General features: G+C 37.3%; 1 protein-coding gene and 1 pseudogene across 8 annotated transcripts; both read left to right on the forward strand.

The window, feature by feature from the left end:
- Positions 1 to 10,248: 10,248 nt before the first annotated feature.
- PPP4R4 (protein phosphatase 4 regulatory subunit 4) lies at positions 10,249 to 116,737 on the forward strand. Of its 8 annotated transcripts, none has more exons than XM_057733453.1 (25): positions 10,249 to 10,502; positions 11,961 to 12,034; positions 51,911 to 52,013; positions 73,661 to 73,808; positions 74,304 to 74,377; positions 76,402 to 76,508; positions 77,315 to 77,422; positions 83,024 to 83,145; positions 84,745 to 84,867; positions 86,063 to 86,232; positions 86,547 to 86,666; positions 88,995 to 89,072; positions 89,915 to 89,998; positions 90,597 to 90,779; positions 94,025 to 94,130; positions 95,583 to 95,730; positions 99,584 to 99,728; positions 101,871 to 101,912; positions 102,011 to 102,085; positions 107,115 to 107,184; positions 107,602 to 107,685; positions 107,990 to 108,083; positions 109,186 to 109,256; positions 113,037 to 113,184; positions 115,644 to 116,737. In XM_057733453.1, the coding sequence occupies exons 1-25, from the start codon at positions 10,386 to 10,388 to the stop codon at positions 115,666 to 115,668; spliced, it is 2,619 nt and encodes an 872-aa protein (XP_057589436.1). In that variant the 5' UTR covers positions 10,249 to 10,385; the 3' UTR covers positions 115,669 to 116,737. The 8 variants fall into 8 exon arrangements, 7 of the variants coding, with proteins under 7 accessions (XP_057589436.1, XP_057589437.1, XP_057589438.1 ...); XM_057733454.1 differs by having other exon boundaries at positions 115,653 to 116,737; XM_057733455.1 differs by having other exon boundaries at positions 86,063 to 86,202.
- LOC130852428 (elongation factor 1-alpha 1-like) lies at positions 33,660 to 35,148 on the forward strand (annotated as a pseudogene).
- Positions 116,738 to 119,286: the final 2,549 nt, after the last annotated feature.

Below are 119,286 nucleotides of genomic sequence, written 5' to 3' on the forward strand. Positions count from 1 at the left end.
CAGACACCCCTCCCCACACTCACATGTTGCATTCTGCTTCCCCCACCCACTGCCTCCCAGGAGACAAATGTGCAATCTGCTCTTGGCATGTATCATCACCTCTGGAGGGAGGAATCTGCCCTCAAGTTGGGGCACAACCCAACACACCCGGCCTACACATGAGAAAAAACACCCCCTCTCGGAGGAGGGGCGTGGTGGCAGTGAACGCCCTCTCTCCCTCCAGAGACAGCTGAGGGGGCGGCTGGAGTTTGGAAGAGTTTGCAAAGTGACGATCAGGAGAAGGGCTGAGGCGGCTAACAGGGAGGAGGACTGGGAGGAAGCTGGGCGCCCAGATCCTGTTGCTAATGAAGTAACTCCCTGCCTGCCTAACCCCAGGGCACTCCGTCGTCAAGGAAACGGGAGCCCCCTCCATCTCCAAGGTCACCTGGAGTCTGTCCCTGCTGGTGATGAGGCTGGGAGTCCTGTTCAAGGACTTGCCAGAACACTTTCATGAGGCTGGGCTGCTGGGGCCACGGAGTCCCCTTTAGGACTTCTAAAGGACCAATTCCATCCAGCCTATGCAATGCCCTGCTGGCGAGGCTGCACTCCTCTGACTTCCTTCCTCAATGGCTGGAGCCAATCAATGCTCCTGACCAGCTCTATCCCAACCTGGGTGGCAGACACCCCAGCTGTTCCCCTCCTCACCACTCCTTCCCGCATCCTCCTGCTTGGTCACATCTTAGGCCGTCTCAGATTCTCTGTGTCTCCGCTGTCTCCTAGGCTCTGAGCCACTTCAACCTTAAGGACCAGGGATTGCTGTCCTGATTACTCTACTGTCTCAGTTCCCTGCAGCTTGAGTGGTTGAAGCCTTCATATCCTCATTGGGATTGAGACCTTCCTCTTGAGGGCTTGAAATCTGACTCCCCCAGAAGCTGCCGAAAGAGTCAGGTGAAACCACTGGAGTGCTCAGGACTTAACTCCCCAAGGAGCCAACTGTGACCAACAGAAGATAGAAGGCAGGAGGAAGCCTTACCTGCCTGCTTCCCGTGGGCAGTTCCCAGGCTTCTGCACAGCCTGTCTGGAGATGGCCTCTGTGGCTGAGCGCCCAGCTGTGCCTCTCCATGAACTGGTGGCCAGCTCGGTAGCTCGGTACCTGTATCTGCTTCCCTTCCTGTCCCACCTCGCTTTACTCTCCCTCACTCTGGCTGCCCTAGGATTGCACCTCCTAAGGAACGGCGAGCACTTAAGACAGTTTCCTAGGGAATCTGGGCTAAGTCAGCGCTAAGACTGAAGTAGGACAGAATTCTCATTCTATATTATCTAGCCTAATTCCCTCATTTGACAGAGGGAGCTGAGGGCCAGAGAAGTTCAGTGATTTCCCCCAAGTTCACAGCTAGTTAATGGAAAAGTTATGCCTATTCACTACTTTTACAACTAAGTAATAAGCACCTACCATGTATCAGGCACTATTCTAGGCACTGGGAATGCAGAGGTGAATAACACGGACAAAATCCCTCCTTTTATGGAAGACAACATTCGAGTGGAGCATTAGAGGAGGAAAAGACTGTAAAAGAGATGAATAAGTAAAATACTCAGAATGTTAGACTCAGTGCTGGTGGTGGGGATGGTTGGGTATTATGGGCTGGACTGTGTCCTCCAAAATTTACATGTTAAAGTCCTAACCCCTAGTTCCTCAGAATGTGACTGTATTTGGAGAAAGGGCCATTAAAAAGGTGATTAAGTTAAAAATGAGGCCATTACAGTGGGCCCTGACCCAATATGCCTGATGTCCTTAGAAGAACAGAAAATTTGGACACATGAAGAGGTATCAAGGATGCCTACACACAGAGAAAAGACCCTGTGAAGACACAGCAGGAAGGGGTCCACCTGCAACCCTCAGGAGAAACCAATCCTGACAACACCTTGATCTTGGACTTCCAGCCTCCAGACTGAGACAATAATTTCTGTTGTCACCCAGTCTGTGGTGTTTTGTTATGGTCGCCCTAGCAAACTAGAACAGATTTTACTTTCATAAAAGGCGTCCTGAGCTGGCCTCACCAAGAAGGTGACATCTGAGGAAAACCCTGAAGGATGTGATGGGGTGAGTTGTCTGAAACTCTGACGGAACAGCATCCCATGCAGAGGGACCAGCAGGCTTTATGGCTTTGAATAGGCTCAAACCTCAAGTGCCAACAGATAGCAAGGACGCCAGTGTGCGTGCAGAAAGCAGAGTGGGTGAGGGAGAAAACGGGCGGATGTGGGGCCAGAGACGTGACGGGACGTGGGAAGACGTTCTCTGCATGAGATGGGGAGTTGCTGCGGAGTTTAGAGTAGTGGTTCTCAGTTGCGAGGAAGGGCATTTTGCGTCCAAATTTGGCAATGTCTGAAGATATTGTCCATGGCCATAACTGAGGAGGGGTGAGGAGAGGTCAGGACTGGGCACTGGTATCTAGTGGGTAGAGGCCAGGGATGCTGCTAAATATCCCACAATGCACAGGACAGCATCTCCCTCCAGCTCCCCAATAAAGAATTACCAAGGTCTGCAGAGTAACAAGGTTGAGAAGCCCTGGTATTTGGAGCATGGGATCATTCTGGCTGTGTTGGGAGCGACTTCAAAAGAAGAACAGGGAGTTCCCTGGCAGTCCAGTGGTTAGGACTCAGGGCTTTCACTGTTTTGGCCTGGGTTCAATCCCTGGTTGGGGAACTAAGATCTTACATGCCACACGGTGTGGCCAAACAAACAACAGCAACAAAAAAGAAGAAGAAGAAGAACAGAAGCAGAGGCTCCGTTAATGCAGGTGACTTGGCCCAGGGTGACAGAAGATCTCCCACGCCAACTGAGTGCTCCTTGCTTCTTCCCTCTTTCTCATTCCACTTTCTCAACAAACATTAACAGAACCCTTACTATGTGTTAACTGTTGTCCCAGATGCTGGGCAGATTCTAACAGGTGTGGCCCACTAGGACCCTCTTCTAGTTCACCTGGACCCAAGCTGGAGAGAAGGGGGCTGTTACAGGGAGCAGATGCTGACTCAGGGAAGTCCGCCTGGGGCACAGGTGACCCCTGCAGCAGTTGTCAGCAGTTGCCATGTACTCAGACACTAGAGAAACCACAGAATGAGCACTGGGTGGGTGATAGCTCCATCCAGCCAGCTGCACAAGCCCCAGACTTGAAAATCATCCTTAATGCCTCTGCCTCCCTGACCCCCACCCCTCCACCTCTAACCCATTCCCAGTTACCTCCAGAATCTGTCTTGTATCTCTTCACATTGCTCCATCTTTAGCATCCCGACTCTAGTCCAAGCTACTATCATTTCCTACCTGGTCTCTCTATTGTCACTCTTGTGCCCCTAGAGTCTTTTATTAGCTAGGACAGATTGGCCCTGCTGCAGTAACAGAGAATGTGAATTCTCAGTGGCTTAACACAACAAAGGTTTATTTCTGACTTATGCAAAAATGGGTGAGGTGGTCCTCCTCCATCAGTCTCCTCTGTATTTTTTCCGTAGCAGTTATCAGCCTTTGTAATGATCTATTTAATTATATGATTATTGGATCAATTTCTATCGTTATCCCTAGGCTGTGTGCTCCTTGATGATAGGGCCTGTACCTGGCTGGCTATGTATCCCTAGACCTAGAACAATGCCAACAATATAACTACAATTAATGCCTTAATATAACATATAAAGTATAATTCTTGAAATATTTTTTGAATGAATGAATGGACAAATGCAGTGACTATACTACTACTGGAAACCACATCATATCCTAGATCTAAAAAATTTGAAAATACTTCATGCATAAAACATGATATGGAATACATATGCATATTTTAAGCCTAACGATAAAACATTCGCATATCACTAGCCAGTTCAAAAAATAATATATCACTTGGGACTTCCCTGGTGGTCCAATGGTTAAGACTCTGCGTTCCCAATGCTTGGGCCCAGGTCCCATCCCTGGTCAGGGAACTAGATCCCGCATGAAGTAACTAAGACCCCCACGCCTGCAACTAAAGATCCAGCATGCCTCAACTAAGACTCAGGGCAGCCAAATAATTAACTAACTAACTAACTAACTAAATAAATATTGAAAAAAAAAAAAAGAAAAAAAAGACTCCACAGTTCCACTGCAGGGGGCTTGATCCCTGTTGGGAAACTAAGATTCCATATGCTGAGTGCAGTGTGACCAAAATATTAAACACCAAAACCCCAAAAAACACATCATCAATGTCTACGTGCCCCTCCCTGATCACATCTCAGTCCTAGATATTAACAAAAGACTACGTTTTGTACCATCTCTTGTTCCTTTTCATCATTTTAACCACATATGGATATTACATATACTATTATTTTTGAACATTATGTAAATTGTCACACTGTAGTTAATCATTGATGATTTGGATTTGTTCAGCATGTTTGTAAAATTTATCTTTGTAGAATTACAAAGTTCATTTTTACTGTCCTAGTTTCCATTGATTGAGTATAATACAATTAATGTATTCTCCTGCTGATGGGCATTTGAGTTGTTACCAGGTTTTTGCAATTATAACTTGTACTGCTGTGAACTTGCCTGCCCATGTCTCTTTGTGCAAGTGTGCAGAGTTCCTCCAGGGTACATAGTATATACCTTGAAGAGGTAAATTCCACTTTACAAATTAATGCCAAATTATTTTCCAAAGTGGCTTCCAAAGTGTTTGCACCAATTTTTACCTCCACCAACACTGCGCAAGAGTTCCTTTCACTCTACATCCTTCAGATACCTGATGCGGTCAGACTTTTAAAATTTTTGCCTGTTTGGTGGGTGTCAACATTTACCTTCTCCTGATTATTAATGAGGTTGAGCTTCTTTTCATAGGTTTATTAGCAGATGGTTGTATATATATTGCCTGTGTTTCCATTTAGTTGCCTTCTTACTGATTTTTTTGGAGTTCTTAATTCTGGACAACAATTCTTTGGTTATTTTATTGTGAATATCTTTTCCTGGTCTATAGTTTTTTTTGGTTACTGTCTTTGTGTATTTTGATGAACACAAGTTCTTAATTTTAAAGTAGTTACACTTATCAGTCTTTTATAGTGTGTGCTTTTTGTTTTGTATAAGAAAACTCTCCTTATTCTGATGTCATAAAACTATTCTTCTACATTTTCTTCCAAAAGTTTGAAAGGTTTGTCTTTGATGTTTAGTTTTTTTATTCACTTGAAATTGATTTTGTCTGGGGTCTAAGGTAGAAATCTAATCTAAATATTTTTCTCATTATTGCATTATAATTACATTAGTTTCCTACTGCTGCTGTAAAAAATTACCACCAATCTATTGGCTTGAAAAACACGAATTTATCATCTTACAGTAATGGAAGTTAGAAATGAGTTTCACTGGGCTAAAGTCAAGGTGTCAGCAGGGGCTGCACTGCATTCCCATCTGGAGGCTCTAGGAGAAGCTTTCGTCGTTGTTGTTGTTGTTGTTTCCCTTGTCCAGCTTCTAGAAGCTGTCCGCTTGTGCCCCCTTCCATCTTCAAAGCCAGCAATGGCCGGTCAAGATACTCTTGTATCACATCACTCTGACACTGACCTTCCTGCCTCCCTCTTTTACTCATAAGGACGCTTATGATTACATTGGGCCCGTCTGGATCATCCAAGATCATCTCCCCACCTCAAGATCCTTCAACTAGTCACATTTTTAAAGTCCCTCTTGCCATGTAAGGTAACACAGTCACACATTCAGAGGATTAGGATGTGGACATCAGAGCATTATTCTGCCTCCCACAATAATCAACTGATTCAGCACAATTTGTTTAATCTTTTCTGAACCTGGGTACAGGGAAACACTGGTCTGGTGGTAATAATAGTAATAATAGTAATAATAATAATAGCAAACACTGAATGTTTACTGTGTACCAGGAATTTCTCTAAGTATTGTATGCATATTACCTCACTTAATTCTCACCTGACTTTGTGCTAAGGCCAGTACTATTATCTCTATCTTAGAGATGAGTGACAAAGTGATTAAATACCTTGCCCACAATAAGTGGCAGAGCCAGGACTAGGAACCTAGGCAGTTGGGATCCAAAGTCCATGCACCCAACCACCACGCTACTGTTCAATGAACAAAATAAATACATCGACCTAGCTTCTCTTAGCCGCTCAAGCCTAACTCACATAACTTCTCTCAGCCTCAGTTTCTTCATCTATAAAATTGGAAAAGTGGGGCATCTCACATTGAGACAAGCTGTAACAAAGCAGTTCAGATAAGGAAAACAGGGCTCCAAGAGTCATTCCACTGCATGTCACTGGCAGAGCCAGGACTGGGACTCAGGTTTCCTGGCAAGGTGGGCTATTTCCACCACAGGGTGGTAACTATAGCAGGCACAACTGTTCAAACTGAATATTTTCCCTTCATCAACCTCCTGCCCATGAAAGCTGTGTCTGTGTATTCAATCAACTGTTCATTAAGAATGTCATCAAGTCTCAGAGGATGCTCTTGCAAAATTCAAATACGAGATAACACTCAGCTGAAACAGGGTAAAGCTTACAAGTATTATTTAGTAGCAGCTACAAATCAAGGAGAAAAGGAGGAGAATTTCAGAAGCCGACAGAAGAGGGAGGCTGCAGGGTATTTGCTAAGGAAAACCACCTCCACCATGTCTTTGCTTCTTCTCCATCCTGATCCTGTGAGATTCACCCCTTTTCGTTTTCTCTTGAATTCTCCTTAGTGGGTAGGGATCGAAAACCTGACTTTCATAGGCAGAACACTCTATGACATCCATCAAAGCAAGATCCTTTTTGACCCACCTCCTAGAATCATGGAAATAAAATCAAGAATAAACAAATGGGACCTCATGAAACTTCAAAGCTTTTGCACAGTGAAAGAAACCATAAACAAGACTAAAAGGCAACCCTCAGAATGGGAAAAAATAATTCCCTATGAAACAACAGACAAAGGATTAACCTCCAAAATATACAAGCAGCTCATGAAGCTTAATACCAAAAAAGCAAGTAACCCAATCCACAAATGGGCAGAAGACCTAAATAGACATTTCTCCAAAGAAGACATACAGATGGCCAACACACACATGAAAAGATGCTCAACATCACTCATCATCAGAGAAATGCAAGTCAAAGCCACAATGAGGTATCATCTCACACCAGTCAGAATGGCCATCATCACAAAATCTGGAAACAACAAATGTTGGAGAGGGTGTGGAGAAAAGGGAACTCTCCTGCACTGTTGGTGGGACTGTAAGTTGGTACAGCCACTATGGAAAACAATTTGGAGGTTCCTTAAAAAACTACAAATAGAACTACCATATGATCCAGTCATCCCACTACTGGGCATATACCCAAAGAAAACCATAATCCCAAAAGAAACTTGTACCATAATGTTTATTGCAGCACTCTTTACAATAGCCAGGACATGGAAGCAACCGAAATGCCCATCAACAAATGAATGGATACAGAAGATGTGGCATATACATACAATGGAATATTACTCAGCTATAAAAAGGGATGAGATGGAGCTATATGTCATGAGGTGGATAGAACTACAATCTATCATACAGAGTGAAGTAAGTCAGAAAGAGAAGGACAAATATTGTATGCTAACTCACATATACGGAATCTAAAAATGGTACTGATGAACTCAGTGACAAGAACAAGGATGCAGATACAGAGAATGGACTGGAGAACTCGAGGTATGGGACGGGGTGGGGGGTGAAGGGGAAACTGAGACGAAGCGAGAGAGTAGCACAGACATATATATACTACCAACTGTAAAATAGTCAGTGGGAAGTTGTTGTATAACAAAGGGAGTCCAACTCGAAGATGGAAGATGCCTTAGAGGACTAGGGCGGGGAGGGTGGGGGGGGACTCGAGGCGGGGGGAGTCAAGGAAGGGAGGGAATACGGGGATATGTGTATAAAAACAGATGATTGAACCTGGTGTACCCCCAAAAAAATAATTAAAAAAAAAAAAAAAGAAAAAAAAAAAACCTGACTTTCAGCTTTGGGATAACCCAGACCTTTTTTTTGCTTTGACCTTCAAGGCAATATTGAAAAATAAAAGAAAAAGGGCAAAGAGTGGGAGGATTCATCCTACCAGATATCAGGACATATAACAAAGTCACAGCAGTAAAATCAGTGCACCACAGCTACAGGAACAGATCTAGATCAACAGAAGAGCAATGAGAGCCCAGAAACAGAGACAGGTGTCTATGGAGACTTGGCTTACAACATAGATGCTGTCACATCTTAGTGGGGAAAAGATGGATTGTTTGGTGGGTACTGCTGGGAAAACTGGCTCAGCATGCACAGAAAACAATATTCTTATTTCCAGTACATGTGAGGTGAACTCCAGGTGAATTAAGACATGTGATAGGTAAAAGTATGAAGCAAAAAAGGGTAAAATGTAGGAGAATATTTTGCAACCATGGGTAGGAAAAGATCCTTAAACAAGACCCCAAAAGCAAGGCTGAAATTGGATGCATTTGACTATATCAAAATTAAGGATTTCCCTTATATTGTACAATAGCAAAGACCAAGCAAAAAGGATGCAAGAAAGACTGGGCGATACTGGCAATGTCCAAGGCTGTCAAGGGATTAATATTTAGAATATGTAAGGAACTTTACATATATTCACTCAGGAAAAAAACAGGAAATCTAGCAGAAAAATAGGCAAAAGATGTAACCAGGTAGTTCACAGAAAGAAAAGCATCTCTATGGCTAAGTATATGGAAAATGGTTATCACTAATCATGAAAATTAAAATACGATACTTTACCAATGCCAGATTCACAGAAATTAGGACACAATAGCAAATGTTAGTGTGTAAGGTGGAGAAATGGGAAACTTCCTATCTTTACGTGCCATTGATGGGAGTGCAAACTGGCAAAGCCATTCTGGAAGAGTACTAAGGCAGAGTGAAACCAAGCAGTGTAGATTCCATGATCTAGAAACTCCATTTCTCTCTTATGGTCTATAAGAGACACGTGTACTACCCATTCCAGCAATGTCTGTGATAACAAGGAACTGCTGGCAACCTAATTGTTCATTAGTTAAGGAACTGATCAGTAAAACGTGCTAGACGCACAAATCAAATACTTCTAGTGGTCAGAATGAACGAACTCCTGGTTATACATAGGCTCACGGATAGCTAAGACATTATGTTGACGGAAAAACAAGAAACAGAATGAGTTCTTATCACAATACTATTCGCGTATACTAAAAAGAGGTTCTTAAACTAAAAGCAGTTATCTTTCGAGGATATATACATGTATAACGAGAGGGAATGCATATGCGGGTAGAGAGACCAGACGGTGGAGAGGGAATGAGTGGAAAATAACAGTAAAATAAAAACGAGATGGGTCCTGCTGACTCTTAGGAGCTGGAGTATGAGCAACAGGACTAGTTGCCGAGGTTCAAAAAAATGGCCCCAATCCCGCTTGCATCGCTTTCTACGCTTAACAGAATCAAATGCAAGCAACTCAGAGTGGCTGCCCAGACCTGGTCTTTTCTCCACAAAGGACTACGTCTCTGCCTCGTCAAACACTCGGTTCCCCGCACTTCAAGCTCTACTCTGCCTGCACGTCCTACAAGCCAAACACGCCCAGGCTTCAATCCGAAACGGGCTTACTCTTATTTCTCTTGGAAAAATCCTGTTTAAGATTCAGTTTAAGTATCTCCTCTCCAGGTAATCCTTTTTTTGACAACTGCCCTTCCCACATGCTAACCCCTCCCGGACTGTATTCCCATGCACCCTGTCCCCGTCAATCCCGCACACACCAAGTTCTATTTACTTATTTTGGGTACACATCCCCGCACTCCACCCCACCCAGGGATACAGTAGAGTTACGGCGATCTCAGTGTCCACAGCTAGTGCGCTGGGGTGGGCGGTCCCACGAATAACTGCGCCATAATTCTAGCAAGTTTAGCAAGATCCCAGCCCACCTCCCTCTCCTTTGTTTCCCCTCTTATTGGTTCAGTATCTCCGCCCCCGGCTACAGACCGCAGCCCACCTCCACAAGCTGCGGGAGGTGGGAGGTTCTGCGCACGCGCGGCGGCCGGGGGCGGGGCGAAGGGGAGAGGCGGGCCTAAAGACTGGGGCGGTAGGGGACTGCCGCGACGTTGCGCGGCAGTTGCGTCCGGCCGGCGTGCACGCGGCGCCCGGGAGGGGGCGGGGCTGAGGCGGGCCCCTCCCCCGCCCGGCCCCGCCCCCGCAGCCCGCCCGCGCAACTCGCCCCGCCCCCTCGCCTTGGCTGCCCCGCCCCCTCGGCGGCCGAGCTGCTTCTCCCGCCGCCCGCTCGCCGCCCGTCTCCGGCGCCCGAGAGCGGGAGAAAGTCCTGCTGGTGGGCGGCCGCGGGGCTGCGCGCGTCCGGCATCCCGGGGCCGCTCCGGCCCGGGCGGCGAGGGGGTCCGGCGGTCCATGCATCCGCCGCCGCCCGCCGCCGCGATGGATTTCAGTCAGAACAGCCTGTTCGGCTACATGGAGGACCTGCAGGAGCTCACCATCATCGAGAGGCCGGTCCGCCGGAGCCTCAAGGTGCGCCCCGGGGAGGAGGAACTGCCCGCGGGGCGCCCGGCGGCTTGCGCCTGCCCCGACCCCCGCCCGCCCGCTCCCCGAGGCGGCCCGGGACCCTCTCGGAGTCCTGCTGGCTCCCCAGTCCTCCGGTCCGCGGTCGCCGTGTTACCCTAACCCGGCCCCCCCTTTCGGGCCCCCTTCTTCGACGTGGCTTGGCTTCTCCCAGCCTGGACCCCCAGCCCCGAGGGACGGGCACCCGGGGTCAGCCCGCGACCCCTAGGACCCCCTCGGTTTTCCAGTCCCCGGGCCCAGCCCGCCCCCCAGGAACGGCCGGCCGAGCCCCTGTCATTCGGGCCAGCCCGGCCCCCACCGCGCCGTCCCTCTCGCACAGCCGGGGCCCCTCGGTTGCGGTTCTTCTCCCCCCGGCCCTGCAGGAGCTGCCCCTCGCCGCCGCAGCCCGCGTATCCCGCCTCCTCTCCTTGGGGCTCCCCCTCCCCCCGGCTCTGGCTCCCTGGTGCTGCTGCCCCGGTTCTGGTCCCAACCCCGCTCCTCAGTCAGCACGGCCCCGACTCTTCCCCCCAACCTCTCCCAGAGACACCCCAGATCCCATCCCCCCCTCCGCCCCCATCAGAGCAAGCTTGGGTCCCCCAGTCCCCAAGTCAGCCCGGGCCTCCCTTTCCCTCCCAACTAGCACCGATAGTAGAGTCGTCCTGCTACGACGGGTCTTCAAAGCCCTCTCGACCCTTTGTCCCAATCCAGAGTCACCACGTGTCCTTTTCTTCCAGCCCCTCCAGGGCTGTAGCTGGGACCCTGCCCCCCAATCCCCTTCAGAGAGTCAACCTTCACCAGGCCCCCCACCTCCCACTAGCTCCCCCACCCCGCAGAGTCATCTTCCAGCCTTCCAGAGGCTCCAACCCTCACTGCTGGCAAAACTAGTTAACCGGCCCCCCGCCCCCTGTAATAGCTCCTGTAGCTCATTTCACTCCCACCTGCCGCAATGTCTCGAATCTTTGATTTTCTTCCAGTCCCAGAGTTTATTCCCTTCCCTCCCCCACTCCAGATTTCGTCTTTCTCATTCTCCCTCGGCTGCAGTCTTCGTTCCCCCTTTTAAGCATTTCCTGGGATGGAAATGCTGGCGAAACAGTCTTGGATATTAGAGGTTAAAAGTATGTGTGCATTTTATATATGCACATAAAATTGATTTCAGCAAGGTTCTGAAGCCACAGTGTGAGTCTCAGGCTTCAATCTAGAAGCTAGAAGAGTAAACAAAAGAAAAAAAAAAGCCCGAAATCCCTCAAACTCCACCACCTAAACCCAACAATTAGAGACGTCTGTGGTTTGAGGGTGTCAGACCCTTGATTAGTTTCAGTGATAGCGCTTAATTGTGAAACTTTTTCATCAGCCAGTACTCATATAGGGTCCCTGGAGGCAGGACTGATCCGATGTTTGTGTGCGTAATTTGTGTTTTACACTTGACAGACACCAGAAGAAATAGAAAGACTGACAGTTGATGAAGACCTCAGTGATATTGAAAGGGCTGTTTATCTACTCAGGTATTTCATAAAGTCTTTTTGTGATAATTGCTGCTCTTTTCCTGTGGCAGCATCCACGGATGATTTCTGAAATGTCATGTTACGGTTATGTTCACATTTACCTAACCACTTGAACAGAGTACTTTTGCATGCACAGCACTTAATTATGTTACAAATTAAGATTTAGATATGGACTTATGAATTTGAGAACTGAAATCAAATTTATAGAACTGACATGAAAGCTTATAGAATATTGCTTGGAGGAGGAACAGAACAACTAATGGTTTGAGTTGAATCTCATTAAAAAAATTTTGCAGCTTTGGTTGGCCTCACATAAGATCCAGTACATTTAGATGAGACTTAAGAATATCCAGTGATTAATTTTAAGTTAATTGTAGAGTATGAACTTTATAAGCTATTTACTGTACAGAAAAAAAAATCTGCAAATGTGGTAGTTCAGTTTTTTCCCTCAGGATATCCTGTTTATATTAATTCTGCTATATGCGCTTTATAATTTTGCCTGAGAGATTTTAAAATTTAATTGAGCCTGCTCTCACTTAAATTTCATCTCACAAGCTCTACGGAATTGCTTAAACCAATGGTTATTACAAATGTTTACAAGATTTCTCTCAACTATTTAAAAAATTGTGTTGCAGATTTAACGTAAAAGCTAATGTGAACTTTAATGAATATATCTATAAAAATCCTTCAGAAATGGAAATTTTCCTAAGGCATTTTGTGTACATTGTTTTAAAATTTTTCCTGCACTTTTTTTTTCCCCTTTTGGCAAATTAGTTTTCGCTTTCGTTTTTTGGAACCAGGTTTTGAAAACTGGTGTTATTTACCTTCTGAAATAGTTGTCATCCTTGTTTCCTTAGTTCAAGTCTGCTCTGCCGGTTTCAGGTGCTGGCAAGTTTCTTGTTCTTCTTTCTTGTTTTATAGATCATGTTTCTAGTCCCACGATATTCATTGAATGACCCTATTAAAAAAAAATCTCTCCTTGACATCCATTTTCTTACTTATTCTATAGCCAATTACTGACTGGGTTCTGTTCTTATTTAAGTCAGAATTTTAGCATGCTTACAATTTAGACCATTCTCTTCAATAATTCTGTTACTTTAAAATGTTTCCGGATCTTAGACCTTATGTGGTGCTATTTTCCCTCCTCTTTTGGTCATTTATGGTAGCCTGCTTTCGTCATTTCTACCTATTTATTTTATCATTATTTCTAAAATTTTTATTGGAGTATAGTTGATTTACAGAGTTGTGTTAGTTTCAGGTGTATCTACATATTTATTTTAAAAGAAAATGGTCTTATTTTTGTATAAGTTAATGGCATGTGTTTTTAACATTTCATAGAGAATATGCCATTTGACTTATTTTGATAATTATGTAATATTTGAAGTACTTTATCCCTAATGATTAACGTGCCCAATACGGTGAGCAGTAGTTGTAAGCATCTGCCTTTTCCCACATTTCTTTTATTTGGAGTAGGTAGACAACTGGTGAAAATTTAGATAAGCTTCTTTTAGCATACAGCAGTTAATGACTTGAAGTCAGTGCCTACTTAACTCCTACTGAATTCTCTCCGTATAAACGCTGGCTTACAATTAGGACATAGAGAGTCTTGCTCTACTTACTTGCGACAGCAGATACCTTATTCTAGATATCAGTGACAAGGCTTCTCTTTTAGGGTAGCTTATATTCTATTTTGCTTTTATTGTTAGTGAACCAGGTCATCTAAGTTGTCTGTATTTCTCAGACACAGAACGTAAGTTTCATCCAGTTCTGGAACTTACAAAGCCCTTACAGAGGCAGATGGGTCCTCTCATTCTTAGGCAAGAGAGTTTTGAAAGAGATCTGATATCTCTTTTTAGTTTCTTGTGGCCCATCTACCTTGAAGGAGGTTTGCAAGGTGACTCAAAAGGCAAACACTAGTTTGGTTGTGCATGGGTTCTCCAGCTGAGTTCTTTTGTATTCCTACCATCTCACCAGCTCCTGAGAGAAAGTGGGATTTCACCTTTAGGCCAGCTCCTGAAGGGATAGCAAGATGCCTGCCTGAAAGGTTCTTTCTTCCCTGGGATTCAGGGGAGGGTGTGGGATTGTCTTATGGACTTGTTCCAAACTTTGCCTCTGTTAAAGCTGTTAAAGCCTCTTCTCTCATGTATTGAGCCTTCTATTTTAACTGTAATTTATTCCTTTTTTTCCCCCCTATTTGTACTTCCCAATGCTGTAGAATCTAATACTGAGTGCTTTTTCCCCTCTCTATGATTTTCAGGTTTATTTTTGAGTGCTTTACCTTTTCCTTGGTTTTGGGTATTTAATATCCAGAATTTTCCTCTTTGCTTTTGCATGTCAGATTTGTTTCTTTAGCTCTCTTATTTTTGTATATTAAATCTATTTTGGAAGGTTATGCTACATCAGAATTCAGAGTCAAATGTGTAAGTATCGGTAGGAAATGCTTTATATTACTGGAGGTTCTGATAGCATTTAAACTGAACCTAGTATCTAAAAAAGCATTATATTGGACTGCTGTCCAATGAAAAACAAATTACATTGTTCATTCTAACCCTAAAATATGGCAGATCAATTATTAATGCTATTTTCATAATTAAGTTTGGAACATTATGGTATTTGAAGATTTGATACAGATGATTCTGTGGTTTTGCAGAAATATGATGCTGATATACCCATCTGTGGCATTTAGCACTGAACCAAAACAACTTTCCTAATAGTCACAGCTTGTGGCTTAGTCAAAATCATATTACAATATCTTCTTCTAGTTCTCTCCCTTCTTTGTGATTTTGGCATATATATTAGGAACAATTTTGTTAGAGAAGGGTCCTAAGTTTGTACACTGTGCTTTCATTAGGTAAACCTTTACTCACATATCTCTAATTGCCTACCAGATAAATTCCAGACCCTTAAGCTTGGCATAAGTGACTCCATCTTAGCTGTGCAATAGGATGTCCCACCAGGTCGTCAACTTTTTTTTTCATGGCTTGGTTGAGATGTAGTTCATGTGCCAGTTCACCCATTTATAGTTGAGTGGTTTTGTGTATTCAGAGTTGTGTATTCAGCACCACAGTCAATTTTAGAACATTTTCATCACTTCTGGAAGAAACCCTATACCTATTAGCAGTCACTCCCCACTTCTGCTCAGTCTTCCCAGCCTTTGGGAACCACTAGTCTACTTTCTTTCTTTATGGATTTGCCTATTCTGGACATTTTTAAAAAATTTATTTATTTTATTTTTGGCCGCGTCGGGTCTTTGTTGCTGTGCACGGGCTGCGGTGCACGGGTTTCTCATTGTGGTGACTTCTCGTTGTGAAGCACCGGCTCTAGAGTGCAGCCTCGGTAGTTATGGCGCACGGGCATAGTTGCTCCACGGCAAGTGGGATCTTCCTAGACCACGGATCGAACCTGTGTCCCCTGCATTGGCAGGCAGATTCTTAACCACTGCTCCAACAGGGAAGTCCCTGGACATCTTATGTAAATAAAATTATACAACATGTGGCCTTTTGTGACTAATTTCTTTCACTTACTATAATGTTTTCAAGGTCCCTCCACTGTTGTAGCTGTGTGTCAGTACTTTGTTTGTTTGTACTGTATAGGGTTCCACTGTGGGGGTAAATCACCTTTTGTTTGTTCATTCATCAGTTGATGGACACTTGGGTTTTTTCCACTCAGTCCTTCACTTCTTGAAGCAGTCATGCTGCCCTATGCACTGTTATTCGGATGCATCACGTTCATCCTTAACTCTGCTTTCCCTCATTCTGGAATACCTTTCATTATACCTCTCCAACATTTTCATCCCCAGGATCCAGCTGTAATCTTGAGTCTTTCATAAGGCCTTTCCTAACTGCTGAAACCACGGAGATCTCAGGCTCTCTGAGCTCCCACATCACTTAGTGGCTGCATACCTTTGTACTCCTTAGCTTGTGTGTGCACGTACGTTTTCTTCAGGAGACTGTAAGCTCTTAGAGGGCAAGCCGTGTTTTATTTTTGTTGCTGTTTTGGTTCTTTCTTGTTCTGTGCTGTGATATAAATATATACCTCTTAATGGAATAAAGTGTATTTATTTATCTTAAGATGACCAAAGTGCCAGACGAATTAAGCAGCTTTTGATTTTTTTTGTATTGTAGGCAATAGACTCAGACAGATTCAGGTTATGTCCTTTTCTACCACTTACTATCTGTGTGACCCTAGGGGCAAGTTACTTATGGTTAAGCAACTTATGGCTGTTAAATCCTGGTTTTCTCATGCGTAAAGTGGAAAATAATAATTCTTTTTTTCCCATGGTGGTTGTATTCTGTGTAGAGCCCCAGACACCATGATGGTACCGTTACTATTGACTCCCTCCTGTTTCCTTTGCCATGTCCTGAATTCCTTACTACTCAGGTGCTCAGGGTACATTTCAAACTTTTAAAAGAGGATAGCAGTATTAATTTTGTCTTCCAATAATTTAATAAAGTAACAGGCAAGTAAAGTATATCAAGTTTGAAGTTTGTGATATCTGGTAACTTCCTTTGCTAAAAGTCTTTATCAGAATCTTCACATGTTATAATTATTTTAAACTGATGATAAGGTCAGCCTGTTTAAGCAATATCTGCTATTTATATTATACATTAAATGTGTTGATTGGTTAATGTACCTAACCTAACTTTTATGTTGCTTACTTTTACAGTCATTTAAAAACCGTCTGTCACTGTGCACTGTGAGTTTTAAAACATTTTGCCTTTTGCCTTTTAGGGACAGTCAGGTAAAGTACATCGTTAATTAGTACCTTTTCTTCCTCTCCAACCACCTCCCCCCCACCCGCCCCAGCCTCTTTTTTAAAAAATAGGAGTAAGTGTTCGCCCTAGTGATATTATAGAGTGAGAATTCTGCAGCCAAATCTGGAGATAAAAGTGCCGTATACTGGCTGTTGCTAATCACATTTGGTAACTCTTGCATTGAAGACTAGCACAGGGTAGCAGTGAGGTCACGGGGAAGCTTTTGGTTGTTTTATCTTTAAAAATACCTGTCCTATTTGCTTGGCAAATGGGAAAAGTTGTGTGAAAATCTCCTTTGTATGCCCTTATTTCTAAGATCTTCTATTATCTCCACACTTCTTTTGCCTTTGCTATTCTTCGATTTCTTTTGTTCTCTTTTTTTTTTTGATACCTTCTGCCATTTAGTACTGTTTTGGTGAGGTGGGGTGCTTATGGGGTTTGTGTGTGTGTGTGTGAGAGAGAGAGAGAGAGTGTTTGTGTGTGTGTGTGTGTGGGGGGGGGGTGAGTCTTGAGTAGCCAGGATTGTTTGCCCAGTTCTCTTGAGTGTTGTACAGGAGAGGCACATCACAATTTTTAATCCCTCACAGTTGGGATGAATTGTTAGTTAATCCCCCCAAATTGATGAATGTGGGGAATCATAAAAATGACACATACTTTCAGTATTTCATTTTAGTGTAAAAAAAATACATTTGTTTGCCAATCTTTTGTAGTAGGTCCACTACCTTTGGAGTATGGGTCTGCTTAATACAGTTCATAATCCTTTTTCTGGCATAAATACCCCCAAAGTGTATTTACAATGTCAAGTTCAGGTTTCTTTAAAGTGGAATGAGAATTCGAAGACGCTTTGAAGCAGTCTGAAAGCCTTAGTTTTTTTTTTTTTTATTTTTTTACTCAGGTTTTGCAAGTTGTCGTGTACTTCTTAATTCAATAGCGTTTTCTTTGGCAACTTATCTTTGTTGAGTTTTTCTAAAACTTTCAATTTAGTTGTCATAGAAACGACTCTCTTTGCATTCATATGTTTATGTAATACTTAATTATGTAATTGCAGTATCAAGTAAATTGGGATAAACTGGTCTGAGAACAAACACAGCTGACTCTTGGTTACAACCCGACTGGTTAGAGCAGAAGCATGTGGGCATTTCAGAGAGTAGCCTATTAGCTATGAGCTTTCAGCTTACCTTTGGCAGGAAAGCAGAGAGTGTTGCTTAGTTGGGAGAGTCTTTTAACACCTTGTTGAGAGAGATACTATCCCTTTTCAGAACATGCATTGTGATGATCTTGCTTCATCCTTGGATACCCATCATATTCCTCGCTTGTCTCTGCATTGAGTTTGGTCCATGGTCTGGTCTGTTCTTCCTTCACCGTTATATTCTTAAAAAAAAAAAAAAGAAATTAATGGATTAAGAATCTCAGTTAAAGAGGTACTCTCATAAACATGTATTATTTGTTTTTTAAGACAAACTTTTGGAACATATGCAGAAATTAGTACACATCATAAATATACAGCTTGTTGTTTTTTCACAAGTTAAAAAACACTGATGTAACCAGCATCCAGATTAAGAAATAGGACATAACCTGTTGTATTAGCCTAGTAGCCTCATTCCCTGCAAAGGGTAACTATGCTATCCTAACTTCTAACACCCTAGATTAGTTTGCCTGATTTTGAACTCTGTGTAGTAGGAACCATGGAATATACTGTTTTGTGTTTAGCTTCTTTTGCTCAACCTTTGTAAAAAGAGATCTGTCCACAATGTTGCATGGAGAAATAGATTGTTTGTTCTCTTTCCTCTGTGGTATTCCATTATATGAATATACCATATCGTTTACTGTACTCTTGGTAGACATTTGTCTTGTTTTCAGTTTTTGGCTATTATGAATAATGCTGCTATGAACATTTCATGTACAAGTCTTTTTATGTATATGTGTGTGCATTTCTTTTAGGTGTCTTCATACCAGTAGAACTGTTGGTCACAGTATACGCATATGTCCAGCTTAGAAGATATGGCTAAACAATTTTCCAAAGTGCTTGTACCAGTTTATACTCCACCAGCAGTGCATGAGTGGTTCCACCCTATATTTTTTAGGAATCAGAAGTGATAAACTTTCTAGTACATAAATTTCTAGTATATCAATAATGAACTACCTACCTAATAGCCCATAGAATTTTCTGTTTTTCTGTGTATGCTTTACTTATGTCATATAACTTTTTTCTTTCTTTATAAGAGAGTTTCTATAAATTTTTACAATTAGTTTTTATTCTGCTAGACTGCCTGGTTTGAAGACTCTTGGTTCAAAGGTCTTCTTTCAGGGGTACCACTTCTAGTCACTGTGCTTTTAATGATTACAAGGGTCCTATTTTTAAAAAATTGTCCAGGTTATCCTGTGTGAAGATGATGCGGAAATTACTTGCCTTTCTACATGGGAATTGGAGGCATCTTCATTTTTCTGTTCTAGAATCAGAGGGCTCACTGTTTCACATGTTAAGAGGCAAACATAATGGATTCCAGCTGTATGTCTCGCATCATCACTAAAGCCTCATTACTTAAGTCCTTGGCAAACCCTGAATTCTCTGTTTTGGAAAAGTACTAGGTCTCTGAATCTAAGGGGTTTGGAGATTATTTCCCATCTCCTTTTGCTTATCTTTCATTATGAGAACAATGATGGGAGGCATCTTTTTCTTTTTTTCCCTATTTACTGAAGCCTCAGAAGGCTCTGTGACATCAGTAGAAAGCAGAATGCTCTCATGGGATCTGTAGGAAAAGCTTAAAAATAAAAAGTAAACTATTTTCACCAATGTAAAGGTGACCCATATAATGTCATTGGGAAGACCTAGAGCTTAATAACAAGATGCAAGTATGAGAGATTTGAGCAGTTTTCCTCTTGTTAACTATAGCTGTCTGATAACCTATTTAAAATACCTACAAGTTTCTATGAGAAAACACTGTAAAGTAATCCTAAAATTAATGCTTATATAAAGATTTGAATAAAATACGGGCTAAGCTATATAACTGAAATGTAGCTACATTGTAATATATATGTATGTGTATATTATAAATGTGTATATATGTTTGTATGTGTGTATATTTATTTTCATGAGCAATTAGTTCATCCTGACACTTGAGCTGTAGCTAAGTGAGACGCAGGGAGATTGAATTTTGTCCCAGAACGTAGCTAATTAGTTCCCAGTAAAAATTCGGAGCTGTGTTGCTTGGCTCCCAGTCTTGCCGTGTAGTGGTTTTAGTCACAGTATGAATTAAAGTGTTGACTGTACCAAGTGGTAAGAATTACAGCTCCTAGAATGAGGGTCACATGAAGGAAATTAAACCCTTGTATAAAGTCCAATGATCTTTATATCTGTACCTCTTTCAACTAGGATACTTTGCCTTTTACAGTATCTTTTGTTGTCCTTGGTGGCCACCAAATGTGGGAGGCAGGGAGAAAGTGTTCAGACTTAGTTCTTCACAGTCACCACCTTTTTGGCTTTATGATATTGGTATGTGGTAATCATGTCAGAAATAACCGCAAAGTCTATTATATCCTTGCGTGTGGATGTGCCTCACAGTGTAATTTTCCCTCCAAATCAGAGATGTTAATAATGGAGAAGATTTATAATGCAACTAATAGTTACTTTAGAGTAAATATCTTAGGAGTTTAGGTTAAAACATAGAAAATATTGAGTCCTTATTATGTGTTAAGCATCTCTTGGGGGAATGAGTGGCACTGTACCAGCAGATACTTGTGTTCAAGGAAGTACTCGTTTAAGGAAGCAAACGCACTTTTCTTAAGTTTCAGTAGAATAGAAGTCATCTCTAGTTAATAAGTATGTTGGGCATTAAGAAGGCAGTATGTAATGTCAGAACTGCTTATACTAAGACTGAACCAGATGCATTCTTGAAGGCCGAGGCTTGCTCATTTATCACTTGAGAGGCCTTGGGTAAGTTGCTCATCTGAGCCCAAGCCTCTGAATCTAAACTGGGAATAGTAAAACCTACCTTGCGGGATTGTTAAGAAGATTAGAGGAAATGTATGCAGAGGCCACAGTGCTTGGTGTAGAGTTGTGTTCAGTAAAGGCTAATTGTTACTGGTCTTTTAAATCAACTGTTGGCAATTCAGAACATACTTTACTTTAGATGTATGGGCAAATTCCTATCCAGAAGCTTCATGTTGTTATAAAATTTTCTCTACAGGTGGTGCCCCTTTCTAGCTAATTCTCCACCCTGACCCTAGGCAACTGGTGATCTGCTTTTTGTCTCTATACATTAGTGACAGATTCTTCTGTTCTAGAATGAAGACATGTTTTCATATCTCTTGGATAAATGCCTAAGAATGGAATGCTACATCATTGGATCAGTATATATATATATATATTTTTTTTTTTTTAAGAACTTTTATTGAGATACAGTTAACATACAATAAACTGCATAATTTAGAGTGTACTATTTGGTATCCCAATCTCCCAATTCATTCCCCCCCCACCCTCCCCGCTTTCCCCACTTGGTGTCCATATGTTTGTTCTCTACATCTGTGTCTCTATTTCTGCCTTGCAAACCGGTTGATTTGTACCATTTTTCTATAGTCCACATATATGTGTTATTATATGATATTTCTTTTTCTGACTCACTTCACTCTGTATGACAGTCTCTAGGTCCAACCATGTCTCTACAAATGTCCCAGTTTCATTGCTTTTTACAGCTGAGTAATATTCCATTGTATATATGTACCACATCTTCTCTATCCATTCATCTGTTGATGGACATTTAGGTTGCTTCCATGTCCTGGCTGTTGTAAATAGTGCTGTAATGAACACTGGAGTGCATGTGTCTTTTTGAATTATGGTGTTCTCTGGGTATATGCCCAGTAGTGGGATTGCTGGGTCATATGGTAACTCTATTTTTAGTTTTGCAAGGAACCTCCATACTGTTCTCCGTAGTGGCTGTATCAATTTACATTCCCACCAACAGTGCAAGAGCATTCCCTTTTCTCCACACCCTTTCCAGCATTTACAGTTTGTTGATGCCCATTCTAACCGGTGTGAGGTGATACCTCATTGTCGTTTTGATTTGCATTTCTCTAATAATTAGTGATGTTGAGCAGCTTTTCATGTGCCTCTTGGCCATCCGTATGTCCTCTTTGGAGAAATGCCTTTTTAGGTCTTCTGCCCATGTTTTGATTGGGTTGTTTGTTTTGATATTGAGCTGGATGAACTGTTTATATGTTTTAGAGATTAATCCTTTGTCTGTTGATTCGTCTGCAAATATCTTCTCCCATTCTGAGGGTTGTCTTTTCGTCTTGCTTATAGTTTCCTTTGCTGTGCAGAAGCTTTTAAGTTTCATTAGGTCCCACTTATTTATTTTTGTTTTTATTTCCATTACTCAAGGGGGTGGATCAAAAAAGATCTTGCAGTGATTGATATCAAAGAGTGTTCTTCCTATGTTTTTCTCTAGGAGTTTTATAGTGTCTGGCCTTACATTTAGGTCTTGAATACATTTTGAGTTTATTTTTGTGTATGGTGTTAAAGAGTGTTCTAATTTCATTCTTTTACATGTAGCTGACCAGTTTTCCCAGCACCACTTATTGAAGAGGCTGCCTTTTCTCCATTGTATATCTTTGCCTCCTTTGTCATAGATTAGTTGACCGTAATTTATCTTTGGGCTTTCTATCCTGTTCCATTGATCTGTATGTCTGTTTTTGTGCCAGTACCATACTGTCTTGATCACTGTAGCCTTGTAGTATAGCCTAAAGTCAGGAAGCCTGATTTCACCAACTCTATCTTTGCTTCTCAAGATTGCTCTGGCTGTTTGAGGTCTTTTGCATTTCCATACACATCTTAAAATTTCTTGTTCTAGTTTTGTGAAAAATGCCACTGGTAATTTGATCGGCATTGCATTGAATCTGTAAATTGCTTTGGGTAGGATAGTCATTTTCACAGTGTTGATTCTTCCCATCCAAGAATATGGTATGTCCCTCCATCTGTTTGTGTCTTCTTTGATTTCTTTCATTAGTGTCTTTTAGTTTTCTGAGTACAGGTCTTTTAGCTCCTTAGTTAGGTTTATTCCTAGGTATTTTATTCTTTTTGTTGCAATGGTGAATGGGATTGTTTCCTTAATTTCTCTTTCTGATCTTTCATTGTTAGTGTATAGAAATGCAAGAGATTTCTGTGTGTTAATTTTGTATCCTGCAACTTTCCCAAATTCATTGATTAGCTCAAGTAGTTTTCTAGTGGCATCTTCAAGATTTTCTATGTATAGTATCATGTCATCTGTGAACAGTGACAGTTTTACTTCTTCTTTTCCAATTTGGATTGCTTTTATTTCTTTTTCTTCTCTGATTGCTGTGGCAAGGACTTCCAAAACTATGTTGAATAGTAGTGGTGAGAGTGGACATCCTTGTCTCGTTCCTGATCTTAGAGGGAATGCTTCCAGTTTTTCACCATTGAGAATGATGTTGGCTGTGGGTTTGTCATATATGGCCTTTATTATGAGGTAGGTTCCCCTCTGTGCCCACCTTCTGGAGAGTTTTTATCATAAGTGGGTGTTGAATTTTGTCAAAAGCTTTTTCTGCATCTATTGAGATGATCATGTGGTTTTTATCCCTCATTTTGTTAATATGGTGTATCACTTTGATTGATTTGCATATATTGAAGAATCCTTGCATTCCAGGGATAAACCCCACTTGATCATGGTGGATGATCCTTTTAATGTGTTGTTGGATTCTGTTGGCTAGTATTTTGTTGAGAATTTTTGCATCTAAATTCATCAGTGATATTGTTCTGTAATTTTCTTTTTTTGTAGTATCTTTGCCTGGTTTTGGTATCAGGGTGTTGTTGGCCTCATAAAATGAGTTTGAGAGTGTTCCTTCCTCTGCAAAGTTTTTGGAGGAGTTTGAGAAGGATGGGTGTTAGCTCTTTTCTAAATGCTTGATAAAATTCACCTGTGAATCCATCTGGTCCTGGACTTTCGTTTGTTGGGAGATTTTTAATCACAGTTTCAATTTCATTCCTTGTGATTGGTCTGTTCATATTTTCTATGTCTTCCTGATTCAGTCTTGAAAGGTTATATCTTTCTAAGAATGTGTCCATTTCATCCAGGTTGTCCATTATATTGGCATATAGGTGCTTGTAGTAGTCTTTTATGGTGTTTTTTATTTCTGTGGTGTTGGTTGTAACTTCTCCTGTTTCCTTTCTAATTTTATTGATTTGAGTCTTCTTCCTCTTTTTCTTGATGAGTCTTGCTAGAGGTTTATCAATTTTATTTATCTTCTCAAAGAACCAGCTTTATTTATTTTTGCTATTGTTTTCTTTGTTTCTATTTCATTTATTTCTGCTCTGATCTTTATGATTTCTCTCCATCTACTAACTCTGGGTTTTGTTTGCTCTTCTTCCTCTAGTTTCTTTAGGTGTAAGGTTAGATTGTTTATTTGGGATTTTTCTTGTTTCTTGAGGTAGGATTGTATTGTTATAAACTTCCCTCTTAGAACTGCCTTTGCTGCATCCCATAGGTTTTGGATTGTTGTGTTTTCATTGTCATTTGCCTCTAGGTATTTTTTGATTTCCTCTTTGATTTCTTCAGTGATCTGTTGGTTATTTAGTAGCGTATTGTTTAGCCTCCATGTGTTTGTGTGTTTTACAGTTTTTTTCCTGTAATTGATTTCTAATCTCATAGCGTTGTGGTCAGAAAAGATGCTTGATATGATTTCAATTTTCTTGAATTTACCAAGGCTTGATTTATGACCCAAAATGTGATCTATCCTGGAGAATGTTCCATGTGCACTTGAGAAGAACGTGTAATCTGCTGTTTTTGGATGTAATGTCCTATAGATATCTATTAAATCAAGCTGATTTATTGTGTCATTTAAAGCTTGTGTTTCCTTATTAATTTTCTGTGTGGATGATCTGTCCATTGGTGTAAGTGGGGTGTTAAAGTCCCCCGCTATTATTGTGTTACTGTCGATTTCCTCTTTCATAGTTGTTAGCATTTGCCTTATGTATTGAGGTGCTCCTATATTGGGTGCATATATATTTATAATTGTTATCTCTTCTTCTTGGATTGATCCCTCAATCTTTATGTAGTGTCCTTTCTTGTTTCTTGTAACATTTTTTATTTTAAAGTCTATTTGATCTGATATGAGAATTGCTACTCCAGCTTTCTTTTGATTTCCATTTGCATGGAATATCTTTTTCCATCCCCTTACTTTCAGTCTGTATGTGTCCCTAGGTCTGAAGTGGGTCTCTGGGAGACAGCATATATATGGGTCTTGTTTTTGTATCCATTCAGCCAGTCTGTGTCTTTTGGTTGGTGCATTTAGTCCATTTACATTCAAGGTAACTATCGATATGTATGTTCCTATTACCATTTTCTTAATTGTTTTGTTTTTGTTTCTGTGGGTCCTTTTCTTCTCTTATGTTTCTCGCTTAGAGACCTTCCTTTAACATTTGTTGTAGGGCTGGTTTGATGGTGCTGAATTCTCTTAGCTATTGCTTGTCTGTAAAGCTTTTGATTTCTCCCTCGAATCTGAATGAGATCCTTGCTGGGTAGAGTATTCTTGGTTGTAGGTTCTTCCCTTCCATCACTTTAAATGTATCGTGCCTCCCTTCTGGCTTGCAGAGTTTCTGCTGAGAAATCAGCTGTTAACCTGATGGGAGTTCCCTTGTATATTATTTGTCATTTTTCTCTTGTTGCTTTTAATAACTTTTCTCTGTCTTTAATTTTTGTCAGTTTGACTACTATATGTCTTGGTGTGTTTCTCCTTGGTTTTGTCCTGCCTAGGACTCTCTCTGCTTCCTGGACTTGGGTAGCTGTTTCCTTTCCCATGTTGGGGAAGTTTTCAACTATAGTCTCTTCCGGTATTTTCTCAGGTCCTTTCTCTCTCTCTTCTCCTTCTGGGACCCCTATAATGCGAATGTTGGTGTGTTTAACGTTGTCCCAGAGGTCTCTTAGGCTGTCTTCAGTTCTTTTCATTCTTTTTTCTTTATTCTTTTCAGCATCAGTGATTATCACCATTCTGTCTTCCAGGTCACTTATTCGCCCTTCTGCCTCAGTTAATCTGCTATTGGTTCCTTCTAGTGTATTTTTCATTTCAGTTATTGTGTTGCATATCTCTGTTTGTTTGTTCTTTAATTCTTCTAGGTCTTTGGTAAACTTTTCTTGCAACTTTTTGATCTTTGCATCCAGTCTTTTTTCAAAGTCCTGGATCATCTTCACTATCATTATTCTGAATTCTTTTTCTAGAAGGGTTCCTGTCTCCCCTTCAGTTAGTTGTTTTTCTGGGGCTTTAGCTTGCCCCTTCATCTGGTACAAAGTCCTCTGCCTTTTCATTTTCTCTGTCTTTCTGTGGCTGTGATTTTCAGTTCCAGTAGATGAAGTACTGCTGATACTCCTTGATTCTGCTGTCTGCCTTCTTGTGGAGGAAGCTGTCTAGGAGTCTCGTGGGTGTTTCCTGATGGGAGGGACTGATGGTGGGTTGGGCTGGGTGGGCGGAGCTCAGTGACACTTCAGTCTGCTTGTCTGCCAGTGGTGGGGGCTGTGTTCCCACCTTGTTGGATGTTTGGCCTGAGGCTACCCAGTGCTAGAGCTCACAGGCTGTTTGGTGGGGCTAATGGCAGACTCTGGAGGGCTCACATCAATGAGCACTTCCCAGAACCCCTACCACCAGTGCCCCCGTCTCCTCCATGAGCCACAGCTGCCCCCCACCTCTGCAGGCAACCCTCCAACACCAGCAGGTAGGTCTGGTTCAGTCTCCTATGGGGTCACTGTTACTTCCCCCTGTGTCTTGGTAAACACACTTTTTTGTGTGCCCTCCAAGCGTGGAGTCTCTGTTTCCCCCAGTCCTGTGGAGGTCCTGCAATCAAATCCCGCTGGCTTCCAAAGTCTGATACTCTGGGAATTCCTCCTCCCATTGCCAGACCCACAGGTTAGGAAGCCTGACGTGGGTCTCAGAACCCTCACTTTAGTGGGTGGACTTCTGCAGTATAACTGTTCTCCAGCTTGTGAGTCACCCACCCAGCATTTATGGGATTTGATTTTAATGCAGTTGAGCCCCTCCTGCCGTCTCATTGCGGCTTCTCCTTTGTCTGTGGATGTGCGGTGTTTTATTTTGGTTAGTTTCAGTGTCTTTCTGTCAGTGATTGTTCAGCAGTTAGTTGTAATTCTGGTGCTCTTGCAAGAGGCAGTGAGTGCACGTCCTCCTACTCCGCCATCTTAATTCGGCTCCTCTTCCAAGTGTATATATTTTTCATTTCAGTTCTGTTGAGGTATATTGACGACTAATAACCTGCGTATATTTAAACTGTACCATTTGATGAATTTTGACATATATATGTGTGCCCATAAAGCTCTCATCACTATGAAGATAATGAACATATCCACCACTCCCCAAAGTAACCTTGTGCTTATCTATGATATCCTCTCCCTTTCTTCTATATGTGCGCCCATAAAGCTCTCATCACCATGAAGATAATGAACATATCCACCACTCCCCAAAGTAACCTTGTGCTTATCTATGATATCTTCTCCCTTTCTTCTATATGTGCACCCATAAAGCTCTCATCACCATGAAGATAATAAACATATCCACCACTCCCCAAAGTAACCTTGTGCTTATCTATGATATCCTCTCCCTTTCTTCTGCTATCCTCCCCGACTGCAGCAGCCACTCATCTCCTTTCTGACACTATAGATTAGTTCCAATTTGTAGAATTTTGGGTATGGAAAAAGATATTCCATGGAAATGGAAATCATATCAGATAAAATAGACTTTAAAATAAAGAATGTAGCAAGAGGGGAGAAAGGACACTGCATAATGATCAAGGGATCAATCCAAGAAGATAATATAACAATTATAAATATATATTCACCTAATATAGGAGCACCTCAGTACATAAGGCAAATGCTAACAACTATAAAAGAGGAAATCAACAGTTACACAATAATAGTGGGGGACTTTAACACCCCACTTATACCAATGGACAGATCCCCCAGACAGAAAATTAATAAGGAAACACAAGCTTTAAATGACACAATAGACCAAATAGATTCAACTGATATTTATAGGACATTCCATCCAAAAAGAGCAGATTACACTTTCTTCTCAAGTGCACATGGATCATTCTCCAGGATAGGTCACATCTTGGGTCACAAGTCAAGCCTCGGTAAATTTAAGAAAAATGAAATCATATCAAGCATCTTTTCTGACCACAACACTGTGAGATTAGAAATCAATTACAGGGAAAAAACTGTAAACAACACAAACATGGAGGCTAAACAGTATGCTACTAAATAACCAACAGATCACTGAAGAAATCAAAGCGAAAATAAAAAAAATACCTAGAGATAAATGACAATGAAAATATGATGATGCAGAACCTTTGGGATGCAGCAAAAGCAGTTCTAAGTGGAAAGTTTATAGCAGTACAGTCCTACCTCAAGAAACAAGAAAAAACCCCAAATAAATAATTTGTAGAATTTTATAGAAATGAATCATACAGTAGCTACTCTTTCGTCTGGCTTCTTTTGTCAACATACCTATTTGGAGTTTCATTCATGATGTTGCATGTATCAATAGTTTATCTCTTTTTATTATTGATAATTATTCCATTTTAAGATATAGCACATTTTGTTTAGCCATTCATCAGTTGATGGACATTTGGGTAACTTCAAGATTCTGGCTGTTACAGGCTAAGTGGCTGTAAGCATTCATGTACAGATATTTGTGTGGACACATGCTTTCTTTCCTCTCATGAATAGCTGGAGTGGAATGGCTGGGTCAGGTAGTAGGTGCATGTTTACATTTTCAAGAAACCGCTGAGCTGTTTCCAAGTGATTGTACAGTTTTACATTTCCCAGCAGCAGTGTGTGAGAGTTTGAATTGCTCTCTCTACTTACTGACACTTGGTATGATCTGCTTTTTTGGTTTTAGGTCCTTCTGGTGGTATTAGCACTGGTCTAGTGTAGTGGTATTTCATTGTATTTACAATTTGGATTTCCCAAATGACCAGTGAACATTGAGCATCTTTACATGTGTTTATGAGTCAGACATATATCTTGTTTGGTGAAGTGTATGTTCAGATCTTTTGCCTATTTGTTGGACATATGCTTTGCAAATATTTTTTGCCAGTCTATGGCTTGCTTTTTAATTTTTGTAAGAGGACCTATCTTGTAAAGATCAAAGTTTCTCTGCTTTACTGTGGTCTAATTTTGATGTAGTCTAATTTATTGATTTTTTTTTTCATTATAGTTAGTGCTTTTTGTGTTGTATTTAAGAAATCTTTGCCAAATCTAGGTCATTAAATTTTTTTCGTATGCTTTCTTTTAGAAGTTTTGAGGTTTTAGCTCTTAATTTCAGTTCTGTGATTCATTTCCACTTAAATTTTATATGTGGTGTAAGGTAAGGGTTGAGGTTGAGGTTAGTTTTTTTTTTTTTCCCCACATAGCTATGGTGGAAAGTGGAAAGGGCCAGTTTGCTATTGTAAAAATCAGGGGACCTGGTATCTATCTCTGCTATCACATTCAAGTTGCTTAAGTTCTTCAGACACCGTTTTCCCCCTATTCTCTCCAGGTGATCTGATGGGGTGGGCCTCAGAATATAAGGTTCCATCTTGCTTCAGCAGGCTGTCTTCAGTTTTAGGAAAGAGGATAAGGAAAAGATGTTGAATCTCAGTTTCTTATTTCATCCACTAGGCGGTGCTAATGGACATCCCTGTAAGGGCAAAAACTCCTTAGATAGGTGAACAGCTTCAGAGCTTTTAAAAAAGGTCACCTTTGAAGAAGATATTCATAATTCAGAAAGTGCCTGTGTTTCATTAAGGAGTAGATGTAATAGTATTATAATGAAACCGAAAATACCGTTTATCACCAAAAAAATATCAGAGCAGAACAATATTTTCTTTAAAGAGTTCTGTATATTTGGTTTGAATATATTTTGGGCAGAATGAGAGTTATATGGCCAGCCTAAAAATATTTACATATTCAGGTGAAAAATCAGAGTGATAAGTCTGATGGCTTTAGAATTGTCATAGAAATTCTCTTGGTAATAAACTTGTAAATTTATGTTTGCTTTGAAATACTTTTGGTAATAAAATTATAAACTATTTTCTTGAGTAGTGGACATTCTTGAAGAGGAAGAGGATTCACAAAAGTACAGCCTGAGCATCTCTCCTTGTAACTCTGATGATGGTGGGGAGGTAGGGGTGGAGGGAGGGGGATGGTTTACAAGTACAGTTTGTGTGTGTATGTGTGTCTCATATAATTTTCCAATTATTTGCGGGATTTTTCCATATACCTTCCTGTTATTGGTTTCTAGGTAATTCTGTAATGGTTACAAAACACACTTTGCTTGACTTCAGTTCTTTTAAATTTGCCGAGATTTGTCTTTTGGCCAGAACATGGGTCGATCTTGGTGATTGTTCTATGTATATTTGAATGTGTGTTCTGCTGTTGTTGGATATAATGTTCTGTAAATGTCAGTTAGTCAAGTTGGTTGGTATTTTTCAAATCTTCTATATCTCTAAGGATATTTTCTACTTGTTCTACTGACTAAAAGAGTGGAATATTGAAGTCTCTAACTGTAATTTCTGATTTGTCCACTCCTTTCAAATATATCATTTTTACCGGTGGCTCACATATTTTGATTTTTGTAATTAATGCATATACAGTTAGGATTGTTATGTTTTCTTGGTGAAATAACCCCTCATAGCTATGTAACATTTGTCTTTATCCCTAGAAACATTCCTTGTTTGAAGTCTACTTTATATGATATTAATATACTCACTCCAGCTTTCTTTTGGTTAGTGTTTACACAGTGTATCTTTTTCTGCCCTTTTGCTTTTTAAAAAAATAATTTTTATTTTGGAATTATTTTAGATTTCCAGAGAAGTTACAAAGATAGTTCAGAGAGTTACTGTATACCTATTACCAGTTTCCCCTAAAGCTAACATCTTACATTGCCATGGTGTATTTGTCAAAACTAAGAAATTAACATTGGCGCAACACTGTTTACTAAGTGCCAGACTTTGGATTTCACCAGTTTTTTCACTAATGTCCTTTTTTCCTTTTTTCAGAATCTAATCAGGATATCACGTTGCATTTAGTTGCCGTATTCCCTTAGTCTCCTCTTGGCTGTGACACATTCTTCAGCTTTCCTTGCTTTTCATGATCTTGATAGTTTTGAAGAGTACTGGTCAAGTATTTCATAGAATATCCCTCAACTTGTGTTTGGTATTTTTCTCATTGTTAGATTGGAGTTATGGGCTTTGGGGAAGAATACCATAGAGGAGATGTGCCTCTCTCATCCCATGATTTCAAGGGTACATGACATCAGCATGACTTATCACTGGTGATGTTAGTCTCAATCACTTGGTTGAAACTGTATCTGCCAGGTTTCTCCACTGTTTGAGTGGTGAGAGAGGACCTCCCGGCCTTGTTCCTGATCTTAGGGAGCAAGCATTCAATCTCTCATCATTAAGTATTATGTTGGCTGAAGTATTGTTTCTCATGGTTGCTATTAAGTTAAGGAAGTTTCCTCTAGTCCTAATTTGCTAACTGCTGACAGTTTTTTTTTTTTTTTTTTTAAGTCATGAATGGGTGTTAAATCTTGTTGAATTTTTTTTCCTGAATCTATTGATATCATATATGGCTTCTCTTATTTAGTCCGTTAATATGGTAAATTACACTGATCAGTTTTCAAATGATGAACCAGCCTTGCATTCTTGGGATGAAATCCACTTGGTCATGATGTATGAGTCTTTTATATGCTTCTGGACTCTATTTGCTACTATATTTTGGGGGATTTTTGCATCTATTTTAATGAGAAATATTGGTTTGCACTTACAGTATCTGTGCCTAGTTTTTGGTCTTAGGGAAATGCTCATGAAGTGACTTGGGAAGTGGTTTTCTATTTTTCTGGAAGAGATTGTCTAGAATTGATATTATTCCTTGCCTAAATGTTAGGTAGAATTCACCCATTAAACCATCTGGGCCTGGAATTTTATTTTTGAAAGGCTTTTAACTAAAAAATTCTATTTATTTAATAGATATAGAGGTATTTGGGTCATTTATTTCTTCTTGAGTGAGTTTTGGTAGTTTTTGTCTTTTAGGTACTTCACTCTGTTTCATCTGCATTATTGAATTTATGGGCATCAAATTATACTATGCTAGTATTCCCTTTTAATGTTTGTGGGACTGGTAGTGATGTCCTCTATTATTCCTGATACTAGTAATTCGTGTCTTCTCACTTTTTTTTCTTGTTTAACATGGCTAGAGGTTTACCAGTTTTTTTGATCTTTTCAAAGAACCAGCTTCTGGTTTCCTTATTTTTTTTTTAATGTTTTCCTGTTTTCAATTTCACTGGTTTTTATTCTAATGTTTATTATTTCCTTCCTTCTGCTTGTTTTACATTTAGTTTTCTCTTCTTTCTCTAGTTTCTTAAAGGGAAGCTCAGGTTATTGAGTATCAGATCATTCTTCTATTCTAATGTATGCATTTTAATGCTGTAAATTTCCCTTTGGCTGCATCCTACAAATTTTGATGTGTTGTACCTTCATTATCATTTAGTTGAAAAAAATTTTTAATTTTTCTAAGACTTCTTCTTTGACTCATGAAACTTATGAGTCATTGAGAAGTGTGTTGTTTCTTTCCCAGATATTTGGAGATTTTCTGCATCTTTTTGTTATTGATTTCTCATTTAGTTCCCTTGTGGTTTGAGCATGTGCTTGGTCTGATTTCTGTGACCTCCCCCTTTTCCCCATTACAGCTTTGACTCCATTTCTTGCTATTCCCGCCTTCACTTGGTGTGTACTCCAGCCATGTTGCTATTCATTAAATATACCAGGCACACATTTACCTCAGGGCTTTTGCACTTGCTGTTCCTTCTATTTTTAATGCCTTTTCCTCAGATATCTGCATCGCACTGTCAGCTCTATCACTTCCTTAAGATCTTTTCTCACATTTGGGCTACCTACTTATCTAGGATAAACGGCACCAACATCTAGTAATGTCACAGGTTAAAAAGGTGGGCGTATCCTCAATTTTTCCCATTCCTCATCTCTGCTATTTAAGCAGATTAAATCTTTCTTTTACAAAGTAGGAAGAGTCACACGGTTTCTGTAGTTTGCTGATATACACATTATTTAAAAAACATTTGTTTAGTCAAGATGGTTTTCAAAATTGGATTAGCAGAAACCTGCTGGAGGGTCAGAAATTCCAGTGTTTTACTCATTTCTTTTGGTATGATGGTGGGTAAGTAGATGTGGCCTCCTTTTTTTTTTCTCTTCAAGAAAAATATTTCTTAATGTTCCAAAATGGCATGTATTTTATTAGTTAACTCTAGTCTCTTATTTATTGTACAGGAGTATATATATATAATCAGTCTCTAGGCTGATTTTTTACGCTTCTTTTTATTCCACAATGAGAGCTATGTAACTTGTGTTTTTCTTTTAATCCCTGTTGCTAAGAAACACAGAGCACAGCCACTCACCAGCTGTGTGACCTTGGGAGCATCACGTAGCTCCTCTGAATTCTGTCAGTGAAGTGAGGGAGCTGTGCTAGTCATGCAGCTGGGACTCCTCCTTGCTCTCTGACTATAAACTTAAGTCCACGCTCACCCTGGTTATCAGCTTTCCTCAGGTGGTTTGTACATGCATTTCTCTTCTCCTTCAGAATTATTTACTTTTCTCTAGTTAAAAAACAAAACAAGGCAACGGGTTTGCCGCCGGGACACAGGTGTCGTGAAAACCACCGCTAACCTTAAGCAAAAGTGGGAAAGAAGACCCACATCAACATCGCTGTCATTGGACAGGTAAATTCGGGGAAGTCTACCACTACTGGCCATCTGATCTACAAATGTGGTGAGATCGACAAGCGAACCATTGAAAAATTAGAAAAGGAGGTGCCGAGATGGAAAAGGGCTCCTTCAAGTATGCCTGGGTCTTGGACAGACTGAAAGCTGAACGTGAGCGTGGTATCACCATTGATATCTCCCTGTGGAAGTTCGAGACCAGCAAGTACTATGTGACCATCACGGATGCCCCAGGACACAGAGACTTCATCAAAAACATGATTACAGGCACATCCCGGGCCGACTGTGCTGTCCTGATTGTTGCTGCTGGTGTTGGTGAATTTGAAGCAGGTATCTCCAAGAATGGGCAGACCTGGGAGCATGCCCTTCTGGCTTACACTCTGCGTGCGAAACAACTAATTGTTGGAGTTAACAAAATGGATTCCACGGAGCCACCCTACAGCCAGAAGAGATACGAGGAAATTGTTAAAGAAGTCAGCACCTACATTAAGAAAATTGGCTATAACCCTGACACAGTAGCATGTGTGCCAGTTTCTGGCTGGAATGGTGACAACATATTGGAGCCGAGTGCTAACACGCCCTGGTTCAAGGGCTGAAAAGTCACGCATAAAGATGGCAGTGTCAGTGGAACCACGCTGCTTGAAGCTCTGGATTGTATCCTGCCACCACCTCTCCCAACTGACAAGCCCTTGCGTTTGCCCCTCCAGGACGTCTACAAAATTGGTGGTATTGGTGCTGTCCCTGTGGGTCGAGTGGAGGCTGGTGTTCTCAAACCTGGCCTGGTGGTCACCTTTGCGCCTGTCAACATAACAACTGAAGTGAAGTCTGCTGAAATGCACCGTGAAGCTTTGAGTGAAGCCCTTCCTGGGGATAATGTAGGCTTCAATGTCAAAAACGTGTCTGTCAAAGATGTTCGTCGTGGCATTGTGGCTGGTGACAGTGAAAATGACCCACCGATGGAAGCAGCTGGCTTCACAGCTCAGGTGATTATCTTGAACCATCCAGGCCAAATCAGTGCTGGATATGCACCTGTGCTGCATTGTCACGCAGCTCACATTGCTTGCAAATTTGCTGAGCTGAAGGAGAAGATAGATCGTCGTTCTGGGAAAGAGCTGGACGATGGCCCCAAATTCTTGAAATCTGGGGATGCTGCCATCGTTGATATGGTTCCTGGCAAGCCCATGTGTGTTGAGAGCTTCTCCGACTATCCTCCTCGGGGCTGTTTTGCTGTTCGTGACATGAGACAGATGGTTGCTGTGGGTGTCATCAAAGCAGTGGACAAGAAGGCAGCTGAAGCTGGCAAGGTCACCAAGCCTGCCCAGAAAGCTCAGAAGGCTAAATGAATATTACCCCCAACACCTGCCACCCCAGTCTTAATCAGTGGTGGAAGAACGGTCTCAGAACTGTTTGTCTCAATTGACCATTTCAGTTTAATAGTAAAAGACTGGTTAATGATAACAGTGCATCGCAAAACCTTCAGAAGGAAAGGCGAATGTTTTGTGGACCATTTGTTTTGTGTGTGGCAGTTTTAAGTTATTAGTTTTTAGAATCAGTACTTTTTAATGGAAACAACTTGACCAAAAATCTGTCACAGAATTTGAGACCCATTAAAAAAAGTTTAATGAGAAAAAAAAAAAAAAAACCAAAAAAACCCAAACTCAGGATATACTAGTCAGCACTGATTCTTTTGACTAGTATTTTCTAAAAAATACTAAAGTGTTCAGTATTTTGTATGTTTAAACGTGTGTTGCTCTAAATCCTTTTGTGTAAATAGAATATACGTAGGAATAGAATGACGTTATTTTATTTGATCATTATTTCATAGCAAAAGTCACTACATATTGCGATTTTAAAAGTCCCTTATACTGCTGAGTTTCTTCGTGATTGCCACATGAATAGCATGTGGACCCAGCCTTGTGGACAGCATATTAAAATCTTGAGATATATTTATAATTTAGGTAAGATACATCCATCATTTTCTCATATAGATCCGTATTTACTCGTTGACTTACAAATGGTATAAGTAGCAATTATATTTCTTTAGACAATATTTTTTTCTTCAGGATGACTATAGAGGACTAATAATTCACATATTGCTAAAAGGAATGATAGAAATGTCTGAAATAGTTCTTTTACTATAAGGGACAGTAGGGAGAAAATTGGCTTTGTTTCTCTTAAGGAAATATACGTGTGAAATTAAATTAATAGTTAGGAACCCATGAGGGATCTTACTTTTGTTGTTCATTTAAATTAGATTCTTGCTTTGTGGAGGTCATGTCCTGACCCTGACCCTAAATAGCTAGCTAGTTAACCTTGAACAACTTCTGTAGTTGGTTTCTTTAGTGTCATAGTGTGAGGGGGTGAATTAAACATCTAAGGCCCTCTTCAACCCCACCATTCCATTATATCCTATCAGCATTAGAGAAAAGGAGTCCTTGTTTCACACAGCTTTTATAGACTGATTTGGGGTTGACTGATGAGCTTTTACATTTTGTAATTGATTTGTTTGTACTCCATGTCTTCTGATCTGGTGCGCCATTTACAGTAATAGCAGTCAGATGAGTAGACGGGATCCATGCATATTGTGTTAGGGACGCTCTTTCTGTCGTGTTCTCCGCTCCTAGACTTAGCAGCTCCCAGACATAATTTCCAAATTCACGGCTCTAGCCTTGGGCTTTTCTCCCAGACTTTGGACCAGGGCTGTTTGCTGGGTGCCGCCACCACCATGTCTCTACCAGAATGTCTTGCTGGCTTTTCAAACTCAGTGCCCGAAACGGAATTCTTCACTTTTTATCTAAATATGTCTCTACTTGTTATTGAAGACTGACCATCGTTTTACACTGTACTGGAGGGAAACCTGGGAATAATTTTGTACTCTTTCTTTTTCTCCTAGTAATTAGTTTTATGTCAAGTCCTGTTGATTTTATTTCTGCAAGAAGCCACTCAGGTACACAGTCAGAGTGCTCCATTTTATTGTTTTCTTTCTACTTCCAGAGCACAGTGACTGGCAAATCCCGAGTGTCCAGTAAGTCTTCATGAAGTGATTGAATAAATCCCATCAGCCTGGGACCTTTGAACGCACTGTTCCTTTTACTCTCTCTCGTCATTGATTACTACTCATCTTTCAGGGCTTGACTTTTCAGGGAAGGCCTCCTTGACCTCCAAACTAAGCGAAGTTCTTGATAGTACCATGTACTGTTCCTTTATTATAAGCCTTTGCACACTTAGGATGATTTCGTTGATTTTTGTTGTTTTTTTTTAAACTTGTGTCTTCTCTGACTGTGAAGCCCTAGCAGGGCAGGGTTTGTGTCTGTCTGTACCACCATGTCCCTGCCAGGGCTTAGCCCAGTGTCCAGTATATATTAAGCACACAGTCCATATTTGTTGTCTGACAAATTCTCTGGCTAGGCATAAAGCATTATTAGATTGTGCTAAAGACTCTAGAACCAGTGCCTGGTACTCAGCAGCTCTTGAATAAATACTTGCTGAATTATGGAACATGTCAGCCCACCTGTCTTCTATAGGTTAAGTAACCGGGTTTCCTCCCCTTCTTGCGATAGCTGTTTATCATCCTTTCTTTCTGCAGGTGCCAGGGATTTGGCCTGATTTTTTTTTTCTCACTCTCTTTTTTTATAGCTGTCAGTTACTATTCTGTTTTCCTCCTGGGTTCCTCACTTACTGGATTGGCTGCTGTGTAAACCCAGTCCTCTTAGCCATTCCCTGTCCCTTGCTGTGTCCTATATCTGTATATTTTTAAGAAGTATTTTTTAAATGGATTTTTTACTACCAGTTGTTAATGAGGAAGTAGAAAGGCTGATTAAAAAGAATAATGGAAGATATTACAGTGTTTCCAGGAATCTTTCAAATTGGTGTAGTTATTCCTGAACTCATTTTTTACATACCTTTCAATATTCCTGTTATAGTTCATATATTTAGGGCAGACATTGGTAATCTTCCCTTTCACTCTTTGCAAAATACTGTAGAACGATTAAAAAAAATTTTTTTTTACCATGATTCATAGGAATACATTTAAAATTGTGACCTAGTATATACCCACGTGTGTTTGTGTGGGGGCATTAATGTATACAATTGAAACTAAATTTTAACAATTATCCTTCTGTGTATACTAAAATAAAGACATCAAACATATCGAAGTTACTATGCAGTATTATCCTGTTAATACTGAAATATAATATGGGAAAAACCCAAAATACACAGCACAAAAACAAAAATAAGATTTATTAACACAGCAGGTGGGTTTGCTCTTTAATAAGTTCGTTCCACCTGAGAACACGAGGATAATGCTCATTTTGTGTACTATTGTGAGATTTGATGTAGGGTTTGAGGGAGGGAGGAAAGGGTAGAATAATTTTAAGATGTGTCCAAGGAGAAGCAGAGGGCTGTTTGTACCTCTGTTGCTAGGGAGAGGGAGGGGAAAATGAGCTCGAGTTTTCACGTATGAAGTTGAAGAGCCGTTCAAAAGGAAATGCTCTTTATAACTGGTGGTACTGCTTTAGTCAGAAGAGGAGGCTGTCTTCTCTTCGCAATGTACCATGCGTCTGCATGCTATGTTAACATAACATGGGGACGGTGAAAGATACATAGTGGAAATTTCAGTAAAAGAATTTATTGTGACATGAATATTATTAAACAATTTGTGTGCACATCTTTCTCTTGCAAAATTGTCAACTTAGAGACATTTTTAGGCTGACAGTTCAGCCACTTCTTATGGTGGATGGAACGATAATCCTAAGTGGTCCAGTAGCCCTAGGGTATGGACTTAGAAAACATAGGTTGGAATCCTGGCTCTAATCTTTAGTAGTTGGAATACTTTGGGGAAGTCAGATTTCTTTTTTCTTCTGGGACTCAGTTTCCTCAACTCTAAAGTTAGGATATAAATATATTGCATATATATTGTCGAGATTAACGTGATAATGTATGTAAAGCATCTCGCCTGGCATATACCCTTAAATATTAGGTGTTTTTTTTTTTTTTTAACCTTCCTTTGGTGCTGTTAAAAATATAATTTGTTTCTCTGTGATTCTAAGCATGATGACTGTAAGCAGAGTTGAATGGTTCTCTGTGTAAACTTTCTAAGGTGATGTTTTGAAGATTTAACATTATTAAGGATTCAATTTTATAGTACTAGTGTGAAGACACACCACATTTGAAAAATTCTTAATGTTATGGATTGGTGTTTGGAATCTTCTGCTTTAGATTCTTGAGTCATTTTTGTCTTAAAAGGAGGTTTTGTCTTTCTTGGAAGTGTAGTTCTCTAGGCTAATCATTTAATTTTGTTCTATTCATTAAACTGTTTTGTAATTTATTTTGAGTAAAGAAATAATTAAATATCAACTACGTAAAGTTTAGTTTTCATTGGGAACCCAAAGCAAACAGTATCAGCAGTTTATGTGTTGTATTTTGGATTTTGAAATGAGAGCTGCTAGGATAAGGATCACAGGCTCCGTATATACAGGTCATTTAGGATCCTACACATAGTGGGACAGTTAGCAGAGCTAGAGTTCTCAGGTTAATTTCTCCAGTGGTGATTGTGCGATATCGTCACCTTTGGATAGCATCTGCTCCTTCCCCTCTTCCTTGTCCCATTGGTTTAGGATGCAGTAAACTGTGAGGGTTGTCTTGCTAGGAAAAGAGGATAGGACTTTTTTCTATACAGTTAGAATTTTTAGTGTGTGGATCTGTCTTCCTCTTTAGATTTTGAGCTCTCAGAAGGTTGAAACAAGGTATAAGAATAGAGAAGGACAATATTGTCAGTATCTAGGTCTGTTCTAACATGCAGCTTATTCTTTGTGGGCAAGGGCACGGGTTGCATAAACTTGCACAGATAGCCTCATTTTTAGAGACCCAAGATAATGTTTCTAAAAGTGCTTTAGGCAAATATGATATACTAAGAGTTTTTGCTCTTTTCTTGATCTCCCACAAATTAGTTATCATTTTGTTTGCCTCCAGCATCATGAGGACGGGCTTTTTTTTTTTTAATTGTATGTTTTAAAAAACAGCATTATTACGCATTTTTCTCTAGTATGCTACATAGCTTGGGAGCAGAAGTGAGATGGAAAAGGCAGATGCATGAGTTTGCTCTTAGCAGGGTGCACAGGTTGGAAGAGAAGCGGTATGTGTAATGGTCAGTGCATGGGTTTTGGAGTTGTACAGGCTGGGTAATCTTGGGCAAGTACCTTTAACTCTCTAAGCCCTAATTCCCTCATCTATAAAATGGAGCTAGTAATAGTACCTAATACTGCTAGTAAGGTGTTTAACAGCATAATGCCTAGCACATAGTATACTAGATACTACTTTTATTGCTGTTATTAGGAGGAGGAGAATTGAAGAAGTAAGTTTATTGGTGAGAATGTCATTGAAGTAATAGGGAGGTTCAGGCTGCCAAGGAAGAAAGTGAAACTAGGAGGAATATTAGAAACTGGAGAATAAGAAGGAAGTGAAGGGATTGGAAATGTGATGAGGGTAAAACATGGATTTAGCAATAGAAAAATAGATTAAAGAGTTTATGGGCAGCAAAGGAGGTCACAGGGTTTGAGATTCTGCAGATGGCGCATTTCTAGGTAATGATGTGACCCAGCCTTTGACAGCGGTTGCTGATGTGGAGACAGATTCAGTTTAAATCAACAGATATTTATGGAGCCCTTACTGTTAGCTAGCTACCGTGCTGAGCATCGGGGGCTGTGGACTTTGGGCCAGACATCGTTGTATTAGAGGAGGCCGAAAGCTAGCTGTCCTCATTCAGCTGAATGAAGTTGCCCATGACTGACAGTGACAGTGACAGGACTGGGATGACAAGGAAGACTGCAAAACCTTTTATTTTAGCAAAAAATACTTGAGTGGATTAACTTGTTTTTCATTGGTTTAAGATATAAATGGCTTTTTAAAATAGGTGCATTCCCCAATGGGAATAAAATAATTAGTAACATTAATTTAAAAGATAGCTGTCCTAAATTCATTTATTTCACTAGTCTTTTTCCCCCCTCTTTCTCTTTTAGCCACTAGTGTACAGATTAGATGATTAACCCAGTTCTTTTTAGTTTTAGGAGAGTGGCTTGCTGAGTGGGCTTGTGTCCTTCTTGTTTCCGAGTGAGTATCCTGGAAAAGGAACATGCTCTAAAGAAGAGCACAGCTGGGGCAAAAAGAGCAGCTCGTGTTGTAGCTGGGAGGATTGTTCCTTGTGTCTTTCGGTTACAAGCTGTAGGCTTTGAAGTGTAGGAAGCTTATTTTGTTAAAAAAAAAGTTTAACATTGATCAAACATTTATTTTAAAATTACATATACCATATCACAAAGCAATAAACTGTATTTTATATTGTTGACTTAAACTTACACTGATTATTTCTGGGTTCCTTCCATTCGATGTTGGTAGCATAGATCCACACATATTTGGTTTGTTTACACCGACTGTGACCCAAGCCAGCCAGGAGGTAACAGCAGGTCCACAGCACCCGAGAAATTCCCAGGTATGAGGGGCTCAGTATCCCACTTTCATGTACCCCCGAGTCTACTCCAAGTCTGTTTCCCCTTCCCAACTCCTCATACTTTCCTCTAATGTGCGTTTAAGTAGACTACATGTTATTCCATCTCTGCTACCTGTTCTTTGTCACATCGCTTTTAACATTGTTATTATGAAAGGGAGCCCTGTTGCCAGAACTGTAAACAGAAGTAGTGAACATGTACATTCAGGTCAGGTGGACTTGCTGCTTCATTTGGGCAAACTGCTTCTGTGTACCTGGCTGATTTCATGCATGTAGTCGAAAAATGGAGAATGTGAAGTTTCCTCCTTCCTTTATTCAAGCCTTCCTCTACCATGGCAGCTCTCAGAGTATTATCTCCGTCAGCAACAGCATCACCAGGGAACATGTTAATAATCAAGTTGTCAGGCCTCACCAAGATCTACTGACCCAGAATCTCTGGGGGTGGGACCCAGTTTTAACAGGTGCTGCAGGGTGATTCTCATACATGCCTGAGTTTGGGAACCACTGCTCTAGCATATTGTGGTTACCAACCTGTATACACTTCCTTGAAGGCTCTAACAGTGTGTTTCTGATAAGCTTAATGCATAGATTGAAAATATGAAATTACCGGTGTTGTAGGTCAGTAATTATCTAATGTTAGCAATTTCATGTGACTCAACCAATAGTTACTTTGTGTAAACTAGGGTTTCTTAGGCTTTTTTGTTGTTGTTGAGACATTGACATTCTTTGCTGTGGGCAGCTGTCCTGTGTGTTGTAGGATGCTGTAGCAGCATCCCTTGATCCTACCTACTGTATTATATCAATAGTAGCATCTCCTAAGTTATGATGATCAAAAATGTCTCTAGACGCTGTCATATGTCCCCTGGGGAGGAGGGGATCCTTCTTGGCTGAGGACCACTAGCTAACTCAGTGGCTTTCCCTTCTAAGCAATGATACTTACAATACCCAAATATATGTATTTTTCTCCCTGGGTGGGAAAAGGGCCATACATACATTAATTATAAAAATTAAATTTAGATTTTTTGTTTGTTAGAGATTACGGTGATTACCGTTTAGGTGTACTTTCTTTTTATGTTTTTTCATGTCCTTTTTACAATAAGCAGTGTCACCTATAGACTATTATTTGCTTTTCTAATATAGCTATCAAAATCTAGTGACAATCTATATATTTTTTTCTGTTACTAAGTAACTTGCTCATTTTCTTGGATGCTCAAAGGATTTTTTTTTAAGTCCTGTAATAGATCTCAGTGTTGGTTATGCTGGATTGATTTTCTTGGGTACACAGTATGCTCTTTAGAATCTTTTTTCATTTTGTGTAATTTTTTTTGGTGGTTCCCTTGCTTTGGTTGCTTCTTTAGGGACTCCTATTCAAGGTATGTTGGATTTCCTTTCCTGTCTTATATATCCCTTTCTCTCAAATCTTTTTAATCTTTTTTAATTTAAAATTTTTATTCTTTTCACCTTTTATTTTTCTAAAGGCATTTTCTATTTTATTTATTCACTCTTTTGTTCTTTATAGTTTAGTCTTTTTCAAAATGTTTTCTTTCAATTCTTTCCTGAGTTTTATCACCTTATTCTTGGGTTTTCAGAATTATGATCCATGTGGTTTTTCTGTATCTTATACATTTTCTTAATTTTTTTCCTTTGTGGAAAAATAGTAGGTTATAATTAGCTGTTTTGTCTGTCTTTCATTGTCTTGAATAATATTATTTTAGTCCTTATTCTCTTTAAAAAATAACTATATGGAATTTGATTATGATCCTTCTATATTTCTCATATTTATGTGAAGTTAGTTTCATAAACCTTATAAAGTGTGGTTCAGGATAGCTTTTCTAATTTCAGGGTTCTAGTGTCCTCCCCTCCCTTTTTTTGTAGTGTTCGAAATAGGGTGCCTTACTTTCTGAAGTTTCCTGGTTCTGTTTCTCTAAAGTACTTTGGACCTTCTCTTTCCTATGTGATCTGTTGTTTCTGTGCTATTCAGTTCAGATTCTGTTCCTAGAACTTTTCTTCCATGTGGACCTTTGTACTAGATTTTTTGAGAGTTCACAGAGATTAGACTGCTTCAGTCCTTTCAGATATTCTGTGGATTCATTGAGCTCGTTAGGAGTGTACAGAATCATTCACAGTTTTAGCTGCTTCCCATATGTGCATGTATTTTAGGTTTGTGTTGGAAACTTACCACTTATGTTGGAGATGTCACGTGTCGATTTTAAATTTCACTCTCCTAGTTGCTCTGTTTTTGTGAGAAATTCAGGAATTTTCAAAAACTATGTGTTCACTGCTGCCGTCCTCCTAGATGCCCTGCTACCAGTCTTTCTTTCTGTATTTATATACTTTATTTTGCACAGATTTATTGAAGTATTATTGATGTGCAATGAACTGCGCATATTTAAAATGTACCATATGATGAATTCTCAAATATGTATTCGCTGTTGAGACCCTCACCATGATCAAGATAAAAAACATATTCACACCCCCTAAAAGTTTTCTCTTGCTCTCTTATAATCCCAACTTCCTCCCCCCCGCCCCCCCCCCAATCGTTCTTAGGAAACAGCTTATCTGCTTTCTCTTGCTATAGTTTAGTTTGCATTCTTTATAATTTTATTTTATTTTTTAAAATTTTTATTTCGGAGCATAGTTGATTAACAATGTTGTGTTAGTTTCAGGTGTACAGCAGAGTGATTCAGTTATACATGTACATGTATCTATTCTTATATAACAGGAACCACACAGTAGTATATATTCTTTTTAGTATGGCTTCTTTTATTCAGCATAATTATTTTGAAATTCACTCATGTCCTGTGTAACAATAGTTCATTCCTTTTTACTGCTAGTAGTATTCCACTGTATGGATATATCACAATTTGGTTGTCTATCCACCTGTTAGTGAACATTTGGGAAATTTCCAGTTTTTGTCTATTACAGACAAAGCTATGATGAATATTCATGTTGAGGCGTTTCTGTGGACATATTCTTTCGTTTCTCTTGGGTAAATACCTGCGAGTGGAATATCTGAGTTATCTGGTAGGTGTATGTGTAACCTTTTAAGAAATTGTCATACTTTTCTGAAGTGGTTGTACCATTTTCACATCTCCACCAGTGGTGTGTAAGAGTGCCTTCTCATCCTTGCCTACATTTGGTGTGTTCAGTCTTTATAAATTTTAGTCATTCTAGTGGATGTGTAGTGGTATCTTATCGTGGTTATAATGTGAATTTACCTAATGATTAATTTTGTTGAGCATCTTTTTTGTATGTTTATTTGCCATTTGTTTTCTCTGAGGAAGGTTTGAAATCTTTTATCCGTTTTATATTGAATGTTATTATTTAGTTTGAGTTCTTTTTGCATTCTAGATGCAAGTTATTTGTTGGATATATGTCTTGGGTATGGCTTGCCTTTTTGTTTTTGTTGCAGTGCCTTTGAAAAAACAAACGTTTTTAATTTTGATTAAATTCATTTTGTGATTTTGTTGATTCTTTGGTGTCCTGTTTAAGAAATATTTGTCAAGCCCAAGGCCGCTAAGAATATCTGCTAAGTTTTCCTCTAAAAGTTTTATAGTGTTGGCCCTTACATTCAGGCGTGTGATCCATTTTGAGTTAATTTTTGTCTGTTGTTTCAGGTTGGGGAGAGATTCATTGTGTTTTGCATATGGCTGTCCATTTGTTCCAGGACCATTGGTTGAAAAGATGGTCATTTCTTCATTGAATTGTCTCGTTACCTTTGTCAAAAATCAATTGCCCGTTTATATTTGGGTCTGTTACTGCACTCTCTACTCTCTCTGTCCTTTTCCATTGATCTGTATGTCTGTCTTTGTGCCATTGTGACACTATCTTGTTTATTGTAACTCTGTAATAAATCTTGAAATCATGTTGTATTAGCTCTGCAACTTCATTCTTTTTCAAATTTGTTTTGGCTTTTCTAGATCCTCTGCATTTCCATACAATATTAGAATAAACTCGTTCATTTCTACAAAAGGCTATTGGGATTTAGATCGGGATCACGTTGCATCTTTACTTCAGTTTGGGAGCTTGACATCTTTACAGTATTGAGTCTTTCATCCTTGAGTGCTAAATCTCTCTCTGTATATTTAGGTCTTCTTTCAACATGTCCTATAGTTTTTGGTCTACAGATCTTATACATCTTTTACCAAATTTTCCAAGTGTATTTCATGATTTTATATTAATCTAAATTGGATTGCTTTTTAAATTACTATTTATGATTTTTCTTTTCTAGTATATAGAAATACAATTGATTTATATATTGACCTTGTATCTTGCCACACTGCTGTTCTCATTTATTAGTTCTACTAGTTATTTTGTACATTACAGTTTAACCTCTTCCTTTCCAATCTGTGAGTCTTTTATTTATTTTTATTGCCTATTACACTGGCTCAAACCTTTAAGACCAAGTTGAACAGAGGTAGTAATGGTGATTACTTGCCTTGTTCGTGATTAGGGAGAAAGCATTCACTCTTTCACGGTTAGGTATGATGTTAGCTGTAAGTTTTTCACAGATGTCCTTTATCGGGTTGAAGAAGTTCCCTTCTGTTTCTAGTTTGTTGATAGTTTTAAATCATGAATAAATGTTGGATTTGTCAGATTTCTACATCTATTGAGATGTTCATATGTATTTTTAAATAAATTTTGTCACGTAGATCTTTAAAAAATTAATATTTTATTTTGAGATAATTATAGATTCACAGACCGTTGTAAGAAATAATACAGAGAGAGCCATGTACCCTTTATCCGGTTTTCCCCTTGTATGGTCAGGCCACTCCACATGGCTGTTCTCCTGCTCTTCGTACATCCCCCACCCAACCAGGCCCTGCCTCATCTACACCCTACTGACATGACCATGCTTCTCCCGCCCCAGCTGGTGATTGTTCTAATCCTTAAGCCAGAATGGCTCCACCCCCTAGTTTTAATAAAGGGAAACATCTGCCCTCGTGATGGTCATTAACCTTGGGGACAGTGAGGGACGTGCCTAGCTGCTGGTTTCCCTGGGAACTGATGAGCCAGCCTGATGTCAATTCCCCCTATAACTGGTAGCCTCCTTCTCCCCGGAGCAGCAAAGATTGCTGCCTGCCATCTGCTGTACATGGTGGGGGTGTTGCTCCAGCACCCTTTATTTCAGACGTGTAAGATCCCCTATCCAGTAAATCACTGATGTCTCAGTCACTGTTTCTGGGCACCTTCTTCTGTCTTGAGGCTGGGCAACCACAAGGCTTGTAGGCCTGTGGCGTGCAGCCCAACACCCCTATAATAACATTTGGAAAACTATAGTATGATACACAGCCAGGATACGGACATTGATACGATCAAGATAGGTAGGCTTTCCATTGCCCCAGGATCCGTCATGTTACACTTTAGTAGTCATGTGTTTTTCCTTCCTGCCCCCCACCCCCCCATCCTCTGGAAATCACTTAATCTGTTCTCTGTATAATTTTGTCATTTGAACAATTTTATATAAATGGAATCATGCAGTATGTAACCGTTTGGGGTTGGCTAATGCTTCACTCAGCATAATTCTCTAGAGATTCATCAGGTTGTTGCATCTGTCAGTATTTTGTTCCTTTTTATTCCTGGGTAGCATTCTGTGGTATGGATGGACTATAGTTTGTTTAACCATTCACCCATTTAAGGACATGTAGGTTGTTTACATTTTTTGGTCCAAATAAAGCTGCTCTAAACATTCATCCACAGGTTTTTGTGTGAACATGTTTTCATTTCTTTGGGATAGCTGCCCAAGAGTACAGTTGCTGGTTGCATGTTTAGTTTTCTAAGAAATTGCCAACTCTTTTCTAGAGTGGCGGTACCAGTTTGCATTTCCACCATCAATGAATGAGTGATTTAGTTTCTTTGCATTTGGTGGTGGTATTATTTTTTGTTTTATTTTTTTATCCTGATAAGTGTATAGTGATATTTCATTTTGGTTTTACTTTACACTTAACTTACGGTTGATGATGTTAAACATCTTTTTCATGTGCTTATTTACAGTCTGTATATCATCTTCAATAAAAAGTCTCCATTCCTTTTGCGCATTTTCTAATTGGATTGTGTGCTTTTTTTACTGTTGAGCTTGAGAGTTCTTTTTATATTCTAGATACTGCACATTTGTCTGACATGTAGTTTGCAAATATTTCTCCTCCTCTGTGGCTTGCTTGTCTTTTATCCTCTTAACAAAACCTTTCACAGTGCAAAAGTTGTTAATTTCGATAAAGTCCAATTTAGCAGTTTTTCTTTTTATTTATCCTGCTTTTGGTGTCATGTTTAAGAACTCTTTGCCTAACCCTAGATCTGAAAGATTTTCTTCTATGTTTTGTAAAAGTTTTATAGTTTTATGTTTTTTAGATTCAGTTTGAGTTAATGGGAGACTTAGGTCAAGGGTTTTTGTTTTGTTTTTTGTTTTTTTTGAAGGTTTTATTTTTTTTTGCCTGTGGGTGTTCTGTTGCTCTAGCACCATTTGCTGAAAAGGCTGTCTTTCCTCCATTGAATTGCCTTTGAACCTCTGTCAAAAATCAGCTGTGCATATTGGTGGAGTATGCATATTTGTGGAGTCTATTTCTGGGTTCTCTCTTCTGTTCCATTGATTCATGTGTCTGTCCCTCTGCCAGTACCATGCAGGCTTGGTTAATGTCACTATATAATAAGTCTGAAAATTGAGTAGATAGATTCTTCCCACGTTCTTCTTCTTTTTCAAAACTGTTTTAGCTATTCTAGTTTTGTTGCCTTTCCATATAAATTTTAGAAAGAATATTGTCTACCTTTCAAAAATCTTGTTGGGATTTTGATAGGAATTGTGTTAAACCTGTACATCAGTTTGGGAGAATGGACATCTTTATTAAGCTGAATTTCCCAATGCTAAGCATAGTATGTTTTTCTAATTATTTAGATCGCCTTTGATTTCTTTCATTAACATTGTGTTTTCAGCATACAAGTCCCATAATTTTGGTAGTATTTCATTTTTTTGGGTGATTGTAAATGGTATTGTATTTGTAATTTCTGTGTTCATGTGTTGAATTTTGTCAAATGTTTTTTCTGCATTGATGTGATCATGTAATAGCTTTCTTCTTTAGCCTGTTAATGTAAGGGATTACACTGGTTTTGACTATTGAGCTAGCCTTGCATCTCTGAAGTAAATCCCATTTGATCATGGTGTATAATTCTTCCTTTAATATATTACTATATTTTATTTGGTAATAGTCTATCAAGGATTTTTTTTTTTTTTTTTTTGAAATATTATGGGGCCCCGTTCCTTGCAGCCCAGAGCCAGGCTTTCTTCCTCCGTATGTGCAGAGACTGGGAAACAGTTCTTTACTGTTTTTTGGTTTTTTGGCCAGTGGCATGTGGAATCTTAGTTCCCTGACCAGGGATCTAACCCGTGCCCCCTGCAGTGGAAGCATGAAGTCCTAACCACTGGACTGCCAGGGAAGACCCTGTTAAGAATTTTTGCATCTATATTCATGAGGGATATTGTTGTTGTTGTGTGTGTGTGTGTGTGTGTGTATATATATATTTTTTTCTTTTTTTTACAGTCTTGCCAGGTTTTGTTATCAATGTAATAATAGCTTCATAGAGTGATTTAGGAAGTGTTCTCTGCTCTTCTGTTTTCTGGAAGAGATTGTGTAGAATGGTGTTAACTCTGTTAAATGTTTCAGAGAATCCTTCAGTGAAGCTATCTGGGCCTTGAGAATTTTTTCAGGAGTTTTAAAATATGAACTTAATTTCCTTAATAGTTGTAGGATTATTCAAATGATGTATTTCATGGTGGGTGAGTTGTGGCAGTTTGTGTTTTTTGAGGAATTGGCCCATTTTGTCTAAGTTTTCAATTTTATGTGTGTAGAATAATTCATAGCATCCTCTTATTATCCTTTTGATGTCTCCAGGGGGTATAGTGATATCTCCTGTTTCAATCCTGATATTGATAATTTGTGTCTTCTCTCATTTTTACTTTGTCAGTCTTGCTAAAGATTAGTCAGTTTTATCGATCCTTTAAAAGAACCAGATCTTTGTTTCATGCATTTTTTCCTATTGCTTTCTGTTTTTATTTCATTAATTTCTGCTCTTTATTATTTCCTTCCTCTGCTTGAATTGTGACAATTTTGTTCTCAGTTCTCGAGATGGAAGTTTAGATTATTGATTTGAGATTTTTTCTTCTTTCCTTTCATAAATGTATGTATTTATTGTTATAAATGTCTTTCTCTGTGCTGCTTCAGCTGTTCTATATTTTGTATTTCATTTTCATTGAGTATTTTAAAAAATTTTCCTCCTTGACCCATTTATTATGTAGAAGTATGTTATTTCATTTCCAAAAATTTAGAAAGCTTTCTCTTATCTTTTTATTATTGATTTCTAGTTTGACTCCATTGCGGTCAGAGAAAACTCTTTGTATGATTTGTTGAGGACTTTTTTATGGCCCGGGATGTGGTTTTTCATGGTATGTGTTCTTTGGGCACTTGAAATGAATGTGTATTCTACTGTTGTTGGATGGAGTATTCTTTAAATGTTAGTTAGATCTTTTTGGTTGATGGTGGTATTAAATTCTATACCCTTGGTGATTTTCTGTCTAGTTCCATCAGTTGTTGAGAAAGGGGTGTGGAAGTCTCCATCTACCTGTGTATTTGTCTAGACAACTTTTCATTTTAGTACTGTCAGTTTTTGTTTCAAATGTTTTGCAACTGTATTTGATGTATATACATTTAGAATTGCTATGTCTTCTTGGTGAATTTCCTCTTTTATCATTATATGATGTCACTGTCTATCTCTGGTGATTTTACAATGAGATTCACTTTATCTGACATTAATATAGACCACCACTGCTTTCTTTTGATTTATATTTCTGTGATATATCATTTTCTGTCCTTTACTTTTAACCTGCTGATACTGTTATATTTGAAATTAGTGTCTTATGGCTGCGTTTAGTTGAGTCATGTTCTTTAATCCACTCTGCCAATCCCTGTGTTTTAATCGATGCAGTTAGGTCTTTACTTTCAACGTAACTATTGATATTTAGGATCTTAAATCTGCCATTTAATTTTTTGTTTTCTGCTTTTCTTTTCCGTGAAATATTTTGTCTTCACATCTATGAGTTTATTAGTGATCATATTTTTTCCTAATTGTGAAGTTAGTGAATAAAATTCACTGAATGTTCATATTAAATATTCCTGACAACAGTTCATGCCGTGAGCTATCCATTCTTCCATCCTTTTAAGAGACATTTACTAAACCTCTACTTTGTCACATAAATACACTTCTTTAGTTGTGTATTTGTTTCCTGTGGTGCCACAGTAAATTACTGCAAACCAGATGGCTTAAAACAACAGAAATGTATGCTCTCACAGTTCTGGAAGTCAGAAGTCTGAAATCAGTGTCAACTGAGTCGAAATCAGAGTGTCAGCAGGGCTCTGGGGGAGGATCTGTTCTTTGTCTCCTCCGCCTCCGGGTGGTTGTCAGCATCCTCTGGCTTGTGGCGGCATCGCTCTAGTGGTCAGATTGCCTCCTGTTCTTTTTCTCTGAACGTCTCACTTAAGGACACTTGTTACTGGGTTTATCGTCTACTGGGATAATCCATGACGATCTCTATATCTCAAGATCGTTTTTCAAATTAAGATAACATTCACAGTTTCCAGGATTAAAGTGTAGACATATTATGGGGTCCACCATTCAACCCACTACATAGTATCTTATATGCAATTTTAATTTCCCTTTTCTGATCTTCTCATCTTGGCATGGGTTTCCTGTTTCCCTCCCTTCTCTTTTCCTTCTTGATTTTGTCTTTTAAATTATTCACTTCAAGAGTGAAGAGAATAGTGGAGAGAATGTGCTGACCTGTGTTTCACAGCCTACCATACTGCAGCAGGGAAAAAGCCCCTCTTCACAGCAGGACAGCTTCATTTAATCAGAATATGCTGCTTATTAACAGAACTTATAAAACTCTGACGCAAATAAATATAATACTTTAAAAACTCTTTAAAAATGATGTTAAGGTCTACATATAATAACAATTGCATTTGAAGAGTTAAGTAAAAATAATTTTAGTTAAATAAATATTACAGCATCAGTAATTAACATTTAAATTGGTATCCGTTAAGGATAGGTGGAATTTCCCCCTGAGGTGGTGCCACATTTCCTAGTATCTTTTATATATATTTCAAGTACTTGCACAACTTAAATGGTTTTTCAGGGGAATCTGAATACTTTTTCTGAGGTATTTAGGCCACTAGAGTATCACAGATTATTTTGGTAAAGCCTTAGCGACCTAATGAATGTTATGTCAAAAAGGTACCATATAAATATACGCTACTGACTTTTAAGAATATAGAGTATATCGTTAAGTTTCTGACCACTCAGAGTCAGTCTAGTGCACAGGTAGTTTCATTGTACCAGAAGAAAGTTGTATGATTCGACTGTGGTTGATTTTGTTGCTGTTCCTGCTTTTGTTATGATTATTAATATTTTACCATAATGAAATTTATCATTTATATTTTTATAAAGTATAGCAGACTGGCAGGTCACAGGAAAAAATGAGGTGGAATTTTAAAGTAACTAATAATGGTCTCAAGATTTTTAGACTTCAGCAAGACGTGTGTAGATAGAGAATCTTATTTTAGCATAAGCATAATTAATATCTTCTTGCATTTGTTATGAGATTTACTTAATGAAATTTCAGTTCTAGCTTTATTTTTATATCTAAATGATGTGTTTAAAGTTTAAAATTGTCAGAAGTCTGTGTTCATTATTAAAAACCATTCATTTTCAACTTAATCCCTGCTTTTTAGAATGTAAGTGATAATTACAAATTTATAGTTACAAATTTTAAATTTGTGTTTTCTTTGTAAGTGCTGGTCAAGATATCCAAGGAACAAGTGTGATTGCAAATCTTCCATTTCTGATGCGACAGAACCCTGCTGAGACACTTCGGAGAGTTTTGCCGAAAGTTAGAGTAAGTTGCGGTGAAGTAAGATTTGAATTCCCCATTTTCCCCAGTAGTACGTTATCATTGTCAGGAGAAATTTTCAGCTGATCTTTTGTACCCAATCACTGAGTGGAGGAAGTATTATGGAAAACATTTTGAATTATGTTGAAAATATTTCGGGAAATTAGCTGATGAAAATGGAGAAATCCCGTTCTTAAATTGTAAAGATTTCTTTAATCATTTTCTCAGTAGAGACATTATAATGTTTTCAGTAGCTCAAAAATATCTTCGTCTTATAAAATCATAGCTATCATATTTGGTGTTCTGTTGACTTAAATATATATTAATAGTATTTCTAGAACATTGATAATATAGTGTAACTGATAGTCCTAATAATCACCCTGTGATACCTGCTGAAGGATCATCAAATAAAAATTGGACTATGGCCACTGCAGTTTCAGTTTTATATTTAATTGCTTCCTAAATTCCTGCAGAATTAGTTTTCCTACTGTAAACAAAGTATTTGATGTACTAGAATTTTCTTTTCTCTAATATTTATTGATTATTAATACATAATATTAATATTTAATACATGCTACTTATTATTTATTTGTACCATATGCAAAGTGCTGTTCTTTATTAGAACTTGAATGAACAGAACAGATGATGTCTTTGTGTCCTCAGGGACCTTACCAACTAATGGGGTCAGGGAAGTTACATACTAATGGGGATTCTGTTTGCTAATAGTGAGTTCTGTAAACTTTGCTTTGGCTTTCTGTTTGGTTTAACTTTTGCATAATTTTTAAGTTATATGTGTTTAAAATACTGTAATTGTTAGTGTCCATGGGTTTTATTTTTAAGCATATATGGCATGCTTCCAGTGATATATAAGATGTCCACATTTATAAGCACATTTTATAAGATGTCCACATTTATGTGCAGGCAATATGGATTTTTTTTTTTTACTGATTACAGTGGTGAATTGATAAGATGTTTATTTTAGTATCGTGTGTAATTCAAAAGTGAATGAAGCTTTTTCATGTCTGTTTTTCCCAAATCATTCCGTAATTTCAGTGGAATTAAGTCCACACAGTCTAGGTTTAATTTCACATTCAACTGAAGTGATATTAACTGACCTAAGCTTGTTAGCATGTCACCTGGGAGTACCAGTTAAACAGTAGTAGAAGGGAACAGGTGGTTAGGTTCTCTTAACTAAGGAGTTATTGTACATAAGCAAATTAAATTTAAAGCTAAAAATATTGAGCTTGCTGTACACTCTGTGTTGAGCAGGCTGACTCCGGGCCGCAGACAGCATACTGCAGGTTACAAGTTTCATAAAGCAAGAATAAAAGACGAAGGATAGACAGTAGTGAGCTTTAGGAGGCTCTAAATTATTTTGAAAAAAAAGTCCTTTGCTATTGAGTTCACAATAAAGTTAGTTAAATAATAACTCCTGGAAAATCTTAATTTTATGGGAACGTATAAAGAATATTATACACTCACATATAGAGCATACTTTATACAAAGAATCAAATGTCTCCACTGAAACTATATAACTGAGTTATAGAGGATAACTTTAAGCTTTTAAAGTTATTAAGTTTAACTCATAATACAGAAGATTAACTGAATAAAATAAAGAAAATGTATAGTAATGAATATACCAAGAAAATCATATTGCTGAATGTTCATTCATTTCTTTAATCAACAGGTGGCCATTTATTTAGGACTCTCATTTAATTTGCCCTGTACTGAAAAAGGTATAAAACAGCCTCAGATTAGATTCTATATCAGGAAGACATAAATACTATGGAAAACAATGAAAGAACAAGCATAGGAGAGTATTTAATTGTATGATTCTGACATGTAAAAATGCTGAAGAATTAAGCAAATAGGAAAGACTTCTTTATGGGTGCCATAATAATGACTTTTATAGAGGGTTTAATATAAAATGTAGGCAGCTAAACATTTACACAACCCCACATCAAACTCTAAAACCTGTGTTTATGAGCAAATCATTTAAAATCATGGTATTCAGATATCGTTAAGATTTATTGGTACTCAGAGCACCTTCTTTAATTCTGCCTTGCTTCTGTGATAAAAGTGTGACAAAAATTGCATATAGCCCCATTTATTCACTCTTGCCATGGCTATAATTTCTAAGCTCATTTTATAAAAAAAGCAATCTTGTGTCTCAAGATGAGCATTTAGTAATAATGGCCTTCTTTGGGCACCTCCCATGTGCCAGGCACTGTTCTAAGCACTGAAAATAGAGGTAAACGAAACAGAGAACTTACCCTCAAAGAATTTTCCAGAGGCGGAAACAGACATTAAACAAGTGGGTGAGTGTAAAGAACAGGATAAAGCGAGGGGGGAATTGGGGGAGTTGGGAGAGTGGGAGGGCACTGACTTTGCTTTGAGAGGTCGAGGAAACACCTTTGAGGAACTGAAAACTGAAGGGATAGGAGAAAACAGCCACGTGAGGAGTCAAGAATGAGTTCCAGGCAGAGAGAGCAGGAAGAGTTTGGTGGTGTTGAAAGAGATAAGTGTGGTTGGAGTCCAGCAGGTGGCGGTGGGTTGTGACTTGAAGAGACGTCAGTGACAAAGCATGCCAGAGTTGTTATTTCTCAGGACAGCGGAGAGCCATTGAAGACTTTAAGCAGGGCAGTGACTTATCCCATGGATGTTTTACAATGATCATTTGGCTAATTGTGTGAAGAGTGGATTGGAGTGGGAGTTAGGAAGCTGCGGCACTAGTCCTTGTGATACGCGAAGGTGGCTTGGATTAGGACGGCTAATTAGGACAATAGAGAGTGGTGGATATATCCAAGGTGCATTTATTGAGATAGAATGAAGTTCATAATGGATCAGATGTGGAACGTGAGGGATGACTTCCAGATTTCTGGCTTGAGCTTCCATATGGTTCTGCTGGGTTTGAGTGTCTTAGTTGATAATTTATTAAATTAATGGGGAAAAATAGTTTGCATACTTGCTAATGCTAATTTGTGAACGATTTACTTTTAGAGAATTTAAAGACATGAATAATATTTTATGTAGGAAATTAATCATTCCCCAGATTCTTTTCACATTTATAAGCAGCTTTTAGAACTCACGCTGTACCTTATCTTTACTTGAAGAACATCAGATAAAGCGATGGAGATTGTTCTGGCCTTATGCATTATGTGATTTCACCAAACAAAATGTTTTTTGTTCTGTTTTTGTTTTATTGCATTTGCGTTTCATCTTTACAGTGAGTTAACTGAAAAATGGTTTTAAAAATAGGTTACTGTTTTAGAGATGAAGCAATTTAAGGTTAAAAATAAACTGGCAGAGAGGCAGGATTAGAATTAGAAAAACCCATAGTATTTTTTTCTTAATAAGTTTATTTATTTAATTTGTTTATTGGCTGCGTTGGGTCTTCGTGCTGCACACGGGCTTTCTCTAGTTGCAGAGAGCAGGGTCTACTCTTCATTGTGGTGCATGGGCTCCTCATTGCAGTGGCTTCTTGTTGCAGAGCATGGGCTCTAGGTGCATGGGCTTCAGTAGTTGCGGAACACGGGTTCAATAGTTGTGGCTCATGGGCTGTAGAGCACAGGCTCAATAGTTGTGGTACACGGGCTTAGTTGCTCTGTGGCATGTGGGATCTTCCCAGACCAGGGATTGAACCGGTGTCTCCTGCATTGGCAGGCGGATTCTTAACGACTGTGCCACCAGGGAAGTCCCTACACATTATTTTGACATAAAATTGTATATATTTAAAGTGTACGATGTGATAATTTAATATATGTATACATCATGAAATGCTCACCCCAATCAAATTAATACATCCGTCATCTCACTTAGTTAATTTTTTCTTCAGAGAGATCTTTTAAAGATCTTTCAGAGAGATCAATTGGATCTTTTCTTCTTGAATGAAAACTACTTAAGTGGTGTGGTAGGCAGAACAGTGGCCTTCCAAAGATATCAGGTCCTAATCCCTGGAACCTATACATGTTACCTTATTTAGAAAAAGAGGTTTTGTAGATGTGGTTATGGATCCTGAGATAGGGAGATTATCCAGCTATCTGTGGTGGGCCCTAAATGCCAGCACATGTGTCCTTATAAAAGGAAAGCAGAGGGAGATTAGACCCAGACACGGAGGAGAAGGCAGTGTGAAGACGGAGGCAGAGATGGCAGTGATGCAGCCACCAGCCAAGGAATGCTAGCAACTACCAGAAGCTGGGAGAGGCCATAGCACCCCTTGAGGGAGTGTGTCCTTGCCAACGCTTTGATTTTGGCCGAGTGATACTGATTTGGGACTAATGACCTCCAGAACTGTGAGAGAGTACATTTCTGTTGTTCTGAGCCAGTCAGTTTGTGCTAATTTATTATACCAACCACAGGAAAGCAATACAGGTAACTTCCCATTTCAGATAGGATAGAACTCCTTACCACACCCTGAAATGACCCTGACTAGCTTTCTGACCTTATCACTTACCCTTCTTTTCTTGTTCTTCCATAAGGGCAGAAGGACTTGTCAGTCTGATTTATTACTGTATCCCCAGAATCTAGAACAGTGCTTGGCAGAAATAGGCACTCAAAAATCATTCTAAAATGAACATTGATTGAGCTTAATATTCTGAGACAGTAAGTGCCTACCTGCAAGACCAATGACACGCTGACCTGATCCACTAATGGCATTTTTGGATGAGAAGTAAAAGCAAGATATCAGTGGAGTGATATAATGCTGACTTATGTTTCTAGAGAGACCTTTTTTGGGGGAGGAGTGGGAGAAAGATGCACAATAGGGAAAGGATAAAAGAGACATAATTCCTCAATGATCATCTGAGATCAGTAGACGTGATCTACCAGTCTTTTGATTCTGAAAAGATTCATTCGTTCTGTTTTTATGTTTCTCCTAATTTGATTGTTTGAGCATTTTATATCTACTGAATAGAGGTAGATTTTTAAAAAGTTTATTTTAAAATTTTTATAGACAACTTTTACTATGTAAAATAAATATATTTGTTACTAAAAGCTTAACTTTACTTACTTTTTAAGGTCTATTTGAAGTGTCACAGATATGTGGAAAACCGATAATAATGTGAGGAACCCTTCCTGTGGGCCAGGCCCTGTGCTCAATGCTTTAGACATATCCTTTTAAACTTCTTAAAACAACTCCATGCCATGTATTTATTCTTATTTGACAGTTGAGAAAATTTAGGCTTAAAAAATTCAGTGTTTGACTATGATGTTTTGTTGAAGCATGCAATTATATAATTTATTCTTACAAGTGCACCAAGAAAAAAAGAGATAGTCTTAACTAAAAGAATTAAAGAGCACAAACAGATGATACAAATTGCTTTTTCCTTTGGTTTGCAATTCAAAAATAAAAGTACTTGTCTTCCTCACTGTAGGTGATGTTTTCTGAGGTAAGTTAAAAGTTAAGTTCTGAAAAAAGCAGAAGGATTTTGTAAAGGCAGCACAGTTATACATAATAAGCAGAACATGATGTTCCAGACTCCCTACAGGTCATAAAAAGCCTGCAATAGAGTAGGGCTCTACTGACAGGCTGAGCATTTAAGGACACTCTGATGTGAAGTAAGGTGAAGAAGAAAGTGAAGTTATTCCTATAATGTCAGATTGATGGAGAAAAATCATCAGGGTCAGAACTGACCTTATGTGAGAAATTTTTACGAGATAGGAAGCATAAAATTGTGTAACTTATTCTTCCAGTTCACTAAGAAAAAAAGTAGTACTAACCAAAGGAATTAGAGAGCATGGACAGATGGTATAAAATGACTCTTCTATGGTTTACTGTTCAAAAATAAAAGTGCATTGACCACAATGCATTTTGAAAATAATGTCTGTGTTAAATATTTTTATGTATATCCATTTGTGTTTAGGACAAAATAGAGTAACATCATTAATTTGACAATATAAATTCAGTGAAAACATCGACTGCAAATATAGTTTTTTCTGGACATATATAAAATGTTATGTAAGCTGTCTTAATCTAAATATATTGCTTTTCGGTAAGCTGAATTGTAGTAGAGACCAGTGTTCTCACATGTGCTTCTTAGTCATTCAGTCATTGGTTATTTTTATCCTGCCTACAATAAAAATGAGCTGAAACTTCTGAATTTCTTAATTAGAAAATCTTTTGTTTCTTTGATAATGGGACCACCATTACTGCTTGAATGTTGTTTCTGACTTTATGCATTTGGATGATGCAAAGAATAATTTATGGAAATTTTAATACACAATCCTTGCAAGACTATAAAGCAAAGAAGATATTCATATAGTCCACTTTAATAAAGGTCTGTAATGTTTGAATTAAAACTGTATGGATTAACTAGCCTTTTGACAGTGTGGTGAAGTAGATGTTTCCAAATCAGAACATCTAGAAACTCTGGATAAAGTACAACAAGCCTTCTTATAAATGTATGGTTAAGCTTATAAGAGAGTAAGGAATATTCAGGGCCTAGAAGCAAAACAGTCGGTTCCACTTCTACTTAGGATATAGATGTGTGCAAGAAAACATCACCCCCATCTGACAACAATAGCTTGTTCACAAATTTCACATAATCATAACTTTTCTCAAGTCCATCAGAAGTGGTCATAAAGCAATCAGATGAACTATATATATTCAAAAGAGCTCTCTGAGGAAAGATGGGACACAGGGACACTGACTTTTGACAAGACTAAAAGAGGAGGAAGTGGCCACCACATAAAATTGTTAGAAAAAATCAGCTAAAATTTTGGTGAGTTTTTGAAGATTGATCTGCAGGCTCACAGGTCAATTTGGAATAACTCATCCAGACACAACGGAACTTTGTACTCACTTGTGAGCTCTCTTCCACAGCCCTCCTTGCCTTGGGGGGCAGGGGAGGAGACTTGGAGAGAACCTCTTCTGGTGAGTCAGGTGTGGTGACGATTGATGCTGGGGAACAGGGAACATGGCACTGCCCGCTTCCTCACAGTGACATGCATGGATATACAGCGAGTTTCAGCAGAGCATTCGGAACTATAAAAGAATCAAATGAAAATGCTAGAAATAAAAAAGGATGATATCAGAGATGAAGTATTTCTCCAACAGGCATAACTGGGAAAGGAATCAGTGAACTTGAAGGTAGAAATTATCTAAATTGAAACACAAAGATAAAAAAGAGTGAAAAAATAGGAGCGCATTCAGTGGCTTTGAGACAGTATAAAGTGATGTAATATATGTGCAATTAAAGTCTCGGAATGAGAAAAGAGAGAACAAGGAAGAACCATTTGAAGAAATAATGGCCAAGACTTTTCTGAGATTAATGAATGACAACAAGCCAAAGATCCAAGAAGCTCAGAGGACCCCAACCAAGATAAATACACACACACACACTCCTCCTAGGTACATCATTATCAAACTGTTGAAAACGAAAAATAAAAGACAACCTTGGGAACAGCCAGAGACAAATGAAACATTCAATATCGAGGAGCAAAGATGAGAATTAAACAGCCTTATGGTCAGAAAATACACAGGCCAGGGGACAATGGAATGTTGTATTAAAAGTACTGTAAGCAAAAAGCAAAAAAAAAAAAAAGTCAACAGGAAATCTATACCCAGTGAAAATATCTTTCAAGGATGAAGGCAAAAAAAAAAAAAAAAAAAAAACTTTTGTTTTTAGACAAACAGGAATCGAAAGAATTCATTGTATTAGACGTGACGCTACAAGAAGTGCTAAGGGAAGTTCTTTTAGCCAGAAGTAATGTATTACCAGATAGAAATTGGATTTACATGAAGAAATGTAGAGCTCCAGAAGTAGTAAAAATTAGGGTAAATGTAAATGAAATAATAACAATTCTACACAAATTCTTCCAGAAAATAGAGGATAAAGAACTTCACAAGTGATTCTAGGAGGCCAGCATTATCCTGATATCCAAATGAGACATAGACATTACAAAAAAAAAAAACTATAGATGCCTATCCCTCATGAACTTAGATGCAAACATCTTTTGAAAAACAGCAGATCAAGTTCAGCAACATGTAAAAGAGAGAATACATCATGACCAGTCATGGTTTATCACAGTAACTTAGGGTTGGTTTAAAATTCAAAATCTAATCAATATAAGTCATCATATCAGCAAACTAAAACAAAACAAAATACCACCATCCGATCATCCCAGTAGATTTAGGAAAAGCATTTGACAAAATCCAACATCATTCCTCGAGAAAAAAGCCCCAAACTTCAGCATACTAGGAACAGATAGAAACTTCCTCTGTGAGAAACCTGCAGATAACATCATACTTAAAGGTCAAAGACTGAATGTTTTCCCCTAGGATCAGGAACAAGCCAAGAGTGTACAGTCCTTACTGCATTCGTTCAACACTGCTAGGTATTCTAACCACTGCAGTAAGGCAACAAAAAAGAAGTGAAAGGCATCAACATTGCAGAGGAAGAAATAAGATGTGTTTTTCTGTCAGATAACATTATCTTCTATGTAGCAATCTACAAAAGAAAAATACTTAGAACTACTGAGTATGGAAAGATTGCAGGATACAAGATAAATACACAAATAGTACTTCTACACATTAGTAGTAAGTAATTGGAAATTGAAGTTTTTCTTAAACAAAATATGTAATACTTAGGGGTAAATCTGATAAATGTGTTAAGACCTGTATACTGAAAACTATGAACATTGATGAGAGAAATATTAGAAGAACTAAGTGAATGGAAAGATGCATCACATTCGTGGATCAAAAGACTCAATGTTATTATGTCAGCTCTCAGATAAGTCTATATATTTAATGCAAAATACTAAAAATTCCAAAAAGTCAGGGTTTTTTCCCGTTGTAGAAAATAAGTGAATTCTAAAATTCATATCAAAATGCAGAGGACTTGGAACAGCCAGAATAATTTTGAAAAAGAGAAAGAGGACTTCTGTTACCTGATTTTCAGAAATAATATACAGCATAGCAATTAAGACTAAGAATATTGGTATAAAGATGAATCAATGGGACACACAGAAAGTTTTTTAAAAAACCTCATAGATACATTCCCAGTTGATTTTTAATGCAGATATAGAGGCAATTCAGTACAGAGAGGATAGTCTTTTCAACAAATAGTGCTAGGTCAATTGAGAAGAAAGTCCATACTTTGAGTCATATGCAAAAGTTAACCCCAAATAGATCATAAACTTGAGGGTTGAAAACTAAAATCATAAAAACTTCTAGAAGAAAACATAAGAGCATATCTTTGTGACCTTGGGTTAGACAAAGATTTCTTACATATGACACTAAAAGCATGATCTATAGAAGAAAAGTTTGATAAATTTGATTTCATGAAGGTGTAAAACTTCTCTTCAGGAGACAGTTAAGAGAGTGAAAAAACAAGTCATAGAATGGGAGAAAATACAAATCATATATGTGATAAAGGATATGTGTTCACAATACACAGAGAACTCTCAAGACAATAATAAAATAACCCAATTTAAAAAAGGCAAAAAATTTAAACTAATACTTCACCAAAGATTTGTAGATAGCCAATAAACAGATGTTCAGTATCATTAGTCATTAGATAAATGCAAATAAATTTATACACCTGTTAGAATATATGTACTAAAAAAACCCTGATAGTACCAAGTGTAGACAAGAATGTGGAGCAACTCAAACTCTCATATACTATTGGTGGAAGTGTATCAATAAAGTGGTACAACCACTTAGGAAAACAGTTTGGCAGTTTCTCAGAAGTTTAAATGTAAGCCTGTTGAATCACCCAACCACTTCACTTCTAAGGATTAAGAGAAATTAAAGCAAGTTTTCATATAGGGACTTATATATGATTGCTTATTGCAATGCTATTTGTAATAGCCCAAACTAAAAATAATCCACATGCCCATCAACAGGTGAATGGATAAACAAATTGTGGTATATCCATATGATGGAATACAAACTAATCTTTATATATTCTGAATCCATGTCTTTTCTTGGTTATGTATTGAAATATCTTCTTCCACTCTGGTTTATCTTAATGTTTTAGATTAATTTTGTAAACAACATGATTGGGTTTTATTTTTGATCCAACCTGACTGTTTTAATTAGAACATTTCATCCATTTACATTTAATTGCAGATATTATCTTACTGTTTATTTGCTTTTTCTCTTTGGTGTTTCTTTTTTGTCATTTATTTCCTTTTTTTGAATTAACAAAGTGGTTTTATTACTTTATTTTCTTCCCCCTCCTGTTAGCTTGGAACTCTCTTTTACTTTACTTTTGTTGGTGACCTTAGAGATTATAGCAAAGACACATTACCAGAGTTTAATGTTCATTGGTATTTTTACTGTCTTTCTGATAATACAAGAGCTCCATTTAATCCTCTTAAATAAGAGGATTATGTGTTATTGTTGTCAGATATTGTAATTATTTATGTATTTCAAGCCTCACAGATATTATTGTTTTATATAATCAATATTTATTTAGATTTACCCACATATTTGTAAATTTTTTTTGCCTGCATTATTTCCATTTGGAATAATTTTTCTTCTGCCTGAAGAATTATACCCTTTAGTATTTGTACACCCTTGTGTACCCTTGTACAAATCTGCTAGTGACAAATTCTGTTTTTCTTTTTTGGCCTGAAAATGTATTTCACATTGAATTTTTTCAATTAATTTTTTATTGGAATATAGTTGATTTACAGTGTTGTGTTAGTTTCTGCTATACAGCAAAGTGAGTCAGTTATACATACACATATATCTACTCTTTTTTAGATTCTATTCTCATATAGGTCATTACAGAGTACTGAATAGAGTTCCCTGTGCTTTACAGTAGATTCTTTTATATTTTATATGGAGTAGTGTTTGTATGTTAATTCCAATCTCCCAATTTATTGCTTCTCCCCTTTCTTTGGCAACCATAAATTTGTTTTGTACTCCTGTGACTCAGTTTCTGTTTTGTAAATAGGTTCATTTGTACCATTTTTCTTAGATCCCACATATAAGCGATATCATATGATATTTGCCTTTCTCTGTCTGACTTACTTCACTCAGTATGACAATCTCTAGGTCCATCCATGTTGCTGCAAATGGCATTATTTTGTTCTTTTTTATGGCTGAGTAATATTTCATTGTACATATGTACCACATCCTCTTTATCCTTTCCTTTGTCAATGGACATTTAGGTTGCTTTCATGTCCTGGCTATTGTAAATAGTGCTGCAGTGAACATTGGGGTACAGGTATCCTGTTGAATTATGGCTTTCTCTGGATATATGCCCAGGAGTGGGAATGCTGGATATGTAGCTGTATTTTTAGTTTTTAAAGGAATCTCTATACTGTTCTCCATAGTGGCTATACCATTTGCATTCCCACCAGCAGTACAGGAGGGTTCCCTTTTCTTCACACCCTCTCCAGCATTTATTGTTTGTAGATTTTTTGGTGATGGCCATCCTAACTGGTGTGAGGTGATACCTCATTGTAGTTTTGATTTGCATGTCTCTAATAATTAGTGATGTTGAACATCTTTTCATTTGCTTTTTGGCCATCTGTATGTTGTCTTTGGAGAAATGTCTATTTAGATCTTCCGCCCATTTTTCGATTGGGTTGTTTGTAAATAGATGTTTTATGAACAGGATTTTACACTACCTATATGGAGGTTTCTTTCTAGCATATGTGTATGGCTTCTTGAATCTGTGGCTTACTTTGTCAGTTGGGGAAAATTCTCAGACATTTTTTTTTAAAGTAATACTCTGCTTAATCTTTTCTCTCCTTCAAGGACTCCAGTTTCACATATATTTGACCTTTTCATAGTATCGTCTATGTCTTTTATCTTCTTTTCCATCCTTTTCTCTTTGTGATTCATCCTGAGTGTTTTATCCTGACCTGTGTTTCAGTTCACTAATTCATCTGTGTCTAAGCTGCTTTTGATTGTTTTATTTTTCTGGTCTGGACTATTTAGCTCTTTAAAAAATCTGCCATATCCTTTTTAAAAAAAATCTTTGATTTTTCTGTTAAAATTCTCAGTTGTATCTTTTATTCTTTTGAACCAGGTATGTATTGGATAACACCAATACCTGAGGCTCCTTTTGGCACTTTTCTATTTCCTTTCACATCTGCTGGTTCTCATTCATACTATCTCTTCGGGTGCCTGGATATTATTGATTGTGTGCTTGGTTTTGTCTTTGAAAAATTATTTGTAGAAATAGTTTGAGACCTAGGGTAATATCTTCTCCTAGAAAGGAATATTTTTTCTTCTGACAGCCACTTAATTGCACTAGCTGTCAAGCCTAACTTAATCCAGTTTCATGTATTGGATGACTTGAAACTGGGCTGCTCTCTCTGCAAAGGCTGGGCTGCTTCAGGATAACCCTTGTCCTATCCCAGGGGGCTTAAGGCTGTCCAAAAGGCTGCTTAAGTTTTCAGCCTCCCAGGAGCCTTTTCCAGAATCAGCAAATTCCCCCAGGGGAAAAACAGGCCCCAGATTATATGCTTACCTTTCTGGATTTCCATGGTCTCTTAGATCTTGGATGAGTAATTGTTTTCACTACCTTGTTAGTTTCTGTATGCCTTTGTGTAGATGATTTTTATATACTGTCCAGCTTTTTAAATTATCCTCAGCAGGAGAGCTGATTAGAATTACCTAGTCTGCCGTTACTGAAAGAGGAAGTTCCCTTTCTTTTTATTTTTTCCTTCTTAATTTAATCTCAGAACAATATTAACCCCAAATAATTTCTTTTTATATACTTGCATATACCCTGTTATCACCTCTACCCCTACACAGATCAACTGATTGTTTTCTAATGATGTGTTAGGAATAATCCAGAACCTAAAATTAAATACCGTGCCAAAACACTTGTGAGGGATCTCTTTTTTAAACTTTGAGTTCTTCAGCACCCTTTTTTTTTCTTGGGATGAAATTGTTTTGCAGTAGCAGATCTCCACTTTTGGTCTACATTTGCTTTGTAGGCAGTCTTATCCACAACAGCCTTGGCTTTAAATATCATCTATATAAATTTTATCTATTCTATATTCTTATTTATAGCAGATCTTTTCGGAGTATCAGAACTGTATATACAATTCTCTGTTTGTAATCTCTACTTGGATGCCATAAAGGCATCTCAAAGTTAACGAGTCCAAAACTGAGCTCCTGGTACTTTCTCCCGACATCTGGGCTTCCTCCAGTGTCCCCTACCCTAATGGGTAACCTTGTTATCCACCTGGCTTTCAAGCCAGATTTTGGGAGTCATCCTTGATACCGCCTATTCTTGTACTACTTGTTTATACAGTCCTGTTGGTTTTATGTCATGAATATTTCTTGAATCCATCTCCTTCTCTCCAGCAACACTACCTCCACCCTAGTCCAGACTATTATGAGGGTTTGCTCAGATAAATGTAGTAAGTTCCTAAGGGATCCTCACACTACCTCCCTCCCAATCCATCCCCCCTCGTTTCTTATCATTTTCAACTTTATAATCAGCATGTTATTTCAAAGCATTTAAAACTACAGTTTGAATATTCTTTTGCTGAATGTATCTAAGGCCCTGTGTAATTTGGGCACTATCTGTTTCACTAGCCTCCGTCCCTCCTCTCACTCTTTTCTCCAGGCACACTGACCTCCTCTCAGCAACTCGGACCTGTCATGCTCCTCCTCACTCCTCAGTGCCTTCCTACTCCTCTTGCTTTCCTACCTTCCTTTGTCCTAACTTTTGTCTAGTTATCTCTTTCTCTTCACACAGGTCAGTTGTCACTTCTCATTGATCCTCTTTCCTCAGAGGAGATGAGCTCACCCTGCAGATGCTCTATGGCCCCCTGTACTTCTTATCCTTAGATTTTACTGCACTGTTAATTACAGGATGAGCAGGTACATTGCTAGTCCTCCTCATTGCTAAGTCTCCAGCTCCTAGCACAGTGCCTCGAATGTAACTACATGGATCTCTGTTCAGTATTTGAATGTATATAATCAATAGAAATCCCTCAAAGATAGGGAACCATGTCTTTGACTTTCCTCCAGCTTCCCAGAATCCTTAGTGATGTTGGTACTTAATAAATAGCTGTGAGTGAAATTAAAGTTATATTATCAGATTAGATTTTCATTGGGCTACTTTAGAGAGAGATGAGGATAGAAGGGAAAAGTGCCATGACCAACTAGAGAGGAAAGAGAGCATCACTTGCTTATAGAAATTTGCCATACTTTCCAGTGCTGCCTCCCCCATCCACCAGGAAACAGTTTATAATTTTTTCAAAAAGTTTAATTAAATATGACCAAAGTGGATCATTTGAATGGTTACTTATAGCTCTTGTGTGCATTAAATAGTTACTTCTTTGATAAGCACATCCTTTCTTTGCAGTGTTTTCAAGTACTGTTGATTTACATTTCAAGGCTAAATTATGAAATTATCTATGATTCTAATTTACTATGTGTAAAACCGACCTGGCAGTCGTCCGGCTCAAAGTTCAGCTTCAAAACCAGGGTCTTGAAATGTATTGATTTCTTCTGGTGTCCTCGTGATTTTGCACGGCCGGATACTTCATTGCACATTTGCAGTAGTCACATGATCGTTACTATTGGTATTGGTATTTTGTTTTTGGAAAGAGATCTTTGGGATGTTTTATGTGTACCTCCCCGTGAACCTTGCTAATCACTGAAACACAGATTAAAAGAAGGGTAAAGCACACCATTTTTATTCCTGTCTCTGCCTCCACTCTATTTCCCCTTTCTGCCTCTCAGATTTTGATTTTCAGTGCTCTCAGCTAGTTCTTTCCAACCTTTACTTAAGCGTGGAACGTGGCAGCCAGTGATAGGGAAAAGAAAGAGATACTGTAGTTAATTGTTAATGGTATTTTAGAGTTAGCATGTTCCAGTTATTCATATTTAACTCAGCTGTAAAGTCTTTTATAAGTAGTATCATTGTATAGTGAAAAGAGTTGTTCACTATTAATGTTAGGTACTAAAAATTCCCACATTTACGACCCTCAAAACCCCAGATACTTTATATGTCCTAGGTTTTTCATATTTTAGTATTTAAATCCATATTATTTAATTTCAAAATAACCTGTGATGTTATCTCTAAAAATATACAAAGATACTTTGTAATTTTAGAATTCCTTTACCTATAACCAGTGCTATTTATGGTAGATATGTTTACCAGTTTTATTTAATAAGTTTAGTTTCCAAATGTGTGAACCCCAAATATTTGCTCTTTTGGAGTAAGCCAGTGATTTATTTATGCTTCTCTATGTTGTATATTGTAAAAAGAAAGATCTTCTTGAGGCATTGTAATGTGGGTTTATTGGAGACAGCGGTTTCCCTCTCTGTAAGGACTATATTATGTTGTTTTACAAAATGCATTCATGCTAACTAAAGAATGAATTTAAATACAGAGCGTCTAGTACATTTGCCTTCCTTGAGTGGGAATCTTTTTTAAATTTGGAAATGTACCATTAACTTATTTATAAAATGTCATTTCATTTTTGAGGAATTCAAGTTGGAATGCCAGCCGTACGATAGTATGTAAAAGGAACAGTAACTGGCATTAAGGCATACACTTAAGCAATAGAGGAATTTACTTTTCAGTGTCTTCCAAGGCCCATGAGGATGCACACTTATTTACCCAGGCAGTGTGGAGCTCAACTATGTTTGTTCAGAGGGTGTGACTCTGTGGAGGACAACACTAACTGGTAAGTATCAAACTCTTATTGTATTATGTTTCAGAAAAATATGTTTAGAAATCAATTGAATTTTAGCAGTGATAAAATCTCTTAGTCTGTGCTGGTTTCTTAACAGTGGACAGTCCCAGATGTTGAAGTCAGCACAACAAGAGAAAAACCCAAATCCTGATAAGACTTGAGGATTTTTCGAAACTTAAATGCAAAATAGTTGGGGCAAATGTTGCTGCGGGAGTCAAGACTAAGTAATACAGTAAGAAGAAATGAAGTTGGAGAGCTTCTCCTGTTCTTCCTTTGCATAAAGTTTCCATATGTACAAAACCCAGGACTTTAATGACTTTAAGAGGGGCAGAATTACATCTCTTGGAACTTAAAACAACAGACTCATGTGAACTGGAATGCACATTGTGGCCCTCACAATTTATTTAAATATTTCTTTGCAAAGTGCCTTCTGTTTCTAAATAAAAGCTGTGCCTTCTGAAACCTGTAAGTGATGTATCCCGGCCACATCAAATCTTCTAAAAGCGTTTTCCAAATCCAAAATTGTTAGTGCGGGACAAGTGTTTGTTTTGGAAAAAGTGAAACCGAGGGATGTGGGAGGGTTGATTTCAGAGACCAGTTGCTGCTCTGCTTTGTGCCTTATCGTTCCTTCTCTTTTTCTTTCCAGCCAGGAACTCTTAAGATACATAATTGACTGTTGGTTGAAAAAACTTGTAAAATGTCATTTGTGTGTGTGATACAAAAGTTTAAAACAAAACACAACACAAATCAGCCACCCTAATATGTGATCAGTTTTCTGGGAATTAACCCCGCATAAGCATCTGCCACAGCAGAGCCACTGCCAGATCTCAGGGTGGATGTAAGGTACGCCTTAATAAACGGTGACTGGAAATGCAGACACTGTGAGGGAGAATTCAGTCCTTGGCTTCAGCATCAGGCAAACAGAGCGTTAAGTCTTAGAGGTGCCAATTACAAGCTTGCTGGCCTTCAGCAAAATACTTGACAGCTCTGAGTCTGTTCCTTCTGCTGTGGAATGACATATGTTGTCTTCTAGTACGATGACTGGCAGTGGTCCCACTGCACTGAATCAAGGACTCCGGGTACCTGGTCTGAATCACGGTTACAGAGACACTGGGGTGGAAGATGGCATGAATATCTCCTCATTGACACGCTCGAAAGAGAATTGAGGATGCATTTCTATGTGATCCATTTTTGCTTTGCCTTGTGTCTAATTCTACCAATCCCTAATCTTTAGGACTCACTTCAAAATCTCTTGAAGCCACCTTTTAGGAGATGTGGAAAAAGTGTGTGAAGGGAGAGAGCGTCAAGAGCAGAGAGTTTAGGTGAAAGGGTAAGAGATATTCAGTCATCTGGCAATTACTTACTGAATGCTTGCCATGGGGACACAGTAGTGAACAAAACTGACGAAAAGTCATGCAGTCATGAAGCTTATGTTCCAGATGTGGGAGACATAGCATAAACAGATGAATGTGTTGTATGTTGGATAATGGAGATGTAAACCCATCGGGTCATGGTGAGGGCTGGGGAGAGGGGGTGGCTTTCTGTTTAAAATAGGGTCATCAGGGAAGGGCTTATTGAAAAGGTGATGTTAGAATAGAGGCTTGAAAGAGATCAGGGAGCCAACCATGTGGAAATCTGGCAGGAGCAGGAATTGGGAACAGATCTTTGTAAGTCATTGAAAAGGTTTTGACTTTTCCTCTGAGTGGGTTGGAAAGCCACTGAAGAGTTTGGAGCAAAGAAGTGACATGATCTGACTTTTTTTTTTTTTTTTTTGCCTTCCATATTTTATTTTATTTTATTTTTTAAGCACTTTATTGGAATATAGTTACTTTACACTCTTGTACCAGCTTTTGAGGTACAGCAAAGTGAATCAGCTGTATTTATACATATATCCCCTCCCTCCTACGACTCCCTCCCACCCTCCCTGTCCTGGCCCTCTAAAGCATCACCCATCATTGAGTTGATCTCCCTTTGTTATACAACAACTTCCCACTAGCTATCTATTTTACAGTTGGTAGTGTATATATGTCTATGCTACTCTCTCACTTCGTCCCCTTCCCTTTCGCCCCCCGCCCCCCAACCCTGTGTCCTCCAGTCCATTCTCTGCATCTGCATCCTTATTCTTGTCTTGTCACTGGGTTCATCAGTACCTTTTTTTTTTTTTTTTAGATTCCGTATATATGAGTTAGTATACAGTATTTGTTTTTCTCTTTCTGGCTTACTTTACTCTATATGACACACTCTAGGTCTACCCACCTCATTACATATAGCTCCATTTCATTCCTTTTTATGGCTGAGTAATATTCCATTGTATATCTATGCCACATCTTCTTTATCCATTCATCTGTTGATGGGCATTTAGGTTGCTTCCATGTCCTGGCTATTGTAAATAGTGCTGCAATGAACATTATGGTACATGTTTCTTTTTGGATTATGATTTTCTCTGGGTATATGCCCAGTAGCGGGATTACTGGATCATGTGGTAGTTCTATTTGTAGTTTTTTAAGGAACCTCCGAACTGTTTTCCATAGTGGCTGTACCAGCTTACATTCCCATTAACAGTGCAGGGGAGTTCCCTTTTCTCCACACCCTCTCCAACATTTATTGTTTCTAGATGTTTTGATGATGGCCTTTCTGACCAGTGTGAGGTGATACCTCATTGTGGCTTTGACTTGCATTTCTCTAATGAAAGTGATGTTGGGCATCTTTTCATGTGTTTGTTGGTCATCTGTATGTCTTCTTTGGAGAAATGTCTATTTAGGTCTTCTGCCCATTTGTGGATTGGGTTATTTGCTTTTTTGGTATTAAGCTGCATGAGCTGCTTGTATATTTTGGAGGTTAATCCTTTGTCCGTTGCTTTGTTGGCAAGTATTTTCTCCCATTCTGAGGGTTTTCTTGACTTGTTTATGGTTTCTTTCACTGTGCAAAAGCTTTTAAGTTTCATGAGGTCCCATTTGTTTATTCTTGATTTTATTTCCATGATTCTAGGTGGTGGGTCAAAAAGGATCTTACTTTGATGTATGTCATAGAGTGTTCTGCCTGTGTTTTCCTCTAAGAGTCTCATAGTGTCTGGCCTTACATGTAGGTCTTTAATCCACTTGGAGTTTATTCCTGTGTATGGTGTTAGGAAGTGTTCTAATTTCATTCTTTTACATGTTGCTGTGCAGTGTTCCCAGCACCACTTATTGAAGAGGCTGTCTTTTCCATTGTATACTCGTGCCTCCTTTGTCAAAGATAAGGTGCCCATATGTGCTTGGGTTTACCTCTGGGTTCTCTGTTCTGTTCCATTGATCTTCGTTTCTATTTTTGTGCCAGTACCATACTGTCTTGATCACTGTGGCCTCGTAGTATAGTTTGAAGTCAGGAAGCCTAATTCCACCAACTCTATCTTTCCTTCTCAAGATTGCTTTGGCTGTTCGGGGTCTTTTGCATTTCTGTACAAATTGTAAGATTTCTTTTTCTAGTTCTATGAGAAATGCCATTGGTAATTTGATCGGGATTGCATTGAATCTGTAAATTGCTTTGGGCAGGATAGTCATTTTCACAATGTTGATTCTTCCAATCCAAGAACATGGTATGTCCTTCCATCTGTTTGTATCATCTTTGATTTCTTTCATCAGTGTCTTATAGTTTTCTGCATACAGGTCTTTTGCCTCCTTAGGCAGGTTTATTCCTAGGTATTTTATTCTTTTTGTTGCGATGGTAAATGGGAGAGTTTCCTTAATTTCTCTCCCTGCTCTTTTGTTGTTAGTGTTTAGGAATGCTAGAGATTTCTGCACATTAATTTTGTATCCTGCTACTTTACTAAATTCATCGATTAGTGCCAGCAGTCTTCTGGGAGAGCCTTTAGGGTTTTCTATGTATAATATCATGTCATCTGCAAAGAGTGACAGTTTTACTTCTTTTCCAATTTGGATTCCTTTTATTTCATTTTCTTCTCTGATTGCTGTGGCTAACACTTCCAAAACTATGTTGAATAATAATGGTTGAGAATGGGCACCCTTGTCTTGTTCCTGTTCTTAGAGGGAATGCTTTCAGTTTTTCACCGTTTAGAATGATGTTGGCTTTTGGTTTCTTGTATGTGGCTTTTATTATGTTGAGGTAATTTCCTTCTATGCTCATTTTCTGGAGAGTTTTTATCATAAATGGATGTTGAATTTTGTCAAAAGCTTTTTCTGCATCTATTGAGATGATCATATGGTTTTTATCCTTCCATTTGTTGATATGATGCATCACATTGATTGATTTGCATATATTGAAGAGTCCTTGCATCCCAGGGATAAACCCCACTTGATCATGGTGTATGATCTTTTTTTTTTTTTTTTTTTTTGATTTTTTTTTTGGGGGTACACCAGGTTCAATCATTTGTTTTTGTGTATGATCTTTTTAATGTGCTGTTGGATTCAGTTAGCTAGTATTTTGTTGAGGATTTTTGCATCTGTATTCATGATCTGACGTTTTAACAAGAATCTCTTTGGCTGCTGTGGAGAATAGATAATAGAGGGGCAGTGATAGAATCAGGGACTAGCTAGCAGGTTATTGGAGTAGTTCAGCCTGGAGATGACGGTGGCTTGGATCAGAGTGGCAGTGGTGGAGGTGATAGGTGGTCAGATTTTGGATCAGGATTGACTGGTCATTTGATTATGGAAAGTTGGAGACTGAGAGGAGTAAAGGATGACCCCGAAGTTTTTGAGTTGAAAGCTGGCAGGGCAGAGTTGTCATTTATTGTTTACTGAGTTGAAGAAGATGGGAGGAGGAGTAGGGGAGAGGTCAGTTCAGGTGGTGACATTCCTGTGAGATATCCAAGGGTGGGGAGAGGAGACAGTTGGATGTAGAGTGGTCATTATGTAAACGCTCAGTTTGCACAAGTTGGTAAGTCATAAAAGTCCTATTTAAATGATTTAAATCAAATCTCTAAGAAGATGAAGCCGTAATTTATATTTTGTATATTAGGAAATAATGCAGAAAGACTAATTTTCCTAAGATCACAGATATGAAACTTTGTTTTATGGTTGCAAGTTCCACATTGTTCTATCTACTTTACTATTTTAGTTGTAAATAGGCATACAGGGGAAATTCCAGTAGTTGCCACAATTGATTAAACAAAGTAATACTTTTAGCTACCTTTACAGTATACACACCCACACAGTCTTCTAGAGAAGTATAGGTGATATGTTTGATGACGTTTATACGAAAGATAGGTTTTTGTTTGACTCTTTGATGTGTTAAACTATTCTTATGTAGGCTTTGACTTTAAAAGGTGAGTGGAGATGGCTATGAATATAATTTTTAAAAACATTCTTATATTTTAAAAAATTCCTTTTTTAAAACACAGTTTACTTCATAGTAATTTGTGTTCTTGTCACTTGTTTAAAGGGAAAAATACATTTGCACAATCTTAAGTGTATTCCTTTTTTATAGCAGAATGCATAATATTTATTTTTTGAAGCAGAAATACAAATAATAAAAACACATGTGATTGTCTGAGCTTTAACATTGTTCTAGGTGGGATGACAAACTGTATAATACAAATAGCAAAACAGAAATTGAGATCTATTAAAAATGCCTATTCTATTATCTAAATGTTTATGTACTTTTTAAAATTTTTATGCAGTAAAGCAATGGAGTGTTATTTTATAAATTCCTAAGATGTTTAAACTTTATGTGGTCTAGGGACTATTCTGGTGGTTCATTGGTTAAGACTCCGTGCTTCCAGTGCAGGTGGCACGGGTTCCATCCCTGTTTGGGGAACTTAGATCCCGCATGGCCAAAAAATATATATATATATTTTGAATACACACACGTGCACACACACACACACACACACACACTCTTTATGTGGTCTAATGAGTTAAACAATCAAGAGCAGATTAATATAATTATCTTAAAGTAATAAGAGGAAGTATATATCTTTAAAGGTCATATATAGTTATTTTGTGGACTATGACTGGTTTCTATGACCTTGGATTTTTAAAAAATTATAATTTCTGATCTCTCATCTATGTAATAGCACACTCTTTCTGATTATACAGGAAGCCCTGCATGTTGCAGGCGTGGAAATGCAGTTAACAGCTGCGGTATCGTTTTTGACCATTCTACAGGAAGAATCAGTGTCAATCCATACATATGCCCACTCCTTCCTCCAAGTCATTCTACTACATCTGGAGCACAGGGATGCAGGTCAGAGGCTTGGGATGCTTAATCGTATATGTACTTACTGTTTCTTGTATGTCGCTGATGCTGTTTGAATTATGTTAGTCTGAATGAGGCCATAATTGAATGAGACCGTGCTGCCTTAGAGTTGATATTTGGTGTGATCAAAACGAGCAATGGCTGTTTTCTTACAAAAACCACAGAAGTCAGTGCCATTGAAGCCTGAAGACCCGTTAGTTCATGTTAGGATTTATACTTTCTTCTTAGATTTGTTTCTTTTACAACATTTATGTTATAGTATTACATACAAGAAAAATGCATACTCCTCAATATTATTTTTAAAAATATAAATGTTTTCCAGATATTGGCTAAGACAGAAAAACAGAGAAACTTCTTATGATAGTAATAAAAATAATTATTGCCATTTTACTATTAAATACTATTGTAAATATTAATGGCTAAGTTGAAGCTGAATGTGTAAGTGGGATGGTTAAGTTGGCATGTTTTATCTTTTTCAATCAGGTGTCAGCAATGCATGGCTGGAAACTCTTCTGTCTGTGATAGAAGTATTGCCCAAAGAAACCCTAAGGCATGAGGTAATACTTTTTTTGTGTGTGTGTAAATTCCAATATTTAAGTCACTCTAAGCTTTTTGTTTTTGATAAAAATGGTATTTTAAAAAAGAATGAAGTTATTTCCTACTCTGAAAGCAGCACATAGTCATTATAGAAAATTTGAGTAGTACAGAATATAGAAGGAAGAAAAATCATGGTCCCATACTTAGCTACTTTGAATATCCTGATGTATTTTCATTTCAGATTTTCCCTGTACATGGTGCTATTTGCCATGTTAGTGATCATATTGAATTTATATGTGGTTGTTTTTCATTTAGCATTATTTTCCTTATTATTCCCTTATATTACTCATTTGGTAGTAGCTACAAATATTTTACTTTTAAATATTTAAGCCTGTTTTCAGTGTTTTATTATCAAAATAAGGCAATAATGAACATCTCTGTAGAACTTTTCCTGTTTTTCAGATAATTTCCTTAACTCTAACTTACAAAAAAGTGAAATTACTGGGTCAGAGGGCATTAATATTCTTAAGGCTCTTGACTAGTAATATGTGAAAATGCCTGTTTCCCTGGACTTTTATCAGCAATAGCATTCCAGTTAAATTTGATGGGCCAAAAATGGAATTACATTTTAGTTGGGCTTTTTTATTATTATGTTGTTGAATATTTTCTCATATATTATTACATTTTACCTCTGTTCTCTTCGAGTTGTCTGATCATATCCTTTGATTACTATTTTTATGTGCTATTTATCTACCAAGGTTGCCAGTCCTTTGCTATATTTGTTTCATATAATGTTACCAATTTTTTTTTGCTTTTTAATTTCAATATTGTTCAATAGACCCTCTCTAAAAGTTTTAGCAAATTCAGATGAGCGAACAGGAAAATTAGGAGATTTATTCTCTAAAGAAATGATTTTTCATTCTTTGAACATTATTTCTATATGAATTTCCTTTCAGATGTGTTCTGTTGAAAAAAAGTTATCAGTCAATGAAATATCCTCTGTGGATTTCATTAAATGTTATTGACCTTTCTTTGCCCTTGTACAGATTATGGTCCTATCTCAGTGCCAAAACATTTACTTGAAAATGGGAAGATTTATCCAGTTATAAGGGTGTTTGTATACTTGATAGGAAACATCTAGATGATTATGCATATTTAAATATTGAATGTAATGTTGACATATTTATACTTTTTTGATTAGTGATGAATAGTAGAATGCAGTTTTTACTCTAGAATGCCATATATTATTTAACATGTGATTTTTAAGATTTTCAAAGATTTTAAAATATGCCTCTTATTTCACGTCTTTGACTTTCAAATTATCATTATGCATTCAGTATTGCTGGCTACTATGTTGAGAGGAAAAAAGTTGACCCTTTGATTAGAGTCATAGAATTTTAGAACTTGGAGGGATCTTAGTATACAACCTAGTATTCTAATCTCCATTTTAAGTAGATGAGAAACCTTAGGAAGAGAAATAACAAGATTACTTAGACAAATTAAATAGCTGGGACTAGAATCAGGATCTGCTCTTCATAGTTCTTTGCAGTACATCGATCGTGCTGTTGAGTTCACGTGCCCAGCACATACTCAATACAATATCAGAGTTGGGTTTTGTGTTCAAATGACAGAATTACCTTAATGGAATCTTTCTGAAGTTATAATGTTTTGCTTGCTCTAGGACAAATATAAAAATTAATCTATATGGAGCAAAAACAGATTTCAGGGTATCTAATAATTTGCTTTTTTCTTTTGAAAAGCACGTATTTCACAGCTATATCTGCGTACAAATCGTTAGAGAATTTGCTTTAACTCAGTTTTTTTGTGCCTGATTGTTTTTGATTGCATGATTTATCATCATCCTTAATAATCCAGAAGGCCAATAAAGTGATCCAGGTGATGAACAACCATGTACCTCGAAGTGTAACCGAGGTTCTGTAAAAATGTTTAGGACATGAAAATGTTCTTTGAAGAAGAGAGCTGACATTAGTGTCAAGAATATATGAAATTTTGTAAATTTGTTCTCTAAATCTTTTCTCTTTAGATTTTGAATCCACTTGTTTCCAAGGCACAACTTTCCCAAACAGTCCAGTCTCGTTTAGTTAGTTGTAAAATTTTAGGAAAATTGACCAACAAATTTGATGCCCTTGCGTGAGTATTTGTATATAATTTTTTGTCTACTTTATTAAATTGATTTACAACGTACTGTATAATGACTATATGATTAATAATGATATTAGATTTGTATTATTCCTTACTGTATACAGTTTAGCTGATTCAAATTTATAGAACATAGAATTCTCAGAAATCTGCTATTCAGATGCATTCTTCTTGATAAGGATTTTCAAAATCAGTAAGGGTAACTTTTCTTCTATTTCCCGTCTTAGTTGCCTCTGTCACATACCTAGGGTAGTTTTGAGATAAAATGATAGTATCTTACAGACTTCAAAAATTGATAAACATGACGTAAAGACAGATTTCTGCTTTTTTTCCATTATTGTATGAATTCATTATCTTGAATAATTTATCTTACTTTGAGGTTTTATAGAGAATGTGTATAATTTATATGCCACTCTCTGCCCAGATGATAAATACCAAGTGGAAAGAATGGAATGTTGTGTAGTTGTGACACAAGAGTAGGATATAAAGTCAAAGAATATTTTGGTTGGTGGTTGCTAGATAGTCCACTTGCCTATAGCCCTTTTTCCTTAGCTAAGATATTTTAGTTGCCAATTTCAAATTAACCATTATTTTAAAAAAGACCCAGTCATGTACATAATTTAAACGTAGCTGTTAACATCTAAATGTAATAACATGTGTAAATATATATTGTCAACTATAAAGCTCTGTGCTAATGTATGTTTGTTATTATGAAGTTAAGATTTTGAGGATAATTTTTTGAAAGTGTTAATTATTCTAAAACACCCATTTGCATGTTTCTTTCTTCTCTGTCTAAGCATTAAAAGAGAAATACTTCCCTTGGTAAAATCACTCTGTCAAGATGTGGAATACGAAGTCCGATCTTGCATGTGTCGGCAATTAGAAAACATAGCTCAGGGCATTGGGTAAGCGCACTCTCAATTCCTCTTCTCACAGCTTTATTTCTGGGTGGTCAGACACGCATAGCCTGTTTTGTATTCCATGGGCGCGTGTTTTTGAAGGGCTAAACTTTATATGTCTTGAAAAATGATCGTAATAAGTACCTTCTGATGTGTTTGTATTAAAAGAGATAAAAGTGAAGATGTTTAGTATGCTGGTAGGCATTGAGTTAATGTTAATTTCTTTCCTTTTTACCTTAAGTTACTTACTTATTCCAAACGCCGAGATCCAGGAAGGGGAAAAATTGTCAGTACTTTGAGTATGACATACCATGCTCAGACTGCAGCTGCAGCAGATCTTTTAGCTGGCAGCCGTGTTACTGGGTCATTTCAGGTGAAATTACTCAGTGCAAGTCTGTCTCTTGTGTGGCTCTGCTCTTCCACTGTCTGCTTTGTTAGTCTCCTTGTCTTCTGAGTGTGTGAAGCCCAGGAAGGAGAGAGCTGGGGCAGTCTCTTCTCTTCACCTGTAAAGAACTAATCTCATGTCAAGCTATAAATATGATATTAAAGGGAGTTTAATCTAAAAACTGTCTTGGGAAACAGTTTTTTTTTTTTTCCCTAAGATCCTAAATTGGTACAAAAAACTTCGGAACCTCTCATTTTTAACTAGAAATTGCAGTGACTTCTCCTGGTTCTTTGTTTCACAAGCAAGGACAATCGGGTTGTTGCCATTAAAATTGCTAATTTTTTAAAAAGTCTGGGCCAACATTGAAGGCTTTAAAAAGACTTCAGAATGTCATACAGATTCAGGGTAGAATAGCATCCTCTGTCCTGTGTCCATCCTTGTTGAGTAGGATTTAAGTGTTGTGTGGAAGCTTAACACTTCAACAGAGTAATCAGTTCCCTAACCTTGATCTCAGAACCAACTTCTCTCCTTCTGCTAGATCTTCTAAGGCTAGGCTGACTCTGGATCATTGTGGACCATGGTTAATTCAGTCTTGCCCAGATCTATGCCCCTTAACCAGGATCAGAACCTGTTAGGAGAATATGCTATTGTCTTTTTGTATTCTGTTTTTTTGTTTTTTTTTATCACTGACATTTTGACACAATGGATGGGTCTTCTGAAAATTTATATATGATTATAGCTTAAGGGTTAATTTATAAAAGTAAAACTAGAAAGAATCTACCCAGCTTGTTAAGTTAGAATGCACTTAAGAAACTAATTTGTTTGGTTATATAATATTTATTTAATTTTGAGTTCTTACATATTATTAAGGACATAATTATAGGACATTCGTGTTACACTGGCTGAAAATTGCTAAGACCTGATTCATGTATTCTTTATTCTCCCTTTGATAAATACATAAAACTAAAGAGAGGTACACAGATTTTTTTTTCAGCATTGAAAATTAGGAATATTGTTAAGATCTGATAGCTACCAAGAGAAATTTTCTTATAGTCAAAGCTAGATGAGACCTTGAGATAGGTGAAAGAAATTAGGAAGAGATAACTTCAGAGATGGACACTGAGTTGATACTATGGCACTGGGAGTTATGTTCCTAAGGCATTTGGGATTGAGATGTGCTCGGAAGAGGCCCAGGAACAGTAGAGAACTGGGTTTGTAATTTTGTGTTTGCTGTGGCTATCAAGGGAAGATTTACTAACCATTTTAGTTTAACCAGAAATGAGCACTATCATTTATTAGTAAGAATATCAGGAAGCAAAATGAAGAGATTCTTCTCAAGCTAGCATATCTACATGAAATAAAAGCTGCAAAACACTAAAGAGCCACTATGGATTGTGCACCAGTTTAGGATCAAAAAGGACAATTCTTAGACTATCAGATTAATAGTGAATAGTGTTATGAAGAGGTCATACACAGTCATTACAGGAAAACAAGTGTACTGAATAGACTTCTCCTTGCATAGGGATGACTAAAGAGAGAAAACCCAAACTTGGGATCTACAAAATGATCCTTCAGTGTTAGAGGAGAAGAACATACAGCACTAAGATTGGAAAGAAAGTATGTAGTTTTGAAAAAGTTGATCAAACTTCTAATTATGGTGATATGCTATACAAGATAACCTGAAAATCCTCCCATTACAGTATGTGGCAAAATTCAGTATCCATTCATGATAAAAACTCTCAGGAAGATAGGGATGAAGGCATCTTCCTTAATCTGATAAAGGGCATGTATGAAAAACCTATAGCTAACATCGTACTTGATGGTAGATACTGAATGCTGTCTCCCTAAGGTAACAACTGGCAAGGATGATTTTCACCACTTTTATTCAGTGCTGCACAGGAGGTTCTAGCCATTGAAATAAGGCAAGAAAACAAAAACCTAAAAGGTCTAAAGAGCTTAAAAGAAGAACTAAAATGTTTTCTATTTGTAGATGACATCACTGTTTACATAGAAAATCTTCAGTAATTTACAAAACATCTATTAGAACTAGTAAATGGATTTAAGAATGTTTCGGGATACAAGGTTAACATACAGAAATTGTGTTTTTATAAACTAGCAGAAAATATTTAGAAAATGAAAAATTTTAAATTCCACTTATTTAATTTAAAAAAAGATGTATAAGAACTACACTGAAAACTACACTCTACAGTGAAAAACCATAAAACAATGTCGAGAGAAATTTTTAAAAACAAATAAATAGATATATACCATATTCATGGATTGGAAGACTCAATATTGTTAATATTGTTAAAATGTCATTTCTCCCCCCAGTTGATCCAGCAACTCAATGCAGTCTCAATCAAAAATGTGCTGTTTTGTAGAAAAGCTGATTCTAAAAAAATTTATATGGAAATGCAAATGACCTAGAAGAACCAAAGCAATAAAAAAAAAAAAAAAAAAGACTGTGCATTACCTGTTTTTTTTTTTACATTTTTAATTTTTTTTTTTTTTAAATTTATTGTCTGTGTTGGGTCTTCATTGCTTCATGCAGGCTTTCTCTAGTTGCAGCGAGTGGGGGCCACTCTTCATTGTGGTGTGTGGGTTTCTCATTGCAGTGGCTTCTCTTATTGTGGAGCATGGGCTCACGGACTTCAGTAGTTGCAGTGCATGGGCTCAGTAGTTGTGGCTCTCGGGCTCTAGAGCACAGGCTTGGTAGTTGTGGCACACAAGCTTAGCTGCTCCGTGGCATGTGGGATCTTCCTGGAGCAAGGATCAAACCTGGGTCCCCTGCATTGGCAGGCAGATTCTTAACCACTGTTCTATCAGGGAAGCCCTGTTTTCAAGACTTATAATAAAACTACAGTAATCAAAAGAATGTAATGTTGGTAAAAGGATAGACATATGGATCAGTGGAAGAGAAGAGAGAATCTAGAAACAGACCCACACATATATGGTGGATTGATTTTTCAGTAGAGTGTCAAAGCAATTCAATGAGGAAAGTCTTTTCAAAACATGATTCTGGGATAACTGGATATTCATAAGAAAAAAATTGGACATCGATTCTCACCTCTCATCGTACACAAAGACTAACTTGAAATCTATAATAAACCTAAATATAAAACCTGAAACTATAAACTTCTTGAAGAAAATATAGGAGAATATCTCTGTGGCTTTGTGGTAGGCAAGGATGGTTTAGATAAAAGTCATGAACTATGAAAGAAATGTGATAATTACACTTTATTAAAAAAATCTGTTTACTCTTTAAAAGAAGGCAGGCTCAGAATGGAAAACTGTTGTTACTCACAATACATATATCAAGCTTATATCCAGGATATATGAAGAACTCCTATGACTCGATGATGCAGAACTCTTATAGACAATCCAGCTAAGAAGTGATTCATATGTTTGAACACATATGTCGTAAAGGAAGGCAGAACTCCTGACCAAAAAGCACATGAAAAGGTGTTCAACATCATTAGTCATAAATGGAATGCAAATTAAAACCACAGTGAGATACTGCTGTGCACTCACTAGAATGTGTAGTGTCAAAAGCCTGTCAGTACTAAGTATTGATGAGGATTTGGAACAACTGGAAGTGTAATACACTGCTGGTAGAAGTGTGCAATGGTGGAACCCACTTTGGAAAACTGATTGGCGTTTACTTAACAGTTAAGCACGTATCTTTCACAGGACCCAGCTATTCTACTGTAAAGTATTTACCCAAGAGAACTGACAATACATGTCGACAAGAGTTGTTTTATATACACGTTTATAGCAGCTTTATTTGTTTTACCTAAAACTGGAACAATCCAAGTGTCTATCCAAGGTGAATGGAAAAGTAAAATGTGGCACGTCCATACATTGGAATACTATTCAGCAATAAGAAGGAATGAAATACTGATACATGTGATATTACACCATGGATGAATCTCAAAATCAATATGTTAAGGGAAATAAGTCAAACACAAAAGGATATATACCGTATGTCAAATATAAACTAACGTATAGTGACAGAAAAGCGGACCCACGATTGATTGCCTTTGTCAGAGGTGTTTTATATTTTGAATTCAGATATAATGGGGTTGATGGTTGGTTCTTGTCCTCTGCCCTTATTTTGTCTTTCATCAGATTGTAAGTCTTTTGATGAAGGGGGAGCATGTAAGGGAGGGCCAAGCAAGAGCGCTAGAGGCACCTTCATCTTGTGCAAAGAGACCTGGAGATGAGTAGGTCCCCAGTGTTTCTTCAGACCCGGTCTGCTTAGAGAAGGCACAAAGGAGACGGTTCCTCAGATTGTTTTTGGTGTCCTGGCTGATCATAGAACTCAGGATCATCATCAGTATTTAAGCTGGAGCAGACAGCTACCATCAGAAGACCCCCACATCATAGCCAGCGCGGGGGTAGATTTGTATCAGCCAGACCCCAGAATTCCTGGTTGGCCATCTGGGCAAGCTTGCTTATTTTGTTCATCTTGTTATTCCGGACCCTTTATTTTACCCGCTTTTGACATCATGAAAGGGTTAGATTGTGATTACTAGCATCTAGACGGATAAAACTGGACTTCAACAGATACTAGGATCAGGCTGTCCTTAGACTTCTGTTCCATATACTTCTGGCTGGGGCAGAATTTATATGTGAGGCAAGAGAAAGATATTCTTATATTAGTTTAGGCAATATACAACCTGTACCCACTTCCTAAAAAAATCATCTATAATCCAGTTTGCTAAGAGGAACTAATGAGAAAGGGAAGATATTTGTATCATACCTGTAAGTCCCCCATAATGCCTTTTTTCCCTTCAATTTTTATAATATGACAAGTGGGCAAAGAAAATGTACATATACTTCATAAAGAAGAAGTTCAAGTGGCTAATAAACACATATTCAGTCTTATTGTTCAACCGTGTTAGGTGTCAGAGAAATACACTCACTTAATGAGTATATTGAGCAAATACCGTAAGTTGCATAAGTAATTATGCAATTACTATCGATGCATTTATGTTACTATAACATGATGTGTTTATTGCTATAACATGGTGTATTACATTACATGATGCGTTTAAACTATCATGCTTTCCCAGCCAGACCACAAGTTTCTGGACAGCAGGAGCCATATCTTTATGATTTTTCCTATTTTATGCAGCCCTTAGCTCAGTGACTTGTTCATAGTAAGTTCTTGCTAAAAATTTATTGGTTTGATTTATTTTCTTCTATTGCTTATTGTGCAGGACAGAACTTACAAAAAGTGTGGTGCTCCCTGAATTAATAGAACTTTCTAGGGATGAAGGCAGCAGTGTGCGGCTTGCAGCTTTTGAAACTTTGGTTAATCTGCTCGACATATTTGATACAGGTAAATCTTCACGTGGATACATCTTTGCTTCTGAAAGCATTGTTTTTCCATGTTTTGTATCACTAGTAAGGAGTAAAGGTTGCTGCAGGATTGAGTTTATGTTAATTTTCATAGTGAATGTGAGGCTTCCCTTCTCTTTCTGTTGTGATCCTTTCTCCCTTTGATGAGCCAGAGGAGTAAAAATGGCAGTACCTGATAAATGAACAAATGAATCTCCTTGTCCTAATAATGGGGCACCCTTAGGCATGCAAACTAGAAACCTGGGCATCATCTCTGATCTGGGGCTTTTCCTGCCCCACACTCGGTTATCACGCTCGCTTAGATCCGTTCTAGCCTGTGTTCATGGCTTTATTTCCTCCCTTTCTTTCCAGCTCCTCTGGGATCTGGTGTTCCAGCTCCATTTGCCATTATCTCGGCGTACCAAATTCTCTCTCCCTCTAGCCTTTTCGTGTTCTCTTTTTTTCACCCTTCTCTCTATTTTCTTCTAGCCAGCTGCTCCTTTTCACTGCCTAGTCCAAATACAGTGTCTTCTCTGACATCTTCTAAATCCCTTTATACCAGGGGTTGGCAGACTATGGCCTATAAGCCAAATCCCGCTGCCACCTCTTTTCATAAATAGAGCTTATTGGAACACAGCCACACCCATTGATTACGTATCGTCTGTGGCTGTTTTGTGCCGAAGTGATAGAGTTGAGTACTTGGGACAGATAAACTACAAAACCTAGAATATTTGCAGAAATAGTTTGCAGACTCCTGCCTTATACCAACTATTAAAATAGTGATCACGTTGTCTTACGATATTTTTTGTGTTTGAGTTCTTTGCTGGTCTGAGTTTCTCAAGTTCAGAGGCCATTCATCTTTCTACTTCTGTTAATGCTTGTTGTCTGAGAAATTCAGTAAATGTCAAATGAATGCTACTTAGTAAAAACAGTAGATATGGTACTGAAAGGTGAGGATAATAATAACAGTAATAATAATAATAATACCAATAAACCTGTTAAAGAAGTTTACTTAGTATCGTCAGACCCTTAATAAAGTAGCGATTCATTTCTGAAAGTTTAAGAGAACTGTGGGAAATTCAGGGCGTTTTATCAGAAACTTATGACCTAAGCAGGCATACTCAAGAATCAATTCACTTTCTAAAGAAGAGTCATATAAGAAGTAAAAGCGAAGAAATTCATTATACAGAATGTAATACAAGCTAACTTAATTTCAATCAAAAATGAAATGACAGAGATATATGCAGAAGTCCTGCTACTCATCTATTTATATTAGTGGTGTTAGCATTCTTATAGTTATTCAGACTCAAAACCTCAGTCATCTTAGCTTTTTAGTTTGTAGTCACTCTGTCGTTTATTCCCTGTGGTCCACGGTGTCAAGTCCAAACCCCTTAGCCTGGCATAAAAATTTTTGATGTTTTCCACCCACCTCTCACCTCTTCTTTATATCATACCTCCGTCATCATTGTTTTCAGATATTTTCTGTTACTCTGAGACTAACATCGTAATTTTTCTTGCTGGAATTTGTGTGTATGCATTAATTTCCACACGTGCAGTGTGGGCAACTGGGTCTAAACTATGTTTTATGTTTGTTTTTCAGATGACAGAAGTCAAACTATACTTCCCTTAGTGAAAGCGTTTTGTGAAAAATCTTTCAAAGCAGACGAATCAATTCTTATTTCCCTATCTTTCCATTTAGGAAAACTATGCCATGGACTATATGGTATGATATGTCCTAAGAATGTCAAGATTATAGATAATTTTTCCCTTTTCTTTTACCTTAGCCCCCAATCTTCAGCTCTTCAGTTATAAAGCCTACCCTTTAAATGTATAAAATCTTCAGAGATCTTAGAATTTTGATAGCATAATTTAGAACACAGTTAGAAATGACTTTTTCACTAGTAGAACCTATGTGAAAGAACAATGGCAGAGTGAATATTTTATCTTTGTGTATTAGTTGGTATATGATATTAGAAGCTTAGGTATATTAACTATTGTGCATAGTAAGGATACTCTTATTAACTTTGTGGAATAGTTAATATATCATGTGACCAGTTCAGCTTAGAATGCAGAATAATACCTGTAACTCTCGGCATTTTGAACATATTACCCAGTTCTTAGCTTACTAAAATAACATAAGCATTAATTAAGTTATAACAATCTAGCATACTAAAATGTATTTTTATGTGAATTGTAGACTTTTAATAGGCTGTTGAAAAAAAGTATTGCAATATATGTTGTTACTGTCTCCCTAAGATGGTATATGAATATGCAACCAGTGCATATCATTGATCAAAAATATTTTGAGTTTACTTTGCCATGTTTCAGATTCCTTTTTTTTTTTTTTTTGTCAGCTGTGCCTCACCGCTTCTGGGATCTTAATTTATCGACCAGGGATTGAACCTGGGCCCACAGCAGTGAAGGTGCCAAGTCTTAACCACTGGACCGCCAGGGTTAAGATTCCATTTTTAAGCTCCTTCTCTGCAGACATATGTGCATGTCTTTTCCATAGGCAACTTTAGAATATTTACCATGAGTAAATAGCAATAATGGCTGTTGTATTATTTAGAATATTTAGAGTAAATAGCAATAATGGCTGTCGTATTATTATTGTAATGACTCGTTAGTGGTATATACTATGGTACCTGCTGTAGAAATTAATGCAGGCCTAATTCCTGCATTGCATAGTTTCATACTATCAAAATTAAAATGAAAATATTATTAAAATTAACATAAGGTGAAGACCCAGTATATTTCTTCACAATAGTTACTCTTTTCTCAGTGTTGCTTTTATTTATGATTTCCAACCATTTATTTAAATATTTGGTTGCAATTATGTTTTTATTGCACTTTGCTTTTCTCTTTTTAATTTTTGTTTTCAATTAAAATGTTGAGCAAAGGTTTTACATTTGTTTTAGGAATTTTTACTCCAGATCAACACTTGAGATTTTTGGAGTTTTATAAGAAACTTTGTACATTGGGTTTGCAACAGGAAAATGGACACAATGAAAACCAGATTCCACCCCAGATCTTAGAGCAGGAGAAGAAATACATTTCAGTACGGAAGAACTGTGCTTATAACTTTCCGGTAATAAATTGTACATTTGTAATGGCTAAACATTTTGATTATAGCTTAAAAATATGTGAATAGATAGCATTGAAAAATATTGCCATATTTGACACTTGCCACTTAGCATTCTGTCTGGTATGTATTGGTTAACTTATATTTATCTCTGTGTAAATGTTTATATTAGAATTATAAGCATGCATTTGGACCTTCCAAATATGATTTCTAACTAAATTATGATTCAGAGGACATGATTTCAAGTGAAATGATTATAATAATAGGTATGCATGTTTTTCTCTTCTTCCCACTCATCTTCTCCCTTCCACCTCCGCCAGGCCATGATTGTTTTTGTTGATCCTAAAAACTTCCACATGGAACTCTATTCTACATTCTTCTGCCTTTGTCATGACCCCGAAGTACCAGTCAGATACACTATTGCTATTTGCTTTTATGAAGTAAGTCTGAAAAAGTGATACCACTTTACATTTGTTGTTAATTCTACCTGTTTATCCTAGATGATTTTTTGATATTTTGTACACTTCTGTGTACAGATTTATTAAAAGGTACCGGCTCCATATGTCTCTCATATTCCAGTCCTAAATATTGAAAAAGTCCCGTAATTCTGTTTAGAATATTGCACAGAATTCATTTATATAAATACATTATGTTCATTTATCATGTATTAATCCATTCGTTCAGTATATCTCTACTAAATTCTGTCTTTAAGCCAGATATTGTGGTAAGCATGTGGCTGTTGCAGATATGGAGGTAGAATCAGTTTTTGTATGCTTTATAATGTTTATGTTGAACTTTGCACCTAAACTTAAGAACTTGAGAACAAATGGAATATTGAGAGATAGGTTATTTATTTAAATTTATGGGTTTTGCTGCAAATGAATCGTTTCGTGAGCAAAGCTTTTAGTTTCAGCAGTTACAACAACTCTCCATAGTGTGAGAGCAAAAGTGAATTTAAACTTTATGATGAATGTAATTAACTTCTTAACCCTTGAGGTTGAAATTTAGGTCATGTTTCTTGAGTGACTGCAGTAAATCCATGTGTGGTATAATTGCAGTAAACACGTATAAACTATAACTTGCCAACTTTAGGACTGTAACAAAAATATCTGAGTGGCTTAATAAAATATTTCCTTCCTTTATAAGAGGTATAATAAATATTCTTATTCTCAATGAGAATATTTCATGTGCTTCCTTGCACTGTGTTCAAAGCATTGTTGGATTAGCTGAAAGCATGCAGTATATCCCTAGCAGTGTTAGAAATGTTACTTAAGACTCTTGGCTATTGAATGATAGTCTTTGCTTCTCTTGAATAACACTTTTTTCTGGTGTGAATGAAATAAATGTTCATTGTGCCAAGTCCAGGAAATATTCTCTTTAAATGGTATAATTAATTAAAATAATTCAGTGTTGAACAATTAAGTCATATTTGTCAGTATACGTACAGGAATATGCTTTTGGAGGAGGAGAGAGGGCAGAGGGCACTGGCTATCTGAGTGAACTACCTGTCTCTCATATGTATTAAGCAGGCATTTAGGCTTGGTTACCATGCACGCTTGCATTTGTCTCCAGAGATGGTTGGATGAGATTAGAGTCTGAGCAAGCAATATGTATGCAATACAAGAGTTTCTGTTTATTTTTATCTCATGCCTTTAATATTTCATTTTATTTATGTTTTATAGTGGACATAATGTGCTAGCACCATAGAAATAAACATATTGAATTATGTACACGAAAATATTTCACTGATAGAAGTGAGTTTAAAAATCATGGATTTAGCTATTTGCTGAGTGGCTGGTTTCTGTATTCTCACAGTCATACCATGTAGGCAGGTTAAGGTGATACTTGACTCCGTCAGTGGTTAGTCTAGATTTGTGCTTTTAAATAATGAAAGTCTGCTGGTGGATTTAAAGGTTCCCTAACAGTGTTATGGCTGGATTCTGGTAATTACTTTAGTATGTTCTGAGTTTATTCTTGTTTTTCAGAAAAATACTATTTGGAAAATACTTTCAGCAAGTCAAAAACAACCCTGTAGAGCAAAGATTCTTAAAATGCCTTTTTTTCTAGGAACCCCCTTTTCAAATAAAACCTTACTCAGAAACCCAGTGTGTAAAAAAACAAAAACAAACAAAATAAACCTTAAAGGTGAAGTCGAAACTGGTGAATCTCCCATTGTAGATTTTTGCCATTGCTTGTCTGGAGGAAAACAAAAACAAAAACAGTTCACAAAGGAACTGCATTAGTCTAGACCCTCCCAACTCCTCTCTTGCTGACGGAAGTCTTCGATGGGAAGAGTCTTGAAGTTTCGCTTGCTTAGGAATTTCCTCTATCCTTGTGTGGCTGCTGGCCTTCAGTGGAACTTGCCTCTCTGGGAGCTCTGAGCCAGGATGAGTGCTCCCATAGCCAGCTCTCTTGAAAGACCCTGTTTAAAGTTCAGAGACTTTAAAATATGAACTACAGGCGTGCATGGGCTTATTAGTGCTAGTGAGAGGAAAGTTATGACTGATGAATCCATTCTTCTACAGTTCACACCCCCACCTGTGCACTCCCCCTCTCTCATATGTTCACACACTCTAGTGTGTTAGGAGGCAGACTGCAAAGCTTGTTATGTATGCAAGTAATTTTTCTAGAAATCTGATTTTATATTTGTGTTGTAACCAAGTCTCATTTTAGAAGAAAATCTAACAGATTATTTTTTAAAAATTGTTATTATAGCCTTTATATGTCTAGTAGTCTCAAATCTGAGAGACTTTATTGCTACATTTTAGGTATCTAAACTTCTGAATTCTGGAGTATATTTAATACATAAAGAACTAATAACATTATTACAAGATGAATCATTGGAGGTAACATCTTACTCTTTGTTTTTTACTTCTGTTAAGTTTAAATATATCAATGCCTTTTTTCTTTTATCTTCCTCCTTCTTGGGAATTGCATGAATTCCCAATAGCTGCCCAGCCCCAGAAGCTTCAAGTCCATGTGCCACTCTGTATCATAGGCTAGAAATTGGGAAGATCTTTTAAAAATAGTAGGTTTTAAAATATATATGTATATTTGTTTGCTATGGAAAATTTTGGAAATGCCAAGGAGTAGACAGACAAAAGAGTACTTTTAGTTCTAATCACTGTTTCTGTTTTCTTATATTTTTCTATTTTCTATTTTTTCTATATAAAGGTTTTTAAAATTTTACATAATTGTGATCACATGTTATATCACATTTTGTATCTTTTTATTTCCCTTAGCATTGCTTGGGAGTATACTTGTGGAGGCTTTGGAATACTTTATTTTGACGCTTTATCTAGTATATCCTGTTCACCCAAGTGACTGCTAGCTTGCCAAAGCTCGACTCCTCAACATTAGACATCACTGACAGTGTCGTCTGACTTAAACTTCTCTTCAAAAGTTGGGAGAGAGTTTCGAGCATGTTGTTAAGCTGTCTCAGATCTAGATTATTGGAATAATATCAAGAGGCAGATACACTAATCTCTTTTCAAAGGTAGTTTGATCAAGGTAGCTGATTAGTTTCTAAGACTTTGCAATAAGAAGATGACAGAGCAAGAAAATAGAAACCCCCAAATTGCTGTTTGGTAACTAACACTATTTCTGTGTAGAAATTGGCATGTTAATTAATCTAAGATTAGAAAAACATAGCCATCACAAGAAGGGTAATCAATGTCTCTGTTAAAAGGTACTAGATGCTCTCATAGATCATCTTCCAGAAATCCTGGAACTTATGTCTGCTGGTGGAGAAAGCAGTGTTCAAGAAAATAAGGTAAATCCCATGTATCAAAAAAATTTCTGGACATTGTGTGTTACCTTACTCTACAGAGTTGTTGTGAGGAGTCAACAAGAGTGTATGAAAAGACATTTAAAACAGTGCTTGCCACATAATAGGTTCAGTAAATGTCTGTTGGAGTTTGAACAGCTTGAATTTCCTCTACCGTTCTTTCATTACCACGATCCTTTTTGTTGTCCTTGGGGTTTACGTTCATATTTTCAATTTTTATTAGCATTAATTATTACTGCAAGAACAGCAACTGGTGAGGACAGAAGGGTAGGAATTTAGAAGGTCAAAATTTGCTGACAGTGGAATAGAATACATTTTACTTTAATTAGAAGGGTTATGAATCCCAGTCTCTTTCAAAATTTAGATTCCAGTAATCATAAATTTTACTTATAGATTTTTTTTTTTAAAGGATTTGATTTTACTAAATAAGTACCTCCCTGTGACAACTGAGATGCCTCCTAGGTTCAGAAATGGTTAAGAGTTTTCCCTTCCCCAGTGCATTGTAAGGCTGAATAGTTTGGCTGAGTGCTGCAGCTGATTTCTTGAATTCTCTTTGATTCTCTTGATGTCTTTTCTTCTTCAGTTATCATCTCTGCCTGACTTGATTCCAGCGCTCACAGCTGCTGAGCAGCGAGCCGCAGCCTCTTTAAAGTGGAGAACTCATGAGAAGCTGCTCCAGAAATATGCCTGTCTGCCACACATCATATCAAGTGATCAGATTTATTATCGCTTCCTGCAAAGAATGTTCACAATCATGATGACAAATGTGAGCCCGATACCTTTTATCTGATTTTCTCTTGAACTCGCACCTGTTCTTGAAATAGAACAACAGACTCAGTTCATGCCCTTCTGCCCGGAGGGGTGTTACCTTTGCCGCCCCACCTGTTCTCCTTTTGGTCAGTTTCTACCTAGCTGGAGAGAGGGGTTCACAGGGAGAGGGTAAACAGACGCGCTTCAAGTTTGATACGGTTCTTCTCAGGGGAAAGATTGGCAGGAGTCAGTGATCTCAGCTGCAGAGTGCCTTCTGCTCAGGTGTACATGTTTCATGTCTCATGGCTTCAGCTGTGTCCTTTTGCCTTAAGGATATCCCTTGAGCCCCTTAATATTAATTTCGTTTCTTTTTCTTTATAGTACAGACAGTGGCTTGTTATAGGTAACATGTATACGAAAAACACAGATGCCCTACTATGGATAATCTCAAAATTAGAGCCAAAAGCAGGGAGGAAAAAGAAAGACTTGTACTCACATTTCCCCCTAGAGTAAGTGGTTTACCTTTTCCCTTAAAATTTCCAGAGAGAATTGTTTAACCCTCAATTTACTGTACATTGAATATGACATCCTACTACCATTTTTTGAAGCGTGAAAAAGTTCCACATAATGTATATATTTTAGAAACTTAAACAAGTGCTTTGAATTCTTAACTGTTCTCAAAAAAAAAAAAGGGAGATAATGAGATCTAGTAGCCATCCCCAAAACCCAAAGTCAGGTTTAGCTTCAAAGGTTAAAAAGAGGAAAAAAATGACATTATCGGTGTCATTTACAACTTAACTAAAAAAAAACAAAAATAGGCATATATGTTATTAACTAGCACCTCGACTTGAAGTTTGTTTCATGTATCAAAGTAAAGCCTAGGAGTTGAAGGTTGTTTTATAGATGTAATGATCTTAAAGAATGATATTGACAAAAATAACTTCCTTATCAGAGGGTAATGCGTGAATGCACCACATAGTAAATTTCACAGAAAATCAAGCAGAATTTATTAATTACTTTATTCAGCAGTGATTTGAGTCTCTGCTGTGTGTCAGGCACTATTCTAAAGCTGGGGCTACAGGAGTGAATAAGACAGAATCTTGCTCTCATGGACCTTGCATTCTAAAGTGATGATGGTGTGAGAAGTGATAAATAGTAAAATAAAATAAATATATTAACAGGTGGCAATAAGTGCTGTGAAGCTTGATCTTAATTGTTTGTCTCAACCTGATTACTTAGTAGGAGTCTTTGTGTTTAGAAAGCTAAGAATATATAATTATTCCATATCGTTAGCTTCTCTTACCAGGAAAGAGAAATGATTTACAACATAGTGTGACCAAAATACTTTTAAGCCTGAGGGATTTGCTTTGTGTTTTCTTTTTACAAGGAGGTAATTCCACACTTAAAAAGAAATACATGATTTACTACAGCACATTTTCCGTGATCAAAAAAAGACACTTCTATTCTGTTTCAGTATTCTCTGATGGTCATAATATTCATTCATTCATTCATTTAACAAAATTTATTGAGCACTTACTATGTGCTGAGTACTATTCTGAATGCTAGGAACACAGTAGTGAATGAAAAGACAAAGGACCTGTTCTCATAGAACTTTAAATTTTATTAGAGACAGACAACAAATGCATATAATATATACATTGTACACCAGGGCCAAAAAGAACAAGGAAGAACTAAAAACCATGGTAGAGGGGAAGAAAGTGATAGAGGGTAGTAGGATGGTATTGTGGACTCAGTGGTCAGGAAGAAGCCCTCTCTGATTAAATACACTTCGTGCAGACTTGGACCAAGTAAGGGAGTGACCATGTGGAGGTCTGAAGGACAGGTGGTCCCGGCAAAGAGAAGAGTGAAGAAAAATAAACTCTTATTTCTTTCCCTCTAATTACCAATTTTCAGAGTTAGGAAAACTCTGAAGTGGTACAGTAGCCGCTTCCAATGGTGAGGAATTAATTTTGTTTTTGGTTTTGTGTCTTTGTTTTAGACTCATCTTTTTATATTAAATAATGTTTTAATCAGTTGCAGTCATTATTCATGAGCTCAAGTGGTCACAATTTCTTTAAACTGGCTTTTACTTGTTTTGGTATAATTGCCCTTATCTTTGATTTCTGGCCGCAAAGACATTACCTTATACTGTGAGGTGTAAAATATACATATTTTATACTATTTTTCTTGGAAATGGCTACTGTTTATGCATTTGAAATTATATTAGTATACACAAAATGAAAGAAAAGAGTAACATCCTTTTATTTAGTTCATTTATCTAAAGTTCATTTTCCTTAATTCCACTGATGTTTCTGTTTCTGTACATTTCTTAAATTTTCTGTTCTAATTCCTAGTGAATATTCTCTTTTTATATTCAATTAAAAACACCACGTGAAATGGTACTCAATAGAATGGAAATAACTTGTATAAAATATGAGAGGAGGTGGCAGGCAGTACTCTGTGAACAGTGTATTGTTTCTCCTGCGTGAATTTCAAGGATCCCTGCTGTAATAGTCTGAATCTTCAACAATCGAATGTTATAATATTTATATGTAAGTCAAGATGGTGAACGTGAATTTATACTGAAGACAGTATACCTGGTTGAGAGATTTTTCTCTTATACTTAGTTAGAACCCGAATCCAGTAAAGATGAATGGTTGAATTCATTTAGAATTAAGATTCTGCCCAGTGGTATGACAGAAATTCAAAGAACAGAGGAGTTTAAAACACTGGTAAGGGCAGTTGGCATGGTGTCCCTTGGGTTCTAAGCTTTATCTGTGTCATGGACGGGGGACCTCAGAGAATGGCATTGAGGTGGAAGAGGCAGAACGAAGCCAGAGGGATCTGACGTGTACCTGGTCATGGGATCTCCGAGTTTATGTTTTTGAATTGGCACATCTTTGGTGATGTTCTAGCAGACGCTTGTTGAATAAATGAGTGACAAGGTCCGGAGGTGGCTGAGATGTATTTGGGGAGAATATCACTTCAGATGAAGTGGCAAGGAAATGAGAGTCAAATAGAAATCAAATCTGGAGGACTTGGAGATGACTCTGCCAAGTTATGTTAACTTTTAGTGTGATAGATTAGTTGATTCGCCTGAGTGATAGTAACATTAGATTACGAAGACACTTCCACAGTGATTTGAGAGGTGGACGACACCGCTTTTACTTTTAGCCGATAACTTAAAATTGATTTGTGGGGCCATATTATTGAGAGTGTATACTATTAGACTGGTTTAATTGTCTTTCTTATTTCTTTAAGAATGTCTTACCTGTCCAAAAGGCAGCTTCACGAACTCTATGCATTTTCCTACGTTATAATCGTAAACAGGAACAGAGACACGAGGTCATTCAAAAATTAATTGAACGTAAGTAATCATTGTCTCTCATTCTGAAAAACAAAGTAAACAGACTGGTTGATCTGACATGTATCATTTTGGCATGAATAATTAGGCCGATGTTGGTAAATACTTGCATTTGAATTTTGTAGGCTAATTTTTTTGGTTTTTTTAGAAATCTTTGACAAGATCAGATTTGTGATGAATGAGAGAAATTACTCTAGGCTGCCTTTTGTGAATTTCTACACTTGAGAAATTAAAATAATATATACTTATTGTTGAAATCCCAGTTTCTATCCTGGTGAATACAATTTGTAACTAAAATATAAGTAGGCTCTCCGTGAATCTAATAATTTGTTTTATGTTCCTGTTTTAAGTATTACAGAATGTGGGTTTTGTTCCCTTGAATAGATTGATAGTACACACAAATGTGAATCTGGTGAGCCGGGGTGGTTTATAATGTATTAAGAAATTGTCAATTAACAAAGGAAAAAAAAATTGCAAATGTATTTTAATGTACTATGGGCTAAAATCAAGGCAAAAACCTTTTGTTTAAGTGTTAATTCTAGACCATAGTGGTGCACACCTATATATATCAATACTTAGTGAATTTGTTAATGTGTACTTGCTTTGACTGTAGTGTCTTAATGCTTTTATTAAACTCTATTATCCAGCAGAGGCAGGTAATAGAATTTTTGTGGTTATTGGATCACCACTTTTCAAAAAAAATAGAGTACATAATATTCCATTTAAGAAAAATTATGCTCAATATACTTTAATCTTTCTTTTTTTTTAACTGTATTTTAATTCATTTTTTAGTGGTAGGACCTGACCTTTAGAATGTTTTATTTTGAAAGGAGATTCTATTTGGTTTTAAACATTAAGAATTTTGCTTTTGAACATTTCTGTAATAAGGGAGAGAAAATTATCCTTTCAACATTGATCTGAATTATTTTCAGTGATATTGTGTTTACATGTGATTTTACTTCAAAGAATTTTCAAGGAAACAAGAGGAAGAAAACAGTTAATTTCATTGGTCAGACATTTTGAAGTTATATAGACCTGCATTTGAATTCTAGCTCTTTACTTTCCAGCTCTGTGACTTCAACCTCCCTGAATCTCAGCATCCTTATCTTTTAGGAGGAATAAATATATGCTCATTCCATTGGGTTGACTTTCAGGATTTAATGAGATAATATGTATAAAGTACTTAGCACATAGAGTGGGTAATCAAAAAATAGTAGATATGTTCATTCAATATTTAATGCTTATGGAATTGAATGCAGTGTTTAATAAATTTTTTTCTGTTTTTTGAGGTACTATTCACTTGGGGGTACATGATACGATTTTTTCCCCTTATGTCTTTTTTTTTAACTAAACAAATTGTGGGTATAAAAAAAATTGTCATGAACTTTGTGATTTTGTCACATGAAATTTTATGTAGGAAAAATTAAACTTACAATTTTTTGTTGTTGTTTCTAGAACTGGGCCAAGGAAAAAGTTATTGGAATAGACTCCGATTTTTGGATACCTGTGAATTTATTATAGAGATCTTTTCCAAATCATTTTTCTGTAAATATTTCTTTCTACCTACTATTGAACTGACACATGATCCAGTAGCAAATGTGAGGTATGGTGCCAATCCAAGAAAATATTTGAAAAAATTGTATTTTTAAAGTATCTACTATAATGAATGTATACAAAAGCATTTTCTTAGTCAATTAAAAATAATCAAAGAATTTATACTTATTTTGAAATTCTCGGTACTCTTAATTGAGCCTCAGTAGAACTTGGAAGCATGATCCTTTAACACTGTCTCAGGTCTTCAGTTTTTTGGGTTGACAGCAGTAGTCACAGCCAGACTGTCAGGCTTCTCCAGCCACTTGCATATACACACTGGCAGCAAGAGAAGATTGAGTGGATGTGATTAATTTATCTATCTTCTAAGACTAAGGGAAAAAATAGTTCAAAGTTAGCTTGGAGAAGATCTGTCCATTTTTACAGGCCCATTTATTCAGAGAAGTAGGGCTGTTTCCAAGTCTTTTTCTTTGTTTAGCTGTCTCATATTTTCAAAATCCAGTAAATGGTAATTGGAGTTGATTAAATAACTGTGAAGTTAAGTGAAACAGGCCTGAAAATGGCTTGCTTGGAAGCTGAAAAAAAGAATAAATACATTTTGAATTATTTGTATGTTGCATAATAAGTTGAAGAGAATTTTAAACCCTCAGCCATTAGATTTATGTATTTGTACTCTGTGCCCCTGTTCCACATCTGAGGAACTCAGATCTGTAGGAGACAGAGTCAGTCCACCAAGATTTCCCAAGCAGAACTACAGAGCTCCTTGCTGAGTTTTCACATGCCAGCCATGCTTCATGCTAGTTTCATGCTGTGTGACATATGTGTATCTTTTATAAACAACTGATGTTCATGGTAGACAACATGTAACCATTTAATACTTTTTAGCAGGAAGACTTGGCCAGGCAATAAGCATAGACTGACAGCATGGCTGTTGAGAGAAAATATAGCAAGAAGAACTGTCAAAGATGTTGGAAAGTTCAGCCTAAGAATGTTGTGAGCATTACTTAAGGGGAACAAATCTGGACATTGGTTTTGTTTTGTATTTTTAGGGTGAGAAAATACAAAAAGTACCACTGCATTGGCTGTAGTATTTTGTACATCTTACCTGTGTTGTATAAATTAGAGCTGAGGTTTTCTTGACTTGAGATTTAAAGCAAATTTAAAGTGATTTTAACTAAATTGAAAGACCCTGTTGATAATTCTTTAGAATTTACCTCTTGGTAAATAACTAATGGATCCAACCACATTGTTAACATTTTGCAAGTTGATTTTAGAAGAACAGCTTCCAATATGATGAATTATCCCTTATCAAGCAGTTCCCAAAAATTATATGAAAGGAAATGAAATCATCTCTACTCGAGTCAGTGTGACTAATAGCATAGCATTGACTCTAAGAGAAAGCAACCTGTCAATTGAAAAACCAAATGAAGATGAATATTGTTCTATGAATTTTGGTGGTTTTTTTTTTGAGTAAGAGATCATCGTACAGCAATTTGTCTTGGTACTCACTCCTGCCTGGGCAGCTGCCAGCCAAACAAATGGGTCCAGCAATACCATATACCAACTGACTTTTGGAGACAGAAGCCTTTGCCCAGCACCACAGAGCTGTGCAGATAGAAGGCAAGCCAGCACAGGCGAGAGTGACAGGGTCATGCAGGTGGGAGGAGAGTTTCTGGAAGCCACACTCCCTGAGCTGATTTCCAGCTACACCAGCTATGTGTCTGGGCAACTTACAAAACCTGTCTGTGCATCAATTTCCTTGGTACCTGAATTCATGGGGTGTTCTGAGGAATAAATACTTGAGATAGTATACATAAAGAATTTAGTTTACCTGAAAAGTATGATCCCTAATCTCAAAATCTTTATAATCTCCTGGGCCCAGGATTCTCATAGAGATAAATCACTGCTAAGACTTCCGTCGCTTCTGTTGAGTGTATCTTTTCTAGATCTGCCTTGGGTTATAAAGAATGAAGTGTGCATGGACTGTTGATTGTTTTTGATTTTCCTTACGTGAATGTTTAAAATTTAAATTCACTGAGTCTAGACAATACCACGGCTAGAAAAAGACTATTGGTATTCAAAGGAGCTGTCTCTTCAGCTGCCAGAAATGAAAACAATTCTCTTTGGGGTAATTGGGACCCTTTAATTAGAGAAAGCATCACCATGCTTAGCAGTATCCATGGTTAGTGCTGAATAAGTTTGGGACTATGTACAGAGATGAAAATTCTAGAGGAGGAGCTTCTCTTGCCATTTTGGTTGAATAAAAAGCAAATTTTGCTGTGTATGAAGAATCCTCAACTAAAGGCTCAGCTGAGAAAGCATCCTGGGAACTCCAAGAGTGGGACTGAGCTGTCTTAAGGTTTGGCATAGAAAGGGGAAAAAAAAAAAAAAAGTACCTGGCCAACACACAGACGAATGAATGAATGAATGAATGAATACAGCAGCCGCAGGTTAGACAACCAGTCCTGGCAAGGCAATAGAATTTTAGCTTAGCAAAGCAGAGCATTTCCCGTACCACCTTTTCCTAGGAAGTTTTTTTGTTTGTTTGTTTGGTTGGTTTTTTATTCTTTCCTGGATGTCCTCTCGCCTCTCTGAAATTCTTCAGTTTGCTTGTTGCTTCCGCATCAGCCCCGTCTAGACTGTGGTGGTGCCGTAGATGCTCTCCTTTCATCTCTTCTTCTCAAACTGCACTTTCTGCCTGGGATTCTCCAGTCTCATGGCTTATGTATCATCTGTGGGCTGAAGATTCCTGACTGTAAATCTCCAGCGTGGACGTCCACCCTGGACAGAAGACTCATTGAGCCAACTGCCCACTAGTCTTTCCGCTGACTGTCTAACAGGCTCCTTAGACTTAATCTGTTCAGTTAATCCCCATCTTCGTCATCTGCACTTGTTCCTTCTGCAGTCTTCTCCATCTCAGTAAATAACCACTTCGTCTTGCCACTCGCTCAGGTCAGAGCGGTGGCTTCCTTTCTGTCACTCCACCTCCAAGCCCTCAGCACATCCTGCTGCTTGTAAAATGTATTCAGAATCAAACCACTTCCCACCCACCTCACTGCTGCCACTCTGGTTCAAGCCACCATTATCTCTTGCCTGATTATAGAAAGAACCTCCCCTATCGTGTCCCCTCTGTCCTTGACCACCTATAGTCTAATCTCAACACAGTAGCCAGATGATACTTTCCAGACGTTAAGTCAGATCATTTCACACTGCCATGCAAAACCCTCCACAGCTTCTCATTGCTCTCAAAATAAAAACCAGTATCCAAACCGTGGCCTTCAAGGCCCCAGATGAGCTGGCCTCCTGTTCCCACTCTGATTCCTCCAACTAATTTCTTTTTTGCTCTGTTCTAGCCAGTTTGCCAGTTTTGGCCAACTTCTTAATTTGGGGCAACTCCCAAGGCAAGCTCGCCTGATAGGGCATTTGCTCTTACTGTAATGGTTTTCCGTAGATAGTCACATGGCACAGCCCTTAATTTACTGTAAGGCTTTGCTTAAATGTCATCTTTGCAGTGAAACTTTGACTAAAAGCCTCTCTGACCACCTGCTTTAAACTTGTAATCCCCCTCCTTGCACTCCTTCATCTTCTTTCCCTGCTTTATTTTTCCCTGCAGCACTTACCACTATTTGACGGACATTTTACTTATTTGCTTTTCCTCTCTGCCTGCCCGTATACTAGAATGTAAGGTCTGTGATAGCAGAGAATTTTGTTGGTTTGATCCACTGCAGTATCTCAGCACCCAGAATAATGAGTGCCTGACTCATCACAGCCCCTCCATAGACATTTGTTGCATAAGAAATTAACTCCCAGGCCAGCTAAAGCTTGAGTTTTCTTTCAATTTCATGTGACTATTAGTTTTAGTTATCACATTCACTCACAAGTTAATGCTGTTTAATTTATTATAGAATGAAACTTTGCTACTTGTTGCCCAAAGTGAAATCTACTCTGAAGATCCCTGCAGATAAGCATCTACTTCAACAGTTAGAAATGTGTGTGCGAAAACTCCTCTGTCAAGAAAAAGATAAAGATGTCCTGGCTGTTGTGAAAAGAGTAAGTATCTCTCTTGCCGCGACATTTGCCTTTCTTGCGTTAAGACAGGGTTAATCATAGCTTCACTATTTTAGCTTGATAGGATAGCAGTATGATAAAATATTTATATCATTGCTAGAGTAGTAAGAATTAGTAACTGATTTGGCCAATGTGTGTGCTACAGCTGGTTATGAAAGTTCCTTCTAGAGGGCGCTGAGACATTAAACTTTTATTACTGGTAGTATAAGCTCTATGAGAGAGCTTACCTTTTAGGTACTCGATAAATACTGTGCAGCTAGCAATGAATGAATACTTCATTCACCAGATGCTTTGTAAGTGCTTCTAATCGGAAAACTTTGGTAAAATTGGGAAAGTCACATTTGATAGAAACTTAGCCCTGAAAGGGCTAGAAGAGCCTTCAGTGATCTGTTTGACTTTGCAGAAGCTCTAGGCCTAGAAACGTTAAGTGTCTGCTTCAGATCTTACCAGTAAGTGGCAGAGCCAGGACAGGAATATAGATCCCTTACCCATTTTCAATTATGTAACATTGTGTCTTATGAGTTTTTGTTTGTTTTGTTTTAACAGATAATCTTCCATGGTTGGTTTGGCAGTGTTAGAACACTAAGTGAACATTTGGGTTAAAGAAGTCAGACCTTAAAATACTTTATAGTCTTCAAGACCTTTTTGCCGAGTATATAACTAATATTTTTATAAGGTTAAATCAAATTAAAATCATTACTTTTATGGATCTGAGTGTGAAGTTCAGGACAGTTTTGAGCATTTATTTGTAGTGAGAGAAATTAATTTATTAATGTCTTAACTTGGTGTTGATGGTAAGGGAAAAAAAGAGTCCTTTGATTTCTTTTTCTTTTTTTTTTTTTTTTTTCTAGAGATCAATACCAGATGCTGCATAAGGAACTTTTTAATAAAGTGATTTGGCAACTTAGTATTAATTAGTATGATTTTATTTTATTGAAATGTACATTCTTCTTTCATTAACTGAAATAATCAGAAATACCCAGAGTCTGGACATGCATCTAAATCTAAAAACATATATATACATACATTTGTTTCTACCAGATATTTCTGTCTTTACCATTTAATTACAGAAGCGTAGGCAATGGAGTTAACTTTCAAGATAGTAAACAGGAGAGAGTTACTTTTTTGAGAGAATTTATTAACTAAAGAGATAACTCAAGCTGGCCCCATAAATAGGGGCAAAATTATATAATTAAATTGATAGGTTATTAACCTACAATGGATTATTCTAGAGTACAGCTCTTATTTTAAGAACATGTCACATGAGGAAGTCAGTCTGTCCCATGAAAATTCTATAGTATAATGTTCATCAAACTGATATATTGGTATGGGAACATCTCAGGGAGCTACTCAAAGCTTTGGGATAAAAATGAAATAGTCAGTTTTTTAAGATGAAAAGTAATTTCATTTAAAAGGAATATTTCATGCCATAAATTATAACATTTTCATAAGTTTCAGCATAAAAATAAAGCTTCAAATAAATATTATGTTTGCTTTGGATAGCTTTGGGCATGTGAATAAATGTACTTTATCTTGGCCATCAGAGTTACTCCTGTAAAGAAGGACTGTCCTCTATCAAAGACAGAACCCTGGATTGATGGGCCATTATTTGGTTGAAATAATTTGTTTTAGACCAATGTATTCTGAAAGACAAATACTAAATTAAGAGAATGCTTTCAGAGCAAAGTTTTTTCTATTGTTTAGAATGCCATAATGATTAAAAGTTTCTGTGGCAAGGAACTAAGGATTATAAGCCAGATGATACCTAGCTTTGTATATACTTAGCTCAAAGATTTTTTAAAAATTCAAAAATTACATTGTATTTCTGAAAATTCAGAAAAGAGTGGCACAGGGAGTTATTAGAAACTAAATTGCATGTGTTTAGTGTTTAAAATAATCATCTAGACTTGCTTTTCTTAAGGTTAAAAACTTTTAAGTGGCTCCTATAGAGGTCGATTAAAAATACAACGTAAAGTTGGGAAGAACTTTAGAGGCTAATTTAGCCTTTCACGTTGTGGAAAAGTCTCTTCTTTGATCCTCCCTCTGGAAAAGGAGTTTTTCTGAGAAATGATTAGTTGATTTAATTTAATTACTGTTGAATAATTTAAAACATTCTTTTTACAGACTGTGTTAGAGTTGGACAGAATGGAAATGTCTATGGATGCTGTAAGTACTCTCTTTACCATGTGTTGAAAGGAATACTTAAAAATTGGCGGAGACTTATCATTAATGTTTCACAATTTCATTTTAAACTTTAAACTTAGTTTCAGAAAAAGTTTTATGAAAAAGATTTGTTGGATCAAGAGAAAGAAAGAGAAGAGCTACTTCTTTTGGAAATGGTATGTTTTCACGTGAACACACCTGTACTCTTTTCTGACCAATATTAACTGTGCTTTGTTATTAAACTTAATAATTTCTTTTAGTTTCGCACTACTTGAATTTTCTCTAAATGACTAAAGAAGAGTCCTGATCTTTTGAAATACGTTCTTTTATGAATTGGAAGGAAAACTACATTTGAGAGGCTTAAAAAAACTACCTTACTGAAGTATAGTTGACTTATGATTAACTGCAGATACTTAAAGTGTACAATTTGGTGAATTTTGACATATAGACATATCCATGAAAACAGCATATAAAACACCAAACATTGCCCTTCCCTCAAAAATTTCCTTTGTGGTCCATATCTTCTACTCTAGTCCCTAGCAACCACTAATCTAGTTTCTGTCACTGTAAATTCGTTTGCATTTTCTAGAATTTATATAACTTGAATCCTGTATTAGTGCTTTTTTGGGTCATGCTTCTTTCTATCAGCATTATTTTGAGATTCATCCATGTTTTTGTATATATAAAGAGGTCATTCCTTTTTATTTCTGAGTAGTAGTCCATACTGTGGATATACCACAATGTGTTTATCCACATCTTAATGGACATTTGGGTTACTTCTAGCTTGGGAACATTAGTGAAGAAGTCTTTGAGGGGACATATGTTTTCATTTCTCTTGGGGAAATAACAGGAATGGAACAGCTGGATCATTTGGTAAAGTATGCTTAACTTAAAAACACACTGTTTTACCAAGTGGCTGTGCCATTTTACATTGCCATTGGTTGTGGTGGAGAGCTTCAGTTACCCTTCAGTGTCCTCTATAATGCTTAATAGGGTGGGTATGTAATGTTATCTCATTGTGGTTTCAATTTGCTTATCCCTGATGCCTAGTGAGGCTGAGCATCTTTCCTTTGTGTACTGGCCATCCTTATATCTTAGTTGATGAAGTCTCTTTTCAGATTTTAAAGTAGGTTGTTTATCTTCTTCTTTTTGAGTTGTGAGAGTTCTTTACAAACCCTGAGTATAACTCCTTTGTCAGAGATACATTTTATGAGTATTTTCTTGGAGTCTGTGCTTAATGGTGTCTTTGGAAGAGCAGAAGTTTTTAATTTTGATGAAGTCCTACTTATCCTTTTGTCTCTCCCCAAATTATAAATACTTTCCCCCTATGTTTTCTTCTAGGACTTTTAGTTTTAGGTTTTACATTTAGGTCTATGATTCATTTCAGGTTAATTTGTATGTATCTTTATTTTTTCCATCTCAATGGGAAATTAGCACCATTTGTTGAAAACTTTATTTTCCCCATTGAATTGCCTTAGCACCTTTTTAAAAAAATCAATTGTCCATGCATACATGTGTCTATTTCTTGACTCCCTATTCTCTTGCACTGATTTATAGGTTTATCTTTTTGGCAAGTCCAAACTGTCTTGATCACTGTAACTTTATAGTAATTCTTAAAATCAGGTAGGGTAAGTTTTCCAGCTTTTGAAAAAATTGCTTTGGCCAGTCGAGGCCCTTTTCATCTTGATATAAAGTTTAGAATCAGTTTATCAATTTCTGTAAAAAGCCTGCTGGAATTTTAGTTCGGATCGTGTTAATTAGCATTGATCTGTAGATCAATTTGGAGAATTGCCACCTTAACAATATGAATCTTCCAAACCATGAACATTGTCTGCCACTTCATTTTTTTAGCCTTCTTTACTTTTTTTTTCTCAATAGTTTTGGTAGAGTTAAGTGTAGAGTTCAAGGCAGCCTTTTGTTAGATTTATTTCTAGTGTATTATGTTTCTTGGCATTGTAAATGGAATTGTAATTTTAAAATTTTACTTTCTAGTTTTTTGTTGCTGGAGTTTAAGAATACTGTTGATTTTTGTATATTCAACTTGTATTTTGAAAATGTGCTAAGTTTGCTTATTTGTTATAGAAGTTGGTTATTATATTTAATAGGACAGTCTACCTGAGCTGTCATGTCACCTTTAAGTACAGTAAGATTACTTCTTCCTGTTCAGTGTTTGTGCCTTTTTTTCTTTCTTTTTGTCATGTTAAAAGGTCCAGGACCTCCAGTATAATAAAAGACCTCTGATTAATAAAAGTGATGCAAGTGGGCATCTTCGTCGTTTTACTGATCTTAGTTCAATATTTCGCCATTAGGTATGATGTTACCAACAGGTTTCATCTAGATACCCTTTATCCCTTCTATTCCTAGTCTGCTGAGAGTTTTTATGAATGATTGTTGAATTTTGTCAGATGCTTTTTCTCCATTTCCTGCAATGATATTTGGTTTTTCTACCTTCATGTTTTAAAACACTAAGTTACATTGATTTTTCAAATGGTAAACCGATTTTATATTTTGGGGATAAACTCTATTTGGTGATGATATACTGTCCTTTTCTCTATTGCTGGATTCTTGGCTAATTTATTTAAAGGAATTTTGCCTTTGTATTCATAGATTCATAGTGGAAACTGGTATATAATTTTTGGGGTCATTTTGGGGCCTTTTAAGTTTGGTATTAGAGTTATTCTGGCCTCATAAAATGAGTCAGATAGTATTACCACTTCCTCTATTTTCTGACAAATTTTGTATAAAATTGGTTTTTTTTTTTTTTTTCTTGAGTATTTGATAGCATTCACTAGTGAAACTATCAAAGCTCAAAGTTTTCATTTTGGAAAAATTTTGATAATTGATTCAATTACTTTAATAGCTATAAAACTATTTAGATTTTGTTTTATTTTTTGTCAACTTGATAACTTCCTCCCGCCCCCCAATTTGTCCAGGTCATCTAAGCTGTCATATTTGTTGGCATACAGCTGTATTTAGTATTCTTATATTATCCTTCTAATGTATATAGAATCTATGATAATACCCCCTGTTTCATTCTTATCTTAGCGATTGATGTTTCTCACCCCCACCTTTTTTTGAATTGCTTTTTGGTGTTTTCTCTAGAGATTACGGCATACATACCTAACCTTTTATAGTCTTATTGTTAATATTGTACCAGTTTATTTAACAATGATACAGAACCCTTTACCTGTTCCATACTGTTCTTCATGTACAGTTGTCATGTGAATTACATCTGCATTGAAAACCCCACCAGTCAGTGTAGTAATTTTTGCTTTGTTGTCATATGTATCTTGAAGAACTTCAGAGAGTAAACCTGTGTGTTTACTCAGATGTTTACCATTTCCGGTGCTCTTCATTCATTGCTTAGGACCCAAATTTCCCTCTTTTTTTTTCCCTTCAGCCTGAAGAGCTTTCTTTGGAAGTTCTTGGAGTTGCAAGTATTTTGTGACAAATTCTCTTCAGTTTTCTTTAGCTAAAATGCCTTATTTTTGCCTTCCTCTCTAAAGGACATTTTTATTGGATACAGAATTCTGGATTTACAGCCTTTTTTATACTGTACTTTAAGAAGTGTTTCTGTCTGTGTTCTGGTCTCCATAGCATCTGATAAAATATCTGCTCTTATTTGAATTCTTCTTCTATCTATAATGCTGTTTGTCTGTGGCTACTTCCAAGATTTTTTTTTTCTTTTATCTTTTGTCTTTTTCAGTTTGCTTGTGATGTTTAGGCATGATTTGCTTCAAATATGTTCTGTTTTGGATTTGCTGAGCTTCCCAAATCTGTAAATGTATATCATTTCCCAAATTTGGGAAGGTTTGAGCCATTATTTGTTTAAATGTATGTTCTGTCCCAGTTCCTCACTCTTGTACTTCTGGGGCCCCAGTTATACACATGTTAAATCTTTTGCTATTATCCCACAGGTCCATGAGGCTTTGTTCTTTTTTTTTTTTTCCTTTGAACTCTGCTCGTCAGAGTGAATGATTGCTGTTGATCCATCTTCAGTGTCACCAGTTCTTTTCCTTCCTTCTCTGTTTGGCTGCTGAGCCTATCCAGTGATTTTAAAATTTCCAGGGCTGTATTTTTCAGTTCTAAAATTCCCATTTTTTTTTTATCGTCTATTTTTCGGCAGAGAGTTACGCTGTGAGATTAAAAACCTAAATGGAAATCCTCTGAAAAGCAAATTGCATTATTTCATCAGTCCAAGCCAAAGATTAGCATTCAGAATTTCCAGTGGTAGAAGATGTAGAGAATAAGTAGACTCTAAAAACTTTTAGGACTTAATGACCTAAACCCAAGACAAAAATCAGAGAGCAGGGAAAGATCCACAGATGATCCTGATGTTAGAGTTACTAGACAAGGACTTTAAGACAACTGTGATTGTTATGATCAAGATAATAGAGGAAAAGATGAAACATAACACTACTGTCAAGTTCACTTAGTGATCTTTTTCAGTTTTGCATGTTTTATTTTCAATTTTAGAATTTATTTAATAGTTTTTTATGCAGTCCAGTTCTATGTGGAAATTTTTTATCTTGTCTATTTTCTCTCCTTTTTTTATTTTATTTTACATGTGCACTTGAAAAGAATGTGTGTTCTGCAGCATTGGTTGTAGTGTTCTGTACATGTCGGTTATGTCATGTTTGTTCAGAACTTGATATATTTATTGATTTTTCTTGGCTATTCTGTTGGGATAAAGAACTCTGAGTTTTGGTAACATTTTGTTTCTTGGGCTGGGTGCTGATTTATATGGGTGTGTTCACTTGGGGAAAATTTATTGAACTATACAAGTAATTTGTGCACTTTGTGTGTGTTATACTTCAATAAAACATTTAAATAATATACGAGATCATTTCTTTTTCTCTCAGTCTTTTAAAAGAAGAATATTATTCTGCCATTTTTCAGTCAGAAATAGAAAGGGCCAATAGTAACAAATGTTTTGCTGTTGAGAATTAGTAAATACTTTCTAGAAATTAAAGGCTCATCACAACAGTGATACTAAACTCGTTTTCGCTCGACAAGCCTCCAAGGGCACGGTTCTGTAGATGTTAAAGAAAACACAAATCTGAAAATATTGGGGAAAATTACTTCTGTTAGGCATTTTTGCAAACTGTATCTGTAGCTCTAAAGCTTAGAGAAATTTCTGATTAGAATCATTTCCTAAATCTACTTATGCTTACCTTTAATGCTAAGATACTGTTTTATTAATAGGAACAATTAGAAAAAGAGAAACAACAAAATGATGGAAGGCCCATGAGTGATAAAACCTTTGAAAAGAAACGTAAGTAGTTTTCCCATGTCTTCACCACCAAGGTACACAACTGTTGTTGCTTCCTAGCATTCTGAAAGACCATGCTGAGGTTTTAATTTTATATGAAAATCACTTCACTTTCATTTATCAAGAACTGTTTTCACAAATCATCTGCTTACCGTGATACGGGTTTAGGAGTCCATGAGTAAAGGGTGAGGATCAGATCCTCCAAAGGGAAGCTCGAAGTCTGATAACAGCAGTAAGATTGTGAGATTGATCACTGAATAACTAAGACTGAAATACTGAAATATATAAAAAGCAAAATTTGGAAAAGAGTGCTGCTTAGCTAGGGATAGTGATTTATACTCTCTGTGTTGTCTTGTATGTGTCTGGAGGTTAATAAGAGCACAGAGGAAATTACAGCACTTAAAACAGAGTTTGTTTTAGGTAGAGACACCAAGACACCAACAACTCTGCCCAAGAGCATCCCTATTTCTGTTACTGGACCCTCTTCTGGCACCCCGTCCACAAGTAAGGAACTTGTTTTTGTGTCTCCTTTTTTCCTTTTATACATAATGATTACAGGGAAGTCACTCCATGAGATGAGATGTGTTACTTGAAGGCAGCTTTTGCCTTTTCCTGGTAGTTGTTTTGGAGGTTCTTAATGGGCAGTAGGGGTAAGAGATATTCCAGTCAGGTCAAACCAAGGAAAGGAAGCCACACCCATCAGTGTTTTACTGAAAGTGGTGGGAATGGGAAAGGGAATGGGGTTGGGGCAGCTAAGGATGAACTGATGAACTGAACAATTGCATTTTTCTTCTGCTTGTTACTCTAGGCAAAGAAATCAAGAAATCCAAATTGATCCGAAGCCAGTCTTTTAATAATCAAGCTTTTCATGCAAAATATGGCAACTTAGACAAATGTTCTGGGTATGGTCTGTCAGCTGTCCACATTTTGACTTAATTTTCATTTTATGGTCACACATCTTTATTTATGCAAAATGTTTACGTTATTAAATAAAATCAGGATTAATTTTGAGGTTTTTTTTTTGGTCAATAATTTCTAACTTATCTTCTGTAAAGATTTCATATCGAAAAAAAGTAGTTTCCCGATGTGTGTAAGAATAGGGATCCTGGAATTCTAGGAAGACTACTGCCCTGATGCCGTATAACATCATCGTGAAATCCGTGTATTGCTCATGCTGTGTCACTGATGCCATGCAGCTCCCAAGTGGGTACGGACACGCCCCATTTCCTAAATGGATGTGGGCATCCGTTTGCTGTTAGTATTGTTTCTGTCTATAAGGAAGCCTCTGGCCTGTTTCTATGGTAAAGTGGTCACAATAGAGTTCTCCTGACAGTAGATAAATGGCTAGTCTCCCTTTTGACCCAGCAGGCAAAATTATAAACGGTTAAGGTTAGGGGAGAGTCAGCATAAATTAAATGACCATGACTTTTATATATATTGTACACACATAGTATGTAACAGCTGCATATCAAGCAACAAGCCCAGTAATGTTAAGGAAACATAAATGTCTTCAAAACTATTTATCAAGAAAAATAACGTTATGGAAAAATGTTTTTCTTTTATTATTTTTATCTTTTTTATAAAAGATTGAAAAAAAAGCTTATTCTAGATTTTCAGCTATGTTTTTGGACATTATTAATAGGTTGATCTAGAGTTCCTAGCCAATAGGGTGATCTCGAGATGGACAAAAGAGATTAGAACTAAAGATAGGTTATTCCCAGGAATGTTTTATCCATATTAACCTGTTTTAGCTGGGCATTAAAAGAAAAACTGTTCTTCTGATGTAGCAGAAGTTGAAGGAAATGCTTTTAAGTTAAAGACAAAGTAATTGTTGTGAGGCATGGAATGTTAAAAATAAATGAGAAATAAAGGTAACAAACATGTTTCATAAGAAGTAGAGGAAAACAAAACAAAAGAACACAGATTAGAAAAGAGCAAGTGGTAGGTGACTAGGATTGAAACAAGCATATTCTTGTATTTTAACTAAATCATGTTCTTTTCTAGTAAAAGTTCTACAGCAGCGTATACACCTTCTGTCTCAGGGTTAGCAAAGACTTCTATGATTTCACTAACTGGTAAGTAGAATCTGAGCTCTTCAAAAAACTGTTAAATTTAATAAAATATGAAATTTTCCTTAAATGACCCATTTCTTTATTTCTAGATACAGTTTCCCTAAACTTATATCTTTATGAAATAGCGAAGAAATTAAACTTTTCCCTAGCAATTAAGAAGATGCTTAACAATACTATTTTGTTTTCAGTGTGTCAGGAGTCAGAGTTCAATACTTTTTAAAAGACTAAAAGGACAAAATGATAGGATAGGTTTTACCATGGTCTGAGGACCTACTGAGGCATAGACTAAAAGTTTTTACAGTAATTTTTAAGGAAGTTAACAGTATGGCTTCACTGTGGATCATATGCAGCTAAACAGTTAAAATACCATGAGAGTGAGTCCAAAATTATCCGCACTCTGGCTGTAGAATTTATAGAAGTTTTAATATAACCAGAGTGTGGATAATTTTTGACTCATTCTCTTACATGTGAGAGTTTATACAGGGTCAGCAGACTTTTCAGTAAAGAGCCATATGGTAAATATTTGGGGCTCTGTTGGCCAAATTGGTTTCTGTCCCAATCACTCGGCTCTGGTGCTGCAGAGTAAAAGCAGCTGCAGGCAATACGTAATGAATAGGTACGGCTTTTATTGGACACAACACTGTTGTGTCTCAGGAAACAGGGAGGCCTGAGGAGAGGGAGAGAGATGGAAGAACGGCCGGTAAGCCTGGTAAGCGGAGCCAGCAGAACACACACAACATTCATCAGTCAAGTTTGCTGTCGTATGTGGGTGTGGTTCATGGTGCCCCAAGACAGCTGCAACAGTAACAGCAAAGACCACTGATCACAGACCACCATAAATAGAATAATAATGCAACAGAGGGAAATATTGCAAGAATTATCAAAATATGACACAAAGACACGAAGTGAGCAAATGCTGTTGGAAAAATGGTGCTGATAGACTTGCTGGATGCAGTGTTGCCACAAACCTTTAATATGTGAGAAACTCATTATGCGTTTTATCTGCAGTAAAGTGAAGAGCAGTAAAACGAGGTAGGCTTGTGTATGAGCTGCAGATTCTAAACCTTAGCATCCAAAACCTTAAATAAAAGTGTGTCTCTCATGGTAAATCATTTATTAAAATATTTGAAAAGTATTCTGTCTTAAAGTTTCAGTATTTGGGGGAGAGGGAATAGGTTGAATGAAATGCCTCCTAGGTTTCTTGGTTAGAAAAATGTGCTTATTATTATTTATTACTTAATGAATTACAGATTGAGGAAAAAGTCACTATACAGTTACACATCTGATCTATAAAGAGAAAATGGGAGCAAAATGTCTCTTAATTAATGTATTAGGTATTCACATAGAGAAGAGATTTTATTTACTTTGGGGGCTTAAGACGGGCTTCAGGACCATTATCAGTTGAGGTGAACCTTAAGGTACGCTAGGATTTTGACGGGCAGAGATGGGTGTGGAGTACCATCCCGTGCAGAGGACCTGTCAGAAGAAAAAGCTAATGGTTATTTCTTCAGGGAGCAACGGCAGGCTGTTTGACTGGAGCGTGGAGAGACTGCAGGGGGAGTAGTGTTAAATAAAACAAAGAAAGGGTCAGACTCATAGCATGGAAGGTCGAATTCATACTTTTTAGTAAGGTGAACCCATCAGTCATCAATCACAGCATGCCAAAGCTATGTGGGCACCACCAACTGGGGGAAGTGTAAAGGGAATTCTAGTAAGGATTCGGAGAAACACATTGCAGTGTATCCATTGCTGGCGGGTATGAAAATCTGTGGAACCCTTTGGAAAGCAGTTTAGTCATGTTCATCTAGAATCCTAGTTTTTAAAAAATATTCTGTGACTCAAAAAATCCCATTTCTAGTGATCGGTCATGAAGTGTAAACTAAAATGCATAAAACGAGAAAAAAAATGTCACAGTGTGCACCCATGATAGGATGTGATGAAAATGCTACTTTCCCTCTTTCCTCCTCCCTCAAACCCATAACCCTAGTCGAATGGTGAGAAAAACATCAAATTCCAGCAGAGGCACTTTGAAATAGAGCATTAGAAAAATAAAAGGCAGGACACAGATTGGGAGAAAACATTGATGTCACATATACCTGACAAAGCACTTGTACCCAGAATACACAAAGATCTTTTTCTTTTTTAATTGAAGTATAGTTGATTTACAATATTGTGTTAGTTTCAGGTGTACAGCATAGTGATTCAGTTATACGTATATTCTTCAGATTCTCTTCCCTTATAGGTTATTCAGAATATTGAGTATAGCTCCCTGTGCTGTACAGTAGTCCCTTGTTGGTTATCTATTTGGTATTTATATAGGAGGGTGTATATGGTAATCCCGACATCCTGATTTATCCCTCCCCCATCCCTTTCTCCCCCTTTCCCCATGGGTAAGGATAAGTTTGTTTCCTATGTCTGTGAGTCTCTTTCTGGTTTGGAAATAAGTTCATTTGTATCTTTTTTTTTTTTTTTTAAGATTCCACATGTAAGTGATATCATATGATAGTTATCTTTGGCTTCCTTTTCTTATTATGATAATCTCTAGGTCTATCCAGGTTGCTGCGAATGGCATTATTTTATTCTTTTTTATGGCTGAGTAATAGTCCATATTTCACCACATCTTCTTTATCCATTCATCTGTTGATGGACATTTAGTTTGCTGCCATGTCTTGGCTGTTGTAAATAGTGCTGCAGTGAACACTGGGGTGCATGTATCTTTTTGAATTATGTTCTCCTCCGGGTATGTGCCCATGAGTGGGATTGCAGGATCATATGGTGGCTGTACTATTAGTTTTAAGAATATCCCAAGATCTTTAAAACAAATCAGGCAACTGATTTTAAAATGGGAAAAAGATTTGAACATGCACTTCACAAAAGAAGATGTACGAATAAGTAAATAAAAGATACTTAAGATTAGAAGCCATTAGAGAAATGCAAATTAAAGCAATGAGGAAAAAAAACCACACATGGAGATACAGCTTCACACCCACTAGAGTGAGTGTCTAAAAAAGACTCACAGTATCGAGTGTGTGTGAGATGGAGAGTAACCCTCCAGGACTCTCATATGTTGCTGCTGGAAATGCAAAGTGGTATAATCACTTTGGATGGCAATTTGGCAGTTTCTCAGGAAGTTAAATATACACTTACTATGTGATTCAGCAATTCCATCCCAAGACTTTTACTGAAGAGAAATTAAAACATATGTCCACACACAGACTGGCACACAGTTGTTCATAGCAGCTTTATTTGTAATAGATTACAAATTTTTGGAAAAAATCATAATGTCTATCAATAGGAGAATGGGTAGACAAATTTTGGCCTGTCTGTGCTATGAGAATACCAGTCAACGATAAAAAGGTTGAAGTATTGATGTGGGTGAATTGCAACATAATTATACTGAATGAAAGAAGCCAGACAAAAAAAAGAGTACACACTGTATGATTTCTTTTATACAAAATTCTATAAAATGCAAACTAATCTGTAGTGACAGGAGGCCGACCCGTGGTTACCTGGATTGGGGGAGGGGGCGGAGGGAGGGATGACGAGGGGGCGGAGCAAACACCTGCTGATGGGTGTGTTCACTCCTGGCTGGTGATGGCTTCATGGATGTGCACAAATGTCAAAACCTTAAATTTGTGCAGTTTATTGTATATAAATTATACCTTAATAAAGTTGACTTTAAAACAAGGGAAAAAAAGTCAGCTATCATTAATTAACCTTCCCAAAGTTTCACATCTCTCTAAGTACATTCCCTCTGGCTGACTGTACACGTGTTGCTTTCAGATGATTCATTCCGGACTCGTAATGCCAGCAGTGCTCCCAGTTCCTTTTCTTCTAATACCACCCTGTCCGGCACCTCTCGAGGGACAGGTAACTCAGCTGATCCCAAGAGCAGTGGAAGTAAAGATACACAACCACGGAAGGCTACCTTGTAAGTAATCCAGTGATGTGCTGCTAAGTGTTTCATTCTGTTCTTTTTCTCAGTGTACTTTCCTTCCCACTTGGATACTTTCCAAAGAATAAGAAGTGCCTGTCGTGAGAAAATGCCATCTGTTAAAAGGGATTGTTACCACATGTGCCTCTGTTATGGTAGATACTTTATATAAGATAATTTATATATGCAACCTGAGGGAGTTGACGAGAAGCTTTAAATGGCTCCTACTAATATCTGAGGTGTGTTTAGTTTCCTGTGAAATGTTTGCATTCAGGAAGTTTAGCTCTGAGAAGACACTGAGTATAATTGCATTCCTTTAAACAACTAGCTTAAGTACACAGTATTTAATCACCCAGTGCTCAGAGGGAGGGGTGTAACTGATGCCACTTAAGAAATATTACTGCAGCATATAATCCAGAGTTGTGGGTCCAATAAGCTAGAGATATCTGCAGACGACACTTGTTCCTTAAGGTTATAAAGGTTATAAAGGGCCTCTGTTCTCCTTTTCTCCTTTGTGGTTCCTTGTTATGCACCATGTGTATCTTGTGAGAGTTGTTGAGGCCTTTGTTTCCTTTAGGTTAAACATTTAAGAGGGTAGTGCCAAAAAAAAAAAAAAAAATTACCATAATGAGAGGTCATATCCAGGTAGAAGTGATTCATCCAGGAGGCCCAAAGTATAGTTACAGGTTCCCTTTTCCACATGGGACACCTGACTCCTCTGATTAGAAGAGAATTTAAATACGATTCAGGTTTTTTTAAAACATATTTCACTTAATTCAGGAATATTTTCTAATAAAGTTTCTCATGTGCATTTTTTTGCAGAAACTCCACACTGGAGTCCCATTTAGAACTGAACTGTATTATAATTTGTTCTAAATTTTCAATTGGCCATTTGGTATATACAAATATAGATATGTTCAAAATTCACTCAAAACTTAGAAACACATTTATTGAATAGAGCTCAGGGAAAGAGTAGGACTACATAATAGAAAAAACTAATAGTAAATAGAAAAAATAATATTGATTGTACAGGTTAGTAGAATTAATACAGAGGATACTTTTATTTACAGAGAATCTCTTAACCATACAATTATTGCTCTAGTGATTATACTGTGGGAGTTCCATTTAAAGTCTGGAAATAGAGGCAGGACGGGGTAGTGGTCAATGGAGAGCATGGAGCTGGAGCCTCATGGCCCGGCTCCCGTGGCAGCAAAGCAGCCGCGTGCAGTTCAGGTCAACACTCTGGTCCTCGCCGTGCCCCTCTGTGAAATGCCAGGGCAGACTCACAGTTCATCCTCTGATGCACCTTCCGTTTTGGGCATCCTGCAGTCTTTCCTCTCGATCACAGTTGACTCTCTTCCTCTCAAAAGACTGCCCTGGAGTTCTTCTATTGAAGAACACATTTAATAACATCAAAATGCAGTTCTTTCTCTTCTCAACTTATCTCTCTAAATGCGATAGTGTTTTTTAAAAGTAAAGACCATTGAAGCCTAATATATTTATAACAGCTCTCCTTTATTTCAGATTACTATATTTATCTTTTTTCATTGTTGAGCATATTTTCCTTTTTATTGACTGAATTTTCTCTAGCTCAGTATTTTAGGATATATAATTAGATCAATAATCATATATTCAGTTATATCTATAATTGATTGTTTTAAAAAAATGAATCTAGAAACACTCTGCTAGCAAGTCACATGAAGTTTGTTTCTTCTTTTCTGAATATTCTGAAGCGGGAGGAATGTTGGTATCACAGCTGCTTTGTTAATGTGTAACTGAATCTGCAAGTCCACAACTCCCTCTCCATGTTAGGTGGTTCTAATTTGGACTTTCCCATGAAGGCACACCGAAATAGGTCATCAGAGTATTATCCACCAGCGCCATGCTGCATCCAGATGAAAATCTATCCTTTTTGCTTAAAATAAGCCTATGGAGTGATTTCAGAAAGTATTAATTATCTCAGTTTTTGCTGCTCAAAAAAATTGTGTGCAATACATTCTCCAGCTTTACAATGTCAGAGAGATGACACATCTGGTATATAGGGATATCAGTGTCTCAAAGGAAGTACGAGAATGCATCATATCTTATGTCTTTCAAGGCCAGACGATTGATATATTTCAGGCTGTGTTAATTTCTGTTATGGTTATAGAAAATGAAAAACATAGGAAAAGTATGAATTGAATTGAATGCTATGTTAGATGGACGTAGGATTTGGTAATTAAAGGTTATTCCAAGTAGTCTTTAACGTGTAATTCACTTTTCTACTTAACCACAGTTTTCATGCATTAGGTTTATTCAAAGTAGATTATATCTGTTTCTTTACTTTGTAAGCATTGTATGGATAAAATTTTTCATGTTTTGTTTTCTTTTTTTTCTTCTTTCCTTCTCCTTCTTCTCTCTCTTCTTTCTCTTCTCTCTTTCATTCTTCTGTCTTCCTTTCTTCCTTTTTGACAAAGAAAATCCAGAAAATCCAATCCTTAGATCATCTGCTTGATGAAGGAGGCAAAACAAAGACAACTGGAGATAATGTGATTGATGGACCAAAGCTAAAGCAATGGCTGGGGCTTTTTTTTTTTTTTTTTTAATTTAACAAATGGAAAAGAGAGAGCTACATAACGGCAGCTGATGTTGTTAAACGTTCCATGTTTGAAATTATATTCCCTAGGAGGATAATATGTATTTCTTGAATAATAATGTGGTTGCAGAATTCCAATGTTATAGTGAAGTGTAATGAAAAACAACTTTAGGTATGTGCTTTAACTACTGCTGCAAAAGAGATCAGTCTGCATTTGTTTGTGCAGGAAACCATCCATTTAATTGTTCTAGAGTTTAGCATTTAAAAATTGTATGAAAGGTCCAAATCAACTGAAATTGCCCTGCCTAGATAATCACTTGGAAGGGGACTTGGGAGTAAGAAAGACACTGCATTTTCTCACAAATCTCGAAGCCCAACTGAAAAGTCACACTGAAAACAGGGTACAAACAGCTGTCTGAAATTATATCAGTCCTACGATTGTGCTGACAAGATGTTGTACCTGGACATTCCGAAATTAAAATTTGGCAATGAAAATTCTACAAAGATTTCTGATAACTTTTAGCTACAACTACCTTAAAAATAATAGATTGATGATTTCCTTTATTTCCTAGAATTTATTTTATAAATACTTTGTTTACATTTTAGATTGTATTTGTCCTTACTGAATTAAAAATGATGAATCTAGTTTGAATCAGCTGTTACTCCAAGCTATCATGCTTAAGCTATGTCAACAGCATTTGTTTGTACTAATGCTAATATTTCCATCAAAACTTGCCTGTGGAACATATACAGTTCTTAATTTTAAAAATGTCAATTCTTGAGATACACTGTATGAAGCTATTGTCAGCTTCTCTATTTCAAAATGCAATCAGCATATAACTATATTGATATTAGAAAATATTTGTTTTTTTAAAATATGTTGATGTATGATGAAGATGCTCTAATTTGTGACTGCATATGCGTGTGTGGTTACTTTTTATAATGTGAAATAATGAATAATGAATTTACTCAAAATAAAACATAGGTTAATGAGATACCTGTGTTTGTGAAAAAAGTTTTAAGTACTTTCCTGCAGTTTTTATTCTGTAATTAAAGACAGTTCATTTTTAAGTAGTGAACCAGAAAAGCGCACGGACAACTATAAATTACCCAGGGGACAGCTACTCATTGTGAGGCTTTCATGCTGTTTGTTTCCCCTTTTCCTTACATATGGCCTCTTTTTTGGGCTGTTCTTAGTGATTCTTAATATCTTTCATGTAAGGACAATCAGGTAAATGGAATTATTCAACCATTCATTTTGTCAGTAGTTAAAAACTGAGTAGGGATGAGAAGCTTGACAGTACGGGTTAATTCATACATTCTTTGTGAATTTCATTTAACTACTTTAGTGGCGTCTCCTACTAACATCACTAGCATGGAACTGAATACATTATGGTCTAGGAGAGAGTATTGGGGTACGTAATGGACCTCAGAGTGGCCTCAGGTTTTCCAGCACTTTGATTCATAGTCAGCTGCCGGGGCCAGCCGGCAGTCGATCAGGTCCGGCGATGAGCTCGACGCGGCTAAGAAAATTAAAGAGACAGACACAGAATGGGGTCGAGAGGATCAGAAGCTCACAGGCAACTGATACCGAACTTTATTTAGTACAAGCTTATATATGATTTTTGTCAAGGCGGAGAAAGAACAAAAGGATTCTTGCAAGACATATGTCTGTCACTCTTTAAGATAAAGCTCAACTCAACAATCTAAAACATCCTGTTATCTTGTATTTGCTTTGGGACAATTGTAAATCTTTATGATTGCATGCATCGCTAACTATATGCTTAAACAGTAAATTCCTAAGGAACAAACATCAAGGAGACTGTGTACACAGCACGTTTCACAGAAGCAGATGCGTTCTTTAAGGCACGTAGCCAGTAGGTCAGGGGTGGCGGGACAGAGAGCTATGCTTGCCCAGGCAAGCCTAGGCAAGCCCTTAAAGTAAGGCAGCTCCCAGGCCTGTGTCCTGGAGACCAGGGCCCCTTGTTGGGGGCAACTACGGAAACCAGGACCCCTGTTCAGGGCAGCTCCCCACAGCCAGCATTAACTCTGTTACTTTAAATAAAATGAAGAATTTCAGTTTATTTGTTCAGTAATAAGTTTAGCAGAGTTTAGGAACTTTTTATTTTCCACCATGCATGCAGGAGAAGAGGACAGTGATTTGACAGAGAAAAGTCACTACTGCTTATAAAGCTCAGGAATCTACAGAAGTCAGCTGCAGTCTTAACCTAGGCACTAAATTATCAATTAAGACAGTCAATCAAAGTTATGTTTGGAGGTTTTCTTTTTTTTCCACAGAACATGACAATTTCTAAACTCATTGAAATATTTGTTAAAATTATACTTCTGAGGACAGATATATAAAAACAGAGTAAAAAGCAAGTTGGTGACAGTTATGAATATCCACACATATCTCGATTTACACCGGAAACAAGACTGATACTCTTGTAAAAGTTCTCAGTTTAACAACTTACCAATAGTTCCTTTAAACCAGCTCTGTGACAAAGAAAGATCTCCCTCCATCTGTAGCTGCAGAGAAATAGGGATATCTCTCTCTTTAATTAAGAAACTTGCAGTTTTAAGGATAGTTTCTAGAATATCACTAATTAGCATTATAAGCAAAAAACAGACCTGTAGAATCAACTTTCCTGGCAGAAATGGAGAGGGCTGAAAAGGATTTTACTTAATGGAGAGGAGTATATAGAGCTTTTTCTCCATAACCTCATACACATTTAAAAATCATCTCCATTACTTGATTTCCTGAGCTTTATAAAGACACCTTATTCTGGAAGAGTAAGTCCATTTTGCCTGCCGTCAGGGGGCATAGGTGAAATATTTGAATTGAAATAGAACGACCTCTTCAGCTTGACTAGGGGTTTTACAGCAAAGATAAAATAAATTTGATTAAGTCAATAATCTGTTATCAGTTTTTATAGCATGTGTGTGAGAGAGTGAGTGTGTGTGTGTGTGTGTGTCTGTGTAGGAACAGTTTTTAAAACCTGACACTTAAATATAGTGAAGCATTGTTACAGTGTTCAGAATTTGCTCCCTCAGTTGAAACCTTGAATTTTTTTTGTAAGATCAATTACATTGTTCACTGGTCTGCATTTGCATCCATATATATTTAGAAAATCTAAAACCTAGTGTCCTCTTGGAGCTTCTTCAAGCATATGTGGGGAAATATTAATTTGTTATAGAGAATAGGGCCATTTTCTGCCTGAAAGAGTAACGTGAGCTATTGTTACGCCATTATTGTTTTGTGCAGATATGTGCAGAGAGAAGGGGTGAGTTTGATTTGTATGTTCTGTGAATCCTTTGATAATAATGAACCTTTTTTTTATAACTGGGTTTGGCCATATTTGTTTCTGAGGGTATTGTGTTCTCATAGGCTTTCTTGTTCAGATTTCATCTCTTAAAAATTGGTAATTTGACTGAGCCTTTTTTTATTTCTCTTTCTACTATTTTTCCACAAACGGACCTCATTAGTTGAATACTATCAAGCTGCTTAAGAATGCCAGCTGAAG

This window comes from Hippopotamus amphibius, chromosome 4 (assembly GCF_030028045.1).
Source record: "Hippopotamus amphibius kiboko isolate mHipAmp2 chromosome 4, mHipAmp2.hap2, whole genome shotgun sequence".
NCBI classification, from domain to species: Eukaryota; Metazoa; Chordata; class Mammalia; order Artiodactyla; family Hippopotamidae; genus Hippopotamus; species Hippopotamus amphibius.

Bases quoted from the DNA above. Each gene is read 5' to 3' on its own strand.
- PPP4R4 (XM_057733453.1), top strand. From the start codon at position 10,386: ATGCATCCGCCGCCGCCCGCCGCCGCGATGGATTTCAGTCAGAACAGC. The intron at 107,686-107,989 runs GTAAGGAACTTG...TTGTTACTCTAG, and splicing joins TTCTGGCACCCCGTCCACAA to GCAAAGAAATCAAGAAATCC. The intron at 108,084-109,185 runs GTATGGTCTGTC...GTTCTTTTCTAG, and splicing joins AACTTAGACAAATGTTCTGG to TAAAAGTTCTACAGCAGCGT.